Here is a 116,970-nt window from a genome sequence, read left to right as displayed (position 1 = left end):
TTCTTGAGAAAGAGCTAGATCCTACCATGTGCTATATGACCATACCATATGCTTGAAAGCCATGTCCATTTGACTCTTAGTCGTCGTCGTCATCCTGCCAAAACCATGACTAGGACTTGCATTAGCACTGCTATTAGCAGATTTAGTAGCACTTTGCTGCTTTGGCCTGGCTTCTCTTTCTTCAGCTCCCAATTTTCTAGCATTCATTACCTTGTCTGCCATTCTGCTTCCGAAAATTTGAGCTACATTATTTCCTGTTACAATTATCCCTTTTGAAGTGGTCAAGTTTTCTTCATTGCTCTCTTTTCGACTCCTTGTCACACCTGGTGAGCAGGATTGCCTTCGTGGCCTTGGAGCGGGGTCTTGTTTTTGACGAACTGACGCCTTTTGGATTGGCTGCAACAGGTCTGCCCCTAGTAGCAGAAGTTGCACGATCTGTCCTAAAGATTAGGAGGCGTGTCATTGGAAAATCCTGGAATTTGAGCTGCAATTGTTGACCTGACAGAAGGCGACACACCTCTATTCTCAGGCTTTGTTTTTATATCCTTGGAAAGGTTCGAGGACAGGAAATTTGTTTGACTTGATTTTTGGTTACTGGGTTTGGCTGACTTTGCAATCACATTTGTTTTTCTATTCGAATCTGTTGTGAATTGGGCCCTTTTCTGGTTCAGAATTTGTGCTGCTACCTTGCTGTTCTTATTTTCAGTTGAAGTTGAGATTCTTTGTTTTTGACCTGGGGTTACTGATCTTTGAGGGATCCTATTAGGTTTTGAATTTGGAGTCCTTACTGTTACAGTACTTCCCTTCAATCCGTCTGAATTGTCTGCAAACTGCTTAGAAAAACACATTTAATCACTTGAAGGCCAACACTGTAATGATTCTGAACTCGTCACAGCAGAAGTACAGCTTGTTTTAAATCATTTATCGCCTTGATTACTAGTGAAACATTAGATTTTAGAAATGGTTTTAGACTTGGGAAAAAAAATCAGTTCAAACCATTTTCACGTTGTCATAATGACATTAAATTCCTTTTCAAGAAGAAAACTAGTTCTCAATTTGTCTTAGATATAGGCATAATAGTTATCTTCTTTCGATTTACTAATTCAAGAGCAACATACCCTCGAGAGAGGTTGAATTATCGGCATCTCCCGTTGGACAACGTTTCCCGGGGCGTTCGCTTCCATTTCTAGGGAAGGAAACAGAGGAGTTGCTGGCGGCGTTTTTCAACCTTCATGTATAAAGACAGGGCAACATGCAAATTAATAAATACATGCAGGTTTGACTACACAGACAAGTGCTAAGAGCATGTACTAAATCCTCATTCTTAAGACCTCATTTCTGTTAAGACTATGCACAGTCAAACTTACCAGCAATATTAGGCTCAAACTCATCAGAAACAGGCTGAAGGAGACCGGCAAGCCGGTCTTTTTCGCGTCTATGCAATTCCTTGAACAGTAGAAGATCCTCATCTCTGTCCTTCCTTCCATTGATGAATGGCTCGCTATTCCTGAAGGTAAGGAAACGGCTTGCAAGGATAGAGATGCTCGGTTCACTACTTAAGAAGTGGCAACGTATATTCCAATACAAGAAGGTGAATGTAGGGACTGCCAAGTGGAGCCATGGCCGGCAATGTCTTCTTGGGTCCTTGCCAGTCCAACACAAGGCCACCAAATTCCCGAGCAGCGGGGTATCAATTATTAACAAGTGTTGACAGAAGGACAGATTCTTTCAGCCTATACATTTGGCATCTTCGTGTAATTTCACTCTACGTTTGAGGGAATGTTGGGAGGGCAACGGGAAACATCCGACCGCCCAATTTGAGTTGATACATGTTTTTTTTTTTTCCCCGTTTGAGACATTGAAGTCTAGCAATCTATAGGACCATGTCGTGACCTAACCCAAAAGACACAAGGGCAAAATGAAATGATAACATAAAGGGGGGAGTTCGTTGGTTGTTCCTGGCATTCTTGCTGGCATTTTTGGAATTGCCTTTGCAACTTTTCTTGGCACTGCTTTTGGAGCAAATGTTCTTAAATACATGTGCAAGTTTTGAAGTTGTAGGCTGGCTAAAACTGTACAAATCCATAGTGGAAACCATAATTTTTGGGCTTGGAACTTTGGTCTAACAAGAATTCTTTCAAATTATACATATGAATATAAAAAAATTATTATTTCCTGTAAAAAAACGTGTGATCACCCATCTTTTATAAACCAAATCTTAATGATTTATGATTGGTTACTCTATGTGGCAAAGCAGGTGAGCAGGCCTAGCCCATATTTTATTGGGCTCAATAGAAACCCATTTCTGGTAAATAAGCTTACTTCATAAAATGGGCTCAGATAAAAAATCCTATACACAACTCAATAGTCTTGGTTTATTGGGCCGCAAACCATCATCAGCTCTCGTACTCGATAAAAAATTGAAACCTCTTACGACTAACGACAACATCCCCCCCCTCCCTCCCCCCTCCCCCCTCTCTTTACAGGGACAAAACTTGGTTGCAGAGGCAGTGATATCAGCTGCCCGGTAAAGGGCAAGCAGGAACGCTTTGTCCTCATCAGATCGTGCATTGAGGAAGCTATGCTCCTCTTCCTCTTGCATCACCGCCTCTGTTATCAGAAACCGTAACTTGGTGCTCAGAGCAAGATATATTTCCCCTTTTGTATCATCAAATTTAATAAAATATTCGAAAACAGCCCAACACAGAGCCATTCCTTTCCTTTACAATAATTTTTCATTCTATTCTACAACAACAGTACCATCACCTACAATAACAGCAGCAGCTATTTATAACATCAGCCGCAGCAGCAGAAGCTGCTATTAATCATTTAGAGGAGGCATCGCAACCAAAACTGAGCGATGCATATTCTGCAATAGAGCTTGCATTGGAATCAGTAGTCAAAATTCTTACTGTTTCAAGTAGCCCCGATTACTTTCTTCCATAGCAAAATAAGTCCCAGCGTGAAACCATGGGTTCTGGTATTTAATTCTGGACCTCTCTCTTCTATCTAGTTCAAGAACCATAGTAGACTATTATAGTTCTATTAAGCTCAATCTACCAGTTATATGTATCATTTTACCCTCCTTGCTAATGGGTTTCTCTTCAAAGTTACAATTTCTTGTTGCTTCATGTTTGTGTCTGCAAAAATGTTTTGTTACACTGGTATTTGTTGCGAAAGTTTTCTTTCTGAGACTCTGAAAGCTATTAGAGCATCTCAAATGGAGACGTGGAAAGTTAAAAAATAAAAAAAAATATTTTTTTATATTTTTTTCGTTTATTTTACTTGCTATACGATACTGCTAAGTAAAATATTATTTTACTATTTTTTTTTGTATTTTATAAAATTATTTTGGTTGTGGCATTGGTTTTCTCATAGGTGATTAACTTGAATTAATTTTTTTTTAGAATTTTATTTTTTAATATTAAATTTATTAAGAATGATCTGAATTATTTAAAAATTATTAAATTAATTAAGTTATATCAAATTATTAAAATTTTATATTATTCTTATTATGAAAAAACTAAATGATCTGAATCATGTATTAAATATATTAAAATATAATTAATTTTTTAAAATATATTTTTTTATCATTAGAGTCGATAAAAAAAAACTATATTTACTATACTTAAAAGGCTATATTATTAATTTGACTTTTTTAAATAGTATCTGAGATGAGATGCTCGTGGAGTTGTAAATTCTATTGAGCGTGTTCCGGAAAAAGCTTGCCATTTGCCATTTCTAAGACTACAACATGGTATGTTTACGAAAACTACAACTGGAAAACTTAATGTGTATATGTCGAGCACACAATTTCCACTCAAAAAATTTTACTTTTTCCCTTGGTTTTTTCCTCCGAAAACAGTGAGCTGCTTCTCCCTCTCGTTTGCTGCAAGTTCTCGTCAAAACTTATCTCACAAATGGTCATATAATTATTTAACTCTGAGTAAGTTTTTTTAGCCTCCTTCTATTTGATTTATAGTATTTTCTTTACATATGTTTATTGGAAAGTTAGGGTTAGGGTTTATATGATATGTGAATGATTTTGTTGAAATAATTCGTGTATATGTAATATTATATGCACATGGATATGAATTGATATGGGACTTTGCTTCATGTTAAGCTCCACTTCATTAGTGTGTTTGATGAATTTTGGGTAAGAACTCAGTTAACTTTAGTATTAGAAAGAAAATAGATAAATATATAAGAATTATATAGAAAGATTTATGTAGAAATTCTGGAAAATCTATTAAGGTTGAAAATGGTAAAATCACAGTTTGGTCCTTAGATTTTTGAAAATTATGATTTTGCCCTTAAATTGTGAGAAATTACACTTTAGTCCCTGCTTGTAAATAACAGTTGATGATGTATTATCAAATTTTATTGTTATCCTTTGAATTGGAATTTGATTCTATGATGTATTGAAATGTGTTTAGATACTTCGGAAGCCCCACATTCTGCTTCTTTGTAAGAAATTGGTTGAAGACTGTGGTTATATACTTGTTGAATAGCTATGAGTAATTTATGTAAATTATATCTTTAAGAATAATGTTTATGATATATGTGTGTGCATATGAATTGTGATATATTCATTTTGGTATCATTTGATGGGGATGCATTGATGTGTGCAAATGATGTATTTGATTTGTGCATGTGAGATGTACAAATTATGTATTTGATATGTGCACGTGGAGCATGCAGATAATGTAATTGGTACAACATTTTGAAGCTGTGTGATGGTCAGTCACACCAAATACATGATGCTGTGTTCCTCACTTCCTTGGGAAATTCTAGAGATAACATATTCCTTGGAATTGATAGGGAAAATGGGTGTTATTTGCAGTAGCATTACTTCTTTTGCTATTCATTTTTTTCCTGTGATCATATAAATATTATTTTCAGCTATATAATTCCTGTTCCTGTAAGCAAACATTTTATATCTGGCGTGAAAGAAAGTGGAAAATATATTGGATTCTGCTCTACAGGTCTACCGTGCCAATTAACTGAAAATTTTCAACTGAGAAAGCACTTTCGTATGCGCCCCCCTGAAATGACAGGGGTGCTTGCAAGCAAAATTAATCCTCTGTCAGATGCACATAGAGTCCTGAAAAAAGATGATGTTATCCTTGCATTTGACGGTATGCCTATAACAAATGATGGAACTGGTAATAATGGTTATTACTTATTCAGTTACTCGGTACCATTTAAACTACAATTGTATCTGGTTAACCCAAAATCCTTAATGTCATAGGTCACTATTAGCTTCATCAAGGATTCATGATTTTGTCTTCTCTTCTGTAAATATTGCAATAGATGAGGAACCACATTGATGAATAGATGGAATTGTCACCAAGTTGGTTTAACTTTGGCATAAGCTAACAGTGATTATTGGTTTAACCTTACAGTCTCCATCTATCTATGTTCTATGGATATTAAATGTCTTGTTCATGAAGTAAAAGCTGTGATAGGTTACTTGCTCATGTGTAATAGTTTGATAGCCATGTTTAACAAATGATGTTCAGATATTTGTTAGTTTACTGTGGGGAGAGAATTCAGGTTAGCAGATGGCTAAACAATATATTTTGAGTGCCCACTCTCTTAGATCTGTGCTAGAGCCATGCAGAATGTGGCACTTGAAAGACACAACCTATTTAGCATGATAACTTTTATCGGGGTGAGTGTTTCTACTGTACCAACATTGAATACTGGGATCTTTAGATAATCTCTGACAGATATATCATGCTAATGATCTGTGCCCAAAAGTTCAAGTGAATTTCTTTTATAATTTTTTTCAAGCAAGGGAAGTTGGGGACTGTTTCAGTAACATGCCATTACTTCTAAGGTGCAAGTACTGGATAATATGGATTGTATGGCATAGTCTAGTTATTTAACTAACTTATGATGGTTATATGTGATATAAGGATACAGCTGCTAAAGGCTATGATGGCCTTTTGCATTATTTCAATAACCTTTTTGGATTCTCAATAGTATGGGTAACTAAAGCTTTCAGTGGGGTAGCTTCATTTCTGAGTAATATGGTCTTTAAAGACCATGGCCTTAATGTCATTAGATAGAATGCTTCCAGGATCATATTATTTTTCCTTTTCTTACTCTGCCACTCCATGTTTTTGCTCATGGTGCTGTTTTTGATACATGTGACTTGCCCTTGTACTTTAATTTGTAATTTGACTGGTGCACTCTGCATTGCCTTTTTGAAACTGAGAGCAGAGATAACTTTTGATCACTTGGTGTCTATGAAGAAACCCGATGAAATTGCTTCAGTTAGAGTTTTTAGGGGTGGTGAAGAGCATGAATTCAGTATCACCCTTAGACCTGCAAGTCATAGTTCTGTTTTCTCATTATTTTCTTGTATTGAACATTTTCTTTATTTCACAGATCTATCTTTAGAACAGCAAGCGTCCTGGAACTGACTTATTTAGGATTCTCTACCGTGCTTAAGCAACAACTTCATAATTGTGTAACAGGTGTTTCCTTTATTAACACATGTGCACATGCTTGTGTGCCATCGCATGATTGCAGTGATGATCAGCGATCCATATCTGTGTTCCATTACATAGAAAATCAATGCTTTCTTCATAGTTGCTTACATTCCCAACCTGTTCGTGTTGGAATGGATTGGATTAAGATTATCATCTTAATCCATGGACAGGCTACTGGCTGGTGGCCATATCCACCATGGCTGTATGTTAGATAGGCATAAGAGCTTTGAAATTCAAAATCAATAGATCTGAGAAACATGCTCTAGAACTTTACCAAATTCAACAATGAAAACTTTTATTTTCTTGTCTGCCACCAGAGACTTTTGGTTAGATCATTTTCTTTTGGAGCCTGCAAATATTATGACATTTTCCCTTGTTTGGTCTCAATTTATCAAATAAATCTGCAGTTATTTCTGTCATGAAGTCTTGGATTATCAATGAATATGTTCTTTCTTGTACTTTTAGATCATACTTATTGTTTGATTGATCTCTGAATTTTTATTTTTTATTTTTATTTTGCAGTTGCAGCCCCTAGTTTCTGTTCATCAATTTGATAACCTTCTTAGTTATTACATTTATTCTGGTCTGTTCTTGATCCACTAACACAACCATATCTTCACGAGCATGGAGAAGAATGGTATAATACATCACCTTGTTGATTATGTGAACGTGCATTGAAGGAGCTGCCTAAAAAGGCTGGCCAACAACTCATTATGCTTTGTCAGGTATGCTTGCACCTTTCTTGATACCAAGCACAATTTGGAAGCATTGCTGCTTCTTACTATCAAGGGCAATTTGGTAGTTTTGAGGGGACAACCTTCTTATTTAGTAAGAGTTTTCTGACCACCATCTGTTTTGAGGTTATTGGATTCAGTTAGAAAACACAAAACCTCAATTCCCAAACTGATAAATGCAAGAGAGCTCACAGAACTGAAGTTATTTCCCGTGATCAAATTGCAATCTAGAGAAGAGTTGAAAACTTGTGTGTAAAAAAGATGTCTCTAGATGGCTATTACAATCTCTTTGTAGCTACCTTGTGCTTTAGCTTGCAAATTCTCCCATGGAAAGAAAATTGCAAATTTTGAAGAAAAGCTGCTGTGGTGTCTGTTTGGGTTTGTCTCTTGAAGAAACCTTGCATGTTTTTGGATAGATTTTAATTAATTTTCGAATCTTCAAACAAGGTTTAAAGACAAGTTCTAATCTGTTACATGTGACAGAATTTAGAAGCGAATTGAAAAGGTCACTATTTCTATGGAAGATTTAATTTAGAAGGATACCTTTGTCTCTATCTCACTTTTAAGATTGCGAAGCTTGCTCACTAACATATTGAACTGGGCCAGAATGACATCATATTATCTATTTTCCCTTCCCTCCTGGTGGAAAATTTCTGGTATTATAAATTGATGAGACTGCAATGCAAAATAAAGCTAGGACGTCCTTTGCATGTTGAATTTAGTGCATCTTTACTGACAAGCACTTTTCTGGTTCAGGTGTTCATGGATGATATAAATGCAGGGAATGAGCGTCTTGCAGAGCTACAGGTGCCATCACATTTCCAATTTAGATGCAAACATGCTTTCTCTGTGAACAAGTTTTTCTTAATGCATCGTTAGGTATATGTTATAGGGGCCACAACGATGCTGGTTCGGGCATGAAGAGCAGTCGCGTCATGCAAAAATGCTGAAGTGTAGGGCTGCCGGTCCTGTTTCTGTTAGGACATAACTGGGTAGTGGTCGTATTTGTTTTTCTGTTATACAATAATTTTGTACTAATTGCAGTGGTTATTTGTGCTTAAATGCCTGCTGACAAATATAACTGTGTTGATGGGCAGGTTAAGAAAGTCAATGGACTAGAAGTTGACAATTTGAAGCACCTGTGCGGACTTGTTGAGGACTGTAGTTCAGAGAGCTTGAGGTTTGATTTGGATGATGATAGCGTAATTGCATTGAATTATCAGTCTGCAAAAGTAGCCATTTCTAGAATTTTGAAACGTCACAGAATTACTGTACGAACGGCGACTTCTTTTCTGTTCCATCGGCAGTCTGCTAGAAGAACACAACACAAGCTGATCGATGATGAAGTTGAGTAAATCTGGTTACGCAAGAACCGCTTCACATCACTAAATTAGGTATTCCTCGAATAAGGATGCCTAGATAACCTATATGAAATTATCGAGGCTCCTATCCAATCGCAGAAGCAAGAATCATGGTAAACATGTTTTGCCAGTTGCCATGGTCGGTAACGTTGTGTTACGACAACCTCCGTCCCTCTTTTATTATCATTGTTATTAAAGCTGTAAGTGACCTAGCTGGGGCTTCAGGTTCTGTACTTTTATGTATTTCCCAAGGAGCGTACACGTTTTCCTTGCTTAAAGGTCACGAAGGGCTTTGAATCATAAGAATTAGAGTGGTTGGATTTATTAATTTTGTTCAACTCCCTGTGTTGTGTGCACAAGCAGCACACATGCATTCCCCAAAGAAAAACGAAGGTGATGATACTTCTTAGCACTTTGAATCACCGTAGCTATGCTTCTATTACACTCATCATCAGTGGCGGAGCCACCTGGAGGAAAGAGGCCCGTTATTTTATATTTTTTTAAAATATTTTTTTATATTAAAATATTAATATAACAGCGAATATCTTACAAAAGAAAAAGAAAGAAAGCAAAAAATGACGTTGCTAGAGAAATATCATAATTTGTGGATTTATATCTCAACAGTTTTTATTTTCTTCATAATTTCTTTGCATCTTGATCTGAATTTTTTAATCACGTGGTGAATTAATCAATAAAATAAATAATATTTTGAAAAGTTGAAAATTAAATTTGATAGAATTTTGATATAAAGGTATCCTTGTACCAAATAACAAAAGGTATTGGAAAAAAAATTTAGACATGAAGATAACAAATAACCTAGTATCTAAAAATCCAAAGTATGTAAATACTATCATGAAACTAATTAATTTTTGATAAATCAGTGTATGATCTTTATCCCTGAAAATAAAAAGTTGTTTTGCTACGAACAAAAAGAAAAACTTACTTTTATTTTTCAACTTGATACTAAAATTTGCATTTAAAAAAACATCATATAGTTTCCTTTAACTTACTCTAATGAATTTTTTTTGGGTTTTAAGTTAATAGGCCTAAACTAGTAATTAATTATAAGTCCAATAATAAATATAAACCCTTAAAAAATATTTAATGGACTAGAACAAATCCAAATTTAAAATAATTATTGAATATTAAGTAAAATATAATAATAAAAATAAAATTTTTACGCTAAAATTCTTTCATGTAGTCAGAATCTTTAATTTTTCCACATTCTTTTATATATAAAACACATATCAAAGTAATATTAAATATTTATTAGTAATTTTCCTCCGCATTACCACTGCTCATCATCCAAAGTAATTGAAATTGATAGTTTCTTAAGATTTTAGGACGTATAGAATTACAGCCACAGGACACACGCATTCTGCAGCTAGGTCTAGACAGCCAACTGTAGTGATGTGTGCTGTAGCTTAAGACAAAACATGGGGTATAAGACTTTCTAACCTCTACTCTACTCCAGCGTAAATGGGCTCCTCTCCTACTGTTGACAGTGAGGTAAGACACGTTAATGCAACTTGAACTAATATTTGTGTCTGATTCATGTATGCAGGCGGTCACACACCTCTTTCTTTGCATTTAAAAAATAATGATTAGAGAAAAAAAGTACAGTAAATTACCCTGCCTACATATGAAGTTACAGCTGCAATAACTCTCTTTAATGCAGCAAATTTCTTAAGAAGACTTGTAAATTACGAAATTTCAAGATGTAGGCATCCATACGTCCAGAGGTTGATCTTGTTGACAAGCGAGTATATATATTCCTCATTCATTAAGTGCTATAATTAATTTCAAGGCGTGGTTAATTATGAGAATGGGTTTTTTTAATATAATCTCAAATAAATAATTTGTTAATTTATCGATCAAATTGAAGAAATTGACTTGAAGTTCATTTGGTAACTTTGAGCTTTTACTCGTTTGTTTTTGTTTATCTTTCGGGCTCTTGTTTCCAGAGCCAAGAAAAAAATAAGAGAATTTGGTAAGATTTCAGAAGCTATTTTGACTTTGGAAAGTTATTTGGAAGTCAAAAAGTTGGAAGCTAAAAACATAACTATCAAATCTTGTGTAATCCAATGAATTAGTCTTTGTGTAGCAAAATATTAACTCAACGATGACCTTAAACTCAAAAATAAGAAAAGAAGAAGAAGAAGAAAGAACTCCACAGCTCCCTCCACCGTTAGAATTCGGTAATTAGGCATTGGTATCAAATGTAGAAATACCGACCAGTGCTGAGTTTGAAGGAAGCCGTACATACGCAAATGGCTTGCTAGGCATTGGATTCCCTTTGCAATGAAGCCACCCCCATGCACATTAATGCTCTATCTATGTGCAGTAGTGTTCGTAAAGGCAACGGCACACTAAATTCCATTTGGGTAACTTTATGAGAAAGCGGAAAAATAGATGCAATGCAAATTAATGTGCTTATAATGAATAACCATTATAATTTTGGTTGGTGTATTTCTTCACCGTGTTTGACCAGGAATCCCTTCTCTCTCTCTCTCTCTCTCTATATATATATATATATATATATATATATATATATAAGTGAGAGATTGCGTGAGAATCCATATGGGGGAGTGATGAGAATCCGAATAAGTTAATGGAACCGAGGCCTTGATTGAGTAAAATGTGTTGGATGAGCACGTGTAAATGCCACGGACTTTCAGGGTGTTGCTTGCTCTTTCCTTCATTTTTTCCACAGCCTATAAGCAAAGCTCAGCAACCATCTACTGACATTGGTACATGCTTTCATATGGGCCACGTCATCATCATCATCAACAATCCTTTCGGCTTACATTTACAACGTTGTCTATCTCTGACCAGATTGAAGCCAGAAGCTTTTTCATGTTTTCTGCCCTCTGTGTCTTTTTCTCGATAGATTCCCGGATCATAAATCTGTGCAGTGGAGATTGTATCTTTTTCATAAAGCATCAAGGACTAAATCTCTCATTAACGTAACTCTGCTAACCCCACTAGCAGAAGCAACACTCTTTCTAGGAGGAGGAGGAGGAGGTTGCTGTTCATGAAAAAAATAAATTACGAGATTATCTCTCTTGTCAAGATAAAATATCAAAATGACTTTTAGTATTATCCTATAAAATTGAACAATCAAAGTCCACTGTACATTTAGAAAGGAGAACATTAAAAGAGGACGTGCCCTCTCTCCTTCATCAATGGCTGAGAAAAAATCTCTTCTGTAGTGAATAACTTGGGTTCTTGAACTGAAATTAACTTGAGCTTGACATGTGCATGTCAATGGAAATGTCTGGCGTCGATTTTGAGATTGAAAAAAAGAAAACAATCCACACTTTTTTTTTTAAGTAGAAATTATAAAACGAGGTCATATATATATAGAAATATTGAGCTCCTGTTGGATTTGATTGCAGCTGGGCTAGGAGATCCAATACTATTCATGGACACCAATCCACACGTACTTGAGCACAATCCTCTTAGCTGTGCACTTAAATCCACAGCACGCTGGCCATGGATTAAGACCAAAAAAAAAAGTGCTAATTATTACATAATTAGAAAATTAATTCATTCACATTTTTTGAAGAACTAAATAATTACGGACCCCGAGTCATAAGAGTTGCACTGAATTTGATGCAAATCCACTCTTCTTCGAACGTGATTCAAGGGCCATGGAATCTATCCCCTTGAGTTGACTGGAGGTTGTTCAGAAATATTGAAACCCTAATTCTTTTTTATTATTTTATATATCTTTCTTTTTCCTTGGCAGGACGTTGAAGAAGAGTTCCTTTTCTCCCCAAAGTCTGGATTAGATGCATAACCATACTTAATTATCTCTCATTCTCTCAATCTCATCTTGATCCCTTTTTCTTTTTTCTTTTTTTATCGTGATCTTTCGTCTTTACTAGCACAGCCAAAAATGAAAAACAAAATTGTCATAAATAGTGTTATTATGTTTTTCTTCTCGTTTTTTTTTTTTTTTCTTTTTTGATTAATCATGGTTTAGAAACTTTAATTACGTGCTAACACTTCAAATCAATGAGAAAAAGGCGGTCATCATTTAACAACAAAATGCCAAGATGTCTAAGAATGGATTAAAGTGGATAATTATGTCTGGCTACAGAAGAAGATGTGAAAGTGGACCGTATAGTTTATTGCGGGAGACATTTTGTTTTATCTCTTGGGAGTTTTCAGCTTGGATACCTAGCTGGTAGGGGTTTTTTAAAAAGAAAGAAAAAAGAAATCATTATTTTAAAAAGAGAAATAAATAAGGGAAACATACAGACAGGAATAGAAGAATAGAAGGTGGAATAAAAGGAATAGAAGGAGAATTCTTCTTCATTCCTCTCTCCTTCTCTGACTCTTGACTCAGTGCATGTATTTATGTGCGCAACTGTTGACAAATAGATATATGGGGATGATCATGCATTAAAAAATCTGTCGGCATTCGCAATTGACAGTTAAGCAGATTTTCTTCATTTTAATGAGGCAATTCTGGGGATAAGGTCTCCCGTTCAAAGGACATTTACCAAAGGCTTATCACAACCTCATCACAAAAGACATAACCAGCTTGCCATTGCCCTCTTCATTTTTCCTCTTTCTCTCCATTTTTTTATTGTTTTTCCTTTATTTCTGTTCCCATCGATCTTAGGTTTGCGATCACTCTTCTTTAATTAACACTTGCACCGATCCACACATATCTGTATCTCTATATCGTTCTAATTCAAAGCCTCTTAAAAAGGCACACGAATGCATACACACACCGTGCCCTTGAAGTAAATTAAGGACTTTGGCCGCCCCCGCCGCTTGCTTTTTGCCGTTTAGGTTGTCTTCTTTCCTTTGTCACAGACAGAGCTCTTGATTTCCAACTGCTAAGGTCTGCTTTGTTTGCCTCCTTGTTTCCTTTATCACCGTCATCTTTCATCTTTTTGCTCCTTTCCTTTGTTGCAAAGTTTTTTTCTTTTTTCCTTTTTAAGGAAGATTTTTGTTGTGGTTTTCTGTCAAAATTCAGCTGTGATGTGTTTGAGAAGAAAAATGAGCTAATCCTGCCTTTATTTTTCTTTTACCCTATCTCTTGCTGTTCAGTTTAATACTAAAAAGAAATTTTCATGGTTTGTCATGAAAGAAGCAACACTTTAATTATTTCATGCCATGTAAAATGAAAAGAAGAAAGAAATGGCTAGCATAAAAGGTAGGGTTTACATGCTTAACCTAAAATAATGCCAATGATCTGATCTGCTCCTTTTACGTACATGACCATAGACAGGAATCCGAGTCTCGTATTGTGAAGAACAAAGAGTACTGTTCTCAAGATTTAAGCAGCTACGTTCTTAGAAATTCCTTCTTGAAAGAAATGATGATATATATATATTTCATGGATCTTCTTTTCTTGTTTTTAATGTGGATCTTGCAAACTAATTAAGGTGATTCTAACGGCCTACCATGCATGTTTGTAAACATATTCAGTATTTTCCACGGTTTATCATGGAACATATTCCCTAATCTTTGACCTAGGGTTAAGGTATTTTAAGTTTTTTTTTTTTTACAGAAACCCTATGATTTTTATTTACCATAAAATGTTCTCTATATGTTCGGTGTGCTGTCCTTTTCTTCGCATACAAGCATATTTTTCTTAATTACTGTCATGCTTTTGAAGTTTCAGGACAACAACAGATACTAGATTTAAGGGAGAATGATGGCAGGAAACGGACAACTATCAGTTCCTCCAGGTTTCAGATTCCATCCAACAGATGAAGAGCTTCTGTACTATTATCTGAGGAAGAAGGTCTCGTATGAAGCCATTGACCTGGATGTTATCAGGGAGGTGGACCTCAATAAACTTGAGCCATGGGATCTCAAAGGTTAGTCGATTATTTCTTCTTGCTCATCTTGAAATTCTTCTTATCAGTTTAGGGTGGTAAGTTGGAACCCTAAATAATTCTATACATACGCACGTTATGACTTTTCTGGCATTGTAAATATTGGATGTTTCCGATGAAGTAACCCAACACTTTGAACTTAAAAATCCCCACATAGCTAGTTCGGGCTGTTAGTAAGTAATGTAAAAACATTAACTTCATCAAAACCTCATCTTACAACTAGGTTTTTGAAAGAGTGGTTTTTTTTATATAAAAAAAAAAACTCACGTAATTAGTGGTGAGTTAGACGTGATTATGAGTTTAGGGTTATAGAGCTCACTAGGCAATTATAAGTTCGAGCTGTAATATTACAGTATGAAATCGATCTCATCGAACCCAAATCAATAATCATCATTTCTTCTTGTGGAAATACAGAGAAATGCAGGATTGGTTCGGGTCCTCAAAATGAGTGGTATTTCTTCAGCCACAAGGACAAGAAATATCCAACCGGGACTAGAACAAACCGGGCAACCACCGCAGGTTTTTGGAAAGCAACGGGAAGGGATAAGGCCATCCATCTTAGCAACTCTCAGAGGATTGGTATGAGAAAAACCCTAGTCTTCTACACTGGACGTGCTCCTCATGGTCAAAAGACTGATTGGATCATGCATGAGTACCGCTTGGATGATGACAACTCTGAGGTTCAGGTAAATAATACACCACCTAGGATCAAGAGTTCTTTTTTCAAGAAAAATGAAAATATTAGGTATAGTTCACCATTGTCCCAAGATCTTGGTTTCCTTCTTGGCTCATGATTTTTGTAGGGGGGGTTTGCTTAATTAAGCTACGTACAAGATGGGTGGAATCTCAGATTCTAGCAAAGTTCATTGGTTAAAATTAAATGAAAATAGAGCACTGATATAAAGTTGCTATTTTTGCAGGAAGATGGCTGGGTTGTCTGTAGGGTTTTCAAGAAGAAGAATCAAACTAGAGGTTTCCTACCAGAAATTTCTCAAGAAGAACACTTCTCTCAAATGAAGGCTAGCGCTTCTTCTCTTCCACTGGAGCCAAAACAAAACCATATGCAATCAATATATGATCATGACTATACCTTTGATGGCTCCATGCATCTCCCACAGTTATTTAGTCCGGAATCAGCTGTTGCCCCATCATTTGTATCACCTCTCTCTTTGAACAACATGGACGACATTGAGTGCTCACAGAACTTGTTGAGGTTAACATCTACTGGTTGTGGACTTGTGCAGCCTGCAGGGAGGTTCAATGGTGATTGGTCATTTCTGGATAAGCTTCTTGCTTCTCAACAAAACCTGGATCATCATCAGCACTACCAAAACAAAGGCAATTCTTCATCCCAAATTGTTGACCATGTGGGTGCTTCAACTCAGAAATTCCCATTTCAATACCTTGGCTTTGAGACTGACATTCTGAGATTTTCCAAGTAGAGTTTCGACGTTCCAAGTCATTAACCGTACTGCTGCATCTTATTCTTCTTAAACTGAAGGGAGCATGTATTTTTATTCATAACAGGGATGGGGAATCCATATCAATTATGTTCTTGCTATTTTATGAGTTGGTTTTTTATTATTAAAATGTATATATAGAAAGTTCAGGACAAGATCCTTAATTCATCCGATTATCCCTTTTTTTTTTTATCTATTTTATTTCTTTCTTTTTACCATTTGCGTTGCATGCCTTTTTCTTTTTTTGTCAGAGAAAATGAGTGTTAACCGATGGAAAACACCCCCCTCCCCCCTCGACTCCTATCTATTCTAATATGTTAAAACTCGAACATATATAGAACTAAGAAGATGCAAATCGTTAAATTTTTAATTAATATAGATAGAAGAGTCATCATTTAGGATTTTGTGCAGCATTATTTTCCTTTTGTTTTGCTTCGTAAAACACAAGAAAGTATAGTAAATCTTGAGTTGTATAGAAGCTAGTCTTCCTACAGAATAACATGGTAAAGGTGGTCCTCCTACAAACCCCTAAATTCTTACATCTTATAAAGGATTAAACCTAATACCTAGTGGATATACGTACGTCGCCTTAAACGCCAGGCATCCTCTTGGATAAACTGCAACATTTCAGTTCTTAAAATTACAGCATAATTAGGGACAGATAAAAAACACTTTTTTTCCCAGTTTTCTAATCCCTCCTGATTCCTATCAGTAGTGACCGACAGTAACTCATCAGGCAGCGTGCAACATAATTGGATGTATATTCTTGCATGTAACATGTCACCATCAAACAAAATATTGTACCGGAAGTAAGAAGTTTAAATTGTAATGCAACATTTCTTAAAATCTTCAACATATACGGTCTGGGATGTCTCAAACTATGTGGTGTTACTTGGTAACAAGGCAAAGGTTGCGGCTGATAGAAGCCTATCGCAACTTCAAAACAAAAATGATTTTTCAGTACAGAATAAAGCAAAACTACAGCTTCCAAAACTATATATTGCCGTATCAGATGGTAAGAACTCATTGTACTTAAATATCTATTCAGGAAAATTGCGGGCCACAACATTATGAAATTATTGACATGCTCGCAAGTGCATTTAATGAGGAGATGCACACCATTATCCCTAAACCAGATGGCTCGTCACCATAGCAAAACAAAAAATTTCTCGACCACATTAATCATAATTAATTTGAAAATCCAGATGCCTAGGATTGGAAGACAGAAAGCTTATTTTATCACAAAATGTGTGAAAAGGAAAACCACCTTGCCATGAAATTTCAAAAATTGCTAGAGTAAAATAAAGCCATATCCTAATAGGTCATCCTCACATGGTTGATATGAAACAAGAAACATAATGACAGGTGTGACTCAAATTCACTCGAGTGAGAAAGTAATAAGACCATATCTTGGGACCAGGATAAACCATAAAAACAGACAGTATATTTACTATTCATCCTTGCAAAAGTCTTACTCGTACGCGTAAAGGCAGCAGAAGTATGAAATTTCCGTAACTTTCATTCTTTGCAACCATTTGGGGGGGAAACTATTGAAAAACATCAAACTTGTCCGTGACATACAAGAGAAATATTTAAGAAAATGGAATGTCTGCAAATGCCTCCGAGCAACAGAAGTTTACACATCCATTGCCTTACAAAGTTAGAAGCGCGGCCGAAAGAGAGGAGGATGGCCGGTCAATGCGTGAGGAGAGAACCAATCAATTGATTGCCAAAAGTATTCACCAGGGATGCCTGCTTCTGTCATGGTGTATCACTGCAACCAGTATCAATTCCTATGTTGATGATAGAAGGGTTGACTTGAAAACACATTCCTTCTTCTAAGACAAATTAACAGCCAAAATTCCCACTTGACGAGGACACTTGGTCCAACAAGAGGGTGATGCTGCAACTCAAGCCCATAGTTTACTGACAAACTGGAAAATTTCATTGTTACCAGAGTTCGGACTCCACAACCTTCTCCTAAGCCAAGTCACTTGAAAGCTAAAATAATCTACCCCATACTCAACGGCTGTACAAAGAAAAACCGAAGACTATTGAAAGCCCTTCAAAAACTGAAACCATAATCAGAGCGCACTTCCTTAATGGTGCACGCCATTGCCATTGCTATATACACCATTTAGTGATCCATTGGAAGACTTAATGGCATTCCCGTTTTGGTAGGTTTTCACTGATGGTTTTCCATTGCTTATTCCATTTGGCAATAGCTTGCTTTCATTACCATAATTTTGTAAGACAGCGTCCAACTGCCCACTTGCTGCTGCTATAAGTCCTGTGACATGGAAAAGGAACTGAGATAATACCGGGTAGGAAGATGCTCAAACATGCATTTGACCAGGCATGGCATAGAATGGACTCCGTGTGCTCAGATTGCCCAAGCCAAATGCACAAGAATAATGAGGTGAAAATGATGGTGGTGACTACTCCATCACCTTGGAAGTTGATAGCAATATTAGGTATCAAAACTAAAATAGAGCTTCTCAAAAGAGGAAACAACAGGTGCAGACTGGAAATAATTTTTTTCCCTAGATTATATAATTTCTAATGAACTTGTTATCAAGTTTGAGCCCAGCTGCAGTAATGACCTTCAGACAGCACCCTTCAAAATTTAGCATCAACTAAAGTACACACGTACAGGCGCTCATCAGGGATAAGAACAGCCAACATAAGGTCAAATAATTTATTGATATCCATCTAATGCCAAACGATACTTTATTAAATGCCAATGAACAGAGTTGTGATGAGTAGATATAATACCTAAGAAAAGAGCCGAAGGTTTTCCTGGCCTTGACTTGAATTCAGGATGGAACTGGGTACCAACAAAGTATGGATGACTCGGTAGTTCAATGATCTGGTCAAAATAACAGTAGAATGCTCATTACCATCTAACACGAAATGTAATACAAACTTCGTGGAAAACATTACTTGCCATGCTTTCACAGAAACTTACCTCCATGCGCTGACCAGTTTCATCTCTGCCAACAAATGATAGACCAGCATTTTCAAATTGTGGTACCATGTTTGGATTGACCTGTTTAAAAATAAACAATTTCTTAGGAATCTGGTGGTTACAAGAGCTCGATTTATTGCACTTTTTTTCTTCATGCAGAGTACTTTCGCAGATTTGCCTATGGGAAAAGTTACCTCATATCTATGCCGATGACGCTCATCAACAAAACTGGCATTGCTGTACCTAAACACAGATACGGATGATTAATCAGGCGAGCTAAAGTAAAAGAAAAAAAAATGTTTGATTCAGCCATCTTTTTTCTGTTTCATGAGTGTGCATAAACATCTAATGAAGTCTTCAGAGTAAATAAAAATATGAATTTGTGCTTAGGAAGATAATACTAAGAAGAAAGCATACAGTGGCATACTCTAAATCAAGTCATGTAGTGAGATGGAAGTACAAGAATGTGAAATAGTAAAAAATCTTACAACTTTGCAGATTTGCAATTCGGAACTTTGAAATAAGTCCTCCTTGACCCCAGACGCATAGTTCCCCCCATGTAAGTTTTTGAACCCTGTCAAATAAAACAAAGTTATAGCAAATAGCTTCAGCATACGGAACAAGAATTGACAAAGTTCCACAGGTACAGTCAGGACTGTAGAACTACATACCTCTGGCATAAAAATGACACAAGGATGGGAAGTTTCAGGATCAAATTCTGTACTGTTTGCATCATGCAAACCAAGAGCGGATCGTGCAAATTCAATAACAGCAATTTGCATCCCCAGACAAATGCCCAGAAATGGAACTTTGTTCTCGCGAGCATACTTAGCAGCAAGAATTTTTCCTTGAACCCCTCTATCACCAAACCCTCCTGGAACTAGAACACCATCGGATCCCTGCATTGAATACAATCTCAGAAGGCCAATTAAGAAAATAATAAATAAAAAAAGAACAAAGAAAAAAAAGCAACCAGTGGAGCATCAACTTAAAACACAGATCTAAGATCACCTTCAAAAGATCCCAAGCATTTTTATAAACATCAGGTGCCTGCAAGGGAAAAAGTAGTCAAAATTCAAATTCTACAAATACTAAATTGTAACAAACAGCATAGGATATTGTTTTTTTCTTCATCAAAAAAGAAATCATCTTTTTCTTTTTGAAGAGAGGGGGGTTGATGGTGTGAGTGGATCTTAAGATTGCAATGTAGAAGTTGGACTTTTGTTGACCTCTGTAGCAGTAACATCTTCAAGATCACCTGCAGCAACCCATTCTACAACAAGCTTCCGCCGGCAAGCGACAGAAGCATGCAAAAGAGCCTGCAACAATAATCCAAAACTTAAGATATGATATCTCATAAGTTCTGTCAATGCAATATAACAAAATCCAAACAAAGAATACACCCCTTTCAGAACTCTTTTATCATAAATGGTGTGGGTGGGGCTTCCTCTTCTAGAATGAGGAAAGGCAACATAACATTTCTAATAGATTTTATGTTCAGTATAATTAGTTGAATGGAGATTAAGCCCTGTTCATCAAAGAGCATAATGCACATATAATCTTTAGATGTTTGAAGCCCACCTAATGTCATAGTTTTTTCATGGTCAGGGAACATACTATAGCTCTGGAAATAATATGCACATGCTTGTAACTTATAATGCAGAAAAAGCTTGCAACTGAGAATATGACCCAGAAAATGGTAAAACAGGTACAAAAGAACTCACCTTCAAAACAGAGAGGTAAGAATCTGATAGTCCAGTATATTTTCCAACCATGGCAATTCTAACCTGCAATAACCAATAAGAGCACGGTAAGATGGAATAGAAATGTAAATATCAATTTGCATCGGGGATTATCTTTGTGACTCACAGGTTCATGCAGTATGTCATAGACTCTTGTCCTAGCAGTCCACTCCTGTAAATCAGGCTCCCTGGCAACACTGAAGATTATGGAAATGTTAATACTCTGGTTAAAAACACTATAAGGCTGATGCAACAACGGTACCATTATGAACATATAGAGCGAGAGAGAGAGAGATCATGCAGCAAATGAAAAGAAAAAGAAATTACAAAGGAAACAAATAGTGAGTTCAGTTCATAACACAAACCCTAGAAGATTCAGTCCTTTTAAGATTGCTTCATGTGCCTTCTGATCCTAATTATGTTAAAAGACAACAATTAAGGGAAAAATCAGAGGAAGTTCTTGTTTGAAGAATAGTACACCAAAATAAAAATTATAAAAAAATCAGAAACCCCACAGAAAACTACTCACTCTTAGTAGCAGAGGAATGTGCCAGATGTTTGGGACATCATACAGGGTGAGTATGTTTTCAGCCTGCACACAAAGCCAAATTGTCAGAACCAGTAACCGTGTTTAATAAAAGCCAAACAAAACAATAAAAGTGTTTATCTTGCATTACTGCCACATGACAAAATTGGGATAGTTTGGCCTTAACATTGTCTTCCAGTGCCTGTTAAAGAAAGTTTAGAATCAGGCGCCTACAACACAGATCACGAAGGAAATATGAAATAGAAACAAGCAACGAGCAACGAGAAAAATTAGGAGAACCTTTGTGCTGCGACAAGCTAGAATGTTCGGAGTCAATCCAAGTCCTCTAAGCCCCCTAACACTATGCTGGGTAGGCTTCGTTTTCTACAAGTCAACATTCATACACAGCAAAAGTTAGAGGCCATACAACTTACACGTAGTAAAGTCAACACAATGCACAAGAAAGTGCTTTAGTCAGCTGCATGTGTCAAACCAAAAATAAATGTACAAAACCATGTTAAGAAAGACAAAACTCTATAAGTACCTGTTCACCAACAACATTGAGAACAGGTACTAGGCTGACATGGATCAAGCAGAAATTTCCAGGGCCTAAAAAAAAGCAGCAGCTAAGTGTGTACTGAAACCCATCTAAAAAAATCTCTTCTTATAAGCCTGTAAAATAGAGGCCCAGAAAAACATCAACTTACCCACGTGATAAGAGAACTGGCCAAGTGCCTCAATAAACGGCATAGATTCAATGTCCCCTGCATTAAATAAGGTTCATTTTAAGCAAACAAAATAACAAGGGAAACAGCTTATCTGACGCACAGCAACAGGAATTTCAGTACCTATAGTTCCACCAAGTTCAATGACACAAACATCAGCTGGACCTTCTTTTCCATCCACTGGTATGGAGGCTACACGCTCTATCCACTCTTGGATGGCATCTGTGATGTGTGGAACTACCTGCAGAACAACAATCAAAATAAAAATTTAACTTCATGGTAAATTATGACAGACTTCAGTCGGGAACAACAGAATGTGGAACAGACCTGCACAGTCTTTCCAAGATAATCTCCTCTCCTCTCCTTCTCGAGAACAGACTGTTTAATCAAAGACACAAACTTCAGAATAGCAAGAAACTAGATTAAAGCTGCATCTGATTCATAAAATTTACTTTATTCACGATCCTGGAGACATTCACTACCTGGTATATTTTTCCAGTGGTGATATTATTGTCACGGGTTAACTTAATGTCTAGAAAACGCTCATAGTTACCAAGGTCCAAATCCACCTTTTACATAAAAAAGAAGTAATCATTAATCCTCTTTACAGGAAGCATGTTAATAATGGAAGTGTGGAATTGACACTGAAGACGGTGCTCGAGAAATATTGAGTGGAAAATAATTTATTCAGTGAACTTACCTCGCCGCCATCATCTAAGACAAAGACCTCCCCATGCTCAAAAGGAGACATAGTGCCCGCATCAGTATTTAGGTAAGGGTCTGGAAATATAACCGAGCACAAGGTAAAGCTATTGAAACAATTAACATCAACATCCAAAGATATTGAAGGCATCCCGTGATAACGAATTCCAAGATGGAATCATATAACAACTTCAACAAACAATGCGACCACCCTTCAATTTTTTTCTTTCATTTGAATTGTGAGTCGGGGACTAGAGGATCAGATGAGACAGATAATTTAAAATGGTATCCAGCCAAGTTCAGAGGCAGTGTTAAAAAGAAACAAAATTTCAACTGCGGACCAACTTTCACAAATGAAAACCTTACCCAAAATCCAACAAGCTTCAAGACTTTCAAACATAAAAACCTTAAGTAAAACAAACTAATCAATTAAAAACAAAGAACAAACCAACAAGAACAAACTATCAATCCAGTACTTAATCAAATTTAAATGGAAAACCAACATAAAGTCGGTACAATCTCAATCAGGAAGACATTATTAAAAGAACAAAATATACCAATCTTAATAGAAGTAACTCGAAGGCCGCAGGCTTTGAGGAGAAGACCAATACTACTGGCTGTAACACCTTTGCCAAGTCCACTAACCACACCACCAGTAACCAATACGTACTTCATTGTCAATGCTTCTGATACAAAGAACAGAACTTTACAGTTCAATACCAAAAACTCACAAAAGTAGACACACAAAAATGCACCAGAAAGCAAGCGAGCATGCAGCAGATGCAGGTATGGATAAATGGTGAAAAAACGAAACTTAAAAAAAGAAATAAAGGGTGTCTTGGTGCTGACAAAACCAATGAATAAATGAGAATAAAAAGTAGAGAGGTTCATCAAAGGAGAATAGATAAGAAACATAGATATTGTACCCAAAGTGGGTTTTGGTGTGAATAATGAGAAAACAACCTTTTTTTCAATGACGGTCTTTACAAAGCCAACCCTCACTTTCTTTTTTCTTTTTTTGCTTCTGCTTCTTCTGCTTTTTAGCGAATATATGGTGGTGTTCTTTCTTCCCTTCTTAGTCTAGGAAAGGAAAGATATGAGCAAAAGAGTACTCTTTCTCTCTTTCAAATCAAACAAAACCCACGAATGGGATAATAGAAACAATCAAGATCAAGATAAAGAATGAAAGATGCTCAAAAAACCTTCCCTCCCTAAACCCATCAAAGGGCCTTCTCTCCTCTCTTGTGTTTTTGCTTCAGGGGCGGCGGGTTTGAGATGCGTTCTTTCCACTCCTTATATCATGTAGTCGTAGTATTTTTATTTTTATTTTTATTTTTATTTTCGTGCAAAAAAAATACTAGTAGTATTAGTTTTCAAAGTTTTTGACTATTCTTGCCCCTAGGGTTTTCTTTTCTTTTTTTTCTTGTTTCTTTTTCATTAAGTTAATGCTTGGGGGCTAAGTTGAACTATCAGTTGTTTATTAAATTTTAATTTGTTTTATTTTAAATTAATTTTTTAATGTTTTGTTATATTAACATCAAAATAAATTTTTTAAAAAAAATTATTATTTTAATATATTTTAAAAAAACACTTTAAAAAATTCTTAAATAAAATATTGAGAGAGGTTAAAAAAATAAGAAGGGAGAAAGGGTAAAAAGAAGAAGAAGAGAGAATCCTTCGCTTGCTTTACGTGGTAGTTTCTATAAAAGGTTTTCTGCAATGAATGAGGAATAAAAGAGAGAGAGAGAGATGGCTATGATGGATTCACTTGCACCAAATACAAAATGACAAAAATAGATTTTTTTGAGGGAGGTTTTTATACAAAAGAAAGCAACACGTGGCACTCGAATCTAGTCCACTGCAAATTTTATTTTTTTGAGGGAGTTTAAAATGTACTATTTTTTTACACCCCCTGGTGGTCTTCAAGAAAATGCCAAAAACAGGTCATGGTGAAATGCAAAAAACCTGAGACCGAGCTCAACGAGGACTTTTGCAGCACTGTTTGGCCTTGGGCTTTGAACCATGTTGATTTATTTCATTAGTTTACATTATCCCTAGCTTAGTTTGCGTGCTTAGTTTGCGTGCTTAGTTTGCGTGTTTGTTAGTGTGGTGGTGATTGTTTTTTAAATAGTTTTTTATTCTGAAATATATGCAAATAATGTTTTTTTATTTTTTAAAAATCATTTTTGACATTAGCATATTAAAACGATTCAAAAGGTACAAACCACACTTAATTTTAGCAAAAAAAAATAATTAAAATTTAATGAAACGCAGGTACAAATACAATACCAAACGGTGTCGTAACATCTTTAAGGCTTTCCCCTCGTTTCCTTTCCTTTGTTTTGTTTTGTTTTTTTTTTAGTTTTGTGTTTTTGATAATGGCTTAACTTTGCCTTCTCCTTTTAACTTGCTTTCATGCCCTGTTTTGGTTTTAGACCTTGGAGGTTGTTTCCTCCTCTCCATTTTCGTTAGCTTGAGTTCTAATTTAGAGCGTGCTTGGATATACGGGTCAAACCGTATTTTTAACATATATGTAAATTTATTTTGGTAAAAATTAATATTTTTTATGTTTTAGTCTTATTTTAAAATAATTTTTAAAAAATAAAAAATATATTAATTTAATTCATTTTAAAATAAAAAATATTTTAAAAAATAAATGTAACTATACACTCAGACAAACAGACACTTGAGAGAATTAAAAAGAACTGTTAGTGCGTGGACTGTGGACCGGCTGCACATGACCTCAAACTTTGTGAAGTCTATTTTTTTAAAAGAAAAAAAGAGCTTTTGTCTTGTAGTTTTAGCTACTGTCTCGCAATCTAGGAAAAAACAATTTAATTTTTTGTTAAAAAAAATTGCTAAGAGGGCACAGGTGTGTGGAAAAGTCACGTTTTGATTTATAAACCTGGTTAGGTTGAATAAGCTTATTTTATTTAGTAAGATGACAAAAAAAAAATGGTAAATGATATGATTAAAAAAGGGTAAATGATATCAGGTGAATCAAACTAAGAAATAAAAAAGTGATCATAAAAAAATGGTTTTTATTGAAAGAAAAAAACAACCAAAGTTACATTTTAATATAATTAAACATTGTGAAAAAAATAATTCAAACCAACTCGAGTGTCCTTACTCTCACTTAATCTGACAACTCGTGTGAATTGTACAACACAATAAAAGACAAGCCATGAAAAGTTAGGGGGGGAGAATGAACCTAAAAAAAAACAATGTTAAAAAAAAAAAGGATAGATATCATCTGGATTAACTTTTCGAACCCATGATTTAAGTCAAGAACTCAGTGTAATTCAACTAGAAAAAAACATGACTTTTAATTCCAAACCAACTCAAGGTTAGAGGATGAAACTGAAAAAAATAATTAATTTGACAACCCCCAAAAAAAATTAATCTAAAAAAATAACGATTAAATGTTAAACAAAAACAAAATAAAAGAAAAAATAATATTATTTGATTTAAGGGTGGAATTGAAAAAAATCTTATATTCCACAAAAGAATCAAAACAAAAAATAGAAGTAAAAGAAAGATGATCAAATCTAAAATAAAAACATAACAAAAGGGAAAATAACATTTCAATGAAAGGCAAAATTGAAAACAAATTTAAAGGTATTTTAAAATATCAAGATGAAAATTAAACAATAGAAAACAAAAGGATTAAAACATAAACTTAAACAAGATAAAAGGACACCATATATTTTTTAACTCAACTCTTTTTTTAAAGGAGAAGAGAGAAAATAAAAGAAAAAAAAGTTTGAAATATCAAATTTTACTTAACTTTAGATGTTTTTTTTTAAGAAACCATGATGAAAATACAAAAAAAATATTCTCAACTCTAAATTTTTAAAAATCCAACCCCAAGAACAATAAAGTAAAGCCATTGTACATATAAAAAAAAAAATTAAAAAAATCTTTAAACTTCAGCTTTAAAAATGCAATATATATTTTCATCGTTATGATAACGATTATTTGATTCTTATGAAATCACAGTATTTCTGTGTTAGCTTATTTTGGAAAAAAAACAAAAATAGAATTATATTTTTCTCGTTTACAATGCATTGTGTATAGGAATGCAGTGAATTCATCACCCCCAATCATATATATTTTCTTGTAATTAGTGAGTTTTCTTGCTTTTGATGATTATGTTTACTACAAGAAAATCAAACTTCTAACAAAACTAATAGTAACTGTACTAAATGGAGAAAAACGTGGCTGCAAAGTTATCTATGCGACTCTTTTTCCTTGGCCTGTCTTCCTTCAAAAGTTTCTTTAAATTGTAATTGGTCCAGGTTAGCTGTATAATCGTTTCACATGTTACAGGACAATTTTGGCGGTTATTATTTTTCTCAAAGGATTATACTTCCTGGCCTGGCATGGACATCATCATTATACATCCAGAATTACACGTCACCCCGCGAGGAAGTGAGACTGTTTCCTCTGCTTTTAAGGCCCATCTGCGTCTCCTGCTTCCATCCTGGAAAATCTGCAACTATAGTTCAAATAAATCTCATATCTTGACTATTGGAAAAGGAAAAGAAAATCGACAACACCACGAGACTTCGGAACTCTAGCTGTTTAGAGTGCGCAGATGATGTGTTCTGTCACTGAGCTTAAAACAACCAATCCTCGTCAACTTAATTGAGACTGCACAGATTTTAAATTATATTATCAACTTAATTGTCAACTACCTTCATTATAGCCCAACATGATCGAACGCAGTAGCTTTATCAGGGCGGTCTGGCGGCTTCCTTGCCAGTTGATTCTTGAAACAAATCTGGAATGGCTCCAAACCTGCACGCCACAATCCTCGGCAATTAGCACGCAAGCATGAAAAATTACAGGCTACGAAACAGCTCGGCAAGCATCAGTTTTTGTCCTCACCCAGAAAATTCAGTGGAGGAACTGCAACATCTTATCACAACCCACTTGCATGAAATGGTAGCCTTCGGCTGAATCTTGGACTTCTGAAACCCATACGTGGAACAGGTTACTGATCTTCGTCGTTTAAAACGAGGAGATGTTATTTATAGTAATCAACATGAATCACAACATGGTCTAGTTCCACGAAATTTAACTTCCAGATGGATACTCTTCTCGTGTCAGCAAAAGGAGCCACTTTCTCAAGCATTGCCGTCTTTAACAATCAAGATCTCTAAACACCTTTGCCGACACCTAATGCAGTGGGAATTGATGAGTGCTTTTGCTGATGAACTATTGATTCACAAGCTTCGCATTTTTCCGTAGTAAAGCAATGGCGTCCGTTCATTTCAAGAAACACTTGAGATCGTGGGCCAACGCTTCTATACGCTACAGAAGCAAACAAAGGTGGGGATTTAGTGGAACAATATATTTCAGGTAATCATGATCTGTAGATTCGTAATGCGCAGCAAGATGCGTATAGTGTCTCTATCTCTATCCTCTCCTAGTCGGAGAAAAAAGGTTACTTCACGAAAAAATGCAGCTAAACCATCGCATTTGATTTCATGACGGCTACAACACAATAGCACTGACTAACGATTCAAAATGTTATACAAGGAATCACGATTGATGGGTTCAACATGCCAATTTCGCTCGTTGCTGCTGGGGTCCACCGTGGTTATATTTAAGTTCCTGTTATGGTGGCAATAGAGAGTTCGCCTATGGCCAACGCTAATATATGTCATACCCGCTGCTTCAATCTGCCTGTACAGGTGTTCCTGCAAAAGCACACCGCAACCATAAAATTAGAACTCGACAGAAGCAATTCCAGTATTGATCAAACAATATGCCTGAATAACGGGAAATCATCTTTGATGATCATTGCTTCTAGCAAATGCAAAATACAGCCATCAATGAGAACCAAGTGCGCTCTGGATCTCAAGATTGGACATTAATGCTCGATACAAACTAGAATCAAATGCCATTCACATATTGTATGCTTGTTTCTTCTAATCCTTTCCATGTGCCTAGCCAGTGGAGTAGTTACTGTATGCTGTTAGACGAGTAGAATGCTTTAATTTGGAGGCACCCAGAGTATTTTCGTGCCTAGAGGAGTGCTTTGTTACTTGAATAGAGTGTATGGCAGTTTCAGTTATGGCACATTGGTTACAAAAGCTTGAATAGAGAGATTAAGATGAATCTATATTCAAAAATACCTCATTGGCTTCATCCAAAGCACTAGTAGACTCATCCAATAGAACCACTTTCGGTTTTGAAAGCAACAGACGTGCAAAGGCGAGGCGCTGCTGCTCACCAAGGGACAGAACACTGGACCACTCATGTGTTGAATCCAGACTACCAAAACGTGATAATATGTAGCCAAGCCGGACATCCTCTAAAACCTGTATTAAATCATCTGTAGTGGGCTTACTACGCTTTCCACCACTGGTTCCAGAGCTTGAATTCCGCATCAAGAAAGGCAATGAGCCTGTTAAATAAATCTATTAGCTTTAATTCCTTGCAGTCTTTTTTAGTTACTGATCTTGCAATATCAATAATCCTCAGGATGCAAATGCACAAGAAACTACAGGCAAAGAATGCTGATAAGTGGCAAGAACTAACTACTCAAAATCACTGGGAGTTTTAACATTAATGATTAAATTTAACAAAACCCAAACCAACTCAATTAAATTTCAATCCTTAAGTAGTTAGGAATCGTTTTTCTCCATCCTATTTTCTCAAGGAAATAACGTCTTGGAATTTCATATAAATATCAAAACTTGCATCATCAGGTTGGAACATTTTACATGATAAATGACCACATCAGAGCCGACAATCTAAAACAATGCTGGATCTTCCCAGAGATGCTCCAAAATCTGCTCCCAACTTTCCTTCCCCTAAAGCATACAAAAGAGTCTCGGAATTGGTTAAGAACCTTCAACCAACCACTCTCCCAATCCAGAAAAGGTTGAAGTTTGTTCATCACTTTCAACCTAAAACTAAATTGTGACCTTTTTAGGCAGCATTGATTCAACTGGTTCTAAGACCCATAAAGCACTCCCAAATATTCCTGCTTTATTACTTAATGCCAACAAATGGAAGTAAACTTTGCTCCATTGAGCATTTCAAGGAAAATAACGGATGTTGATAATTATTCCAATAGATTAAATCAGCTCTAAAAGAGTACCATTTTTCATTTATCCAGAGAAAAGGATCACTAGCAGCTTTCCTAGTCATGAGTCATGACAGGCAACAATACATCTGACTATTGGAGTGTGCAAAGCTATGACACAAGTCACAAAATTGAAGTGCATCCTGGAAGTTACAAGATTGCCTCCTACACTCAACATTCATAAAAATATTCAACATGGTTTCCCAAAAACATTGGTCATGGAACCCCAGTCCAGAGAATAATAATTAAGTGGACGCGGAAAGGAAAAATTGTAGAAAAAACATACCAGCTGGATTACCGCCATCTGATGTAGGAATTACATCATCAGCCCATGTAGGATAAAGCAATTGCTGACGAAGTGTTCCCAAAACCATATATGGTCTTTGAGGAAGGAAAAATATGCCTCTGTCGTTTCTGTTAATGGGTCCTTCAAGTTCCTCAGCCGTGTCATCTGCAGTATTTACTTTAAGAGCAGGTACTTCTGAAGAAGTGGGTGCCTGAGGATCATTTCCCTCATTAACATAGAAAGTGATTTTCCCTCGTCCAGTATTCCAAAGACCAGCCAGAGCTCTCAACAAAGATGTTTTACCACTCCCGCTAGGTCCTGTTACCTGCCAATACATCCAAACAGCATCAAATTTATTTGCTCATTACAGGCTTACCGGTTAAATTCAATGAAATGAAGATACAAATTGATTCACTGACAAGTAAATGATCTTTCTTGTTAATAACCAATGACAAGTCCCTGATCAGTATAGCTTTACTCGTTGGTGTTTGTAGAGTCAAATTCTCTAAATCCAATACTTTTTGGCACCTGTCCATTAGTATGGAACCATTAGACTCCAATAAAAGTGAACTTCGCTCATCACAGTAAGTAAGAGAAATCTCTTCCACGGAGCTGGAAAGACATTTAGAGCTGCTGCTATCCAGAACATCATCAAATTCACCTGCATATAGTAGGTGTTAAATTCAAACAAATTCCTCGGTAAAACAATCTAAACCATCAAGGATCTGCTTATCCAGTTTCGTTATGCAAAGCATGACAAATCATAAGATGGAAGCGCATAATGAAACCACAAATAAATTTATGAAGTTGGGAAAGTAGATTACTGACAGCGAGAAAGACAACTTTATACAGAAACAAGAAACAATGACACTGTAAGAGATGGGACAAATCAATATCTATATGGCAATTACAATGCTATACTTTTTGTTAATTAAAAATGTAGCAGCAAGAAGAGAGAAAAAATTGAAGACAAAAAGGATATTGATAAAGCAACATAATTTCTTTCACTTCATCAGGGTATCAAAACCCCATCAGCACAAACACACGGGCAGAAACATGTGTTATATAAGATGTTTCATATGTCCTCAACGGAATAGAACCAATGAACAGTGGTTGAAAATTGTAAATGGATATCTGGCAAACATGAGAATTTTATAGAATCACAGGTACTACCAATGGTCAGGTTCAAAGGAAAAGACAGAGAAAGTACCTAACCGGTCAATGACAGCTGAAAAGGCACTGATGGCTTGAAATTGGTACACGATAAGGGAAAAATCTCCAAGGATATGATTAAAAGCAGATACCGACTGATTAATGACACCAAACTCAATTTTTCCAGAGAAATACATAGGAGCAACAACAGCAGCAGGAAGAATCTGGATTAGGTACCGGTAGCCACTTGTGAAGAACTCTAGATTTCTAGAAGATACCAACAGCCTCTGAAAATTAAACCAAAAAATCATCAGATATTAGGACGTATTTATTAAATTTTATGCTGAGACAAACTTGCATGGCGAATAGCCAAAACAAATAATCTGACAGTATGATTTAATGCATCTCACAAAAGAAAGCTGTCGAATGACGCGCTGCACACTTTTTGTCAGGACTAGTAGGGAACAATTGAGAACAAAAATATTTCAAAATGATTATAACAAGGCATCTTTGTCATTGATCATAGCCACAGCGCTTCAAAGGTTAATAGCATTACCCTGGTCAGCCTGATACATCTCAATGTATTAACAATAAGAGTCAACCTTTAGAACAGGGCGTATGTGGATGACAAAAAATTGCGGTCTTCAAAAGCTTAAAACTGAGCTTGTGGCAAAATTGTATCTGTGATATATTTTATTCTTTTAAGATCTCCATTTCAAGACTTGGGAATTTAAAGTTCATCAGCGCACCATTTGTACTATTAAATTGGAAAATCATCACTTGAGACTATCCAATTACGTACTTTTTTCTCCATGCTATCATTTCAGTCTATAAGCAAAGATGATTCACACTCAACTTCAGTTCCTTGGGTATCATTGAATTTCAAGCGACAGCACTGCTCAAAGGATTGAATAAAAGCAGCTGCTTCAAGAGCAACCATTACTTGGTTCAAGGTCATTTGACCACATGAGAGTAGAATTATGAGAAACATGTAATGAACTGACAATCAAAATATATCCTAACCGTTAAATTTTCAAAAGCACTTTTGAACCGTTGCAGCAGAAGTTGAATTTCATTTTCTTCACCCCCAAAGAAAGCAATTGATTCAGCATTTTCACGAACACGCACAAGCCCATAACGAAAATCTGCTTCTTTTTTCTCTTGCAAGAAATTTAGAGTCACTAATTCCTGAAAATGAAAATAAAAAAACTTTTGGTTCAATTTGCGTTCTCTTTTACCTGTATCACATAAATTATGATGTTATGAAAGACAAGAAAATTACCCTTCCAAGAAAAACACTAATAGCTGTTCCGCCAATAGAATACGCAAGGAGAACAACAAACAGTGGTGGATAGATGCCGTACAAGATGTTACTAAACGATATCAAGTCTACAGCAGCATTAAATAGTGTCAATGAAAAGGAAAGGGCTGTCCCTGTGAATGAACTTAGATCATCAACAATGCGCTGATCCGGATTATCAATAATAGATTGGGATTGAATTTTGTAAAACGTCTGATTTTTCAGATAACGCTCCATGTAAAATTTAGTCATCCAGGACCTCCATCTCAAAGCAAGTATCTCTCTTGCATAATCTCTCAATACAAAGAGCTGCAAACAAGGGTGTAACAAAAAATTAACAAATACATAAATACCAAAGGTAAAGTAGAAGAAAAAAGTAAGACTAAGAGATTCTACATGTAACTGCATAACTATAGCATGCGTTCAGTGTTATTTTTATTTTCCTTTTTCGGTCCAAAGATTAATACTCTCTATCGCTAAGACAAAACCTTCTGTCACCATTTATTTTCCTTTGAATATTATAAGTTACAGTACAGCAATAAAAAGCCCATTATCAACAATGTTTTGGTGTTATTTGTAATAATTAATAACAAAATCAAGAAAAAGAAAGACCAGCAAAAGTTCTATTACCTAAAATGTTATATTTTGAGAGCTCACCGGAATTCCTCCAGCGAAGGCTCCAAGGTAGTACAATAACTGCTTCGTAAACTGTTCTTGATCCTTATCTTCCATCCATAATCAATTAATCAAATAAGACTCTCATTAGCATTAATAATCACACGAAAAAAAAAATCGAATGCTCTAGTAATTTCTTTTACACTTACTGGCAAGCGCATTGTAGAAATCGCGACCAAGGAAATTGAAACCGACACTAATACCAGTGGTACCCAAAGTGAGAGCAAAAACAGCAGCCAATTGCAATCTAGCTGGCTCCTTGTCCTCTGAGAACCAATAAGGTGCAGCCACTTTCCAGAATCTTCTAAATAGCGTGTTAAGCCCAGGCACCTTTCTTTGTCCATCACCATCACCATCACCATTATTATTATTACTCCCCTGCACAGTTAGAATACAGAAAGCATTAAATTCAATAAGCATACAATAATAGTTGAAATTCTGGGCTACCTTATCTAGTTGTGGCGACTCAGTGGCAGAAGAAGCAGCGGCAGATCTGAAGCTGTTTTTGAAATTCCAATTTTTTGAAGAGGAGTAGTAGCCTTTCAGTCTCCTTTTGAGAGGAGGCATCGTGGACGAAAAATTATGATTTTGTATACTAAATTGAACGAGATGGAAGTTATTAGCAGTGGTGTAATATGGTTTCTTGGGAGTGATAAAGAGTGTGGACGGTTTTGTGTCTACTAGAATCGTCGCCGTCATCTTTTTTCAGGGGATTTCTGTTATGGTTTTGCAGAGAAGTTTCTGTTTCTGTTATAACTTTTTCTCTTTGGAAGTTTTGGCCAAGCACGAAACTGTGACTTCTGCTTACCTATTCTATGCCTCTACGGCTCTCTGTTTTCTGGAATGCATGGCGTGTTTGCGAGCTCTCGGTGCCTCCACCACGCTTCTATGAACAACTTAAATTAAATTGTTATTTTGAATTATCTGCGAAGGAAGCTTAATTTTGGTGATCACGGTCATGCCACGTTGCTTCTTTCTTCTATATATCTAACATCTCACCAATACGACTTTCTTTTTTTCTTATTTCTTTTCCGATAAAATATCTACCCCTCCACTCCCTCCTTTCCCTCGAACCTGGGCAGTCCCCTTATGCTCGACCTTTTCTACATAACATATTTATGTTTATTTTATTTCAACTGTCAATACTCCCCATCTCAAGTCAACCTTTTTATGCACCAGAGATAAACTCGATGACAGCTGATTCCCTCACAAATTAGATTAAATTATTTATTTTAAGATCAAATTTATTTATGTCCAAAGAAAGGAGTGATAACAAGGGAAAAACCTGTATCAGAATTCCTTGGATCAGATAAGTCACAGGATGCAGTTCTTTCATTCACATTCATCTCAATCTTCGCTGGGAAGAGCCAAAGCACAACGAATATATACAATTAACAAATATCATATTTATACAGGTCGGGTTGAATCCGAGGAGACCAGGAAAAAAGAAAACCCACCTGTATCCGGACAGTCCGAGGATCCGCCAAAACGCATCTACAAACCCAAAGGTCTTGTGATTTCTACCCAATTTCTTTCATCCACTTGTGGAGAAAAAAGGGTGGGGGTAACTAAATATTGCCGATTTTCCAGAAAAAAAACTCTAAATAATACCAACATGAACTTAAAAATTATGATCGCCTAACCACTCAAACTTGTGAAGACTTGCCGTACAATTGAAATACAACAAGAAAGCTTCTCTAGTTCATTAGTGAACAATTAAATTACATTAACTTTTTTTCATCATATTCTGCTCAGTTTGGTACAGAGAACAAAAGACCGGCGAAAGGATCTTCTTCCCTTTAATCCATGGCCAGAACCTCCCTTCTACTGTGCTTGGGAAGTTCCAGCCTCAGCTCCTAGGACTGCTGCATCAAGAGATGTGGCAACGGCCATGACCTCTCCAGGGGGCGGGTGGTCAAATTTGCATGTTGCACCATACTTGCATGCACCAGTCTTCATATAGTATGGACAGTGAACCGCACCCTGTCAAAGGTTTCACCAAGATAAATACCACTGCACATGTACATCACAAGAAACATCTTGGCTAGCCGAGTGGTAACCAATCAGCCCTCGGCCTGAATAATTGACTAAAAGGTGGCAAAGTCAAATGGGGCCTGTTTCAAGGTTTTTTTTATTACGAGAGGAATAATATTAAGAATTGTGTTCAGTGTGGTTTAGGACAAAGAGAACCTTGAAGTGCCAGCATTCATGCACAGAACTGCTAACTGCTGATGGAGTAAAAACGCAATGAAGCAATCTAAACACTAAAGCAAGTCCAATGCTAAGATATTGAATTAAACCAAGGATGAGAAAATTTCTCATTTCTGAATGAAGTGAAATTGGTAAAACAGGCCATGCTGTTAGTGGCCAGAAAAATGTGGAAACAGAACCACATCTATTCAAATCAATTTATGCAACTTGCTCTCACAAGTCATAATACATGACACGTAATATCTTCAACCAAAAAGAGGAGAGTGCTTAAAACCATCTCAATGTGCTTCACATGTTGTTAGTCTATCATAACAAGCACCACAAAATGAGCAAACACTGTTTAAATTTGAAAGATATGCATCACAACACAAGAAAGGAGGACAACACTGCTTCTCACAGAAATAGACTCCTCCTTTCAGTGCAAACAACGTTAATATTGCCATGCTTAATTTCTAGCACCAATCCATACCTCTCTTCTAGGCAATCCTGCAAGAGTGAGCTTCACAGTCTGCTGTTGAATTTGCTTTTCTGTTGGTGCAGAACGATCAATAGGGTGATGAAACTTACATCTCTCCCCAAACTTACACTCACCAGTCTTCATGTAGAACTGAAAATGAAAACATAACACATTCAATGTGCCTACATATCAAGGATTCATTGAACCAAGAAACAAGCTGCTCCAACAAAAATTGAAGGAGCATATTATGAAGAAAATGTAAAAATAGTTAGTTTCATGTAATGTTGATTATAAAGATTTTTCTAAAAAAAAAAATCAGTAAAAAAATTACAACTCCACAAAAGAAGAAAAGAACAACATATATTCTAGAATAAAGGACAAGCTGAGATAGATGCTCACATCACATTCTGTCTGTCCAGGTCGTTGAGGGTAGAAGGTCGGTCCCACTCCCAGCTGCAGTAGCAAACAAATAACAGGCATCAGTACTGAACCAAAATGACCATACTTGCTTTAACCTCTAGAATGCCAAGAGATCTCTCAGCAGAAACAGTGAGAGCAGCATAAGTAAAAGTTATCTCCACAAACCAGGGAAAGCTATTGTGTATTGTGTCCATAAATAAACTTTTACATGAACAATGATGCAAAAAAATAATGTTAAAATCTAATCCGACAATAATAGTTCATAACCGATGAATAAGTAAAAAATAAATCATATAGAAGGTTAACAATCTAAACAAAATCGAACATATCAACTGCAAAACTATAGTCAGGTGAAAAGAACAGATGTTTTTGAGAATCGAATTAAACAGTGAATGATGAGCGCATGATGAATTCAACCTAAACACAGCTATCTTTGAAGTTCAAACACCTTTTTCCACACAAAAGGCTTCATTTCTCATTAAACCACCATGAGATATGATAGAGCGCACTCTTTAAACTGCAATCATAATTAATAAACTCAACCCAAATCACCTTTCTAGACAGGCCCTTAGCAACATGCACAGACATTCTCACAAAATCACACACAAATTGTCTTATATTGATCTTTTAATGAAACAGAAGCAACTGTGAAGTGAATATGCAAATGGTTTTTTATTTACCATAGACAATCTGGAGTCAATTGTTTGATATATAGAGGCAGCTGGATTGAAAACTCCAAAGTTCAGATTTGCCAAAGAAGGAGCTACAATTGGATGGCCTATTGCAGCTGCAGGTGGATTGATCGCTGCAAAAGAATAGCAGAAATGAGATTACGAAGCTCAAGTACAGAAGATAAGGCCTCAAATACTTAAATCAGGCATTCCAATTTTAAATTAAAATCACGTGTGTTTGCATACCAGTCCTCTCAGGATGATTATAGCGGCAAGTGGCACCATACTTACAACTGATTGGAAAAGAAAAATTAAGTAAAATGTTTGACCATTTCCTACCAAACTATTACATAAGTTATGCATAAATAGGTGCATGCTTACCTGCCAGTTTTCAGGTAGAAGGGACAATCCACTTCACCCTACCAAAGTCACACAACACCGATTAATGGTCGAAACAAAAAGGAACGCTAAATGCCTCATTAATCACATCAACTAACCCTTCACCAAGAATTAAAACAGCATTACCAGTCTTATTGGAAGTCCTTTGGAGTTGTGATGTAGGGCTGGGGTAACAGGAGAGTTGATCACATTGACATCTCCAGTGATTCCCTCATTCTTAACCACAGAGTCAGTTTGCACTCCATTATCATTCCCTAGTCCTGACAAGGGTATCTGGATATCTTTTGGATGATGGAATTTGCAGCTTGCACCAAATTTGCATTTCCCAGTCTTCATGTAGAACTGTACAAGAACCATAATATTCAGGATGACAGATGACCAAACTAATAAGACAGATTTAGACAGTAATGCTCCCAGGAAAAAAAAAAAAGTGAATGGCTGCTTACTGCACATGGGGGCTCAGAAGGCCTCTCCGGCAAAGCAGAAACACTGGAGTTCTCTGAATCACCCTGGAACCACAGTAAGGCATCTAATTATAAACTGGGAGTTGTCCAAATAAAGGACTTGTAGAATTTTATGATAATAGCACATACCAAAGACAACTTTTCTTTGGGATGATTAAACTTGCAGTTCAAACCATACTTGCACCTTTGAGTTTTCAGAAAGTACTGCAATGATAATTAACCACACAAGATTAGAAAAGATATCAAGTACTAAAATTAATTTAGTGACAATAGCAAGAAAAGAGACTGTCAGTGATAAAGCTTACAGGACAATCAGGTTCTCCTGGTCTCTCAGGAAAAGTTTCGCTTGTAGCAATGAGCGGAACCTAAACAACAAAGAAAAAAAAGCACAATGATACCATTCATAACATATATGTAACAATCATTTTCAAGTTGATAAAAAGGAGAACAAATAAATAAGCATCAAATTAGAAAAACATGAGAAACAATGCTTGCTTGAACACGCGCAGTAGATGCAGATGCCATATACCAATATACACTGCTTCTTTCTACATAAATTCATGAAAATATCAGTGTCAATCTCCCTAAACTAGGGTTTATATTTCTAATTGGCATTCTTTCCATATTGCCTGCCTCAACAATGCAAACTATATTCCACATGGTACATAAGCACCATCTGTTATATGATCTAATTAGATCTCCTAGCAAACAAGGTCCAGAATTTAGCAATCATGTAGCAAAAAAAGCTTTCAATAGATGTAAGTTGTATGTCAGAAGAAATCAACACTCAAAACCAAAGATTTGCAAACACAAATCCAAGCACCATGCTGAACATGGACAGAGATTTTTGGCCATGCAAAATGCACAAATGCAAAGATTAAGAGAGGGAAATATAAGCATGCTACGGTGAAACATATATTATAACCATTCTACGTAACTAGACTGTTTAGTTGCTAGCTTGTAAATGAACCACAGATACAGAAGTAATTATAAAGCAACTATTAAGTTTCTAAGATAAGCTTCTTAGTCTCAAAGTCAAAGTCTCAAATAAAAATATCCAATTCAGGCGGATAACAACGGCTCCACAAGTCAATCTTCCGATAAGCGTTCTGTGGTTCAGGAATACCCTTGATACAAAATAGAAAACCTCAAAAAGAAAATAATGTGGTTCAGGAAAAGCCCGTGTAATAAATGAAAAATAGTACTAAGAACCCTTTCTAGAACAATAGAAGAATTTATTAATAGAGTAGAGAAGTCTATTAAACAGTATACCAAATTACAAACATTTAAATATGGAATATTCACAGAGAAAATATTGTAAATAGAGGTGGTCTAAAGAAAATACAACTGACTTCCCAAAGACTGAAAATGGAGTCCCTCATAGGTACAAAAAAGAATAGTACAATTTAAAGGGATAATATCATATCATATTCACTAAAAACAATTAAGGGGCAAGAATATCAATTATATCCAACATAAGCATATGACAAGAATAAAACCATTATAAAAATTAGAATTTTTCTACGATGTAGAACAAACTAAAAGTAAGAGCTAGAATAGTTTTATAGAGAATATGTTCACAAGTTCAAGTAACAAATAAGTAATTTAATCACCTTATAAATTTAGACAATGACCATGCTCAGACCCATCAAATTATATATTTAGTATACAGAGTATAGCATAAAGATATTTATATAAATAAACCTTATAAGATAATCATATTATATACATTAAGATAGCAATAAATGGTCACCTCTTTCCAATCTGGGATTCCACCCTCAGGAACCCAAACAGGATGGTCAAACTTGCAGGTATCTCCAAATTTACAGGTTCGGGTGAGCATATAGTGGGCACAATCCTTCTCCCCTGGTCTCTGTGGATATATAGGAAAATGACTTGTAGTCTCGAATCTAACACGCTTGGCTAAAGAATTGGTAGAATACCAATCTTCACTTTGCCCAATTGTGCTATGGGCACCCAAAAGAGTCGGATGATAGAGCACTATAATAGTAGTACAAGCATACACAAAAGAGAAAGGAAGATATAGTTACTATATAAGTATATTTAAAACTTTAATTTTGGGACTAAGAACATACTTTAAAAAAACTAAAACAAAGATTAGATACTATAACACTTTCATAACAAACAAAATGAAGATAAAATATTGTAAAGCTTCTATTTTACAGTATTTTTGTACACATCTAAGATTTGCACGTCAAATCAATTACAAGGTGATAAATAACTTTTTCAGCAATTACACCAACAGTTTTATATATACGGGTAAAGCTATTGACATTTCACATGTATTGGATAATGTGAAGCATCTGCCAAAATTTATAAACAGCAGATCAAATGAAACTAATCTCCTCTAATTTATAACGTAACTTAACCTCATCGTGTCATGTAAAGTAGAGAAAGGCACATTTCAAGCCAAATCATGCATGACAGTGTATGCGTGTATGGCCCTTGATGGCTTGGTCATATTAGGCTAAGCAGAATAGTATAGCACAAGCCTGCTTTTCAAAAATCAGTAAAGCAGATAGGATTAGCACCCGAAAACATCTTGTGATGATAATATGATCATACATGGAGTGAAGTTTCAAGCAACTTCCTGAATCGTTTTTTTCATAAAATAAATGCCTCACATTAAACGAATTCCTTAGATTTTTTTTGTATAGTAGTTAGTAATTAAAATTTAACTAGATCACCATAAATGCACACCTAAAGATTTTCACAGCCATTACACAAAGTAGATTTATTAAGCACGCGCCGCACTTGTTTGCCATTTATAACACCAAAACACAACATAAGTTAGATTTTAAATAACACAAACCACACAGATGCATAAAAAAAATAAAATCTAAACATAACATTTCTGCACATTTTTCCTCGAGCTTAACAATTAGATATCATCGCATCATTAGCATTGCAGAGGCAAAAAATTCGATAGCATATGCATATAATAAAATCTTAATAAAGCAACAAATCCATACAGCACTCAGAAGAGGATAAAAAGAGGAAGCTTGAGTTTAAATTATATTCTTGTGGCAAATGAGAGGAAACAAGAAAAAAACCGATTATACTAAGCTAACAGGACATAAAGGCAATAAAAAAAAAATGAAAGGGAAAGAGAGAAGACGAAACCCTAACCCTAAAACTAACCTTCAGGAGTGCGTTTAAGGCCAGGAACAAGTGATTCAACGGCGGAAGGAACATCAACACCAGGCGGCGGCGTCCAAGACGACAAGTGTGGGGAAGTTGCAGCAGCAGAAGCTGAAGCAATGCCTCTGTCGACCGAGTATCTGAGTGCGGTATCGCTCTGTTTAAGATACATGGAGGAACTCACCGAGTACTTCGAAGAATCCGAAGATAGAGGGTCTGACCCAGTGCCTGAGTATCAGGTAAAGACTAAGTCGGTGAGACACGAGTCAGTTAGGGAACGGGAAGCCGATGTCGTTGTCGCTGTGGCACCGTAGCCGTAGAGTTTGGTGGCCGTTTATCGAAATCCCGATGGGACGCCCAATTTTCTTTTTTCCATTTGTTTGTTTTCTGATGGTTTTGAATTTTTATAATATTTTACCGGTGGATCTTAGCCGTGTACTAGAAATTGTAAGTTTTTTGAGCGGTCAATAGGTTGCCACGTTTTCTAACCAGGGGTATTTAGTTTAGAGATATGGTTAATGTTTTTAGAGTAAGATACATATAAAACATGCATTTTTTATTTTTATAAAATATAAACATTAAAAAAAATTATACTTTTAAAAGGAAATCACCAAACCCCTAAACCAAACAGATACAATTATATCCGGCTATCTTTTACTTTGATCAATTTGGTCTGTTAATCTGATATAAAAAACACTTAACACAGTTCAATTTAAATAGAAAAAACAAGTTTTAGTGAATTGAAAAATCGACTTTTTTAAATTTCTCAACATTTAATAGAAATATAAAATGATAATAGAAACTCAATTTTACCTTATACAGAACAATAATTATAATTATAAAAAAATAGTAAAAAAAACTTGGCTGGTTTAAATATGTTGTGAACAGTAAAACATGTTAATATATTTTTTTAATTTTTTAATAATATTTTCATAGCTTAGTTGGATATTGTTTATAGCTCACTCAAGGTTAGAGGTTAAAATTTAAAGACATGCTTTTTAGGTTTTTTTTTTTAATTATATTTTTTAATGTAAAGTTTTTATTGAATTTTATTCTTTATCAATCAAACACTTGATTGATGGTAAATAAATTTTTATATTTTTTATCATATGATTGACTGATTGGTACCGGGGGATTTAGAGAAGAAAGATGTTGAGCTGATTTGAAAGATGCATAAATTATTATTTTTATTATTTTTTTAAAATTAATGATTTTTATATGTTTTTTTTTAATTTTTGATTTGTATTAATACTTCTTCTCTCTTTTACTTTGTTTAAAAAAAAATTTCAATGATAATTATTTTTTGGTTATGTATTTAATTTTTTAAGAATTTTTTTAATTTATTTATATTTTTTTATTTTTGTATAGATAAAATTTATTTTTAAAAATAAAAAATACTTTATATTAGATAATACCTCGAGCCTTTCCTCTTCGTCTCCCACTCAGGTTAGAATTACGAACTCCAGGATCAATATTGTTAGACTGGCAAACTTTTTGTGAATAGCCAAGGCTTATATTTTCGGACGTTCTAATTTCATATGATTTTTTTTTTTTTAATAAAATGAATGTTCTGGTCAATTTATATGTATTTTCATTAATTTTATAAGTTCTAAAATTAACTCATACTATAATAACTTTAAAATTTATAAAATTCAAATAGATAATCTTTAAAATACAAACTTGGAACTAATTAAGCTACATCAGTTTATATGATCTTCGTTTTACTCTGCCCCTTCCCCTGCCATTCTTCCTTTTCTCCTTCTATACAAAACTAGAGCACTGTCAATTTCTTTCACCTCTACCGCCCCTGCCCCTAACCCTAGCATCTGTCCCTCTTCCCCTGCTACTCGAAGCCATACCACTGTCATCTTCATCTACTGCAACAAAGGTAATATAACCTGTACATCAGAGGCAGTAGCCTGCCCTTCAGAAAACGGTGCTGAATCAGCAACACTTCCATTCCCCTTTCTAATTATAATTGTAGCACTAGCGACCCCTGTTAGAGCATTATTTAGGATTTGTCCGGGGAAATGTTCTAAAATCAAAACCCACCTGACATGACAATGTAAAGAAAGTCTTATTCCAGGCCTTTCTTAAATCTTGACTTCTTATATAGTCTTTAGTCAATTACATTTTACTACCTTGAAATATATGATAAATATCAGGTTTTTACTTAACAGCTTGTATTCTATAAATAAGCTCCCTTTTTTCATAGAAGATAAAATAAAAAAACCAATCAGGTTGTGAGATAATTGATTGAGAATAATTTCTTATTTTTAAAAATTGATAGACTCAACACAAGTTCAATTTTAACAAATGCTGCAGCTACTTGTAGGGAAACCAAGCTAGCCAGTGCCAGTAACTCCCAAGTCTTTCTTATTTTCATCTTTGCCAGCGCCAAAGACAGGGCCTCCTTCGCCAGCGGCGTCAGGAACCTTCTCCTGGAGCTTGTCGATCTGGATCGCGCCCTGATCCTCCTTTGAGTCCACCTTAACTCTGGTCTTGCTCTCCCCCCATGGCACTGACTCGTATGTTGTTGCCGTTGTACTGCCCGGCGGCTGTGCTCCCTGTGCCCCTGACATTTCCTATTGCCTTCCTTTCTTTCGCTCTTCTTTCTGAGTTTTCGAGTGGTTTCGATACAGATATAGCAGCGTCAAGAAGACCTTATATGTGCACTAAAGATGGCTTGACCTTTTGTCTTCATAAACACAGTAGTCTAGGGGATTTTGACAAACATTGAGGTCCAACCAAATAAAAACACGTCGATAGCAAGCGAAGCCACATGGCATACATGCTACCAGTCCCCATCAAACATGGCACTCTGTTCTGCAACGTGTGGCACCAGCAATATTACTACTTGGCACCACCAGCCTTGCTGTTGACGTTAGGGTCAAACTCCTCAAGGGGGGAGGAGCAAGAGCAGCAAATCATCAGGGTCTTCCGCTTGCCACAAATTATGTTTCTGAAAGGCATTGATAATTGAGTTTGACATACATTCTGACTTCAGCCCTCTCACTTTACCCTGCTAATTTAAGGATCGTATATGCAATTTTTTCGTTAAAGCTCACTCTCTCCTTTTGGGGTTACTTGTAGCTGAATGAATTATGGGGACGCAACAGTATTTCAATCTTAAAAATAGCTAGGAACAAACACAAGCATGCACAGAATTAGTATGTGTTGTGACAAGAATTTGAATCCAGTCTCAATCTTATCTAACTATGATCTTAGTAAATATAGATGATTTTCTAACAATATGTCTGAATGCAGCAATGAATTGAATAATAAAAAAAGAAGATGATATCACAAAATAGCATAGACTGCGACGCTCACAAAGAAACCTAACAAAGCACCGGCTACAACTTCAACCTCTGTGTGGCCAATTGATTCTTTCAAAGGAGCTGAACTACAGGGGATCTTCTCTGTTGCTTCTTCAGCAGCTGTTAAGCTCGAAAATGCCAATCTCTGACTAGTTTGTCTTGTTTTGTTCTCTGTTTCAAGTAGTAAAGGAGAGTTTGTGGAATTTGGCAAAAATGGCTTTTCCTCTTTGGATAAAAGGGCACCAAGGTTTTCCTCAGGTACTTCCTGAGAATCAATCAGATCATCTCTACTGCAAACCTTTGAGTTAACTTCAGTCTTGGGTAGCATTTTGTTTAGTGCTTTCGCATGATTTCCAACTTCTCTTCTCACCCCCTGCAAAAGTAAAAGCATCTATTTTCAGATCAAGCTCTGAATCCAACCACATTATTATTCTATTAATCAAATGAAGATCCTAATATAAGAAAAGAAAACAAATCACGGAGGAACAAATGAAGTAGGTCCTCCAAGAACTGGGTATAATTTTGAGGAGTACCAATAAGTACCTCCTTTCCTGACTGAACAAAAAATGCAGAGAACAAAAATCTCATCACCCTTCCTTCCACTTGGACGGTGATATAAAATCCACATTGAAGGTGGAGCAAAGAATGCAATTGGTCTAAACTCAAAAAGGAAAGGTAAATGCTTATTTTGCATGTTAGAATTAGGAAATAGAACAAATAAATGTCACCAATCAGCAGTAATTCAAATAATTTTGCAGTAGGTTACAGGTGATGTTATTCTAAATATATATGATTCATATATAAAAACGGCTGTGTAGCAGGAGCATCACCCCATTTTCATTTGCTTTTTTCCTCACAAGCAATTCATGGAAGATGCACAAAACAAAGGCACTCTTAAAACTAAGTTTCAGCCCAAGCTCACCCAAAATCAAAGACTGGAAAGTGAATTCCAGCAGCAAGATCTGTCCCTATGATATCCATGTCAACCCCATCTAGAGGGAGAAAGTCTAGTGGAACACCCCCCCCCCCCACCCACCATGGATGCAGAACAGCAAAAAACCAGAATCCGCACCAGGCAATCCAAGTGAATGTTTTCTTACCAGTAGAACACGATTTCTGAGTTTAATCTCAACTGATCATCACATCCGGTGATCCCTTTCCCCACTTCAGTTAGAGCTTGAAGCCGAATCCACAACATAAGAAATCATTTGTTTAACAGTAAAATGCACTCAGCAAAGTTATAATCCCAAATCAAGAATCCAAACATAGCAAATGTTTTCTTCCCCTCGAGTCTATACTCAATTGGTTCATGGATGAACGAGGTCCTAATTGATAGCTCGTGTTTCGTCAGAGATCAGTTCATTTGAGTAAGACCCTCAACCAAAATTTCCTAACGAGTTTTTATGCTAGACTAGTGAGAAGCTAACTGCAATCAACAATTGGTCAGATAGAATAGGCTTGTTAGCATATGAGAAAGGTTTCATTCCACCACTGTAGACATCCATTGAGAAACTACCAATGTTCTTGAAAGCATACTAGATCCAGAGGAATCCTACAAAACCAACCCATCTTTGGGTTAAAATAAGCCCCACCTTGACTTCAGTTAACATATATAAGCTTAAACAAGGACATTTTCTGCAAAGCTTTGTCACAGCTGCTTCCCTAATTTGGAAGTTTCTAAAAGGTGTGCTCATGGTGAATTAAAAAGAATAAGTTCAATTAACATCCAGAACATCAACATCCAAAAATCAACTGCGCTGGACACCACCTAATTTTCTTCTAAGCTATCAAGCATACCATCTCCACCAGAATGAAATGGACGCTTGAGGTCAGAGTGCTTGAGAAAATTCAATCCCAGTCTATAGGGTAAAAAATATTTTTTTTGACACAAGGTTAATTTTGCGACAACCCATGACTCCTACAGGGGACTAACTCGTATGCTCTCCAAGAAACCCTCAATCAAAATTTGATTACATTATTGTTGTAGATATGTTCCATGATGTGATTTGCATGCTAAACTATACTGTAAAAAAATGTATGGCTAGCATTCGAGACTCGTGTAACCTATACTCTATTCACACCAAATGAATATCGTTTCTCAAAAGTGAATACCATTATAAACAACAAGAACCTTAGTGCTGATCCTTATTTTACACATTAGATATATGATAAAGAATAACATTCTTCATAACAACATTTATTTATTCATGAGGTCAAGGATTTTAGCTTATAGCTCGAGATTTGAGTGCCTTTAATAAAAAAATTAATTGAAAAAAGAAAGAAGAGCAACTGAACACCTGTGCATCATACATGACAAGGAAGGCATAAACCACAGCAAGGCCAAAAATCGAATCGGAGAAGCCCCTGTAGTCAAATAATTGAAATTCTTACTACTTAGCGTGCATCAATCCACAAAATTAAAAGAAATTAGAAACAGAAAAATGCAATGGCAGTAAAGGGGATTTGATTAATCACCTTTCAAGGGCAAGACATGTGGCAGCAGACACCACTGACTATAAATCACAAAAAAAGAAACAAAATAAGGAAAACATAACCCCCCAAAACAAGCAGAACTAAGTATTAGAAAAATAAGAAGAACTAAAGAACATACAGAGGAATGAGTAGAAGGAAATCCACCAGCTTGAAAAGTAGTATTGAAATCAAAATCTTTGCCATATAAAAGTACACTAGTGTATGGCTTTGAGAGTTGACCAATGGCCGCTGATACAACAGCTGCTATCACTACCTATATTGTATTTATTACAAATTAAAGAAAACATCATCAAATAAGCCAAAGAAAAGACAAAAAAAAAAATGCAAGAAACTTTTAAGCCAAAGAAAGTACCTTGTTGTGAGCTATTTCCGTAATATCCTCGACACCAAGTTTGAGGAAGCAAGTGAGTTTGGCTAGCTTTCTGGGTTTTCTAAAACGAGGAAAATTGTAAGGTTTGGAATCCGAAAAGAAAGTGCATGGATTTGGATATGTCAGGTTAGAAGCGGAGCTCCAACACGGCAACGCCATTATTCCCTCTCTCAATCTTTCCGACGGGTCAACCGCACAGTATCAAGCTCATCCACCCAATTGGGTTTCCACTCTCCACTTTGATATTGGTTAGTATTTTACCCAATTGTTAATGGCCCCTCATCAAAATAAGGCTGTGTGGAGGAGAATTGGAAAAATAATCCTCCTCCTGGTAGAGTAGTGGCGGTTACGGGTGAGGGTGAGGGGTCCGGGCCACCCTAGATAAAGTCTATTGTATATTTAATAAATTACATGAATTTTTAAAGATCTGCCAAGTCAAAGTGTTTTTAAATAAAAAAAAAAATATATTTTAAATCATTTTAATATTTTAATAGGTTAGTATCAAAATAAATTTTAAAAAAATAAAAAATTTATTTTAATATATTTAAAAAAAAAAACTTTAAAATACAATAATTATTATAATATAAACAAGCTTTTAATCTTAATGTGTGTTGTTATTAATACAATTATGGTTACTTTTGTAAAAAGAAATTTAATAAAAATTATATTAAATAATATTTTTTATTTTTAATATTAATAGATTAAATCATCTAAAAAAATATTAGCTTAATATTTTTTTTATATAGAAAGCTTTTTAAGAATAATTTTAGAAAACAAAAAAATGAACACGACTTAAATAGGAGAATTGAGATGCATTAGTTTTAAGAAGTCTCAAAATTGTACTGAATTATATATACAGTAAGTACGTCACCGTGGCAAGGTGTTTGACATTTAGTTTTAATCTATTTCTCAACAAAAAAAAAAAAAAATTAAAATTTTTTTAAAATTATTTTGATATATTAATATCAAAATAATAATTTTAATATATTTTTAAATAAAAAAATATTTTTAAAAACAACCATACGTAAACAACACAGCTTATTATGTCATGGTCAATACTTTCTCTTTTCTAGAACTATTTGCGCGTGTTGGCTAAGATTTTTATGCTAGAGATGGCCACGTGGATATGAGCCACCAATAAAAATGGATGTAAAGTAAACCATACACGCAATGATATTTCACTTTCCAGTCCAATAATTTACTTACATGCGCATAAAGATTTACGGCACGTTTTTTTAAAAAAGATCTGCTGGCTAGCAAGTAATTTTAGAGCACTCCTAAGTCATTATTTGAATGGATTTGTTAAATTATATTATTTTCGATTTATGTTAAGAACATAAAATCTAAATTTTATTTTTTTGTAATAATATTTTTAAACATTTACGATAAATTCCAAACCAAAAAAAATTATAATTCATTATAAGTATTAAATGACCCTTAATAAATATTTTCAAGACATCATATTCCTGGCAAGTAATATCAATAATTTAATGATTAATGTAATGCTTATTTACCCTAATGAAGAAAAAAGAAAGAAAGATCGTTTGGATTTACTCCGGTTTCAAGATAGAAAATAAGCAACAGTTTTTTTTTTTTTTTTTTTTCTGTAGTTTCTCCGCAGCAAATATGAAACTTGAATTCTCAGTGCCCTGTTCAATACGAAGTTCAGTAACTTGAGATTTCTAACGACTCATTTGCCTGAGACAGTATTTTTTGACGCCATGCTTGAACACTAGATGAAACCTCAAAGCATATATAATTTATCGGAAGTAATTGCTTGGAAAAATTATCGCACAATCCAAGGCAAGAAGAGTTGCCTGTCTTTCTTCGCTTTTTCTTGGCCACAAAGGAAATGAAATTTAAGAACTGAATTCATAGAAATAACAGTAGCAGTGTCCAAGAGAGCAATCAATCATCAATTCTCATGAGATATCATGCTGATTCACTTCAAACACATTTCGAGTTAAATAAGAGCGCCATTCAATCTCCCCCCAGGCTGCCCAGTGTTTGGTAGTCCCTGTCCAGGCCTGCAAGAACAATCAACCAGAAATGTCAAGACTTGCTAGCCACCTTCAATCTCAACTTCCCAAAAAGGATTAGACTTCTTAATTTTATCTCATTCCCTTATGCAGCAATGAAACAGAAACTCAAAACATGGATAACGGATGAGGAAATAGATTAGGGCAGGAAAAAACCAAGAAAAATATACCGCTAGTTGAACCCAACTTCTGGGTATATATTATTGCCAAGTTAGAAGCCATAATTTTACAGCTTTGCTTTGACGGATAATCTTGCCCTGAGCTCGTCAGCTACAGCATCAATGAACTCCTCTGTGTTCAGAAATTGAGACCTCCTAACTCTGCATGGGTACAAGGTTTTTAGACCAATGAAAGCTCAAGAGCGATTGCGAAACTTTAAAATGAAGTCACCTTTTTTTATTTCGTTCCTTACCTGGGACCATGAATAAGAAGTGCAAGATCCTTGGTCATCTTCCCTGACTCGACAGCTCCAATGCAGGATGCTTCTAGTTTTGCAGTAAAATCCAATAGTTTGACATTGCCATCCAACTTTGCCCTGATAATATGATCATGGTCAAGTTCTCATCCAAGGTTTCAAGGGCTGTAGGTGATCCCATTCTTGGAAATTCAAACAATATAGTCAGCATAGACGTTGTGTCGTCTGATTGAGCATTATTAAATTACCTGTGTGCAAGACCTCTTGACCAAGCAAAAATCGATGCTATGCTGTTGGTGCTGGTTTCACTTCCTTTCTGATGAACACGGTAATGGCGAGTAACCGTGCCATGGGCTGCTTCTGCTTCAATTGTCTTTCCATCTGGGCACACCTGGAATCCAATTGAAATTTTTATATAAAAAATTCAAAGGAGAGGAAAACAATTAAAGAAATTTAAACGAAGATAAAAACGAACAACGCAGATATACCAATACTGAAGTCATCAACCCAAGAGATCCAAATCCTGTACCGATAAAATAAAATTGTTTAAGAAGATTCAACAAAGCACTGAATTCCTCAGTGTCAACCCTCCAGAACAATTCGCTAACCACAAAGGCAACAAAAGAAGATAGATAGGTACTGTTGCTTGGGTAATCAGCAAATGCGATCCTAACCTTGGGCTAAGAAATCACTCTGCACATCTCCATCATAATTTTTACATGCCCATACATAACCTCCTTCACTTTTGAGAGCATAAGCAACCATATCATCGATGAGACGATGTTCATACCTACAATTCAACAATGTGAGTAAATAACAGGTTCCTCAAATTGGCCAAACTAACCAACATCTGCACAAAAATTCTCACCAAATTCCTGCAGCCTCAAACTTGGATTTCCATTGAGTTTCATAAACTTCCTGGAATATGTCCTTGAATCTTCAGAAAAGTCGAATTAGGAAAATGTCAATAAAGGAGATGAAAGCCAACCATGTAATTTCTCATAAAAGAAGCAAGTTCAATATTCATGACCTAAATCATCCATCCCAACATATTACCTTCCATCATATTTTTTAAGAATGGTATTTTTTGTGCTAAGATAAAGTGGCCACTTTTTCAAGTAAGCAGTATTCATTGAAGCTTCAGCAAAAGCCTGGATGGACTGTTTTCCAAATCAAATGGAACAATAACAGTTAATGACTTCTAAAGGAAAAGGAAGAAAAGAAAGAAACGAAGAAAAAAAGAATCAGAACCTCATCAGTGTTATACATGGACAGAGCTACACCTCCAGCTCCTTTGAATTTGAAAACCTCAAACTGTGTCTTTTCATCGTGTCCATCAGGTACTGCATAAATTGCAATAACCTTGACATGATGAGATATGTAAACTTGCAGAAGTTTTGCAAGTCTCCCACAAAAGTGAAAATAACATGCAATTTGCAAGAACCCAAAAGTAGTGAATTTGAGAGCCAACTGTTGGAAACAGGAAATTTACCAAATACTAGCTTCAGTTTGCCAGGTCCTTGGATAACTATATCAGTTGCTCTGTACTGGTCACCAAAGGCATGCCTTCCTATGCAGATTGGCTTGGTCCAACCTGAAAGGAAAAAAAAACTTGTGTTGCAGTGTTGTTTTCAATCAATAGAAAAATGATCCCAAATCAAACAGAAAATCAAAAAGTCATTGCAGACCTGAAACAAGCCTTGGAATGTTTTTGCAGATAATTGGTTCTCTAAAAACCGTACCTGTAGTATAGCCAAAATAAAATAAAATAAAAAAGTTAAGCCCAGTTGCAATCAATAGTAAATACTGGAGATTAAAGAGGCAGTAAAACACAAATAAGGCAAGTTCATTCACCATTTAAAATGTTGCGAATTGTCCCATTTGGACTCTTCCACATATTTTTCAAGTTAAACTCCTTAACACGGCCATCATCTATCAGACAACAAAGCAAACTACCTTAAGTTCAGCAATGATCAACGAAAAAAACTACGTAGAAGCCTGTCCACGATCCTTAAAACATCTCAGTATACCTGGAGTTATTGTTGCACACTTAATAGCCACATTATATCTACAACGAATAGGGAAAAAATAGAAAAAGTTTCAGTCCTTAGCATAATTCTGAGTCGATTTAGCTAGTAGCCTAGTAGGTATGAAAAAATATTAAATAATAACATCATCATGAAGAATGGTGATGGTAGTTAGCAAAGCATAGTACTGTTGAAGAGGAACTCATAAAAACAAAAGAACCAAAGAAATATCGCATACTTGAGAGTCGCCTCAGCACTTTCTACGGTAACTCTATCATCTGTAGCATCCCGATTAGGCAGGCCAAGGTCAAAATACTTGATATCCAAATCCAAAAATGGGAAAATAAGCTGCAAAACATAAAACCAAGTTGCAAAAACAACAAGAAGAATCATATAATAAGGCACCATGGGGTTGTTCCCAAAGCAACAAAAAGCACTCAGAAGAAGAAAAAAGACCTTGTCCTTGATTGATTTCCAAATAACTCTAGTCATTTCATCTCCTGTGTAGATAAGAAAAAGAGATCATAACAATCATGTATTTATAATTCCAAAAGCAAGGCTCCAAAATTTATAAGCTGACCTTCCCAATTTAACATCATGGTCAGTCAAGTGACAAAGTGATCCAAAGTGAGTGAGGGCAGAAAATCGTAATCAAAATCCAGAAAAAAACTACTGGGTTTTGAAATTGAGACGCTCAGTTTGAAAGCTATAACATCATCCCACGTAAAGAATGTAAAGAAGAAGAAGAGGAGGTAGAAAATTGGAGAGAACAAACCGTCCATTTCAACGATGGGATTGGTGACCTTAATTTTATCGATTGCCATTTTCACTTGCTGTCTCTGCGTGATCACTGCAATCATAAAACAACTACTCGTTGGAAATTAAGAGACGTAAGAAAAACGAGGCAAAATGATTGTTGGGTGGAGCGTGTCTTTGTCTGAGGGAGTTTGCTTTTTTATATCGGTGCCGTTGCCACTAAAGTGTAATGACTAAAAAATGCCAGATTTTAGGTGCTCCAGTTTCCAAAGCCCACTGGGCTCTGTCTATTACACCAAACCTGCTTTTGTTTTGTATTGCATGACTAGGAGTCTAGGAGCATCGCATCGAGAGTCATGTGGGTGCAAAATACAAAATCTAGTCAATTTTTTGGTTTATTGTTCATTATTGTAATCTAGCATTGGATATGCTTTTTATTTAAATCTTGTTTTTTATTTTTAAAAATTATTTTTTTATTTTTTTATTTTTAAATTATTTTGATGTACCGGTATTAAAAATAAAATTAAAAATAAAAAATATATTTAAAAACTCACTACTGTTACTCCATCTCATCATCTTGTTTCCATTCTATTTTTTTTATTTTGTGTGCGTGTGTGTATATATATTAGTTGTTTTAAGAGGGTGTTTAGAAATATGATAATAATTACTTTTAAAGTATTTTTCATTAAAAAATATATTAAATAATATTTTTTTATTTTTTAAAAATCACATTTTTAACATTAGTATATCAAAATAATCTGAAAAAATTAAAAACATATTAATTTAAAATAAAAAAAATTAATTTTTTTAAAAACACTTTCCAACCACGACACTAAATATTATCTTAGCTCATAGCTCTTCGTTGGTTGCCAAACATTAAGATTACCACGTTTGTGTTATTGTCATAAGTTCAGTTTTTCATATTGTCTTTGAGCATGATGGGTACATTATAAGTTTAAGGGGTTCTTCACATTGAATTTCAACATTTTTTTTATAAGATTTTTTTATTTTATTTTAAATTAATATTTTTAATATTTTGTTATTATTTTGATATACTGATGTTAAAACTAAATTTTTAAAAAAATAAAATTTATTTTGATCCATTTCTAAAGCGAAAAACTCTTTAAAAAAATTGTTTTAGAAGTGTTTAGAAGTATGATACAATTACTTTTCAAAGTGTTTTTCATTTAAAAAATATATTAAAATAATATATATTTTTTTAATTTTTTAAAAATCACCTTTAACATCAGTATATTAAAATAATCTGAAAACATTAAAAACATATTAATTTAAAATATAAAAAAATAATTTTTTTTAAAAAATATTTTCCAACCGCAATACCAAATACTATCTTAGACCGTAGCTCTTTGTTGGGTGCTACACATTAACTTTACCAACGTTTGTGTTATTGTCATAAGTTCAGTATTTCATATTGTCTTTTAGCATGATGGGTACACTATAAGATTAAGGGGTTCTTTAGCATTGAATTTCAATATTTTTTAATTAAAATTTTTTTTATTTTTGTTTTCAATTAATTTTTTTTTTAGTATTTTTGATTGTTTTTATATGCTGATGTCAAAAATAAAATTTTTTAAAATAAAAAAATATATTATTTTAATGCATTTTTGAATGAATTTTTTTAAAAAATAACCGCAACCATATTTTTTTTCACACACCCCAAAGTATGTATCTTGCAACATGACGGGTTTTTTAAAAAATATCTTTAAATTGAAAATATATTAAATTGTGTTTTTTTTTAATTTTTAACAGTATTATATTTGAATCATTGAAAAACACAATTTATTTATTTAAACTAGTTCCAAATTGTACCTGCTTTGAAAAACTAGGGGTCAAATATTTTTATTTCTATAAATTTTTATATATGTAAGTTTTTTTAAAGTTTTTTTTTAGTTTAAAAAATCTAAGTTCAAATAAAAAAAATTATGCATTCATGTAATTAAATAAATTGAAAACTATGTGTGTAAATAAATAAATAAATCATTAACGATACTTAAAAATAAACTCATTTGAAAAATCGAGAGACAAATGCAGGTGAAGATATTTAATCTCAAATGACATAATATTTACCATGTTGTGTTTGCTAAATTTATTTATTAAAATAATTTTTTTTTTAAGAAAACAATAATAAAAATAAAGGCATAAATTAAATTGATCGAATAAAATAAAAGGGAATAAAAAAAATCATATATGACTGCACATATTAAAAATATTATTTAAAAATAATTTTTTACTTTCAAAAATAAAGTTCACCCATACAAAAGATAAAAAAAAAAAAAAAATTATACATGAATAAAAAAAACTCTTCAAATTTAAATATATAACTAAAAAAATAATCATGTCTCTCCAAACAAAATGAAATATAGAATAAACATTAATTTAAATATAAATTTAAAAATTTTAGAGAAAAAAACCATTATTTAAAAAAAAATAGAAAAAAATAAGTCAGCCAGCCCCATCTAGCTCAAAATAAATCATTTTGAGTTACTAAAATTGTATAATTTGCGTGATTTTTAAAAGTTCAAGAATTAAAGTATATTTTTTGCATAACTCATGGTACAACATCCATATTTGATGTCTTTTTTTTATTTCGGATCTTTCTTTTTTCAATCCTATATTTGTATAAAAAATTAAAATCAATTGGTTTTCAATTAGAACTAAATCATTAAAAAAAAGTTTAAAAACTAAATTAGAAAAACATAAAATTTTTATATAGCTCATGATAATAATATATGAGAGAATGAAGAGTGCAACCTTAACCTTGTATAATAATTAATAAAAAAAAACTCCTTAATAAATGCAATTTTGGAGAACAAAAAGCCTTGTTAGACACACCCTAACAGAAATTTTCTTTGTACACTTTCAGTTTCTCTCATAGATTGCAAGTTATGGATCGTGCAAAACATGGAATGGAATTATTCCTAAAAGTATTCAAACTCTATATAAGATTCATTTTTATTTTCAGGAGGACTAACATTGTTGTTATCACCTCCAACGTCTGGCCCTTTCTTGTCAGCTGGGGGTGCTTCTTTGCTAGCATATTGTGAGAAGTCTACGGGTTCCGGTATGTGTGGAGGCATGGCACTTCTGACAAGAGCCCAGTTCACTCCTTCGAAAAATGGATGCTGTTTTATCTCTGTGGCACCCCTTTTGTAAGCAATTCTTTTATGGGGTTCTTTCACTAGAAGTCCTCTTATCAGATCACGAGCCACCATGCTCACCTGTGGATTCTCTGGAAACCTCAATGGCTGCCCGACAACATTGAATAATGTAGCTCTGTTTCCTTGTCCTTTGAAGGGTGTTGTTCCATGCAATAGCTCATACAAGAAGATGCCGAAAGTCCACCAGTCCACTGCACTGCCATGGCCTTCTCCGCGTATGATCTCAGGGGCCAAGTACTCGTGTGTGCCAACAAATGACATCGATCGTACGTTTGTAGGCTCTGCCATTAATTCTGGCATTGACCCTCCAACGAAGAGTCCAAAGTCTGATTTGGATTTTCGGTTCTTTTTACCAGGCAATATGCGTGGGAAAAATGTTGATGGTTGCATACAACCTTGCACTACAGACTCATCATCCAAGATGCCGCCGCCGCCGCCGCTTACATGCACAGATGAAGACTTGACAAGGGTTGGACTAACCGAGCAACGAAGCGATAAATCAAAGTCTGAGAGCATGATATGTCCTTCGTCTCTAACTAGCAAATTTTCTGGCTTCAAATCTCTGTATACTATGCCTAACATGTGCAGATATTCAAGTGCCAACAACACCTCTGATGCATAAAATCTGTTAACAGCAAAATAACTTAGAACATCTCACATCCATTTGCACAAGAACTAAGGAATTTGTTACGTGAAAAGAGAAAAAAAAACAATTTTGATCATTTGATTCATGAAAGAAAAGATTCAGCTTTTGTTTCCAACAAATCTAAGACCAAAGACACAATTGATCGACTTACATATGATGAACCTGTCAGAAACACAGAAAATTTCTCTACCGAGGGTGAAGGAGAATAGCCACTATGTCTATAGTTTTTCCCTCTTTTTTTTCTTGAAATTAATGTCTATGATATTGGTATTTTATGTATCCAATCACTATCAAATCCAACCGCAAAGTCAAGGGTAACGGTTTAATTTCTATCCATTTTAAATGGAGAAGGGTGAGGGCTTGGATTTTGGAGAATTAGCATAATCATATGGTCGATCAATCTTTAACAGCAACATCTTTGCATTCAACTGTGCTTGAAATACCTCGTAAAATGTAACTTTCTAGGTCCAATTATGCAACATAAAGGCGCTAGAAGCAGCATGATTATGTAAAAATAAAAACTAGCGAGCACAGATTGTGAACAATGCTGGAAAAGATGTAAGGTCCCGAACTGCTGCTGATCTAACCTAAGCCTCCATTATTGCAAAATTGGCAGAATCCTATATCAGCATATAATTAACACGTCGTCAGACTGGCAGACTGAAGACCAATATTCAGATAATGTTTGTTAGAATATAACTACAAAACTCAATATCACAAGTTTTGATGATAGAAAGAAAAAACATAGCAGAAAATGAGTACTCACCGTGCTGCTTCCTCAGTAAAATGCTTGTTGGGTTGCTTCTGCCGAAGAGAATGAAGATTACCTCCACTGCAGAATTCCATGACAATGCAGTAGAACTTATCAGTCTCGAAATAAGTATATAAAGTGGGCAAGAATGGGTGGTCAAGAAGTCCAAGAATCTCCTTCTCCGTCTGTGCCCTCAATAGCTTGTTTCTACTTGCAAGAGAAGCCTTGTCCATTACTTTCATAGCAAAATGGGCATTGGTCCCTCTAAGCTCAACAAGATAGACACTACCAATGTCACCGTATCCAAGGCGCTTGAGAAGCCTAAAGTTGCTAAGACCGATTGTACCTCTGGCAATGGCAAACTGAATGGCTTCCCATCTGACATCACCCCCTGTGTGGGGCTTGTTTGCCCCACCGGAGCTCTCTAAACTGTTGGAACGGGTAGAGCTTCTGCCACTCAAATTGGCATGGTTGGTAATGGAACTAAAAGTCTTTGCTTCGTTTGTCTTCATGTTTGCTGGCAACGCAGCTGTTGCTGTTGCTCCAGCTGCTGCTGAAGTGGTTGAAAGTTGAGAATTTGAAGGTGTTCTTGGGCTTTGAATCGCGCTTTGATTAGCACTAGCATTTCCCACAGGCCTGCTTAATGGATCCATCTTTTTGGGATCTAAGTGACGATTAAAAGTTACATTTTCAGTAATCTTGGTAAATCTGGTTTCCCTTGGTGAACCAGAACCTGAACTTGCACTGTATTTTCCTATTAGATCCGTTTTCTTGGGTTCTTGGTAAAGAGGATTGTTACAGATTATATTGGCATCAATAGTCTTGCTAAACCCCTCCATCTTCTTGGTTTCAGTTTCTACTACTTTTCGTGGCATGCAGCTCATCTGCAAAAGTACACAGAATGATGTATTAATCACAAAAGAACGCAACAAGTTGCACAAATTTGCAAAATCCGCCAGATTTTAAATCACAGTTCGCAAGGACAACAATTATGAGCTTAAACATACCTCGGATAAGTCAGGCCCTTTGTCAGGCTTAGATGACATTGATGGCGCAACACGAGACAACCCTTAAACAGGAGTTCCTGATTGCCAAAAAAGAAAGAAATGCAAATCCATTAGTTTCACAATGAAATAGACCGATGCCTTAAAACTGATTTCTCAAATATACATCAGCAACAACAACAAAAAAAAAAAACCCTGCTCCTATTCCTGGAACAATGGTAGAAGGTTACCATCTGAAACAATAGTTTTTCTGCGAGCTGCTAAAGAATTGTACATTGTTAAATGTTAATTTTCAATTTTGATCCGAAAGGTTGCATTGCATTGAATATCATAGCATATACGGTGCTCATAACAAACGATTAAGGTACCTATAATTTGTGTGTGGTGTGCACGTATTATGGGACAACATATACAAATTCGATCATCGATTGAATATTCTATCGATTAAAATATATGCATCTCAACGTGGGATTGACAACATTCTGTGACGTAGGATGACAAGTATCCACAATGTACAATAAAAAGGGATTGTGAACAGAACCAAAGATCATTGAAAATGCCATAACAAAAAGAAACTCGAATGAAGAAACACACTGAAGAGATTGCAGACCAACCAGCAGAATCTCAAAATTGCATTAACAAAAGAAACATGTTATTGGTTATGATTGCATCTGGCTTGAGATGGAATGGAAAATGGCATTTCATTGCATAATCTGCAAAGAGAGAAACTGTATAAATAAATAAATAAAATGGTGGTGGTGGTTACAAAGTTAAAATGTAAAAACGAAAGCAAATGAGAATGAGTTGGATTTTATATGGACCACCACTTATCATCATCATCATCATCATAGCAGGAGTGGATTTTGTTTTTAGTCTTTATTTGAATATTTTAGTATTGGTTTTTCAAGATTCAGAGAGTTTTGTGGAAACAAATTCCCATAAATAAAGCAAAAATAAAAGAAAATAAAATAAAAGGAACACCCAAGTACCATATTCTATTCTAGCTAGCTCTTCAAGCTTTGTAACTACTAAAGTACGTGGGGGGAGGAAATAAAAGAAGGGGAAACGGTCATAGCTATGAATAAGGGGTGGATATCCGTTTAATCCTCCTTATTGTTTTGTGAAAAATAGGGAAAATAGAGGTCCTTTTTCATTTCACATCCTCTCTGCCCACCACTACTCTCCAGCTCTGCATTCTAGTTGAGATTTGCTGTTATATCGTCATTGCCTCATTGGCAACGTTTGCATAAGTAAACAAGAATGCAGCTTTGCTAAAAAAAAATGTTGACATTGTTTATTTCATAAGTTGAAGTGCGCACTTTGCCAATATCGACGGGGAAAGGGATTTTTGTACATTACAAATCGAAAAATATAATGAAATTGCTTCCCTCTAAGAAATAATGTATCGTGAATGCCAAGTTCACATGTGGATTTGCAACAACAGAAAATGGTTTATTATTCGTTAACCTAATCATAGCCTGCAGCACAAGCTGTAGCTCACATCACCCGGCAAGTTTTATGACCCCCACCACAGTTTACATCTGCGTGTAGGATATTCACCGGTTGCGATCCATGAGGAGCATAGTGATTTGGTGGTGTGGCGCCGTAAGGACCATGGTTGTATGTTGGCATGGGACCAGTGGGATCACAGTTGGGTGGCAGTAGAGGCCTTTGAGCGTTCTCCTCACCCCATCTATTGCCGCCACAGCTGAACTCAAAAGCGTGGCAACAAGGAGGTACATTTTTCGTTGTGGGATCACATCCACCACTACCATTACCAAAGGGAGCAGGACCTCTGCTGCTGCTCGCACCACCGATATTACCATATTGGCCTTGACCAAATGTATTCGTAGGTGGTGGGTTGTGGCCATTCATAGCTCCATTACTCCCTTTAAGCTCGTGCAAATTGTTTGTATTGATGTCTGTGGCATGATCAGTATGATTGATATCACCGTTATCATTGAAGGTCATCTTTATGTTGTTGGTTTGGTTTAGCTCCAAAAGTTTCAACCTTTTATTCTCAGCGAATTTTTGCAGGTGAGCCAGCTGATCTAGATCGATACCATTTTGTTAAGCATCAAAAAGTGCATCTTGAACTCTCTTACCTCTGTTATCAGCATTTTTTTGGTTCATCAAGAGAGGTCTTGGTTCCCATAGAAGATGTGCTTTCTTCCCAATCTTTGCAAACTCTTCTATAAGTACATGAGGGTCTACTGTACTTGAGACTGTCACCTTCCCCTCATTCGCATCTATGTGGATGGAGTGCACACCTAGCAAATGAAAAAAAGAAAAACATAACAAATTCGATGCATAGCAGTTCAATCTTTTGGTTTCTTCGTATGCATGACTAGAAGAAGGCTGTTCAGAATAATAGACCAGTAAAAAGGATACCTTGAGTTTTCTGCAATTGTTTCCTGATCTTCTTGTGGCAATTTCCACATGCAAAATTCATTTTCAAGACACATGTCTGCAGCCGTATTTGAAACATGTAAACTTAACAACAAAAAGAAAGAAAAAAAAAAAAAAGTTGCAATCTGAGCACATTTCATTGGACATTCTTTGTAATACCTGGGGAGCAACTGAAGGAGCAAATGGCTCACGTTCCATAGGAAATTTGCTGTAATCTTTAACAGACAAAAGTTGCGAGCTAGTTACTTGTCCCGTCGCCCCCAGAGAGTGCGTTTTATTCTTTGTTCAGAAGGCTGATGGAGATGCCTTGAAAAACCAGGGTGACGCAGTGACATTTATTTGCGTATCAAGATCTTTATTTAAATGTAAAAATAAATACAGAATCAGTGTCATGCGAGTAATTATGGTGCAGCTATATGCGTTCATGATGCTGGATTGCTCAAATATTGTAGGGCAGACATGTAATACGTTAACTAATCAGATACGTTTGAAATAAATAAAAATTTCCTCTGAATCTTTCTATGAAGATGAATGCCTTCTACCAAATCTTTCATTAGAATGATGAAAGCCTTCAATGATAATTTTTTATGCCTGGAAAGTTGGACAACGTTCAACTCTTTTATTAGTTTCTCGGGACTCAAATTCCAGCAAGATCAAGCCATTATCATGCAACCAATGTTCCGGATTTGTTAAGAAATCTACAACAGTCAAACGGATTCAATCCATTAATAACGAAGTATAATTTCCAAAATCAGTTGATGATACCAGAATTAATGAATTTTTAAGGTGTGATAACAAAGAAGATATTAGCTGATGTTTTCATTTATTAAGTTGAAGGGCACCCAGGGCAAACTTCAGGAGAAAATAAGTGTAGTAAAAAGGCACCATACAAGTTTACAAATCAAAAGTTCTAATTGAAATACAAAGGAAATGTTCAATTTCAATAATTTTCATTTATTTTCTCATACATGCACAACGGAATCCAATGTCAAATCTAAACCAGTATAGAGCCTTCCATCACAGTAACAGCTTTCCCCCGCAGCAACACTCTCTGGTTCTGCTCATCTACGTGGATGTCCAATATCCCACTCCTAGGAGATGCCTGAAGAAGATAAACAACGTAAGCAATATATGATTTTCTAAGACTGCTATCTTTGAGAGAGGAAGGGGAGGGAGTACCTGATATGCCATAAAATCACACTTTCCAAGTTTCTTGCTCCAATAAGGTGCTAACGCACAATGTGCACTCCCACAAACAGGATCCTGAAGAATTCAAACTTGTGACGTGAGGAAGTATTCACAGATACAATTTTATTTAGCGAGAGTGTTCAAAGTTTCACCGTCTATTTTCAGTTACTGAAAATTCAGTGTTTTCTAGACCAACAACATTCAGCAATGAAGGGATTCACAAAAGAAGACAAATCAGGTAGGTTTATCCATTAAGTTATCAAAATTGATGCTGGTCGGGTAACCTAGACTCAGGGCAGTCTTTAAATTGGTAAAGTACACAAAGCGGATGAAAGAATTTAGCTATCAGCATCTCTAACATTTTGGCCATCATGTTCCATTCAATTTGCAGGTATGATACTCGTCAGATTTGGTGAAGGCCTGATATTTAATGTCAGGAACTTCTTTCAATTACTTCAATCAATTAGGAATAGCTTTACATTGCAATGGAAGGTGTTTAGAATTAGAAGTCTGAAGAGCATTCTGATGAATGAGACAAAATGCCAATAAAATTACCTCATTAATCCCAAGTTTTGGGCAGAAGAAACGGCTATAAAAATCAAATCCAGACTCTGGTGGAGCAACTCCAGAAACAATTACCCCCCTACCAGGACATTTAAGTATCTCGTCAAATTCTGGATTTATTTCTGTAACATCTTTACCAGACGGCAAGACAACCTGCAAAAAAGGACAAGCTATTATTTTTGGTACACAAATGAACTCAACATTCAACCGAATACATATGGTATCATATCCGGATACAAAAAAATGACATACATGGAAGGTTCGAGCCATTCATGCTAACAAAACATTACTCTTTTAAAGTAGGGTCAGTGCTTAGTTGCAAATTTATGTGAGAAAATAACAAATAAGAGTTGCAAACGGAAGTATAAAAATGTGAATAACAAAACATTAAATAGAAAGGGAATCGGAGGTATATTACGAGGAGGTCACCGAATGTGGTCTTCTTGAGATCAATTATTGGAGCAGAATTCAGAGTCTTAGAAATCGACACAGCGTCTATGGAGAACTCCGTCGTTGGGATAACTGGGAAATCTAATTCAATGAGAAAGCTCTCTTTCGCTTCACCATTTGAGACATTCTCAGGGTTGATACTTTCAGGAACTTTCTTAGCGGTCAGGATCCCAGATAGCGTGTCAAATTCAATAATGTCAGAATTGACCAAGCCATTTGAAAATAGTATGTGTGAAGCAGCTAATGTTGCATGGCCACAAAGCTTAACCTGTGAATGGGGAAAGGATAATAATTCAGAATCCCTCTTTATTATAAATCATCCACCGCAAAATACAAACAGGAAAACTTGCATTTGTAATACAGTACAATACAGTTAGTAAATTTGTAGCTAAAAATTGTTGTTTGTTCAAGGGCCATTAAAAAGTAATGAACTTGTTAGTATCTTCCATGTAAATGAATGAAGCCATCGAATTGGCCAAAAATATTCAAAACCACGCCACCCGATTGATCCAGAAGTAGTTTACACCCACTAACAACAATAAAAATTAATCACCCACAAAAAGAGCAACCACATACTAGTTGAAAATACATTAAAAAAAAAAAACTAACAAGAAAAAAGAAGTGTTGACCTCGGCAACAGGAGTGAACCATCTAAGACGGAACCTAGGATTGGAAGTGACAGTAATATCAGTAGTGATTGGTGTCAAGTAACCTGTCTGGGAGATATTGAACTCAACCGCCACAGCTTGTAGCCATTTTTCATCCTTTTCAGATTCTAAAAAACATACAGCAGCTGGGTTACCCTTGAAAGCCGATTCAGTGAATGCGTCCACCACAAAGTATTTCACAAATTTCTTTCCCATTTTTGAAGTGATTCTGTGGAGTTAGAAAGGAAGTTCTTCTGTTTTGGAGACGAATGGTCAATTCTGCACAGCTTTGAAAATTAACTATGAGTTTTGTTTGTTGGGTCATTGTCCTTTTACACCTTTATCCTTGCCTTGTATTTTATTCTACTACTAGTTTCAATGGAATATGCTTTGCACATTTTAAATTAAGCTATCAATTTAATTTAATTTAATTAATAGTTTAAATATCATTTATAATTATAATATTATTTTTAAAATAATATTTACCTACTTATAAGTGAAAAAGAAACTGCCTAGCTTCTTAATTTATCAAAAAAATAATATTTAATTGCAAATGATATTTTCTTTCGGTTCTTTTATATCTAATAATATTTTACTTATATATATATATATATATATATATAGCATTGTTTGTTACAGTATTTATTATTTTTATAAATAATAAATAATCTCAATTATAGACTCAACCACATGTTTTTGATAATTTTAAAATCTTAAATTTAACTTCATAACTTACATTACACACATTTTAATTGTCTATTTTTTTTCTTTCAATATAAATCTCAAATTAATCCCAAACTATGTATTGATTTTATTTCAGTCTTAAAAAAAACAATTATTCAAATAGGTTTTTCAATGATAAAAATTCCTTAATATAAAGGCATGTGTTGAAGCATGGTTGCAGTTGCTTTCAAAATATTTTTTATGCTTAAATGCATTAAAATAATATATTTTTTTATTTTTAAAAAATTATTTTTAAAATCAAAATATCAAAACAATCCAAAATATAAAAAAATATTTTATAAAAAAATTAAAATATTTTAAAATACAAGTTGATTCACGTTTGGATCCACGTTGTCAACAATTGTGTTTAATCTTCACGTGTATGCGACTTTCAACTCCAATAATTTTTTGAAATTTCAAATCAATCCCTCGATTATATAATAATTAGTAATGAAGTGAAGCCTTACATTTCAATTTTTCAATCACTTAAGAAAGAGAACCTACTAGCCACTAAATTAGCAAAATCCTCACATTTCGATCACTCTAAGAAAAAGAAAAAAGAAAAAAAGCAACACAAACAGTTTTTTTTTTTAAAAAAAAAAGACATAAAGAATTAAAAAAGAATCTACAATTTTGTTTTTTAAAAAAATCAATACAAACGCCGTTGACCTTTCATCGATCTTTGGCCATCTCGTTTTCTGACACGGTCAAACTAAACCTGGAAAATATCTTTTACTGCCTCCCTCCTATTTTAGTTAAAAGACGGAATCTTAAAAAGTATACAAAACAAAACAAGTTTGGATTTTTGCGCGCTTCCCTTTCTATCGAACAAAGCAGAGTGAAAATTACCATATACTTATGGGCAAAGAATGTTGGGCCATAAAGGTACGGAAGAAATTGGGCCGAAAAAGGGGCTCATCCACTTGGTTCAAACCCGCTTTGATTCGGGCCTGATACAGCCCATCCATGACCGTGTTAGGGGAGACAACTGAAGGCAGGGGTAGCAGAGCAGCCTGGCACTCCCTGCCTGCCGATAACCTTGTCCTCTGCAACCCAGAATTAAAAAGGTCTTGAATCAAAAATAAAGTCTTAGGTAGAGAAATCAAGAACGGTAGCTGTAGTAGAGGATGGACTCTGTCACGCCACCGTCAGCAGCAGCCGTGCATCCAGTAATCGTGCCACTCTCATATCTGCTGGGGACATGGAGGGGCCAAGGAGAAGGTGGCTATCCCACTATCAACTCTTTCTCTTATGGAGAAGAGCTCCATTTCTCTTCCAATCCTGGCAAGGTATAGCTTCAATATTTCTTTCCCCTTAGTTTTGAGTTTGATCATCAGCAAATACTGAGTAGGTTTTCTCTTGTAGCCTGTGATAGCTTATAATCAAAAGACTTGGAAACTCAATTCTGGAGAGCCTATGCATGCCGAGAGTGGTTACTGGAGACCCAAGCCTGATGGTACCATTGAAGTTGTCATTGCTCAGAGCACTGGCATCGTTGAAGTCCAGGTTTTTTTTTTTTTTTTTTTAAATTTTCTCACTTTCATGCCTTACGTTTGACGATGAAAATTATATGGATCTTCTTTTTTTTTTGGCTTCCTATCTTAACTAGTGGTATCAGGTGAATTATATTCTGGTAATTTGTTTTTAGAAAGGGACTTATAATACACAAGATAAGACGATCAAGCTTCAGAGTCAATTGGTGGGCAATGCTTCTAAGGTGATTTTTCTTTTTCACGACCATTCATATTGTTTGTTCGATGGGTTATTTGCATCCTCAACATTAACCTTGGTATAACTTTACATTACTAGTTAAAGAATGCTTCACTATTGGTCGATGAAGCATGGAACTCTCGTTTCTGTTGCCGTTAGTACTGCAAAGAGGGCACTGTATCCATTACCATTGCCAATTTTCTGTTTCTGTATACAAAATTAAGTTGGGATTTGGGAATGGTTATTTGGAAAATGACTAGCTGGCTGCATTCTTGATAATTAGTTGGTTCATGATCCTAAAGACAAAACCAGATTCATTTTTATTTCAAATTATATGCCAGTAGACTTGTTCTGTGATGCACAGGAGCTTCAATTTGTGCAAACATTAGCTGATTTTATACCTTGGATGGTTGAATGTTTCTGTCATGGTAAGTTTAGACCTCATTCCGACCATTAGACGAAAGCTACATCAAATTTGTGTATTTGATTTTCAAATTTCAGCATAGATATTAGAGAAGCCTTTACTTGAATTCCCATACCACACAAGCATGTTGTCATTGAGCAATGTAACCATTTACCGGTTTTTTTATTTCACTGTCCATGGTTCAGCATGAGAGGCGAGGACAGTCTGTTATATCATGCCACGAGCAAAAGAAAAATCTATAGATAGGGATTCACGGGTCACTATTCTAGTAATGGTAATCCTAAGCTCATTCATTTATATTGATGGTAATTATATTACAAGGATGAGGATTTTAGCATGTACAGGTTGAACAGAATTACAACAATCCATACAGGGTTGCAGCTAGAATTGAATACTAGAGATTTAGAAACATAGTTTGTCCCGTTGAAGAAAGGAGGAATTATGCAAATGTTTTATGTTTTTATCTTGAAAGAATAGAGGAGGATTATAAAGCAATGTCTTTAAGGAAGCATGAAAAATAAAATTGTCTGTGTTCTTTTTATTTAGTTTTGTGTGGATTCTGTTTTAAAACAAATCTGTTCATTTTTTATTGCAAGTGATTGCGAATCACCTTCGTATTTCTTTGGCAGGTGAAGGAGATAACACGAGATTTTGAATTGGTGAATGGAGATTTATCATATGTGGTTCAAATGGCTACCAACCTAACTGGTATTCAGCCACATCTGAAAGCTTTGCTCAAGAAGCTCTAACAGTTTCATGCCTATTTAAAATTGGCAGAGAATATAAAGTAGCATGCATCTTGGCTGATCTTGATGTTTGCAGCTGCTAAATCCTTGCAGGCAATTGTTAAATGCACAAAGTGCCGTCTTGTAAATTATTGTTGGAGTTGCTTGTTTGTCAGCAGACAGTAAAATCCTTAATTAAGTTGTGAGGAACTCCTGCAATGATGTATTAATGAGCATGTGATCGTTTTATTTCAGACGGACTTGTGCTCTGTATATATGATTCTAAAGCATGTCTTTGATTTTTGCATACTGTGAACTTTAATATTTCCCACGCGACTCTTTTTTGTTTTTCCCCTTTTCTGCAAACAACTCCTGCTCGTTCTCTCATCCTTTGAAAATTTAAGAAGGTCCGAATTTTTTTTCTTAAAAAAAAAAAAAAACATGAACATTGATTTGGGAGTTTCCACAAAGCATAAGGTTATCTTGCATCGCATCCTTAATGCCTGTTCGATGGCATTTTTCACCATGCACGTTTGATTTAGATTGGCTTTTTAACAGAACAAATAAACTCCAAAAATGTCATTAAACAAAGCCGGGGAACACTGACATGGAACAAGCAAAACATGCGAACATAAATCATTGGCAGTCATGATGTTCCTTGTGCTTGTTACCAAACTAAGAAAGCTCACCAGTCGAAAATGCAAGTGACTGCAAGTTCCGGTCCCTTCTCTACTCGAAATTAGGCAAATACTGATCATACTTGCAAAGTATGTTCTTAAAAATTTTAATTTTTTTTTAAAATAAATTATTTTAATTGTTTTAATGTGTTGATGTGAAAAATAAATTTTAAAAATTAAAAAAATTAATTTTAATGTATTTTTAAATAAAAAATAATTTAAATTATTACTACAATTACAATCTCAAATAAGCTGACGGGAGAAGATTAGATATTCACTCGAAATATATTTCCTTCCATTAAAATACAGTGTTGCCTTTGATTACACAAGTAGTTATACACTCAGAAAAACAAGCCTCTTAAACAAGAGAATGATATCGCAAGTTTTTAGGAATCTTAGTTACGGTTCCAAGGTTTGACTTGTCCTCTGTGCGGAAGAATAGCAAAGTGCTTCAAGCTCCTCGAGGCTAGCGCGCAGCAGCCGCCTCTCTTCTATTTGATCGGCTCTGAATATATCAAGCGATGCATACAACATCAAGCTAACTTTAAAATTTTAAATCCTCCAAAAATCCCATTACCACTTCATCAGAGAAAATAGCACCCTCTCTTCTATTTTCTTAAAAAGATTGTTCAGTTTGTACTTTTTAATTAGTAGTTATTGTTTTTTTATTTTGACAGTCTTTCAAATTGATTGTTTTAATTATTTATCTTTAACTTTTTTTATATAGTTTTTATTTTCATAATGTATTTATAAAAATAAAATTAATTTGTTATCAGTTAAAGAAAAAACCTTTAGGATATAATAAATAAAAAACATTAAGATTAAAAAAACAGCACGTATATGTTTTTTAATGAAAAAAAACATGATATTTGAAATAAACAAAATATTCACGATACTAACAGGTACTTTTATTATGATATTTGGAAAAAAAAAAAAAATATCCAAGACATTAACACATGCTCTTACCCTCCGCGGAGGCTGGAAGATCAAACTAGTTTCCCCTGTAAAGCTATCCACAACCTAACACGTGTAAGGTTATTAGCGAGTAATTAGCAAACTGCAAGGCGGGGTAATCAAGAAAGTCAGTCATACTGAAAGTTAAGCTCCTCGGTTTCCAAAAGAAGAAAGAAAACAAAAAAAGAATTCATGAATTCCAATAAGGTATATGTATTTATGAGGAGGGCTGGCGTATAAATGTATATGTATTTATGATTCCGTACTTGCGTGTTCTGATAAGCGGATGACATGTGAAATAATACTGACGTTGGATGAAGGAGAGAGGTGTCATGATCTAAATTCATTTTTCTCTGTTGTTTATTTATTTTTTTTAATTATTTTAAAACATATTAAAAATAATATCAGCACATTAAAATAATTTAAAAATATAAAAAATAAAATTAAAAATATTCAAAAGTTCTTACTACATAAACAAACATAACACTCTAATACACGCTTTCAATTTGCTTCTCTTGTTTGGGATCAACAAAATGTTGTGCAGGGAATATCTTGTTGTGCAGGAATATCGAGGAATTTTTTTTGTTCAAAAGCAGTGGCCAGCATAATTAAGGAATATTTGAATAATATTACAAATCTATGCTTGGAATCAATAAAACGTCAAAACAATTTTGACAATTTTTTTTTTAATCTTTCAAACAGCATAATTAGTGATATTTTTTATTAAAAAAAACTAGATGTTAAGAACAACCTAATCTAGTGGATTGCATTATTTTCAACAGCAAAACGCATGAAAATGCAGTGCGCCAAAACTTTCTAGGCCAGTACTATTTAAAAAAAGAAAAAAAAAATACTAAGAATTGTTTATCTATCCAATTCGATGATGGAGTATCGCATAGGCCTGACACGTGCAGCCATTGTAGGGGTCAAACGTGGCGGCTCATGCTCTCCTAACAATGGAACCATCGTTAAAAAAAAAAAAATAACTGGATTTTTTTGTTTTAATGAAAGAAATGGATGGCTGGCAGCCTGGCAGGACTTGCCCGCCAAGAAAACCTAATAAAGCTAGTCTCGATTTTTCTCTCCTTCTAGAACCCTCCTTGTGTCCCGTGGTTTATTTGAAAATATCCTAATTAAAAAAATAATTATTTATTTTTAAAATTAAAAAATGGAAATGATAACAAAAAAAAAAAAAAAGTGGACAAGATTGGGAGTACCGGCCGGTATAGTGGCAAGAGTTTTTGGAGATGACCCTTCTATTTATTTTGTTCCCTTTCACGTGCAAAAGTATCATTACAGGATGTGGAATTCCAAATTGCTTATCTTGTTTAGTATAATCCCAGCCGTCGGATTGATGAGCATAAATATATCTTCTCTATATATGCTGTCAATTTCGTTGTGAAGGGAAATGCTTCCATGCAACTAGTAAAGGAACCATTATGCGCGCATCCAAAGAGTTGTGTTCAAGTTGCTAAACGGGAAAAAATGATTTTTTTTATATGGGGTGATAAAATTAAACCTGGAAAAATTAATGGACCTGATAATACATGTAATAAGAAAAACACTACAAAGCTTTAAACCAGTATAATATTTGTACATTTGATGGGAATAATGAATATTTTATAGAATTGAATGCTTCTGTATTATACAAGCTAAGAAAGATGACTTTTTTTATGTTTATAAAGAGATGAATTTATATAGATTTATTTAAAATAAATATCTTAAGAAGTATTTTATATAAATATCTCGTAAATATATAAGTTATAAAACATTTGATATAAATATTTTATAAATATTTAAGATATTTATAAAAATACCTATAGAGATGTATATATTATATAAGACCTCCTGTAGTTTTTTAATATATCCTCAAGTCTTGCAAATATATATATTTAAAAGACTTGAACTAATAAAGGTAAAAAAAAAAAATAATTACAATAATGTTACCTTTTTAACGTGTATAAATTATCATAAAAATTATTTATAGGTGTGGCTTTGTTGTATAGTCATAAGCATATCTGCTGAGTATAGTTGTAAGCGTAACCGTTGATTTATCATTGATGTAATCAGGGGTGGAGTTAGTAATATTTAATAAAGAAGGTTAAAATTACTATAATAAGATATATTATTAAAAAAACTTATTTATTTAAAATAAAATATTATATTATTTCATATTAAAATACTAAATAAAAAAATTAAAATATTTTGCAAGGACCCGAACCAGTGTTTACCTCCCCTAGTTCCGCCCCTAAATATAATCATAGAAATTACCATAGTAATGAGGTTTCGTCGGCCATGAAAAAAAAAAAAAAGTTTTCTCAACTATAAAAAAAATAAAAAACAAGAATAAATTATTTTTTTACTCAGTTTTAACATCCCACACTAGTTGACGAGCTGGAAAATATATTTAATAAACAGATTAAGAGTGCTTTGTATAAGTTGATGAAACTGACATGAAGAACTTGATGAACCCAATGAAAAAAAAAAAAAAAGCACTCCAAAACTTAAATTAATATAATATTGATATAATATCCTGTAAATATCTAGATTCAAACTTTGCCCACAGTGGAAGCAGGCTGAACGCTTAACGAGCATGTAAAACAAGGAAAAAAAACTGAGTGGGGGAGATCATAGAATGCCTCTCGACAATATGATCACAACACGACAATATAATAATAATAATAATAATAAACCTCACTAATCCTTTTTTTCCCAAATAAAAACAGGTAAATGAAAATTTTTTATAAATAAAATAACATGTATAAAATGAAATAATAGCATATTAAAAATAACAATTGTTATTAAAAATACTAAAATAAAAAGAGCGAGCTATGTAACCTATAACTGACGTGTCATCCTCTCCGCCGTCCCTTTCCCTTACTAATATTCCTGAAGGCATTTCTCTCTCCCTTCATTTCGCCTTCCTCTCTCCTTCAACCAAGCAATCAATCATCACAGGAAAAACACACCACTTCAGGAACGCTCTCTCCCAGTATTATCACAGTGTATTCTTGGTGTCCGATATTTCGGGCCTGCTCTGCAAAAAGCGGAATCAGAGTACAATCATAATCCCGATATTTCCGGTCAGTAAAAATATCCAAAAATCAGAGTTCGTTCGAACAACACAACGCGTTCTCCGGTCCTTCGATTTATTCGCTATCTTTTCAATTTGCTTCTGTCTTTCTTTCTTTTTTCCACTTTAGGATCTCCGATATATAGGAAGAGGCTGCCTTGCCTTTTAAGACCGTGTTTGGATCCTTCTGCTTCACTGCTCCTACTATTGACTTCAGTTTTGATGGCTCAACAACAACAACAACAATCTCCTCATAAACGTAATCCTCTCTCTGTATGTGTGTATTTTTGTTATTCGTCGGATTATGATAGAGTTATGAGTTTTAACTTTAATTAATTTTTTCCGGAAAGAAAGAAAAAAATTAAACGAGTTTATGAATTTGATTTACTTTCTTTTTTTGTTTTCTGTTATTTGGTTGTTTTCAAAAGACTTACTGAATACAGCAATGACCGGTCTGCTGGATATTAAGTGTTTCTTCTTTCCTTTTTACGTGTTCAATAATTGTGCAGATCTGAGTACATTTTTTTTTCCAATTTTTAGAATTGTTATTGCAAATATATATTTTTTATTATATAGTTTTGGTTGTTATTGCCGTGATTTTTTACTTTGTTTTGTTTTTTCTTTCTTTCTTTCTTTCTTTTAATTAATGATTATCAGCAATTGAAGAAATGATGAGGAATCTTAAGGTTGATCCTTCTCTAGAACTCTCCGAATCTAACACGGTAATTTAGCGCCTATAAACTCACCCCTTGTTTCCATTGATTGAATTTGAATTCTTATGTATAAATAACGATCGAAATAATTAATTTATGAATCTGTTTATTTATTTTAATTTAGGTCCCTTCAAAGGATGGGAGCCCATCAGATGCAACGTCGTGTATTTCTTCGGCAGGAGATGCTACTGGGAGTGTCAAAGAAGATGATGTGTTCGATCATGATTCCCTGACTACAGATCAGGCCTTGCCATATCCAGCTGAGAACTACTACTACGGATATTACTATCCAGGTTTGTTCGTTTCAACAGATGAAGAAGTACGATCTATTGTTTTTGTTTGTGTATGTCTATTGATTATGCATTTCTGACAGTAGCTTTTTACCAGGTTATGATGCTACTTTTGGAGGAGGGTCTAATGACCAAGTATACTACGTGGCTGGTGATGGAACAGAACTTCAATACCCTGTAAGGAATTTTAATCTTTGTTCTGGTCATTAATGATATGGAAACAATCATTCCTTTTCTTCTTTAATTAGGTCTTTTATTTTTGTCTACTTGATAGTCACTGTCAGGGTAGTTATCTGAATTTTGGAAATCTTTTGAGCAAAAAAAGCATAATTTCAATGGCAACAAATGTGTCATTCGTGTTTTTTAATCAAATCATGCAAGCAGGTTATCTGACATTCACGCATGCTTCACCTAGGTCATGCAAGCAGATAATGGGTCTTTGATGTACTTCATGCCAGGGATACACCATAATTACAGCTCTTACGGCACTTATGTGCCTGTAAGCATGATTGGCGTTGATGGACAATTTGTTGCTCAATCACCATATTCACCAAGCTCCATGTTCCAACCATCCATTCCTTCCCCTGGATATATTCCAACTCCTGTTTCCTATGGAGAGTCTTTACCACACATATGGAACCCATCTGTTTTTGCTGGGGATGGAACAATAGGGAATTATGGCCACAGCGGAGTTCTGGAAATTCCTAGAACTAAACCAAACAGGTTTTCACCTAGTAACCCTCGTGGTCCTGTATCAAAAAAGGCACTGCCTTCTGACTTAAGCAAATCGTTAGAAACTAAGACTTCCCTTCCAGCGCTGGATGTCTCATCTGGTCATGGCATGCGTAACCAGTTAAAATTACCGGGCAAGGTATTTCAGTTCTTTATACTTTGCAGTATATCCTCGTGTCTTTTCCTTTTGAGGTTGTTTTGATGATTCTTTTTCCCTCTACTTTCAGGCTTCACAGCATGCCTCTCCATTCCAGCCAGATGTACTGGGCAAGGGGTATTTTCCATTTTCAAAGTTTCCATCTTATAATCCAGGGAAGGGTGAAATGCTCTATCCAAATAACACTATTAAGGCAAATGCAAGGGGATGGGGAAGCAATGAAAAGCTGAAAGCAAGAAGCAAGACCAGTGGCATCAACGATGCATTGCTTAATGAGCAGAATCATGGTCCCAGGACAACAAATGCAAAAGGTTATGTGGCATTTGGAGGTAATGCTGCTGAATCTTTGGGTCCTGATGGGAACGGAAACAGTAACAGCATAACTTCAGTTATTAGCAGGGATCAATATAACCTTCCTGACTTTCCAACCAGCTACGATCATGCATTTTTCTTTGTTATCAAATCTTACAGTGAAGATGATATTCATAAAAGCATCAAGTACAATGTGTGGGCCAGTACTCCTAATGGAAATAAGAGGCTGGATAGTGCATATCTAGATTCGCAACAGAAAGGCTGCAGTTGCCCTGTGTTTCTTTTCTTTTCGGTACGCACCTGAATTTTAATTTTGGCACCTGAGTTTCAGTCACTACCTACTGTGCTCCATTATTTTCTCCTTGTTAATGTACTGATGCATTTCTATTTGAATTTTATTGGCTGATTTAGGTAAATGCAAGTGGCCAGTTCTGTGGAGTTGCAGAAATGATCGGTCGTGTTGATTTCAATAAAAACATGGATTTCTGGCAACAGGAGAAGTGGAATGGTTATTTCCCAGTCAAGTGGCATATCATTAAAGATATTCCAAACCCGCAACTACGACATATAATACTTGAAAATAATGAGAACAAGCCGGTAACAAATAGCAGAGACACACAGGAGGTGTGCTTGACTAACATTTTTTCGCTGCTGGTCTTTTGTTCGTGAGAATTCTGTGCTCTCTTTGAACCAATTTTAACCATCTCTTCCATTTCAGGTAAAATTTCCTCAAGGTATTGAAATTCTTAACATATTCAAGAACTATGTTTCAAAGACATCAATATTGGATGACTTCGATTTTTATGAAAGTCGCCAGAAGGTGATGCATGAGAGAAGACCAAGGTCATTGACCCATTTTGATCATAAACAGGTTAGCTTCCTACCGTTGTTCCTTTTTTTTTTATTATTATTACGTATTTGTGTATTTATTCTCTTTCGTTTTTCTCCCTTCAAATCTCATGGATTGTTTTGGTGAGTGCATTCATTAGTAGACCATCTTGTCATCATAATCTTTGGAGGATTGAGAATCATATTTGCTATCAAAATCAATGGCTAATGGCGTGAAGCTGTTGCATCTTAAGATTCTGTATTTGATTCTCTTCCCATAAAATACTAAAGGATAAAGAATGGTTCTCCATACAAAAAGATAGTGGACAATGTTATGCCATTAAAGATATGAAATTGGGATTTGGCTTTATTCTGTTCTTAAAAAGTGTTGTAATCATGCCAAGTTTTTCCTCTCCTTCAGACGTGCTCACATGTTCTCGCTTATTGTTGTATTATTCTAACATGATTTTTTATTTGATATAGTGTTGGTTTATTAATCTTGTGATTTTCTCATCTATTTGGCAGCAGAAAACAAATGAATTGATCACTGGTTTTCAGTCGATAGATATATCTGCTACCAAAAACAAGGCGGGCGCTCGGGTTGGAGAAAACACAATAGAATGACAGCAGTTGAATTCGGAGCTGTAGAAATACAGTCATTGCTGCTGATGCAAAAGCCACCTGAATGGGGAACGTTCAGGAAAAAAAAAAAAAAAACGAAGATCCTTTGTTGCGAGGTACTGGGAGTAAAATTTTTTCAAGGAGGGGATGCCTTGGCGACACTCGAAGTGGTTCCTTGTCTGTATCATATGAGAAAGCCCAAATCCCCCCTACTAACATTGGGGTATTATGTAGTTTTCTTTAGTTGTTTTTTCCTTCCTTTCAATTTGATTTTTTGTCCCTTTCTTTTGTGGGTTTTTTACCCTCTGTAAAATGGTGGAAATTCTTAATGTGGTTTTGCCCTTGGGATTTGTTTCCTAAGTGGTGAAGGGCTGGGTAGGCTTTTATTTAGGTTTGATTATTACATCAATAAAAAGAAAAAAAAAATGAAATTGTAAACTAGAAATAAGGGTGTTTCTGGTGGTGGCTAAACCTGATAATCCTTGTCAAAAAGCGAGTAGTTTTCTATATTTATGCTCTTTATTTTCTATTCGAGCTTGCTATTCATACAAAATTATCCAAGGGCTATGTGATTCTGTGCACTTTCGCTTCGGTCTTTATTCCCTCGCCATATTTTCTTACTGAATAATTTCCCAAAAAGAAAAGGCAGCAAGCACGGGTTAAATAAAACCATGTAAAATCCTAACCCTGCTGACTGGGAGTTTGACCACGTAGAACTCTCCCACGGCCTAGTGTTTTGAGGAGAAAGCGCTGTTGGAGCTCCACCTCCACCGTGTCTCAGCATATTCCTCTGCCTACCTTTCTCTGCTAAATTCACAACAGTAGAGGTGTTACTTTCCGGTGATACCTGTCTAACCGCTTCTGCCTCTGCTCCACTGGAACTAGCTAGCTTCGATGCATCTACTTCTGTGTTGGCAATAGCTGCTGTCTCACCAGTAAAATATAAACCATACAACATTTAACTGCTACCGCCTAAGAATCTCTGGTTCGGTGTTGTTTGTGCAACATGTATACAAGTAGCGTTTCCTGATCAAGCCTTCGTCGGACTTCCTCACAGTTGAGGGACTCCTTCTGTTCGGGAGTCTGTTTTGTTTTGTAGACCAAAGGACTTGTTTTGGACACCCGTCAAGGATCGTCCCGCTTGCCCTGCAGACATGACAATATCGAAGGGCATGTTTCTATGTGTTGACTAAGGAGGGTATATGACCTCGAAATGGAGAGTGGCAGCAAGTTAGACAAGGGTTTGGATAATGGAAAATCTTTGAATTTTATGCAACTAGCTATCTAGTTGAGTCACGCGGTGACATTCCAATGGTCATGAGAATGCCGAAGTCTTGTAGCCAGGCAACAGACATGGTTGTAGAAGAACTGCTGGTTTTCAGGTATTCAAACTGGACATGAGTGTCGCCCAAAGCGGGTCAAAGTAGAAAGCTTGGGTGACCAGGCATTATTCGTTGGAAAATTTTGCTCAAAGTCTTTCCAGGCCACGGATTTTATGCATGGAATCAGAAGAAATTGCTTATATCTTGCTTAAATCTGTGTGCTGTGATATTGGGAAACTGCTGGCTTAATTATTTGACTCGTTTACTTTTCAACAAGTTGGGGAACAGCCAGATTTGGCTATCTGGGATGCGGATCATTCGCTGATCTCAGTTTGTCTTTGAACACTTTGTTACGACTATAGCCTAAACCCAGTATATATCTTTTTTTGCTGCTAATCAGTGACTCCTATATGAAACAGAGTATAAGCGTCTTCTGGTGAAGATCCCGTAATTTGATCTTGCAGGTTAGAACTACGTCCTTTTCTTGTTGCTATAGTCATGAATACCTAATGCCATGCGTGGTTTATATTTTATATAAGATCTAACTCAAGAAGGATGTGACTGTTTTATAGCAATACTGGGCTATAACTCAACAAGAATAGTGGTTTTAGATTACAACTAACAGTTACTATACTTTTGAAACTAAGTTGGTTATGAAAAAATGGTGCTGGGAAGTTCTTATGCAATGACATCTCAAGTATAGAAAGCTCTCAAGTTAATTATATATAAAACTTGAAATTAAATGTCATAATTCAAAAACCGTGTCGAACATATTCTCACTCGTCACATGAATTAGTCATCGATTTGACTTCTTAAAGTTTATATTGCAAAGTATTCAACTATTTCGCCAGAAGTGTTTTATTACATACTTCTTGGTAAATGTTTGCGGACTGACGCATCGTTCTCCTTCTATATGATGCTAGAGTAAAGAGAACGAGTCAGATTCTCACCAAGAACCCATTAAATTCATCTATTATCGTTTATGTTGAAGCTTGAAACTCTAAAATCATGCACAACCTTGCTTCTTTCCTTGTAATAAACGAGGGCCTAGCTCATTGTTCTGTATTCATCAATTTTCCTCTGTTATATTAAAGAATGGCTCGGTGTATCTGACGTCGTATTTTCTCTCTCTGCATTATGCTGGTGTCTGATTTTATAGCAAAATGCGTTTCTGTGATAGAACTTAGAGCGTATGAAATAGACAGTGGGCACATGGAGATGATATCTCATCCAATCCATATATGGTTACAAATTATAGAAAGATAAATTGTAAAAGGAAGCACATGATAAATGCATCGAACAACACTGAAAATGTCACACCAAATCCAAGATACATTTCACATTTGGAGTATAATATTCTCTCAGAAGCTAAAAAGGTTAATGAGAATTATAGCTCAAAACACATAGAAAGAGAGGGAGATGGGGATGATAGTAGGTGGCCCTACCCTCCTTCGAAGAGTATCTCACACAGCCTGTTAAAGGAAAACCCCTCGAATAAGGCAAAGTGTGAGAGGTCACATGGAATAAAAAGCAACTGGCAACCCACACATGCCACTACCTCCCAATTGCACATGCTACCTGTCTCCTCCACCACAACAGTACTCTGCCAACCTTTCCTCTCTCTAATCCATTTCATCGCGCCCTCAAACTGTAATTAGAAACAAATTTAAAAGAAAAATCTCACAGCATCTCACAAAGTGACTAGTCACAAACCCTTTTAATATTTCTTCCTATATAATAGTATACACAACCATTCCAAGTTAGAGAATGAGCTTAACTACACATATGCATAATAGCATATATTCTTTATGTCTTGTTAATTTTTCTGTGTCCCCCCTTTTAATGTCAGTTTGAGTCTATTGATCAGCTTGTGCCTCGGTAGGCCTGCGGGCTGCCATTAAGGTGCATGGAAGATGCCTATGGCAGGTGATCAAGTGGTCATTGGTTAACCCTACAGCTTGCATGAAAGAGTGAACCATGGTTGGACCAACAAACCTGAACCCCCTCCTAACCATGTCTTTGCTTATAGTTTCTGATTTTGATGTCTTAACTGGAATCTTGTGCCCAAATTTGTATTGGTTGGAGAAAGGCTTGTTATTCACAAATGTCCATATGTATCTGTCAAATGACCCGAACTCCTTTTTGATCTGTAAGGACGCAAAGTTTATTACAAGAAACATTAGCAACCACATGGTTTTTAGCAATTGAGACTATCAATTTTCAAATGAAACAAGGTCTAATTAAATAACAACGGGTCCCTTCGTTGCATGGTTATTAACAGAAAATGTGGGGTGCACCATGAATTTAAAATCAGGAAGGGATCGGAGCTTGCTTGCCAACTACTTTTCACCAAACAAAGAGGAAAAAGGGAAGACTAAATAACAAGCTGTTGACATTAATCAAGAGATTGCATCTTTTCTTAATCATGAACTCTTAAACATGTTCTTTTTAAACCGAATACAAAAGGTTCTTTTGAAGTTTGAATAATGCAAGAATACGTTTTTATATGCAACAGGAGTGCCATGAAAAGAAGGGACCGGAGCGGACTATGAAAAAGACGAAATGATTTGCGACTTTCGATGCTAGATTAATTAGTTACCTCGAGAATTCTTTTAGAGTTGTCCACAACTCCTCGGACTCGGCTAATCTCAATCCCATATTCTGCACTGATTGACATCATTTGTTTTTCAGTAATGTTGGCCACAATTTCTGCATCAAATCCTGAAAATGCATCCCTGCAGAAGAGGAAAAATTAGCTTTTGCTAATTCTGAGAAACAGGGAGACAAAGGAATTCGGTGTTTTTTTTTTTAAAAAAAAAAAAAAAAACCCACCTGAAATCTTGGCGTTTCTTCAAGATCGAAGTCCAATCCGAGCCAACCTGAGCACCGCTTAGAACTAGCAATTCAAATAACATCCTGTAAGAAATTTAGGAATGTTAAAAAACGTATTCGTTTGCAATTGAACGGGACAGAGAAATGAAGGGACAGAGGCCAAGGCAGAGTCTTTACTTGTCATCATGGACTGGAACTCCCCATTCTTTATCATGGTATGCAACATAGATGGGATCTAAGCACAAAAACATTGGAAGTTTGGAGCATAATTAGAGGATGTCTCATTCAAGTTGAAAATTATTTTCACCAAATTCAACCACAGGAATCTAACAAACATTTGGTCAACTCATTTACCTGAATTTGCTGTGATAAAACTGCATCTCTTTTCTTCTTCATCAGTCTTTGTTGTCACATTGATTGAAGAATCAACGGGAACAACTTTAGCTTCAAACCTGGAGGACTTCGATCTTCCATAATGAGCAATTCTCATCTTTCTCTGTGCATGTTGGAGTGCCATTTGTTCTCTCCTCACGGCAGCAATGCTCCCTGGTGCCTCCACGATCAAAGAAGAAGAATAACTCAACGATGCCTCAATAGGAGAAGAAAGTGCTCCACTCCCAACAGTACTTTCCTTGAAACTTTTCGACTTCTTTCTCTCTAAAATCGGTGTCTTTGTAGTGCTTCTTGGAATCACGACCTTATCAGAACTTGAATTCAAGCTATTAGCATCACTCCCTCTCTTAATAGCCGGTAATCTGGGGGACTTCGACTTTGGGGATAAAGGAGGTGAGGCCTTGGTGGCCTTATTAGCCGAAGTTGGTGGAGGTAGTGGCGGTGGAGGAGGAGGAGGAGACTTTAGTGCTGTTTTCTTTAGAGAATTATGCCTTTCAAGCGTAGGAACACGATTACATGTAGGTTGAAGGACAGGCCGGCCATTGATCCTAGCCACTGCTGGTGTTATTTCAACTCCTGTGGTCACCTTAGCGTTGGAGCTGCACATTTTTCTAGAAAATGTGTTGCAGGGGATTTTTAGCCAAGTTAATGTGTAAAGTACGAGTGGTATGTGACAAGAGGGCTTATGAAAAGATTGGAACAAAGAGGGATTGTTGATGAAGGAGGGAAAGGGAGAGTTGATGAGAGATTGAAGGAGGTAAGGGGAGGGATGTGAGGTTATAAAAAAGGGAAGGAGTGGGGACATTTAAAGTGTAAGTTGTAACATGGGGAGGTTGGGGTCTGCCATACAAACTCCAGTGAAGGGCATTACTTTTTGTTAACTAGGCCACGAGGGGTGATCATGACACGCATCTGACTTGCCCGATTGGCATTGATTAATTAATCTATCTCCCTCTTCATTGTTATCACTAATTGCTGTTATTTTATATTGAAACTGAGTTATTGTTAGAGAGGGAGATAGAATCAAGAGACTGGCAAGGGGGGATTTGTTAGTTGAGATGGTGTGCAAAATATACAGAAATGCTTTTTCTTGGAACTTCCCCTAGTGGTGCCACTTTATTGGCGATGCATATATGACTCTCACACCTCGCAGGATATCAGGCTGGAGTGGTGGATAAGGAAGGGAACAATGCAAGAAAAAGACCAATCATTGATCTTTTCTTTTTAGCTGGAGGGAATCTCTCTCTCTCGCCTTGTTTTGGTGGGTGAATATTGGAAGGTAACATGCAGGATTTCCATTTTGAGTTTTTTTTTTAAGCACAAAATCAGAAACTTTTGTTGTGGGTACAGATTAAGAACCTTTTAGAGGTTGATTTTGGTTATGATTTAGCTGGTGTAACCAATCAAAAACAAAAAGGATTAGAAGTCCATTCAAGACCTTTATGAAATTAATATAGCAATAGCTCACATGTTTATGCAAATTCTTGAAGTGGCTTGTCACGTATATGCTTTCCGGTCAAATTGGACTGCATCCGTTTCCCTTCAGGAGGTCTCCATCATCAGAGTATCACAAGTAAATACTTTCCAACATAAGAAGAGCACGAATAATGTCAAACCCAATTTCCCAATTTCCTCCTTGTTCTTCACATTTTACAGTACCTAAATGCTTAACCCCTGAAACACCTGCAAGCACTAGCCCGGTAGATTCCTTACTAGGTTGGTTGTGATTTACTTTGCAACAATTCTACACTTTCCCCGTCTGCAAACTTTCCTGATAGTTTTTTCTCTGAACCTTCATAAAACCATAGATTGCATATTTCTTCGGTTGACCTTCACAAGCATTTCTTGGTTAACTTAATTCTTATGAAACTGTAACATGCGGAAGCTACTACCACTTCATCCAGCATGATATTATGGTAAGAAGTGCTATCATTGATAGAAGCAATATCTGTTGAAAATTTCTTTATTGATAGCTGATAAGTCATTCTATTAGGCAACTTTGGTGGCTAGCTGGAATTGATTGCTTTTATGTTCTCTGTTCTCAGCAAATCTTGATTGCCTCGAAGATAATGGGTCCTTTCCTGACTTCTCAATGACTTTGATCCTTTAGTTTCACGGGTTGTGGAATGTGGACCCTCAACTGAGCTCTTCTGCTCCGAGTACTGTTACAAAATCACAAGGCTGGAAACCTTACTTGCAGTTTATACTATTTCCGAAAGAAAGAACATAACCCTACTCCTTTTGTCTACCCAGAATTCTGTAGCCTGAACCTTCAAGCATAAGATTGCCAGAAATATTTTACAGCTCATGAGAGAGCGAGACATATTAGTTTTGGGATATGTCTCATTTACCAGCTGATTAGAGTTACAAGCATTTATCGTCTATGTCAATCGTCACGTGCACCCATAGAGCAATCTAAAACCAAACTGAACTGGATGAAAACTCGTTTTCAAATTTAATGGGATTTTTTTTCAATAATTAAGAAGATCCTGCTCTTAAATCGGTGGACAGTCAAACTTGATACAAAACATTGTTAAATCACAGCAAATTCTTCTGATTTTTAAAGAAATCACAGCAAGTCCGTCCTTTGCCCTATAATTTTAATCCAATCTTGCCATGTCTCCTTTGCCTTGTTCTTTGCAAATATTACATGTAGCAAAAAAATTTGAATTCACTAACCCCCCTTGTCCCTTCTGAGATTCGTGTAAGATTGTCGAGACAAGTTCTGTGAACCCTCACCTACTTTGTTTTTGTTTCTCCCTTCACATTCCAAGACTCGAACAATCTCTTCATGATTTAACTATTTTAAGTGCAGTGAACACAAAGAAGATGCTCTATCTAATCTTTTTTTGAGAATTATGCTCTAATTACAGTAAAAATGAACACAATTATTCCTTAATGTTGATCGATTGATTGTTATTCCTGTTTTTTCCACATTCCACGTGGAAAAAGGAGTTACCACTTGCCAACAATGCATGCGAGAGATTGCGTTTCTGCTATGCAATCAGATAAACCTTTTTCTCAAACATTCGTGGCATCTTCCTTCTTATATATAATTCGCTTCTGTAATTTATATTCTCCATTTTCACTTTCATGATAGCTTGGTACATTCGTTGATCAATGATCACCGACCACCTCTTGAATTTAAGCGCTATGAATGATTGAGCAACTCAAGAGGCAACTCCCCATTTTCCTGATTGGATCGAGCTATCTTTTTTAAGTTTTGGAATTGTTTCACTGCTGGTATCATTATCTGTGATTATATTTTGATAATTTCTATCACTCGAGAGAGACAACCCATGTGATATAACCGACACTTTAAGGTTATAATCGATGTTTAGAGCCAATATTCGGACACGACTGAGGCAAAATCAGGCCACTATAATTTGTAATATTGCAACCTACTTGTGCACATGTCTTCTTGTCACTACTATTGTTATTTTCTTTTTATCACACACACGTGTTCCCTCCTCATTTCCTAGAGGCTTCTAATCTTTCACGATCGATCGTCCAGATCGAGGATGCCATAAAAAAATGGAGTTTGGTATGGAAAAAAATTTAAAAATTGTTTAAACTAAAAAAATAAAAAAAAAAATTAAACAGTGAAAAAAAATTAAATCGATTAGAATTTTTAAAAAACTAACTAGTCCGGTTTTATAAATTTAAAATAAAAAAAATTTAAATCAAACTGAATCTAAATTGAAAAATTGGAGCCAAACCAAAAAAATCCTAATAAAAATTACAAAAATAATCTTAAAAAACAATATAGTTTTATTGTTTTAATATAAAATAATCAAACTGAATCAAACTGAAATTGATTAGTTTGAATTAATTTTTATTCTAAAAAATTAAATTAAAACTAAGTTTAAACTGGATTTTAAGTTTTTTTTTAATAATTTAATTTTTTTTAATAAAAACTGAATCAAATAAAAAACTCTAAAATAATGCTGGTAGATGTACGTAGCAGGCTACCAGCTGTGTATCTTTTCGTATGTTTCTTTTGTTTGCGCGCGCATATATATATATATATATATATATATATATATATATATAACTTACAAAAAGGTCCGATAAATGGAAACACAAAATGCTATGAAATTTTGTCATTATCAAAACAGATTTTACTTATTACATCACCGATAGAGATTTTTATATGAATACTAGGTATAAATTTTCCCCTAAGATACATAGAATCACTCATAAATATATTAAAATATATTTTTTAAAAAATATTTTTAATATTATCATATAAAAAATTTAAATACTAGAATATTTAATTTGAAATAATAATAAAAAAAAACAAACAAAATTTTATATCTTGTACAAATATATTATTGATAGCCTATTGATATATATATATATATATATATATATATATATATATATATATATTTTTACTGTGTTGTTCAGTTGTGCGTGAAGCCAAGATTGTTAAAAACGCTTTTTTTAACACGATACGGAATATATAATATAAACTCGAATTATAAAATTATAAGTAAAATATTTTAACTAATTATATATTAATAATTTTAATCAAGTATTAATTAATAATATAACATAATTAAAATTAAAAAAATAAACAATAAAAAAGTTCAAACATCTTTATTTTATTCACATTAATTCCTCTACTTCTTGGACAAATCGACCCATTACTTCTTTATTTACATGAAATGAGTCCCTTCAAATTTTAATAGATCATTTAACATTAATTACTCTAAAGGTCAAGCATGTTAATTTACAACTTTTATTCTATATATTTGCTAGCTAAAACAAAGTGATATATCAATTGATATGTTAATAATTTACATAAAAAAGTGTGAAGAATGAATAGGTATTCTAATTTTATGGAAATAAAATCCACAAATAACTTGTATCGTTAAAAAAATTATAATAATTATAGTCAAAAATCAAACCCTTGATTATCAAATTGCACAAGTTTTTGTAAAATATAAATTTAAAATAATGAAAATATTAAGGTACAAATTATCAAAATATATAATTTTATATTATTTTTAAACTCGTAAAATTAATCCGAGTTTAACTAATTTTATTAATTTTTAAATTTTAATTTAATTTAATATGTTAGGATATATATTAACTTATAAAATCATAAAATTTTAAGAGTTAACTTAGCTTTTCCAACAACATTGGGAGAAGCTCTTTGCTCAGCACGAACGTTGTTTTCTCCGTTAGACAGAGAGATTGTAGAATGCTGTAACCTTTATTTATATTAATTTCATGATTTTTTTTTTTATTTCTTTTTATCATTGTAGAATTGTATTCATAGATATAGAACTCTAGATGGCGGCCCAGCCTTTCATTTTTTTAAGAACCAAAACAATTTGGTAAAAAAAAAAAAAAATCAAATTCCCCAGAGACGAGTTATCAAATTGACATGTAAAGCCGACGGGGTATTATAATTATGATTGTATCGACAGAAATAAGTTGTCCACTTCAAAGATGCTTCTCTTTAATTTGTTGAGCTTTAGCGCCGCCATGGGGTGGGTTTCGCATTCAGCAGCTTTGTGGTTTGCCCTTCCGACTCTGCAGTTTTATGGGTTTTCTTTTTTTCGCCGGCTTCCTTTCGCGTCGCTCTCTTTTGCATGGGGCACCTCTCTCCTTTCTCGGCCTTCGGCTGTAATTTTGGCATTTACCTTTTCTCGATTCAATAAATGTGCTCATCTTTATCATAAAAAAAAAAAAAAAAATCTATTTAGAATGTAAAGATTAGCCATTGGAGGTGAAAAAAGCTCTTATTTGTTTGATATTGAAGTTATGTTTAATTTAAATATTGGAGCATTACATATTTCATGGTTTTATAGTGCTGCAGTATTGTGTTATAAAATTAAACTGTAAAAATAAAATTAACACCAGTGAACTTATGCAATGATTGCCTGAAGTCAACGCTATAGTTTTAAAAGCAGAAGCTACCGTGCTAAAAGTCTCTGCTAATATTGCTAGCAATTCCTTAGCTTTATAATCTTTCTGAATTATCTAGGCCCTGAAAGAATTGTATGGGTTCAAGTGAATTAAATGCGAACTGCTTAGTTTGTAAATTCGATGAACAGTGGTCGGAATCCTATGAACAAGAACCAAAAAACTTCTGGCCTCGAAAGAAACTTGCTTGTGAGTTTGATAGGAAGACAATATGAATCGGCAAACAAATTAACAGGTTAGTGTAGGGTGGGATTTGGACATCCCCCAAGCAATATTGATGAGGAAATGTGCAGGAAGATGCCCTTGTCTTCCTACTCGTGACTCAATAAATGTGTTTTATTTTATATATGATTGAGCAGATAAGATTGAGAGTTCCACTTCTTTTTTTCTTTCTTTTTTTTCCATTTTCTCTTCTTCTTTTTTTCTTTATTAATATGAGTATTTGGGTCAACTTGGATGCACCTCGACTAATCTCACGGATTCTAAAATTAACGACCATTCAAGCCTCTAATGACCCTAAGATTTGTAAGACTTAAATTGATGATCTCTAGAAATGAAATCCAGAACTTGAACAATTAAGCTATATCCTTTAAGATTAATGAAGGCGGACCATGACATGTGTTTTTTTATTCTATGTGTGTTCTCAACCGTTGGACATATGTTTTTTTTAATTAAAAATATATTTAAAAAATAATAATTTTTAAATTTAGTATATCAAAATAATTAAAATATATATATAAAAGAATTAAATTCAATATGTTTTTAATTTAAAAATAATTTAAAAAACACTTAAAGGGAAAAAAAACAGGTTAAATAGAAAAGGTTTTTGTTTTGCTTTTTCTTTCATGTGAGTGGTTTTTTTTTTATATATATATATATACTAGAAAATTTGAAGGGTCTTGGGTTAAATAAAAGGAAGTCCTTCTCTAATAAATTATAGCTGAAAAAATTGAAATTACTGAACCTCTTACACAAACTTTCACGAACACAATTATTAAAGGGAAGTGTCTTGCTTCGATTTTTACTCGACGCCGACCAAAACAAATTTAGGACCAACTAAAGGTAGAAAAGCTTCCTTTCCAATAAATTCTGATTTTTTATATTTTTTACAAAAAGAAATACAGACTGCGAGAGGATATGTCGAAGATTATTAATATCCATGTGCATCTCACGTTTTATTAAATTAAATTGTAAAAGGTATTTAAATTAAGTGGATTAAATCAGCTTAAATATAATATTGCAGTTTGATCCAAATATATTTTTGAACTTTGACACCTCAGTCCAAATACAACTGAAATTTTATTTTGAATAAGGTAAATTAATAATTCTTTAAGGTATTATAAGATTATAATGACCATCTAAAAGTTTAGAAATATTATAAAAGTTCCTCTTTTTATACCCAAAAAAGACCCTTAGTGTTAGGGGGGAGATTAAAAAACATGAAGGATATTTTGGATATAAAAGGGGTTTTTTTGTAATGTTTACTTTAACTGAAGGTGAGTTTTGGGTGATTAATGTAATTTTGTACGGGTTTTATAGTTTGCCCTTTTCAGGACATAATAACGGAAAATGGGCTTGTGAATTGGTCCAGTACGTGAGTTGACACCAAACTGTAATTGAAAAATATAGTTATAGTTATTATTGTTTTTTAAAATATTTTTGTATTTAAATATATTAAAATAATTTTTTATTTTTTTAAAATATTTTTAATATCAACACATCAAAATCAAAACATATAAAAAAATTATTTTTTAATAAAAAAAAATTAATTTTTTAAAAAAAATAATGGTACAACTGCATTTCCAAGCTCACCTATTCATAATATTAATATTTAAGTTGTTACTAAACTAGAATAAAAAAAAAAAAATTAAAAAAAAAAAAAACTTTATTAAGGATTTAAGGGCGGATTATATGCACAACCATTTTGTCATTTATGAATAATTAAGGGTTAAAACCCAAAAACATCGTATGTGGATTATCTTCTTCTTTTTTTCCTGGAAAGATTTTATCCTTTTAGGTGTTTAATATGAAATTGGGAGGATGTTTGGTAAGTCTTATCTCTACAAAGTATAAAAACAAATCAACTTACAAGGAAAATAAATTGAATACAGAGGAAAAAAATATAAAATGGAACTCATTGTCTCTTGCCTATTAAAATTGAACTTATTAGTTCTTTCGTAAAAACCCCTGACATTAGAAGAGAATCCAAATTATATTACAATTTTTTTAAAAAATATTTTTAAAAATATTTGAGATTAGAAAAATAAAATTATTAAAAGATACATAAAAATTATTAATTTTAATATTTCTAAATAAAATATTAAATTAAACTGCAGATGAACATTGTCAAATCATGGTTTTCTTGCTGGGCATGTTCTACAATCTTCTAATAAATTCCATGTCTGTGATTAATTAATTGCACAGCTAAAAACTTTTTTGACAGCGAAACTTTTATTACGTCCATTTCTAGGTTCTCCCAGAAACTTCCCTTGTGTTGACTACCAATTAATGGAGTGTGATTATCTCTTCCGACGTTATGATCCTTGGGAGTCAAAATCCTTATAATTTGCAAAATCTATCTCCAGAAACTTCAAGAACTCGCCAGTCCCTGCCACAGGATCCAATATAAATACCTTCAATAGCAATACCTAAACAAACAAGCATAACAAAACAACTGAAGTCTTTAGCTAACTCTTCGTTCTAACACTCCTAAGCCAAAAAAATCTTTCCAGCACAGCCAAATATATATTTATATATAAAAAAAAAAAACCAGAAAATGTCTCTCCTTCACTCTCTCTTGAACCATAACAGCTTGTTCGATCCATTTCGGGGTTTCTTGATCGAAAACTCAGAGACCCAAATGGACTGGAAGGAAACTCCTCATGCCCATGTATTCGAGATCGATCTTCCTGGCCTTACAAAAGAGGACGTGAAGATTGAAGTTCATGAGGGGACAGTGCTTCAAATAAGTACTGCAGAGAGAAAAGAAGAAGCCGAGGAGAAAGGAGACAAGTGGCACTGCAAAGAGAGGTCACGTGGTGGGTTTTCAAGGAGGTTTCGATTGCCTGAAAATGCTAAACTTGATGAGATTAAGGCGTCAATGCATGATGGGGTTCTTGTGGTGACAGTGCCTAAAGATGAACTGAAAACGAAGCCTAAAAACAAGGCCGTGGAAATTTCTGGAGATGATGGTGAAAAACATGTTTCCAGGGGATTAGGTCGTTTTGTTTGCTGCAAGGCTTAAATCTTGTGTTTGTTGTTGCTAGCTGCGTGGTCTTATTTTTTTTATTTTTTTTGGGGGATAGTGTGGCGTGTTTTTTTTTGGCTCGTTTCAAGATTTTGTGTTGTCGTGTGATTGAGAACATGAATGCAAGTATGTTGTGTCTTGTTTTGTTCCAGTTAAAGTTCAAGCTGAATCAGAAGGTCAATTAATTTTGTAAATAACTATTATTAAAAAAAAAATTGAAGTTTTTTTCTTATTGGATGCCACACAAAATTTCCTTCATTTTGATGATGACCCAACAGTTGAAACCTGGACGTGTCCAGTACTTCTTTCTGAGCTGGATAGAATGTCTTTATTAAGGGCCCAAATTTGCCGAGTGGCATTTGCATGACTTGACCCAGCAAGGTCAACGCTTCCCCCTCCAATCAGGGCCATGCTAAATATAGCCAATATTAGATCCCGAGTTTTGTGCTCTATTTTTATTGGATTTGTTTTTTTATTTTGAAATTTGATAAAAAAAAAAAAAAAGGTTTAGATGCAGCATAATCATGAATTTTTTTAAATATTACGGCCGGTTTAGACTTTATTAATTTCTATAGAGTTGAAGGATTGGCACTCTATGCGTCAATCCTGAGCTATTTGTTATTAGATCAATAGTTAATTAATTAGTTAATTAACTAATGGCCTATTGACGGACTTTATGTTTTGAATTCAAGGCCCCCGTAATAATTGTATTCCTTCTAGATCTAAACCAAGTCCGTTTCTTTTTATTTTCCTCCCTCAATCATAACGAAATATATTGAAACAGTTGATTTTATTTTTAAAATTAAAGAGTTGCAGCTGAACGATCATCCTGCAGTTCCCAATTCCATATTTCTTTCTTTACAGCATATTTTCTTCTCGGCTGTCGAGTGTCCAAGTGACCTTAATATTTAACTCGGGAATATAGCGTGTATCGCTGTCCTGAGAGCCCCCACTATTGGAGTACATGTTTGCAAGTCATAAAAATTGTGAATTAGAGAGTGCTCCTCACGTATTTCTCTCTTTACAACACTTAAAAATCTACAATGAATCAAGTATAAAACAAGGCGGAGAACACAATCAGTAAATACTCGAACAGTTTTTGTCAGTGTGACATGCCAGTGCTGACAGGAGATCAAAAAAGCAACATGAAGTGGTGGTTTTGCACCTTTCTCCTCCTTGTTCAGTTTGAGGTGTACATGGTGTCAGCCATATTGCCACAGAAACCTGTCAAAGATTTAGTTAAGCCTCTGGGAGTACCGTCGATCTTGTCTCCTCAAGATTTCCTGTCTCTTAGCTACTATCAAAAAACTTGCCCTGCTGCTGAACAAATAATTCACCGAAAAATGAAAGCTTGGTTTCTAAAGGATTACACCTTGGCAGCTAGCATCATTCGCTTGCACTTCCATGATTGCGCTATTAGGGTAAGCACTAATTGATGACCACATATCTTGCACCTCTAATCTATATCCTTCACGACCATTACACTAGGTATTATTCTCAACCTGAGAAAAGGTCTCAGGTTTTGGCATCTTTTATGCACCAAATGATGGTCATTAATTGGTTTTTTTCCTTTTCTCTTTTAACTGATTTTATTAATGATAGAATTGCTAGTCTAGTATAAGTCTTATGAGACTAAAAACATTGACAACATGCAATGCAGGGATGTGATGCTTCGATCTTGTTGAACCATCGAAATAGTGAAAGGAGAGCTTATGCTAGCAAGACACTGAGAGGTTTCCAAGTGATTGATGATATTAAAGCAGAGCTTGAGAGGAAGTGTCCAAGAACTGTCTCATGCGCGGACATTCTCACAGCCGCGGCTAGAGATGCCACTCTTCTAGTTGGAGGTCCATTCTGGGAAGTCCCATTTGGGCGTAAAGATGGAAAAACTTCCATTGCCAAAGAGGCTGACCTTGTTCCTCAGGGCCGCGAAAATGTCACAGCTCTGATTGATTTCTTCCGGGAAAGAGGATTGAGCCTTCTTGATTTGGTTGTTCTCTCAGGTTCACACACAATTGGAAGGAGCAGTTGCCATTCATTCCTGCACAGACTCGCTAACTATAAGGGAACTGGCAGGCCTGATCCTACCCTTGACAGACAATACTTGAGGAACTTGACGAGAAGTTGCAAATGGAGTTCTAACTTGGTCAATCTAGATGTAACAACTCCAAAGACTTTTGACGTGGAGTACTACAGCAACCTCGGCAAGAAAAAGGGATTGTTGTCAACAGATCAAGAACTCTACTCGGATCCAAGAACTGCGCCGTTCGTTTCAGCATTCACAGATCAGCAGCCGGACCTTTTCTTTAATCAGTTTGCAGTGTCAATGGTGAATCTTGGAAACATTCTTGTCCATACTGCTCCGAATGAAAGCGAAATCAGACTGGACTGTAATTATGTTAATCCCGCACGTAGCAAAAAGGCCAATCCACCACGACGCCATTAAGTAAATCTGCGACGGATTAATGTCTTTACAACCCTTGATGGATGTCCATTCCATTGCGGTTTTTCCATGACACTTTGTTCTTATTTCTTGACGATTAATGATTCTGGTTTTATTTAAATAAACTGATTCTCGGCCTTGTTTGTCTCTCATCTTGAAGCAGTAGTATATATGATGATCGATAATTCTCTTAATTATATTTCGATCAATAATTACTGTCACCCCTCGTGAATTGTAATTTTGGATTCCAGTACTTGCTGCAAGTTACAATAGATGCCACGCTCCTTCCTCCCCACTTATGGTTTGATCCCCTGGGAGTTAGGAGTTAGCTGGTAAACAGGGATTCACTGTATTAACTGGTAAATGGCTGATACGGCTCGAGTGCATGTTAAAAGGGGACTCAACTCTGGTAAACAGGGATTCACTGTAATAACTGGTAAATGGCTGATACGGCTCGAGCGCACGTTAAAAGGGGACTCAACTCACAAGAACTCCCTTGTCATCGTACATCAACTTCAATCCATCATCCTTCCAAGATCCAACCACTCCATTGTTAACTTTGGTATTTCATGATTGATTTGTTATTAAATTCTATTTGCTTATTAATGATTTTGCTCAGGGTTTTACATTAAATATATATATATATAGGTTTTTTAATGAATAAATGATTCGGGCGTGAAATTTTCTATAATTTTGGACGTTATTTGACCTCTCTCTGTAAATAGAAGATAGGGGATGGATCACCAAATGTCTATTCTTAATGAGAGATATTATTCAACACAAACTCTTAAATATAAATCAGTATTGCGTTCTAATTATATTTGTGAAAAAAGTTATTTATTTTTATTTCAACTTAATTTTTTATATTTTAAATTGTTTTAATATACTAATATGTAAGAAAATAAAAATAATATATTTAATATATATTTAAATAAAATAAATAAAAAAAATCTAAAAATAAATATAACCTTTATTACTCTACAGGCAAACTAAAAAATATTTGGCTGACTTTCAGCCGAAGGTTCATGACACCCACTTAAATCATTTAAATCATCTAACTGACTTGTCAATTTTTTAAGGTCAAGGCCCACCCGATGGATGGGTGTTCAATAATAGGAGGTTCTCGAATTAAATCATTTATAATTTATTCTATAATAAAGTTAAAATCACTACAATTACAAAGTTATATATCTATATGTTATTCTATAATTTCTTAAACTTTTTTTTACTATATTATTTAGCAAAGCTCTCGTAATGTAATATTTATTAAATATTTATTTATTTTATTAAAATATTATACTAATTAATGTAATTATCTTTATCTTTATTTTTTTGTTGCGTTTAAATAAAAAATTCAAATCAGATATATGTGAATATCGATGCTTATTGGTCCAGAATTTAAAAGATGTATATTGAAATATTAACAATCTAAATTATTTTTTGTATTACCCCAACATATATTTTATATAGCACTTATTCAATCAAAACATGCTTATTCATGAAAAAAATATATTATGGTAGAAAAACAAAACATATTGTGGATTTATGTGAATAATATATTCTTTAATTATTAGTAAAGAGTTTGATAGAAAAACAATAATAATGTAAAATGACACATGATTATTTTATATAAATTACAAGGCAATACGATTTCCTTGTCTTTTTTCTGATTTTACTTTTAACTAATAAAAATATTAAATATATCTCTTAAAACAAAACTTACAATACAAATTTTTAAATGGTTTAAATAAAAATAATAAAAAAATTATTATAAAAAATCTGTATCTACATTTCAGTCAAAATATTTTTTATCTCCTCAAAGCTTCCCGAATATTTTATTTATTCTTTATATTAACAAACAATACAAATACTTATTTCATTTTATATGATATAATATATAATTTATAAATAATTGGTTTTATATACGCTTGATCGATCTACATGTCAAAATAAAAAATTTTGCTCTAATTGTTTTCTATGAATTATTTATTTTATTATATATATATATATATATATATATATATATATATATATATATATATATATATATATATATATATATATATATATATATGGATTGGATGGCAAAAAGCAAAAGTACAAATTAAGCGTAAAAAGGTTCTAAAAAAAGAAGAAAAGAGGAAGATAAGATGGGTGAGTTGGATTCAATGGAACACCACAATTAAAGAGGATGGGCCCTTAAAATAGTGATTGAAATGTAACAGTTATTATTTTTTAATTTTTTTTAAATAAATTAAATAATATTTTTTATTTTAAAAAAAGTATTTTTAACATTAATATATTAAAAAACTTTTGATAAGATGGGTGAGTTGGATTCAATGGAACACCACAATTAAAGAGGATGGGCCCTTAAAATAGTGGTTGAAATGTAACAGTTATTATTTTTTAATTTTTTAAAATAAATTAAATAATATTTTTTATTTTAAAAAAGTATTTTTAACATTAATATATTAAAAAAAATTTAAAATAAAAAAATAATTTTTAATACCTATGAAACGCACAATACAAAATTCTACATTTCCATCTTTCTTTCCCATTAGAATCTCTCTCTCTCTCTCTCTCTCTCTATCATATATATATATATATGATAGAGTCGAATTATAAATCAATAGACGACATCAATTATTCGAGGCCAACCATCAATTTTTTTATACAATATTTTTTAATACTATTTACTCAGCGAGTATTATATACTGGACTTAATCACTTTACTGTTGAAGGTCAATCAGATTTGATCCGATAAAAAATAAAAAATAAAAATAAAAGAATTTTATGGTTGTTTTCCTTATTTCTAATGAGAAATCATATTAATCCTTTTCTCCAAAATAAATAAATAAAACCTCCTGACAACTCATCATTACCATTTCTGACGATCCCACTTTTCTCACAGTCCAAAGGTCAGAATTAAAAGGAACAGAAAGTACTCTCCAAGGATCAGAAGATCCCAAATCCAATTGAGACTGACTGAGTTGATCGTTGCCAGCAACAGAACCATGACAAAGAAGGCATTGTTGATAGGATGCAACTACCCAGGAACAAAAGCTGAGCTCAAAGGCTGCATAAATGATGTCAAGAGGATGTACCAGTGTCTTGTTGATCGTTATGGTTTTTCTGAAGATAACATAACTATCTTGATAGACACGGATGATTCCTACACACAACCAACTGGGAGAAACGTGCGCCAGGCGCTGAAGGATCTGGTTCGCTCTGCCGAGCCTGGAGACTCGTTGTTTGTCCACTATAGCGGACATGGGACAAGGTTGCCTGCTGAAACTGGAGAGGATGATGATACTGGTTACGATGAGTGCATTGTCCCTTGTGATATGAATCTTATCACTGGTAATGTCTTTATCTTCTCTTGTCTTTTGTGGTTCCTCTTTCTCTTTCTTTCTTGAAAGATTGGTTTTGATTGATGTGATCCGATTTAGTTTCTTTCAGTAATCTGATCAACAACAGTTTGTGATTGATCTTATTTGTTTCTGGGGGTTCTTTCTTTTTTTTAGTTGCGATCATGGTGGATTGTTTTAGATCTTTTTGTGGATATGAAATTTGAAGGTGGGGAAAAGCACCTTTATTCTTTGTTTGGTTGGATTTCTGGGAAATTGATTCTAAGGAGCCGCGCTACTGTATGTGGTTTTCTAAGAAATACCATTAGTTTTGTTTTTGGGTTTTTTTGTTTTTTTTGCCAGTGGAATGTCTTGACTCTTGATCTCTGTGCTTGAGACTGTCAATTTTGAATCTTGATTAGTTAACTCTCTTGGACCTTTGCGTTTTCAATAATTTAATATCTGTTGTGGTGGAGCTGTTATTGTTCAAAGCTGTTAGGATTGTTGAAGAGATAATTTGTGTAGTCTCTTTATTCTAACAGAAGAGATGCAGAGTCTTTGTAATTGCAAAAACAAATTGTTGGATCTTTAATCATGAGGCTTTTAATAAACACAGGCTTGTTTGATTGTTTCTTGGCACGATGATCCTACATCACATTACAAGTTCCCATGTCAGGGTATTTATAGGATATAATCCAGTTTTGCGCTCTGAAATTGTTTGGAGCTTGCTTGATGGTCCATGCATTTGTTCAAAGAGTATCAATTCATAGGCAAAAAGTATTACTGATGGATGAAGAGCATGGACCATAAATTATTCAAGCAAATAATTAAAACATCAGAGCCAAGGGGTTTTTATCATTCTCTTGTATCGGTTGTTATTAATCTAATTGATAAAAACTTGACTTGTTTGGAAATGGAAATGATTTTACGGAGTTATTTGTTTCCCTTGACTGCGTAGTTCCTAGAATGATTCATCATAAATGTTGCTTAAGCAAATTCCATTCTAACTTCGAACTCTGATGTTTGTGAACAGATGATGATTTCAGAGATTTTGTGGATCAGGTCCCAGAAGGTTGCCGTATAACAGTTGTATCTGATTCATGCCATAGTGGTGGCCTCATTGATGAGACTAAAGAGCAGATAGGGGAGAGCACAAGGCGTCAAGAGGAGGAGGAGGAAGAGAAGGAGGGGTCTTCTGGGTTTGGATTTAAAAGTTTCTTGAAACAGACCGTGAAAGATGCATTTGAATCTCGTGGAGTTCGCATTCCTTCTGGATTGCACCCCAGCCGGCATGTCAAGGAGGAAGATTTTGATGACAGAGCAGTTGAAGGAGACTATGGTGAGCGAGAGTACGTGAAAAGTAGATCTCTGCCTCTCTCAACTCTCATAGAAATACTCAAGCAAAAGACTGGTAAAGATGACATTGATGTTGGGAAGCTGAGGCCAGCCCTTTTTGATGTCTTTGGAGAAGATGCAAGCCCTAAGGTGAAGAAGTTCATGAAGGTTATCATGGATAAACTCCAACTTGGTGATGGGGAAAGTGGAGGTGGTGGACTCTTTGGAATGGTTGGGAATCTTGCCCAGGAATTTCTCAAACAAAAACTGGAGCATAACGAGGGGTATGCACAGCCTGCCCTCGAGACTGAGGTGGGTAGCAAGCAGGAAGTTTATGCTGGAGCAACTAAGCGTGCACTACCAGATGGTGGGATTTTGATCAGTGGCTGCCAAACTGACCAAACTTCTGCTGATGCCAGCCCTGGAGGGAATTCAGCCGAGGCATATGGAGCTCTTAGCAATGCCATCCAGACTATACTTGGGGAGGCGGATGCTGACATTTCTAATCAGGAGCTTGTTTTGAGGGCCAGGAAGATTCTGAAGAAGCAGGGTTTCACTCAGCGACCTGGCCTCTACTGCGGCGACCATCATGTTGAAGCTCCATTTGTGTGCTGACCTGAATGGTTTCTCCAGTGCTAAGAGATAAATAAATTTTATGTGCATGTGCGCGTGTGCGTGTTTTTTGAGTGGACTGTGCTGGTTTTTATTGTGCTTTCCGTCTGAACTACAAAACCTTGGACCAAAAATGGTGATATTCAAGTTTTATGGCGCCTGAACTTTGATGCAGGCTGGTACAATTCACATGGACCATGCTGCCGAGTTAACCCTTTCTTTTCCTAACATGTTATCCAAAATGACCCTTATTTTAATCAACGGCAGTAAAAATGAATTTAGGTGAGAAGTCTTACAGTAAACTTTGAAAAGAGAAATCAAGCAAATCAAATTAAAAGATAAAAATTGATGCATTGGTGCGTACACAAACATCACATGTATGTTTTGGTAAAATCGATTGAACGTATAACATGCTTAGAATGTAGTTACAGGTTGACCTTCAGAGATAAAAAGATCAAAATTAAGCTCTTGCCTGTGCTTTGCAGATGGAGAAGAGGAACCCACCACATCACGGCCGCACTCGCCTAAAGACGACCCCCTTCTAATTTATCCAGACATCCTGCTTTCCATAATAACTAATTAATGGGGGCTTTTAATTTAACGAAGTTGCACCGCAAGGAGCCCCTCACATCCATCTATGCCGGAAATTCATATCCTGACTTGTGTCCCTCTATTCATTAAACACAACACTGGTGCTAAACCTATCCAGCCCAGTTAGTAACAGAAGGTAGTCCAATTAGAAAATGTTATCGCGGTGCTCCTCGGAACGATGCTGGCAATCCAATTAGAAGCGGCATAATTGAGGATAATATCAACATGAACACAGGAGGAGTTCTTTATCAGCAATAGAATGATGATTATATAGAGATTTATACAAATTAGTTGGAGTACAACTACGACTCGTACAACCTGGAACCTATAACTTACTGCCTTCTGCGATACTGTAAGAGATATACAAAATTATGAGCCAAAAAATGGAGCAAAAAAGCAAAAGACAAAAAATCAGTATGAATGAGCCTGCACAATTTCCTTGCATGGTGCAGGGAATGACTTCTAATTTTTTCACTATGAGGTTTATGCTTGTATCTTCAGACTTGAATCACATTCTCAAGTCTCCAAAGCAACATTCTAACTTTCTGTATTGCTCACACGCTCCTTGGAACAAAAGACCGCACCATCTCAATCATCAATATCTTGGACCCATGCTAAATCTGCAACCAAGATGACATCACACTAGAATTAGATCAATGTAAATTACAATAAAACAGATTTATATCCAAACTTATACGTGCACACGCATGCATGGAGAGAGAGAGAGAGAGGAAGAGGTGAGGCAGGTAATTATAGCAAGCTTCGATAACAAAACTCGTGCATGTGTGCGTAAAGGCAGGATAAGACTATGCATGTGAGAGAAGGTAGGGAGATAGAGAGACCTTGAAGTACAGATTCCACAGCTGCATTTGGGACAAGGAGCCCAACAATTCGCTTGTTATCTGTGGTAGTTTCTAAACGCACAACACGGAGTCGCTTTTGGCTTTGACGAGCCTGAAGAGAATATTACTTGAGGTTTCAATTTATCTCAATGGCAATTACATCAGATTGATAGTTCATTCCATGAGCTGATTCTTTAATAAAACATTTCTTTGCTGCAAGTATTAATGGCAGTGACATGCTTTGAACACTTTATAAAAATACCCCTTTGTATTAACAAGCAATGCTAAAAGAAAACAAATTGAATGTTTGGTTTCTTCTTGTGGAATACAATCAAGGACAAGGTAAGAAAATCTTGACAATAAATGATTTGGTCGAAATCCCTTAAAAACAAATCAATTCTCATAAATTCTCCATTTTATTTTAAAAAGAAAATTTTAAGCACAAGGCAGTAATATAAAGAGCTTGACCATGCATGAAAATCACAGCACACTTCAGTGTCTTTGTTTATGGTTCCTTCCACTTGATATTCTAGAACTTGTGTCACCAATGCGATACATTGCTCAGTCGAGTCAGCATGCATATATTTCTAATACCTAAAAAAGATCCACTCCATAACCAACAGCTGCTTTTCATAGTTATCCATAAAACAAAGGAAGAAGGAAGAAAATTGACCCAAGCTAGGAATCAATTAAGAAATTAACCTATCTCTCCACCTCATTCCTCATGTATATCTCTACTCCAGACAAGTAGATCAGACTTAATAGAGCATTTTCCAAATTATTGATCAAACCTAGATCCATCAAGAGAGCACCTAACTCGAACATAAGCAATTTTGGCACTACATAATAAACGACCCTCTTGCAAATTCAAAAGTGTTGCCCACAGAAAGAAACTCATGGAATAAAATAGCAACTGCATAACTAGTAGAATGCAGTAAAAAAATTTAGATTTCAGTGAAAGTGCCACAAAGTCAAAAATCTCGAACAGGATCGATACATGTAAAACTGACACTCCTGGCTCAATCGTGGTCTATAGCAGAAAGGACAAAATTGAAAAATGAGCAGGGTAGCATTTACTAAACATCATGTTCATGGGAATTAGAAATCATTAAGAAGCCCTGCATTACCTGCTTAGAAAGGGCTTTCTCGATAGTGCCCCAAACAGGAAGAATAAGACCACCCAAAACATTTACTTCCTGCTGTCTTCTGCCAACTGTACAAAAGTTTCCAAGCTTACAGTTTGGGCCATGCATGCACTGCAGGAAAAATTAACAGTAAGCTAAGGTAAGAACTGCAGGGTAACTGAAGAATTAGCAAAAAATTTATGCACCAAGTGTACATGGAGGAAATAGTCAGTTCAAGAAGAAAATTATTTAGATTCCAGATTGATCAATACGATTATGAATGCATCACAGCAAAAGTGGGATTCAAGAAGTCACACAGTATCAAGACATGCACATTTCACTTAGGCATGATTTTGTTTGACTACATTACAAGGGGACAGTGGGATACTATCAGCAAGGAGTATCAATAACATTAATCAATCAAAGCTAAAATATTCCACCAAATTCTCTCCAAGTCACTTCCCTTGTTTCAGAGTCCTAAACTTTCCACATGGTATGATCAATTAACTCCAGTATATAATTCCCCATTTAAGTAGGAACACATTACAAACTGGAAAGTTTGCAAGGAAGATATTAATTTGAATATTCACACAAGACTTGTCTCCAACTGCTGAAACGGAAGTAGGAAGGTCGAAGCTGGCATCCAATTCATTAACAATTTGAACACACAAGATGAAGAGAAATCCACATCAAAGAACAAAACTCATCTTTCCATGTCCTAAAATGGTTGTTCACAAAGAAAAGTCAACATAAAATGGAATTAATTTTCATCACCGGTCAATCTATCATGTTAGCATTGCAGTTATGCTATATTTGATATTGCAAAATACCAATGCTAACAGCATTTATCATCTGAACATATATTCAACACCTTTTTGTACCTGTTTAGATGAAACTTCATATTCATCTTCCCAGCCACTACGAGCTTTCTCCAACGACAGCAATTTTCTATATTTGTTTTTCAACTCTGCCAGAGGCATTTCCCTGGAGAAAGAAACAAGGGGTTAGTGAACACAATAGATTCAATATAAGCTTTGACTAAGCCTGGTGATATTTGATACCTTACCGACTCCCCAACAGCAGGTCTGACAATCTTAAACATTCCAGAAGCAGAGCTGAAGCAATGAAATAAACAAAGACACTGAAAGGATGAATACAAGAACAATAAAATAGCAAAGCACCTAATATTAATAGCAGCAGAAGTTTCTAAAACACTTGTATCCTAGCATTGTGAAATGGAGATCAGAGAAGTTGATATTCATTTTGGGGCAAAATTACCACTATTGACTTGTATTGATGCCTCTAGTCAACAAAATAGCAGCAGAAGTTTCTAAAACACGTATCCTAGCACTGTGAAATGGAGATCAGAGATGTTGGTATTCATTTTGTGGCAAAATTACCCTATGGACTTGTATTAATACCTCCAGTCAAATCCTTCATTTACATTTCTCACCTCTTTTCCTATCTTTTTTACAGTGAAGAAATCTGGCAGCTAAATTGGAAATACTTCATCGAAAATCAGTTCCTCTCCAAGCAACAGTGGTCAAACATCCATAAACTCAGGCTAGAGTTGATTTCCTTAAATCTCAGTGGACTACTGGACTTTTGATTCTCTTGCCCTCTTTGGCTTCATACTTTCTTTAATCAAAGAGTAATATTTTCAAGGGAATCAACTGGTTTGTGTCATAAAAATTTACGATTCACATAATAAAAACTTTACAATTCACAAATAATAAACATAGAGGTGCAGTCAAATCTAGCAATACCTTTCAAATGCTAAAATAAAGTGACGTCTTCCTAACCACTCCCTCTTAGATTCATAGAATCCATCATTCAAAGAACTGAGCCCATCCTTTTGCTTCTCCTCGAGCATGGTACTTGCAGACTAGCATTAATGAACATTTACAAATTTTACAGTTATTTATCAAGCTGTAATCTAGCATTCACCATTCAGAATTAAAACATGCATGCATAAAGAAAACAGAAGAAAGAAGAAAAACACCTCCCATGTGATTCCACGGTCCAGAGTAAAAGTAAACAGAACAGTTGATGCCCCAGACATTTGATCAACGTGAACAGTCTGTAAGATAAAAGTCAACATCACTGATTGAGTAAAGCCAGTAAAGGAACAACAAGAAACTATACCTTGGGAGTTCCTTGTAATTCAATAATGTTCGCTTTCATATCAACAATCCCAGAATCAAGATTCCCTTCAATGCGTGCATTCTGAACAAGAAGATCTAGGATACTGACGAACAAATCAAACAGCCTGCAGTGAAAAGCAGTTTAGTGGATTAAATTTATTTCTGACTGCAACAAGCAATCATTTCTCAATCAACAAAATAGAAACCTATTTTGAATATCAGGTGGCAGTCCTAAGATCCGATTGAGGAAACGCCCAACATCATGCATGTCTGAATCAATTATTCGTCCAGACAACTTTCCATAGTCTTTCCCATTACCTATATAAAATGTGGGAATTTAGAGTTATAATTGTTACAAAAAAAAAATAATGATTAAAGATGATAAAACGGTAAAAATGATGGCATAATAACAAAAATAAAATTAGTGAAAGTATATTCTGACAGTTCAATTCAAGAAAAAGTAGTGAAACGGGAATGCACAAGAAAAAAATACCAAGAACAGAGTCTCTAACTATTCCAACAGACACAAGAGCAGCTTTTGCCTTCATTATAAAGTCTTGAACTGTCTCTGGCTTTTCAGATGAACATCCAGGAGGTACAACTGGCAGAGTATCCTGAAAATTGAATTTTAGTTATTCCCAACAATACCTGGCACTCCATTTTTCCACTATAAATGTAGCATGAAGAAATACTAAAATATTATCAAGAAAAAGGTGATGAACACCTGCTCCATAATCCCTCTATACATCACCGTCAAAGCCTTTTTCCCGTACGCACTATCATAATTGTAAGCACTCAATGAAGGCCCTGCCCTGCAAAGCATTTACACATAGTGAGACATACAATCAAGCAAAAGACATCAATGATAACTGCTATTGCTCCCCAGAGGATAAAATATCCAAGTTACCTGCGGTCGCCTTGTGTTAAAGCCCCAAGAGATTCCAATCTCTTGGCGACAATAGATGCAAAGCGGCGTTCTCCACCAAGATTAGTAAATAATAGCCTGCCAAAGGAGAGAGAGAGTGAGAAAGAGGTATGTTTTTGGCCCAACAATTTATGATGTCGACTTTACGCTTTGCAACTATTAAGCATCTATATGTTAACTCTACTACTTTCAAACAAAACTGAAGACAACAGTTTTATTATTCTGGTAACAAACATCAGCAATGACCAAAAAGGCATGATCAGATCAAATAACCATGGTTTCAGAAACTGTAGCTTAACCCTATCCAAAGAAATCTTAATTTTTACCCATCCATTGTGTAAAATAACAATCTTTCTCAAGGCTTCACCCAAATTCTAACTTTGCCCCATCTTTGTTTTGGCAGCACGTTCAACCTCAACCATTTGCCTCGCTAGCAACTTCTATCTTCTGCCATCTGATATGACCTCTAACTTGCTATACACACACACAATTCCATAATTTCCTTCAAGAACTTTGTTTAATATAATCATAATGCCATGGATAATTTTGTGTGCATTGTCAAGCACTATACTACATCAAGTCTCCCAGCTTCATGCTCACCATTTAGTCATGTATGTATGAAAAGAGAATCACCTCAAGTAGCTCAGAAGAAGGCTTCTCCAGTTGTTATTGAGACAAGTTAGCAGACCTTATAAGCACTTACTACCTCACCTACCTAATTTGAAGTTCATGTCAACCCTCCTCCCTGTGCTTGGATTATTTTATCAACTGAAACTAACCTAAGCCCACACCCAAAGATCCCCAAGTCCCCAACTACTATTTTAACATTTATAAAATTAAGAACAATATGCTTTTTTAAATCATTCACTCTTGAAGAGCCAAATGGCTAGCAGACATGACAACTATAAAAAAGTGGGGGGAGTAAGCTTAGGAATTTTACATTTAATATAAAACAAAATAAAGTAAAATATTAATTCAAAAAGTTGAATATTTAATATGACACTTGTATACTGATGCAATGAGAAAATCAAATAGATGAAAGAGAATTAAACATGCATGGCCCAGCCTACCTATATATGGGTGCAGAAGCTTGATTTGATCGGTGTGTTCTTCCAAACTGTTGAATTGCTCGGTCAGCACTCCAAGGAAGTTCTAGAGTTAAATGAACCCTTCTTTTCTGTTGGTAGAAATGTCAGATAGCACTTAATGAGACAATTACTAGCAAATTGTGCAAATTACAAAAGCAGAACAAGGCAGAAATAATTTTTTTTTCTGTGGATAGAAATGTTGGCACCTAATTGGAAGGGAGACAACTTTAAAAAATGTACAAATTATACAAAGCAGAACCATGCAGAAATGAGACGAAGATGTCAAAGAATCATGCAAAACAAATCAACTTTAGAGATTTTCAAAGAGCAATACCAAGCAAACAAAAAAAATTCAGAGCATTGGGCACACCTGATTTTTTGCTCTTCTGTCGGCCTGTAAAGACACACCAGCTGATCCCGCTTCAGAAATGATAGCAACCAATTTCTTACCATCCATGAAAAGCTGCTTCTCATGCATGTTGACCATTTCCATTGTGACATCCTTTCTGAAGTAAAAGAAAACAGAAGCAAAAACAGTCATGTGGAATGAAATCAAACAATAAGTGAAAGGGGAAATGCACAGCAACTTACGAGTTTCGTGGCAGATAAGTTACACCTTTTCCACTGGTGGCCCTTACAAGCATGCCTCTCCTCCCAGTCATTTCAGAAATTTTATCAGGGCCTCCAAGCTGCAAATATTAAATGCTCGGTCAACAAGGGTTTCTTTATTTCCAAAGGAAGAGAATATTATTAGATCAAAGTGAAAAGAAGATTACAACATGCAGAATAAGACATCATCCATGACAGAATAAAAGAACCAGAAAAAAAAGAGCTTCCTAACAGATTTACATATCAACTTGGGTTATGGAAAAGCTTACTGAGTTATGTGAAGTTATTTGAAAATATCTGTGACCCTATAATATTCCACAGGTAACTGGAAACATAACACTTATAAAAACACACTTCCTTTATCTCCAGAAGGGAAAAAACAAAAATAACAGACAGGAGAAGAAAACCATGAACTTGAGACTACATAGCTAAGGTAACATTTGATATTGAAGTTTGCAAGGACTATAACACAATTTCACTGCATTGTGACTCAGCAACGCAGCAAAAATCAGTGCCCATTTAGTAATGCTATATAAATAAAAATACACTGGAAGAGTTTGTTGTCACTCTCCATGCCCCCAGAGCCCAGTGAAAGGGGAAATTTTGGTTATAAAAGCAAAACATTCTTACAAATTAAAACTTTTATAGGATTTGATAACTTGTCAGGAAAACAAGTAATACAGCACACCATAAATATACATACAAGTATGCGTGTGCGCGTGTATTAGAGAGAGAGGAAAGTCAGAATGTGGTCACTACCTGATCAATAATATCATCCAAAGGATTGTTTGGAAGATCCAAGGATCGAATTATCTCCAAAATTTTTGATTTGCGTTCCAAAGCTGTTTCATACCTAATATCAAGTTCGTAAATTATATAATGATGCTTTTTAACAATTGGTGATTTAGAAACACCATAACCATCAGCAGCCCACCATGACCACCAGCAGCCCAGATGAGAAAAGTAATCGGAGAAGGAATAAAATTACTAAGAAACAGGAAAAACTAATTAGCTTCCACAAGATAGGCTACCTCTTTGTAAGTTCAACAAGATAGGCATGCTGTTGTTGAAGAAATTCTTCTGTTTTTTCCTTGCACGAATGACATGACCAGTCTTCAGATACTACATCTGTAACAGGTGGCACTAAACATGAAGGATGGACCAGTTGTCCACAACAAGAACATTGAAGCAATTTCTTCCTTCCCTGCAGTTAAAATTTTATAAATAATAGCACCTTACTGATATCAAAACCACAAAAAAAAACAGAACCTACCTCTTCTGAATTGCATATCTCGCAGATCTGAAACTCATCATCAGATCCATTGGATTCACCTCCAGAATCAGCTGCATTGGCGAAAAAGAAATTAGGAGGGGGGGGGGGGGAGCAATTTCAGAGTTTGCATCATGGCATACAAGAGAAAATGCCTCCAGACTTAAGCAGTAAAGCCCCATATTGCTAAGGGAAAAAAAATGGCATCAATAAATTTGGCAGGTGAGTTTACTAATTAAGGAAAAGGTAATGCACTCAACAAGGACACAAGGAAGTTCACATGAAAAGACAGAACACATAAGAATAAAACCATACAAGAGCATTAAAAGGTTCAGACACTAGATTTCTTTTCTCTCTCTTTTCTTCAACAAATGAAGATCAGTCATGTACCAAGAATGCAAGCAAGAAGCATCATTTTGCAAACCCATGATATAACAAAAGAGAGAATCACGTTTGGTCCATGGTTAACTGCAATAAATCAATTAATGTCAGACTTCAGAAAACTTACTTCCAAACCCTTCATCAAAGTCATCATCACTCTCAGGTTTCCATCTTGCAGCTTTTCTGACTCTCCCTTTCGATGAAACACCAGGTGTTGCAGAGTGCCTCTTCCGTTGAAGTTCCTTTACACCTTCCTCTCCTACATGAAACAAGAAAGCAAACTCCATAATCCATATAAGCCGTAATGCATAAGGTTCGATTAACACAAATCATAACCACAGAATTACCTTGTTGCTCTGGTTTTTCAGGCAGAGGATAATTTTCTTCCACAAATTTCAGCAGCAACTCTCGAGGACCAGAAATAAAATCATCAAGTTCAGAACCCTGCTCAAGAAAGTATAAATGGCATTCAAATAAGAAACTAAATGATGCCAATTCGAAGAATCACATGGAAATGCGTGCACCACATCAATGAATAAATGACATGCATACGTATTTTGAAACAGCTTCCTCAGTTCGAGCCTCCCCAGTACTCTGTAGGCCAATAACAACACACTTTTCTTCAGTCAATGCTTGCTTAGCTATTCTTACAGCAGCAGGCACCTTAGCTGACATGCACATGTGTCTAAAGAAGCGCTGCCACAAAATGAATGGATGAAAAAATGAATTAGAATAACTTGTCAAACAAAAAAATAAGCATTTTACAAAAAGAGGATCAATGAAAAACATTTAAACCACAAGGGGAGGCCAAACCTGATGGCTTGACCAATATACTCTCCACAATTGACTAGAGTTAGGTTTGTCATTGGTGAGAAAGGTGCTTGCTGAAAGCAACTCCACTCGTAACTCTGCCCAAAATTCTGCTGCTTTTTTGTACATGTCCTAAGCAATTCAGAATCCAATATGAGAAAACTCGAGGGATTATTTATCAAAAAAAGAAAAGAGAAAAATCAAGAGATTCAGGGAAACTACAGGTGCAATAAAAACAGGGAAAAGGCAATGCTTTATTGGGTGTTGATAGTCCCCACCTAGGAGATTCTGAATCCAGTTAGTAGGGATCAGTGGAAAAACTAAAGCTCCTATAAACTAAAGGAATGGATGAGTGACAGAAAGGAACATTCAAACACCACATTCAAGATGAGGTCCGAAACTTCGAACGAGGAGTTCTCATCCTTCCCCACAAGTGAGAAGTCAACAATGATACATAGGAAAGTAATTTGCTAAAAATTCCCACTTTTAGTGGACAGCTATTTCAAATCAATTGATATTAACAAACAGATATTTTCCACAATGCTACAGACACCTCGCCCAAAAATTTGACAAGGCACTTAAAGCACAGAGGCCCTGTTAATAAATCCTAATGGTAGTGTCATTCTACATTCTTAGCGCATTAAATTGGTGGGTTCAACACATTCTTGGCCACATGGAGTATGGGGACAATCAGCTAGGAAAAAAGAACAAAGACCAGAACCAAGCAAGTAAATAAGTAAAATAGCAGGGCATTTTGCAGGGTTACAAATCTAAGGTTGTTCTGTCCAGAAATGAGATTGACTGGCCTAAACATGGTTACCTAAATATAACCTCTCTTTACCTTCCACGCTACTTGGTTTGTTGAGAGCATAAAATTGACCAAAAAAAAATATATGCTAAAATGATTTGCTGACGATGTCTAAGCTATCAGCATATTTAAGAATAAAAAAACAAAATTGAATAAGTAACAAGCAATGTCGAACTGCCCTGATATTTAAAACATCTTGCGGAGCAATGTGAAAGGAAAACATCCAGCAGAACTTGGTCTGGGGCATCAGACCAATTTCAAAATTCATGGCAAGCAAACAACATCAGCTTGCTCAAAACAATATATTTGGCATGGAAACACCATACAAAGTGCTTTTATTTGGACATGTTACAGGGGTTAGAAACCAGCACAGCTCTGTGGTTAAGTGAATACCAGGAAGTAAAGTATAAAAAAAGGTCAAAATCATAATCATAGCTCATATAGATCCTTGGAAGGCAGTAACAATTTCGACCATCAATTCCTATGTCTCATACTGGAAAGCCAATTGATGCTTCTTACCATCATCTCAGGTTCTAAGGGCGCTTCAACAATTTCAAACTCTGCCCCTTTATAGCTAAGGGTACGACATACATACATTCCCCTGAAAATCAAAAGTTGATGACAAATTATATAATAAATTCCTAAAAATAAATCTGGTTTACAAAATCATTTCAACCATAACAACCTTGCTTTCATGTCCATGGCAACAAGTTCCAATGCTCCAACACCACCTTTTTCAAGAACACCTGCAAAACTATTATTTAGCTAACTTTGAATGGTGAACATCGTATTTAACTAGCGACATAGAAGCAGCAAAAACAAGTCATAGAGAAAATGCCCATAGTGGAGATTTATGGAAGCTTAACACACAAACACACAGAAGAGTTTCAGAACAACAAGCAATGAGCATATAATATCAAGCGAATCAATCAGCAGCAGCCTGCAGATTCCAAAATTTATGGTTATATCATCTGGTAATTTCAGTAATATATTTCTTGATAACTAAATGCAAATATCTCGGTGTGTTCTAATTATTTGCTCTTCTTCTAAGTTCTTAATTATCATTATAATATGTAGTTTCTTGACACAGCCTAGCATCTAAGATATAAAAACTTTCTTTGATGGTCACCTCCAGAGTCCCAACACAAATATATCAAAACACAAATAACTCAAGATATGACAAATATTAGTTTCTCTTTACTATGTAATCTTATGGAAGAAGTTAGATCTTTCTTCATTCTTTTTCATTATATCCAGTGGTGTTCTAGAAATTGCACCTGTTATATAACTAGGGAATTATGATGATTGTTTCAGATATCCTACACTCTTTTTCTCAGGAGCTTTTTGTGGCTTAAGTTCAATATATTATTAGTGCATTTTGTCCAAGGTTAATTCAATACTGGACAAATTATAACTCCTTTAATTGAGTCTCTATCTCCCTAGATTAATAATTATGATTGAGTAACTATAGGATTAAAAGGAACGAGTACTGCTGCTTATGCACAGAGCATATCGCTTTGTTGCCAGAAACCCTCCCTACTGAAAGGCAATCCTCTAAACCTCACCTTGACAAGTAGAGAAGCGCACAAGCATTTCAATTATACAGCCTTCACAATTGACAGTTAAACAGATGAATTTATGAAAGCGAGAGAGAGGAGGGAAGGAGTTCAGCAACTAACTCATGCCTTCCAAATAGGATCTTGAAACACATGCATACAAACTTTTCAACAAAGTAAACAACAGCAGATTCAATTATCCAATAGAGAAGGAAAAAAATATTAATATGATTTATGAATAATGTTCCTATAGCATTTAGCATTACAAAACTAAACCTTTAGGTGGGAGATCAATTGGGCATCTACCATTTATGTACTCAACTATACTATTCTACTGCTTCCAACTAAAACCAGTTTTGTTTTGTAATTGAAATTCTTCTAACTCAAACATCATCTTACCAAAGCTGAACAAAAGAAAAAATGTGGCACAGACAATATGAATACAGAAATGATAGAGGAAGAGGGGAGCTAGGAACAAAATGCATGAACTTATCACACCTAGAAACTTCTGGAAAACATCAAAACATGTTCCATCTCCCCAAAGACCAAGCCTGACCATATAACCCATATTTCGGGGCTCAGATGCACCGGTCGCTGAGCAATAGATAACACGTGCTCCAGGAAGTCGGGCCTGTTATATTGGAACATGAATATTGAAAGTTAAGATCTCGGGGAAACCTGGTTTAATCATCCAAAGCCACTTTGCAATAACAAATAGCATAGCTAACCCATGATCATTACTCCAAAATATTTTAAAAAAAGAAGAAGCCTTTCTTCCATCCCCACTTAAAAATATTTTAAAAAAACAGAAGCATCAACGAAACTTGTGAATGTTTGTGTGATATATGGCATAGCAAGTGTGACCATAGGTGTGTCCATGCACATCCACCAGCATGATTTCCTGAGCATGTCAGCTTTTTCGTGTGTGCACATGCACATGAGAATAGAAGCATAGAAGAAATAAATAGAAATGCATTGCATGCAATCCAACAAAAGAAATCATCAAAACTGAAAAAGACCCTTGGAGGCTTAACACAATTAGCAAGTGGTTTTGCTCCCCACATTATCCTCTAGCATTTGAATCCTAGGAGAGAGCATAAGAAAATAATTCTTATGAATTCACCAGTCTAAGTGTGGATGACCGCCGTAAGCCCCAACTAAGGAGGGATCAGAAGAAGCCTTTCTTCCATCCCCACTTAATAGTTCCCATTATACCTTCATAAACAGAAACCAAAAGTTCTTTTAAAAATAGGAGTGATACACACTTGGCAACTGCAAACTTATGCCATGAGTTCTTGGAATAATAATTTCCGTAACACACCATCTTCCATGGTCATGTCATAACCATAAATGTTTCCTGTGTACATACCTTTTTACATATAGGAAATTTAATAGCTTAAATCACTATAATAATTTAATGGAAGTGAAACCTGTAAGAAGAAACCTCTAAATTTGTTATAAAAAAATATCTTAAATACCACCAGAAAGGTATTCACATGATTGGATTACAGAGAAGAATGATGATACCTACATTGTACAGACATAAATGAGCAAATCTCAAACACCTAGCAAAAAGGAAGTGCAGAACAGGCAAGGAAAATATCTTCTCTGGAAATCAGTTTCAAGGACAAACCTGAATATCAAGAACTGCTTCACCTGTCCGTGTGGGTTGACTTCCAGCTTCAGGTATCAAATTTTTTGCTTTGTGGCACTACAATAAAGCCATTGATCCTTAGCAATGAAAATTATAAGGATGTATTGAAACACAGCACTCAATGAGTCAGTCAAATAACAAAAACTTTGCAAGGTCTGACTATCAAAGCGACAAACATAAGACAAACTTCCAAAAGAAGTATACTACCTCATCAAATATTAGAAGACCATCAAATCCTGATCCACACCACTGCACAAGCTGCTGCAGACGAGAACGACCTTTTTCAGAAGATGCAATGAGGCTACTGTATGTCAAAAATACAACACCCTCTCGGACCCCAACAGACTTTGAATCAAGCTTAGAATAGGGCAGCTTGTTCAAAGCATGTACTGCATGGAGAAATAAGAAGTATTATGTTGGTTTTTCCATTTATGGATTACAAGATAATAACAGCAGATTGTATTTAAAAATCTCAAATTTGCAGCCAAAAGCCAAGTATAAGCAAATGATATTTTGTCACAAAAGAGTTTATCAGCAGCTCTCAAGTTTGGGTTTCAGTTTTAAGTGATTCTGTATCCTCTGCCACTTCTTTATCAAACTACTTCTACACATCCTAACACCCCAACTAGCTCAACCATGCCAACAGATTACCAAAATCACTAGAATTAAACTTCTTACTTCCAACAAAGGTAGTTAACATCAAAAAAAGCAACCTTTTAGCATTTAAAACAGCCATGTCGATATAATATGATTCTACCCAGCTTTAGTATACTTTATTGATATAATTCTCTCCGATGGTCTTTGGAGGGGTCTGAAATTTTTAAAAAAAGAATTTCATGCCATCTCTCCCAAAATGAACACATTAGTTTTTCTTTTATATCATATCTGGAAAGCTAACTTCCCAACAAAGTTAATGCTTTCATCTGGACTGTTTCTCAAGGTGATAATGATGAATTGTTACAGATTAGAGAACCTCACAAGACCTTATCTCCTGATATTGGCGTAATGGGTCACCAAGTCTCACAGTCATTTGTTTTACATTGTCCATTGGTTTGGGAAATGTGAAAAATATCAATGGCTTGTGGTGGTGAGCCTTGGGGTATCCCAAAAGGGTGGAAGATTTTCTGCAGGTTTCCTTTAAGGGTTTTGGGTGAAGGTATGTTTATGGAATTTGTACAATGAATGCAGTCTTTCAGAGGATTTGGCTGGAGAGAAATGCAAGAATTTTCAGGAATCAACTTATCAACTTACTTCCACTAATTTGTTATGGGATAGAATACTTTTCTTTGCATCCTTATGGTGTGTCATGCTTCTAGCACGTTTAGGGGAAGTATCATTAATTGACACTCAACTGAGATTTGGCTGCTTTAGTTTTGTAATCTTTTGCTTTGTTTGTTTGTTGCACCCTTAATTTGGACATTGTCTTATCCTCCATTTTGTGATTGTACTTCTACTCTTTTCAACATTTACACAGTTTCTTTTATATTAAAAAAAATATTCACTAAAAACAGAACTTCGATATTCCATTTTTTGAACCTTGTTAAAGAAGAAAGTTAAAATCATTGCCCGAGTATATTCACACTATGATAGTTTATAATTTGCAGCGGTAATCTATCTATTGCAAGTCACTGGGAAACAATTGAGCAACAAAAAAGTACTTGGTTCATATTTATAATTTTTCTGTCTCCTGTATATAATTTAGCTTTTCCTAGTATTTCAAACCAGATTTTCTAAGAATCAAATGATCTCATTGCAATTTAAAATGGCATAAACATCCAAAGCAATCACCAGTAACACTTGAAACATAACCATAGTCCACACATTTCAACAAAATTAGGGAGAACTTTCATCATCAAAACTTAAAGAGAATGCAATTAATCAAAAATCTTACTGTTACAAGGATTCACTACTAAGAGAAACTTCTCTATCTACTTTACCATGCTTTTACAGATAGAATAAAACATTTGCATACATGTAAATGCTGTTCAATGAGATGATCACTACTCAAGAATATCCATACAAGGCAAGGCCAAAAGTGCTCAGTAGCACAAATAAAAGCTAAGGTGGAAAATAACAACAACAACAAAAATAGCAACGATAAAAGAAAAACTAAACCCAAATATATTTAGTGTATACTCACATCTGATGTTTACGCGTTTGCTCCTCTAATCCATATAAAAATATTGCAGAAGATTTAATTAACAAAACATTTATTCTACCACCAAAGCAAGAAAAATATCCTCTCAGGTCCCTAAACTCTCGTTTTCCAAATTTCTATAACTCCACACATTAAAGAAAACCTTTCCACACCCAATCTTGAACAAATAATTCTGATTTCAAATGGTATGCTACTTCAATCATTAATCCCATATGTCGAATAGCTAAAACAGAATATTATTATTGCATAATATCATCACATAAGCTAGCAAAGACTTGAGAATTTACCTTCAATATGTGCTGCCCCAACATCATCCAGGTCTCTTCTTGCATCGAACTTCAAGTCTGAACCAACAGAAATCCACCTGTGTAAGAACATTAGAGAAGATGAAAAACATTATAGAACATGGGTTGAAATATAGCATCCTTCCTAGCTGTAAATGCAAATTAATAACTTAACAGTCCAGTAATAGCCACAAAAAATGAACAGAGGACGAGGATAGATTGAAGGTCTGCATGCAAATCAGTGAGTGTAACCCAAAACTTACAATGCTTTCCTCCTTGCATGGTGCCAGTTTTCCCATATCAAGCCCGCGATTGTCCTACCTTTACCCACACCAGCTCCGTCTCCAATAAAGAATCCAGCCCTGGCACCATTTGGAAGGTGTTGAAGGTGTCTCTGTCATCAAATCAACAATAACTTATAAGTAGTGGCACACATAATCACCTACCATAAGTTCTATTGTAGAAAACAACCTGACATGCATAGACTAATGTCTCAATCTGCAAGCATGACAAAGCCTTTGAACTTTCCAAATCATCCTTGATTTTTAGATCATAAGTGGGCTCAGGTGGCTGCACTGCAGACAAGGAAGAAGTCTCCACAATAGGATCAGGATGAGGTGGTCCAATAGATAGTTTTGGAGGTCTCTGCATAAAGGAACGCATAAACATCAACTAAATTCTACTGCTCAATAACCAAAAACTATACACCAGCTAAAAGTTCAGAAATGCAGAGAATATCATTGCAGAACTTCTAATGTGAAGCTTTTAGAAATAATACTCACATAATCTGTAAAAGTTTCTCCCACAGTGCCACCTTCATCTTCTTCTCTCTCCACTTCAATGGCTACCTGACAGGTTTTTGTGTCAAAAAGGATGAAACAAAGAGGAATATGAACAAGAAAGTTAACATATTTTCAAATCACTAGGTTCCACAAGACATCCTGCAACAGGGCACTCGAATATACATCTGAGATCTTTTGAATTTTGTTTGGCAGGGTGATGGTGAGAAAAACTTTTATTTTTATTTTTAGATAAGAGAAGGGGCATCCAAGATCTTTTGAGTTTTGTTTGGCAGGATGGTGGTGGAGAAAAACATTTAGTTTTAGATAAGAGAAGGGGTGCCAATTTATAAACCCTGAGCTTTGATTTGGTGGGAATGATGACAAAGCTGGTTGAATATGGATGTCATTTTGCACTTACCAAGCTATTTCAGTCCTGGTAGAGATACTTGTTGTTAGAAACGGAGTATTTCTACAATTTTCCAAATTTGTCAGTAGAGACAAGCTTGTTTCTATATTTGCTATAAATTGTTAATAGCAAGATCTAGGTTCCTATTTTATATATCGGTGCCCAATGTTCCTCAAGCAAATGGATTTCGTTTAAGTTGTTTTCTAATGATATAAGAATGTCTGAGTCTTCCTATTTAGGAGTCCAAGTCCAACTAGGCTACAAATATTTCAAGTAAATAAACATGTTTGTGATCCTTGAATTCAATTGGAAAGTTCTGTGAACAACTTCACTACCTTTTCTCTACACTCACAAAGTGTCACGCTTCCTTCCTGGGAATGATCTTAACTGAGGATATTCTTCTTTCCTTCCCTGAATTAACCCAGAAATCAACTTTTCAATCGCTCTTTCAGGATCTCTAACATAAATCATCAGAGAACCTTGTAAGAGCAACAAGGTGTTATACTCCCTTCTAACGGGTTTTAGAAAACTAAATGAAAAAACACAGCCCACTTCTCTTAATTCCCAGTCTCATTGTGTACCAAAAACCTCGCAAGGAGGGTCGTGAAACGAAGAACTCCTGATGTTGAAATTTAGAAGTAGAAGACCTAAATAAGCCACCACGTCACCCAACTGTGAAACGGCAGTGTCCTCCACCCTCTAGTACATTGCCAGCTACAATGCAGCTACTAAAAGCTTAACCTTTTCTTTCTGTTAGCACTTAGCACGCATACATTTCTAGTAATTATGAGTGTTGCCCTTATTCACTACCGCTACTACTGCTTAGAAGCAGCACTCAGCAGAAAGCCCTAATTTTTTTAAAATTCAAATAAATTTTACTCCATTTAAATAAATACACGGAAAAATATCAGAGAACAATTGATGCAAAACCTCGTTGACTTCTTCGGGGGGAGGAGGAAGAACTGGTCGCGGTAGAGGAGGAAGAGGAAGCACCGCTCGCGAAGGAGGAGGAATAGCAGGAGGAGGAGGAAAGAGCTGTTTAATCTTCGACAAATCAACAGCGAGATCGATAAAACACTGAGGGCACTGAAACCGAGCCAGACCATGAGGAACATTCAAAATAGCCTTGCAATTAGCACAAGGCAGTTGCATCTTGGTCGGATCGACACCGTGAGCAGGCGCTTGCAGTTGCGAAGGCGACGTAATTTTATGGAGCATATTGTTATTGTTTTGAAGCGGCGGAGCCACCGCCTTTTTCATGAGCTCAGGCGGCAGCATTTGCGGCATCTTGCATGAAGGACAGACGAATTCCGTGATTCCGGGTCCGACGGTTAAGATCATTCGACATCCAGCGCAGCGGACCTGGACGCTGCCGCCCGCAGAGTGAGGTTGTGGTGATGGTTGTGAGGCCAGCGGCGGTGGTGCCGATGGCTGAGTCATAGTATAATAATTTATTTTCTGATTGGGGGGAGGTAAGTGGTGGTGTGGAGAGGTAGAACTGGTGGGGATTGGGGCGCGAAGGGGTTTCTGTTGGGAGTTAGAAGGTTTTTTTATCTCAGTTTTTTTTTTTTTATCAGGTCTCAGTTTTTTTTTGTTATTCCAGGAAATGATATTTCGCTGTGGGTGGGTAGTGGACTGATAACAGAACGCGCGTTGCGCGTGATCGGGAGAAGCACTTTTTTCTTATCGGAATAAACTCTGGGAGGTTGCTTTGCTTGTCGGGTAAGATAGTATTCGGAGCCGGGGTTTCTGCATAATATCTGTATGTATTTTGAGTTTATCGTGTTAATTTTAATGAGTTAGACTTAATTATAATTAAAATTTGAAGTTTAACAAATAAATTTAAAACTTATTGTAAATTGTAATAAATAATTCAGATTTAATACATAAACAATCATTAAAATAAAATAATCAGTTGAAAAAAAAATAATAGAACACGAAATAATAAATTAAGTTTATTATTATGGAATTTATAAATCAAGTTAAGTTAACCATTTCTTAAAAAAAAATCCCTATTTATTTCTAATACAAACATTATAAATAAACCGGTTTTTTTTTAACACCCTATGCTGGCGGGCTATGCCTTGTTATTCCGGGCCCTTCCACAAAATTTACAGAAAGTGACGTGGACGAAGCATCAATCGTCACCTCCTTATCATACTCAGCGCACCGTAATAGTCGTGGGATCCACCTCCACTGCTCAAAGCCTCTTGGAAAACATATCTCAGCCCTCAGGAATCCTCACAGCACCCTGATGCTGTGTTAGTTTCCGCGGCTATCCGCGTGTTTTTCAGGAAATTTAATTTTTTAAAAATAAAATATTATTGTTATTCTAATTATTTTAAAGTCACGATAAAAAAATAAATTTTAAAAATATTTTTTTTAATATATTTTTTAAAAAATAATTATCATGGTACCAAACATCCTAAATATATTGAAAGCTTGCAATGATCTATTATTGTACGCATTTGGATTGCTATTTAAGACCGGTTTGTTTGCAGAGCATTTTAAAAAATAATAATTTTTTAGATTAATTTTTTAATATTTTTAAATTATGATGTTAAAAAATATATATAATTTCAATATATTCTTTTAAAAATAATCATTATTATAATATCAAACTAACTCTAATTTAATAAAACATGTAAATTTCACATTCTATTCTTCCTTTCTATCCATCTTGTTTTAAATTTTATTCTTTTTTCCGGTTTGCTAGCTAATTTATCAAATTCTAGCTTGCTATGTGTTTATTTTTTTATATATAAAAAATGATTTACATAGGGAGATTTGTTTTGGAAATATTAATTATTGTAATGTTGATGTAATCAGTGATTTAATAGCCTATTTAGAAGTGTGATTGTAGTTTTTTTTAAATGTTTTTTATTCAAGAATATATAAAAAATAATATTTTTTTTTATTTTTAAAAAATTATTTTTGATACTAACACATTAAAATAATTTAAAAATATTAATTTAAAACAAAAAACATAAAAATATATTAA

At 35.1% G+C, this 116,970-nt stretch overlaps 16 protein-coding genes and 1 long non-coding RNA gene across 27 annotated transcripts; 7 read left to right on the top strand and 10 right to left on the bottom strand.

Moving 5' to 3' along the window:
- The first annotated feature begins 2,473 nt into the window (after nt 1-2,473).
- Nucleotides 2,474-8,926, top strand: LOC118043123 (uncharacterized). Of its 3 annotated transcripts, XR_004686576.2 has the most exons (7): nt 2,474-2,980; nt 3,667-3,757; nt 3,866-3,946; nt 7,023-7,225; nt 7,991-8,041; nt 8,127-8,226; nt 8,332-8,926. It is a non-coding gene; the product is annotated as an uncharacterized lncRNA (long non-coding RNA). The 3 variants fall into 3 exon arrangements; XR_012170844.1 differs by lacking the exon at nt 2,474-2,980 and having other exon boundaries at nt 3,514-3,946; nt 8,114-8,226; XR_012170843.1 differs by lacking the exon at nt 2,474-2,980 and having other exon boundaries at nt 3,533-3,946.
- A 4,050-nt stretch (nt 8,927-12,976) lies between these two features.
- Nucleotides 12,977-16,084, top strand: LOC118043122 (protein SOMBRERO). Of its 2 annotated transcripts, none has more exons than XM_035050972.2 (4): nt 12,977-13,453; nt 14,240-14,438; nt 14,871-15,142; nt 15,377-16,084. In XM_035050972.2, exons 2-4 carry the CDS (start codon nt 14,270-14,272, stop codon nt 15,896-15,898), a joined length of 963 nt encoding a protein of 320 aa, XP_034906863.1. In that variant the 5' UTR covers nt 12,977-13,453; nt 14,240-14,269; the 3' UTR covers nt 15,899-16,084. The 2 variants fall into 2 exon arrangements, with proteins under 2 accessions (XP_034906863.1, XP_034906862.1); XM_035050971.2 differs by having other exon boundaries at nt 12,978-13,453; nt 14,234-14,438.
- A 1,254-nt stretch (nt 16,085-17,338) lies between these two features.
- On the bottom strand, nt 17,339-23,877 carry LOC118043121 (uncharacterized). Of its 2 annotated transcripts, none has more exons than XM_035050967.2 (22): nt 23,544-23,877; nt 23,137-23,267; nt 22,578-22,657; nt 22,360-22,446; nt 22,205-22,255; nt 22,001-22,118; nt 21,860-21,916; nt 21,697-21,761; nt 21,453-21,536; nt 21,304-21,354; nt 21,156-21,218; nt 20,992-21,038; nt 20,754-20,823; nt 20,609-20,671; nt 20,114-20,203; nt 19,896-19,934; nt 19,556-19,783; nt 19,373-19,458; nt 19,079-19,127; nt 18,885-18,965; nt 18,692-18,785; nt 17,339-18,206 (listed from the first exon to the last, which is right to left on the bottom strand). In XM_035050967.2, the coding sequence occupies exons 2-22, from the start codon at nt 23,252-23,254 to the stop codon at nt 18,016-18,018; spliced, it is 1,812 nt and encodes a 603-aa protein (XP_034906858.1). In that variant the 5' UTR covers nt 23,255-23,267; nt 23,544-23,877; the 3' UTR covers nt 17,339-18,015. The 2 variants fall into 2 exon arrangements, with proteins under 2 accessions (XP_034906858.1, XP_034906859.1); XM_035050968.2 differs by having other exon boundaries at nt 23,137-23,262; nt 23,543-23,876.
- Nucleotides 23,878-27,937: 4,060 nt separating this feature from the next.
- LOC118043118 (ABC transporter D family member 2, chloroplastic) lies at nt 27,938-33,790 on the bottom strand. 2 transcript variants are annotated; one of them, XM_035050963.2, is made up of 10 exons: nt 33,539-33,790; nt 33,241-33,469; nt 33,074-33,141; nt 32,399-32,725; nt 32,140-32,304; nt 31,175-31,403; nt 30,384-30,625; nt 29,965-30,289; nt 28,723-28,994; nt 27,938-28,284 (listed from the first exon to the last, which is right to left on the bottom strand). In XM_035050963.2, the coding sequence occupies exons 1-10, from the start codon at nt 33,788-33,790 to the stop codon at nt 28,099-28,101; spliced, it is 2,295 nt and encodes a 764-aa protein (XP_034906854.1). In that variant the 3' UTR covers nt 27,938-28,098. The 2 variants fall into 2 exon arrangements, with proteins under 2 accessions (XP_034906854.1, XP_034906855.1); XM_035050964.2 differs by lacking the exons at nt 27,938-28,284; nt 28,723-28,994 and adding an exon at nt 29,025-29,843.
- Nucleotides 33,618-41,263, bottom strand: LOC118043120 (zinc finger CCCH domain-containing protein 37). Of its 2 annotated transcripts, XM_035050965.2 has the most exons (12): nt 40,876-41,263; nt 39,467-39,714; nt 38,019-38,078; nt 37,843-37,917; nt 37,696-37,758; nt 37,376-37,591; nt 37,232-37,269; nt 37,097-37,143; nt 36,860-36,984; nt 36,159-36,212; nt 35,772-35,909; nt 33,618-35,074 (listed from the first exon to the last, which is right to left on the bottom strand). In XM_035050965.2, the coding sequence occupies exons 1-12, from the start codon at nt 41,045-41,047 to the stop codon at nt 34,916-34,918; spliced, it is 1,395 nt and encodes a 464-aa protein (XP_034906856.1). In that variant the 5' UTR covers nt 41,048-41,263; the 3' UTR covers nt 33,618-34,915. The 2 variants fall into 2 exon arrangements, with proteins under 2 accessions (XP_034906856.1, XP_034906857.1); XM_035050966.2 differs by lacking the exon at nt 39,467-39,714.
- Nucleotides 41,264-42,897: 1,634 nt separating this feature from the next.
- On the bottom strand, nt 42,898-43,929 carry LOC118043117 (uncharacterized). Its single transcript, XM_035050962.2, has one exon. It carries the CDS (start codon nt 43,455-43,457, stop codon nt 43,221-43,223), a length of 237 nt encoding a protein of 78 aa, XP_034906853.1. The 5' UTR covers nt 43,458-43,929; the 3' UTR covers nt 42,898-43,220.
- Nucleotides 43,930-44,064: 135 nt separating this feature from the next.
- LOC118043116 (uncharacterized) lies at nt 44,065-47,436 on the bottom strand. The gene is made up of 5 exons (XM_035050961.2): nt 47,038-47,436; nt 46,804-46,938; nt 46,668-46,705; nt 46,490-46,556; nt 44,065-44,565 (listed from the first exon to the last, which is right to left on the bottom strand). The coding sequence occupies exons 1-5, from the start codon at nt 47,212-47,214 to the stop codon at nt 44,176-44,178; spliced, it is 807 nt and encodes a 268-aa protein (XP_034906852.1). The 5' UTR covers nt 47,215-47,436; the 3' UTR covers nt 44,065-44,175.
- A 1,352-nt stretch (nt 47,437-48,788) lies between these two features.
- LOC118043115 (isocitrate dehydrogenase [NADP]) lies at nt 48,789-52,498 on the bottom strand. Its single transcript, XM_035050960.2, has 16 exons — nt 52,312-52,498; nt 51,993-52,036; nt 51,775-51,884; nt 51,540-51,577; nt 51,364-51,441; nt 51,198-51,251; nt 51,002-51,103; nt 50,761-50,852; nt 50,566-50,669; nt 50,378-50,446; nt 50,184-50,299; nt 49,998-50,032; nt 49,758-49,900; nt 49,507-49,629; nt 49,265-49,414; nt 48,789-49,082 (listed from the first exon to the last, which is right to left on the bottom strand). The coding sequence occupies exons 1-15, from the start codon at nt 52,394-52,396 to the stop codon at nt 49,321-49,323; spliced, it is 1,287 nt and encodes a 428-aa protein (XP_034906851.1). The 5' UTR covers nt 52,397-52,498; the 3' UTR covers nt 48,789-49,082; nt 49,265-49,320.
- A 2,733-nt stretch (nt 52,499-55,231) lies between these two features.
- LOC118043360 (uncharacterized) lies at nt 55,232-60,479 on the bottom strand. The gene is made up of 7 exons (XM_073411929.1): nt 60,441-60,479; nt 60,264-60,339; nt 59,978-60,142; nt 59,396-59,923; nt 57,876-57,937; nt 56,884-57,752; nt 55,232-56,096 (listed from the first exon to the last, which is right to left on the bottom strand). Exons 1-7 carry the CDS (start codon nt 60,477-60,479, stop codon nt 55,232-55,234), a joined length of 2,604 nt encoding a protein of 867 aa, XP_073268030.1.
- A 608-nt stretch (nt 60,480-61,087) lies between these two features.
- Nucleotides 61,088-63,439, bottom strand: LOC118043113 (uncharacterized). Its single transcript, XM_035050958.2, has 5 exons — nt 63,113-63,439; nt 62,452-62,751; nt 62,025-62,186; nt 61,461-61,544; nt 61,088-61,383 (listed from the first exon to the last, which is right to left on the bottom strand). Exons 1-5 carry the CDS (start codon nt 63,344-63,346, stop codon nt 61,276-61,278), a joined length of 888 nt encoding a protein of 295 aa, XP_034906849.1. The 5' UTR covers nt 63,347-63,439; the 3' UTR covers nt 61,088-61,275.
- Nucleotides 63,440-64,828: 1,389 nt separating this feature from the next.
- On the top strand, nt 64,829-66,966 carry LOC118043112 (peroxynitrite isomerase Rv2717c). Its single transcript, XM_035050956.2, has 4 exons — nt 64,829-65,142; nt 65,219-65,359; nt 65,502-65,570; nt 66,617-66,966. The coding sequence occupies exons 1-4, from the start codon at nt 64,981-64,983 to the stop codon at nt 66,734-66,736; spliced, it is 492 nt and encodes a 163-aa protein (XP_034906847.1). The 5' UTR covers nt 64,829-64,980; the 3' UTR covers nt 66,737-66,966.
- A 4,278-nt stretch (nt 66,967-71,244) lies between these two features.
- On the top strand, nt 71,245-75,578 carry LOC118043111 (uncharacterized). Of its 2 annotated transcripts, XM_035050954.2 has the most exons (10): nt 71,245-71,426; nt 71,547-71,675; nt 72,074-72,138; nt 72,254-72,422; nt 72,517-72,596; nt 72,835-73,290; nt 73,379-73,912; nt 74,032-74,244; nt 74,339-74,491; nt 74,974-75,578. In XM_035050954.2, exons 2-10 carry the CDS (start codon nt 71,639-71,641, stop codon nt 75,070-75,072), a joined length of 1,806 nt encoding a protein of 601 aa, XP_034906845.1. In that variant the 5' UTR covers nt 71,245-71,426; nt 71,547-71,638; the 3' UTR covers nt 75,073-75,578. The 2 variants fall into 2 exon arrangements, with proteins under 2 accessions (XP_034906845.1, XP_073268098.1); XM_073411997.1 differs by having other exon boundaries at nt 71,245-71,675; nt 74,977-75,578.
- A 2,125-nt stretch (nt 75,579-77,703) lies between these two features.
- LOC118043110 (uncharacterized) lies at nt 77,704-80,543 on the bottom strand. Its single transcript, XM_035050952.2, has 5 exons — nt 79,578-80,543; nt 79,401-79,458; nt 79,224-79,307; nt 78,991-79,126; nt 77,704-78,538 (listed from the first exon to the last, which is right to left on the bottom strand). The coding sequence occupies exons 1-5, from the start codon at nt 80,419-80,421 to the stop codon at nt 78,248-78,250; spliced, it is 1,413 nt and encodes a 470-aa protein (XP_034906843.1). The 5' UTR covers nt 80,422-80,543; the 3' UTR covers nt 77,704-78,247.
- A 7,510-nt stretch (nt 80,544-88,053) lies between these two features.
- On the top strand, nt 88,054-88,834 carry LOC118043109 (18.1 kDa class I heat shock protein). The gene has a single exon (XM_035050951.2). It carries the CDS (start codon nt 88,330-88,332, stop codon nt 88,795-88,797), a length of 468 nt encoding a protein of 155 aa, XP_034906842.1. The 5' UTR covers nt 88,054-88,329; the 3' UTR covers nt 88,798-88,834.
- Nucleotides 88,835-89,904: 1,070 nt separating this feature from the next.
- Nucleotides 89,905-91,395, top strand: LOC118043108 (peroxidase 7). Its single transcript, XM_035050950.2, has 2 exons — nt 89,905-90,221; nt 90,461-91,395. The coding sequence occupies exons 1-2, from the start codon at nt 89,913-89,915 to the stop codon at nt 91,244-91,246; spliced, it is 1,095 nt and encodes a 364-aa protein (XP_034906841.1). The 5' UTR covers nt 89,905-89,912; the 3' UTR covers nt 91,247-91,395.
- Nucleotides 91,396-94,095: 2,700 nt separating this feature from the next.
- Nucleotides 94,096-96,729, top strand: LOC118043107 (metacaspase-4). The gene is made up of 2 exons (XM_035050947.2): nt 94,096-94,603; nt 95,624-96,729. Exons 1-2 carry the CDS (start codon nt 94,258-94,260, stop codon nt 96,538-96,540), a joined length of 1,263 nt encoding a protein of 420 aa, XP_034906838.1. The 5' UTR covers nt 94,096-94,257; the 3' UTR covers nt 96,541-96,729.
- Nucleotides 96,730-97,369: 640 nt separating this feature from the next.
- On the bottom strand, nt 97,370-115,703 carry LOC118043106 (protein FORGETTER 1). 4 transcript variants are annotated; one of them, XM_035050944.2, is made up of 32 exons: nt 114,900-115,702; nt 113,564-113,629; nt 113,253-113,426; nt 113,045-113,175; nt 112,785-112,861; nt 110,547-110,728; nt 110,319-110,396; nt 109,184-109,316; nt 107,815-107,875; nt 107,649-107,730; nt 106,325-106,453; nt 106,064-106,207; nt 105,859-105,955; nt 105,639-105,770; nt 105,134-105,204; nt 104,892-105,064; nt 104,620-104,713; nt 103,843-103,940; nt 103,622-103,757; nt 103,234-103,340; nt 102,146-102,241; nt 101,963-102,050; nt 101,732-101,852; nt 101,445-101,556; nt 101,240-101,363; nt 101,097-101,174; nt 100,861-100,979; nt 100,156-100,209; nt 99,976-100,078; nt 99,098-99,226; nt 97,971-98,082; nt 97,370-97,748 (listed from the first exon to the last, which is right to left on the bottom strand). In XM_035050944.2, the coding sequence occupies exons 1-32, from the start codon at nt 115,407-115,409 to the stop codon at nt 97,717-97,719; spliced, it is 3,843 nt and encodes a 1,280-aa protein (XP_034906835.1). In that variant the 5' UTR covers nt 115,410-115,702; the 3' UTR covers nt 97,370-97,716. The 4 variants fall into 4 exon arrangements, 3 of the variants coding, with proteins under 3 accessions (XP_034906835.1, XP_034906837.1, XP_073268134.1); XM_035050946.2 differs by having other exon boundaries at nt 113,564-113,625; nt 114,900-114,973; XM_073412033.1 differs by lacking the exon at nt 97,370-97,748 and adding an exon at nt 98,644-98,702 and having other exon boundaries at nt 114,900-115,703.
- Between the last annotated feature and the right edge of the window lie 1,267 nt (nt 115,704-116,970).

This window comes from Populus alba, chromosome 10 (assembly GCF_005239225.2).
Source record: "Populus alba chromosome 10, ASM523922v2, whole genome shotgun sequence".
Classification (NCBI taxonomy): domain Eukaryota; kingdom Viridiplantae; phylum Streptophyta; class Magnoliopsida; order Malpighiales; family Salicaceae; genus Populus; species Populus alba.
The sequence above is the reverse complement of the archived record's forward strand: the minus strand, read 5'-3'. Positions and strand labels throughout refer to the sequence as shown.

What these genes read in the sequence shown, in the direction of transcription:
- LOC118043118 (XM_035050963.2), bottom strand. Translation starts at nt 33,790, where the DNA reads ATGACGGCGACGATTCTAGTAGACACAAAACCGTCCACACTCTTTATC. An exon ending in TTTCTACAATGCGCTTGCCA is followed by an intron (nt 33,142 to 33,240) that starts GTAAGTGTAAAA and finishes TATGGATGGAAG; the next exon opens with ATAAGGATCAAGAACAGTTT. An exon ending in TTAGTGTTTTTCTTGGAAGG is followed by an intron (nt 32,305 to 32,398) that starts GTAATTTTCTTG and finishes TTTCATTTTCAG; the next exon opens with GAATTAGTGACTCTAAATTT.
- LOC118043115 (XM_035050960.2), bottom strand. Translation starts at nt 52,396, where the DNA reads ATGATTGCAGTGATCACGCAGAGACAGCAAGTGAAAATGGCAATCGAT. An exon ending in CATTCCAAGGCTTGTTTCAG is followed by an intron (nt 51,104 to 51,197) that starts GTCTGCAATGAC and finishes TTTTCCTTTCAG; the next exon opens with GTTGGACCAAGCCAATCTGC. An exon ending in GAGTGATTTCTTAGCCCAAG is followed by an intron (nt 50,033 to 50,183) that starts GTTAGGATCGCA and finishes TTATCGGTACAG; the next exon opens with GATTTGGATCTCTTGGGTTG.
- LOC118043111 (XM_035050954.2), top strand. Translation starts at nt 71,639, where the DNA reads ATGGCTCAACAACAACAACAACAATCTCCTCATAAAC. An exon ending in GAACAGAACTTCAATACCCT is followed by an intron (nt 72,597 to 72,834) that starts GTAAGGAATTTT and finishes TGCTTCACCTAG; the next exon opens with GTCATGCAAGCAGATAATGG. An exon ending in CCCATTTTGATCATAAACAG is followed by an intron (nt 74,492 to 74,973) that starts GTTAGCTTCCTA and finishes TCTATTTGGCAG; the next exon opens with CAGAAAACAAATGAATTGAT.
- LOC118043108 (XM_035050950.2), top strand. Translation starts at nt 89,913, where the DNA reads ATGCCAGTGCTGACAGGAGATCAAAAAAGCAACATGAAGTGGTGGTTT. An exon ending in TCCATGATTGCGCTATTAGG is followed by an intron (nt 90,222 to 90,460) that starts GTAAGCACTAAT and finishes CATGCAATGCAG; the next exon opens with GGATGTGATGCTTCGATCTT.
- LOC118043360 (XM_073411929.1), bottom strand. Translation starts at nt 60,479, where the DNA reads ATGGAACGTGAGCCATTTGCTCCTTCAGTTGCTCCCCAG. An exon ending in AGATGTAAACTGTGGTGGGG is followed by an intron (nt 57,938 to 59,395) that starts GTCATAAAACTT and finishes CTCCTGTTTAAG; the next exon opens with GGTTGTCTCGTGTTGCGCCA. An exon ending in TTTACTGAGGAAGCAGCACG is followed by an intron (nt 56,097 to 56,883) that starts GTGAGTACTCAT and finishes TGCTGTTAACAG; the next exon opens with ATTTTATGCATCAGAGGTGT.
- LOC118043107 (XM_035050947.2), top strand. Translation starts at nt 94,258, where the DNA reads ATGACAAAGAAGGCATTGTTGATAGGATGCAACTACCCAGGAACAAAA. An exon ending in TGATATGAATCTTATCACTG is followed by an intron (nt 94,604 to 95,623) that starts GTAATGTCTTTA and finishes GTTTGTGAACAG; the next exon opens with ATGATGATTTCAGAGATTTT.
- LOC118043106 (XM_035050944.2), bottom strand. Translation starts at nt 115,409, where the DNA reads ATGACTCAGCCATCGGCACCACCGCCGCTGGCCTCACAACCATCACCA. An exon ending in ACAGAAGAGCAAAAAATCAG is followed by an intron (nt 103,341 to 103,621) that starts GTGTGCCCAATG and finishes TTCTACCAACAG; the next exon opens with AAAAGAAGGGTTCATTTAAC. An exon ending in ACCGTGGAATCACATGGGAG is followed by an intron (nt 100,980 to 101,096) that starts GTGTTTTTCTTC and finishes CATTAATGCTAG; the next exon opens with TCTGCAAGTACCATGCTCGA.
- LOC118043117 (XM_035050962.2), bottom strand. Translation starts at nt 43,457, where the DNA reads ATGTCAGGGGCACAGGGAGCACAGCCGCCGGGCAGTACAACGGCAACA.
- LOC118043120 (XM_035050965.2), bottom strand. Translation starts at nt 41,047, where the DNA reads ATGTATCTTAAACAGAGCGATACCGCACTCAGATACTCGGTCGACAGA. An exon ending in CCTTAAACGCACTCCTGAAG is followed by an intron (nt 39,715 to 40,875) that starts GTTAGTTTTAGG and finishes CTACTATTATAG; the next exon opens with TGCTCTATCATCCGACTCTT. An exon ending in CAGGATTGCCTAGAAGAGAG is followed by an intron (nt 35,075 to 35,771) that starts GTATGGATTGGT and finishes AACCTTTGACAG; the next exon opens with GGTGCGGTTCACTGTCCATA.
- LOC118043112 (XM_035050956.2), top strand. Translation starts at nt 64,981, where the DNA reads ATGGACTCTGTCACGCCACCGTCAGCAGCAGCCGTGCATCCAGTAATC. An exon ending in CTGGCATCGTTGAAGTCCAG is followed by an intron (nt 65,360 to 65,501) that starts GTTTTTTTTTTT and finishes ATTTGTTTTTAG; the next exon opens with AAAGGGACTTATAATACACA. An exon ending in TGGTGGGCAATGCTTCTAAG is followed by an intron (nt 65,571 to 66,616) that starts GTGATTTTTCTT and finishes TTTCTTTGGCAG; the next exon opens with GTGAAGGAGATAACACGAGA.
- LOC118043109 (XM_035050951.2), top strand. Translation starts at nt 88,330, where the DNA reads ATGTCTCTCCTTCACTCTCTCTTGAACCATAACAGCTTGTTCGATCCA.
- LOC118043121 (XM_035050967.2), bottom strand. Translation starts at nt 23,254, where the DNA reads ATGAAGTACGTATTGGTTACTGGTGGTGTGGTTAGTGGACTTGGCAAA. An exon ending in ACATTCCTCTGCTACTAAGA is followed by an intron (nt 21,039 to 21,155) that starts GTGAGTAGTTTT and finishes TAACATAATTAG; the next exon opens with GATCAGAAGGCACATGAAGC. An exon ending in AAACTGGTCAGCGCATGGAG is followed by an intron (nt 18,786 to 18,884) that starts GTAAGTTTCTGT and finishes TATTTTGACCAG; the next exon opens with ATCATTGAACTACCGAGTCA.
- LOC118043116 (XM_035050961.2), bottom strand. Translation starts at nt 47,214, where the DNA reads ATGGCGTTGCCGTGTTGGAGCTCCGCTTCTAACCTGACATATCCAAAT. An exon ending in CGGAAATAGCTCACAACAAG is followed by an intron (nt 46,939 to 47,037) that starts GTACTTTCTTTG and finishes AATACAATATAG; the next exon opens with GTAGTGATAGCAGCTGTTGT. An exon ending in TTCCTTCTACTCATTCCTCT is followed by an intron (nt 46,706 to 46,803) that starts GTATGTTCTTTA and finishes TGTGATTTATAG; the next exon opens with TCAGTGGTGTCTGCTGCCAC.
- LOC118043113 (XM_035050958.2), bottom strand. Translation starts at nt 63,346, where the DNA reads ATGGGAAAGAAATTTGTGAAATACTTTGTGGTGGACGCATTCACTGAA. An exon ending in GGTTCACTCCTGTTGCCGAG is followed by an intron (nt 62,752 to 63,112) that starts GTCAACACTTCT and finishes CCCCATTCACAG; the next exon opens with GTTAAGCTTTGTGGCCATGC. An exon ending in GTGATTTTATGGCATATCAG is followed by an intron (nt 61,384 to 61,460) that starts GTACTCCCTCCC and finishes TATCTTCTTCAG; the next exon opens with GCATCTCCTAGGAGTGGGAT.
- LOC118043122 (XM_035050972.2), top strand. Translation starts at nt 14,270, where the DNA reads ATGATGGCAGGAAACGGACAACTATCAGTTCCTCCAGGTTTCAGATTC. An exon ending in TGAGCCATGGGATCTCAAAG is followed by an intron (nt 14,439 to 14,870) that starts GTTAGTCGATTA and finishes GTGGAAATACAG; the next exon opens with AGAAATGCAGGATTGGTTCG. An exon ending in ATGACAACTCTGAGGTTCAG is followed by an intron (nt 15,143 to 15,376) that starts GTAAATAATACA and finishes CTATTTTTGCAG; the next exon opens with GAAGATGGCTGGGTTGTCTG.
- LOC118043110 (XM_035050952.2), bottom strand. Translation starts at nt 80,421, where the DNA reads ATGTCCCCACTCCTTCCCTTTTTTATAACCTCACATCCCTCCCCTTAC. An exon ending in TTTTATCACAGCAAATTCAG is followed by an intron (nt 79,459 to 79,577) that starts GTAAATGAGTTG and finishes TTTTGTGCTTAG; the next exon opens with ATCCCATCTATGTTGCATAC. An exon ending in GTTCCAGTCCATGATGACAA is followed by an intron (nt 79,308 to 79,400) that starts GTAAAGACTCTG and finishes AATTTCTTACAG; the next exon opens with GATGTTATTTGAATTGCTAG.